Source organism: Dermochelys coriacea, chromosome 1 (genome assembly GCF_009764565.3).
Source record: "Dermochelys coriacea isolate rDerCor1 chromosome 1, rDerCor1.pri.v4, whole genome shotgun sequence".
Taxonomy (NCBI): domain Eukaryota; kingdom Metazoa; phylum Chordata; order Testudines; family Dermochelyidae; genus Dermochelys; species Dermochelys coriacea.
In genome coordinates this window covers 100,449,327-100,593,505 of record NC_050068.2, presented here as the reverse complement: position 1 = coordinate 100,593,505, position 144,179 = coordinate 100,449,327, and the positions used below count along the sequence as shown (strand labels likewise).

At 41.6% G+C, this 144,179-nt stretch overlaps 2 protein-coding genes and 1 long non-coding RNA gene across 9 annotated transcripts; 2 read left to right on the top strand and 1 right to left on the bottom strand.

The window, feature by feature from the left end:
* Positions 1–39,502: 39,502 nt before the first annotated feature.
* Positions 39,503–105,197, top strand: TMTC4 (transmembrane O-mannosyltransferase targeting cadherins 4). Of its 2 annotated transcripts, none has more exons than XM_038386623.2 (18): positions 39,503–39,608; positions 42,821–43,036; positions 49,997–50,112; positions 52,916–53,132; positions 56,892–56,979; positions 68,747–68,844; positions 71,027–71,119; positions 73,682–73,843; positions 74,890–75,092; positions 77,987–78,158; positions 78,249–78,380; positions 90,791–90,870; positions 91,074–91,181; positions 91,286–91,427; positions 92,213–92,327; positions 93,425–93,537; positions 98,169–98,238; positions 98,759–105,197. In XM_038386623.2, exons 2-18 carry the CDS (start codon positions 42,875–42,877, stop codon positions 98,908–98,910), a joined length of 2,223 nt encoding a protein of 740 aa, XP_038242551.1. In that variant the 5' UTR covers positions 39,503–39,608; positions 42,821–42,874; the 3' UTR covers positions 98,911–105,197. The 2 variants fall into 2 exon arrangements, with proteins under 2 accessions (XP_038242551.1, XP_043360661.1); XM_043504726.1 differs by lacking the exon at positions 39,503–39,608 and adding an exon at positions 39,851–40,089.
* Positions 81,031–103,035, bottom strand: LOC119849641. 2 transcript variants are annotated; one of them, XR_006277798.1, is made up of 4 exons: positions 102,968–103,035; positions 82,307–82,392; positions 81,876–82,033; positions 81,031–81,344 (listed from the first exon to the last, which is right to left on the bottom strand). It is a non-coding gene; the product is annotated as an uncharacterized LOC119849641 (long non-coding RNA). The 2 variants fall into 2 exon arrangements; XR_006277797.1 differs by having other exon boundaries at positions 81,876–82,392.
* Positions 105,198–106,683: 1,486 nt separating the features above from the next.
* On the top strand, positions 106,684–142,901 carry GGACT (gamma-glutamylamine cyclotransferase). 5 transcript variants are annotated; one of them, XM_038386631.2, is made up of 3 exons: positions 107,059–107,194; positions 122,089–122,168; positions 141,956–142,901. In XM_038386631.2, the coding sequence occupies exon 3, from the start codon at positions 141,961–141,963 to the stop codon at positions 142,432–142,434; it is 474 nt and encodes a 157-aa protein (XP_038242559.1). In that variant the 5' UTR covers positions 107,059–107,194; positions 122,089–122,168; positions 141,956–141,960; the 3' UTR covers positions 142,435–142,901. The 5 variants fall into 5 exon arrangements, with proteins under 5 accessions (XP_038242554.2, XP_038242559.1, XP_043360662.1 ...); XM_043504727.1 differs by lacking the exon at positions 122,089–122,168 and adding an exon at positions 107,927–108,071 and having other exon boundaries at positions 107,137–107,194; XM_038386626.2 differs by lacking the exon at positions 122,089–122,168 and having other exon boundaries at positions 106,684–107,194.
* The last annotated feature ends 1,278 nt before the right edge of the window (positions 142,902–144,179 follow it).

The window sequence follows — 144,179 nt, the reverse complement described above, 5'->3', positions numbered from 1 at the left end:
TCCTGCACCCAAACTCCTGCCCAGAAAGGAACTAATATAACAGCTGTTCTAAGGTAAGAAGTAGGTTATTTTGAATTAACTTAACTATATTCTACATGTTTTAAGACTGAAATGTAACCATAGAAAGGCTTTCTGTTAATTAAAAGGCAAGTTTAATATAGCATTAACAGCCTCAATGCCATAATTGTGATCATTTTGTTTTAAATTAGGAAAAAGAGTTGTATACAGGGGCCCCACAAAATCTAACAGCTCACAGGAGAGCTAATCCAGCTCTGATAGTGGTGGTGGTTTTTAGGAGGGAGCCCTAAACAGTGTGAGGATAAGCTCTTCCTTGTACACCTGACCCAGATTTATCTGTAACAAAGACTCCAACTTGCATAATACAGTCCCTACCCAAATGAGGAAGTGAAACATGTAGAGTAACTGAATTTTTGTCCATCTGTTCTTCTAATCCTAATAGTTTCCAGCTTCTCATTTTCCCTCTGGGCTTTTCACTTCTCCAAAGCACTAGAACTCAGCCTCTAACATTAGCCATGAAGAGAAGCTTGAGTTCTGTGATCTGTTTGCTCCCCAGGCAACTTGAAGTGACACTGCCAAAACTCCAGCAGGGAGCAGGGGTTCTGAGGCAAAAGGCGGTTGCCAAGGCAGTGGGATGATTTATATTTTTTATTTTCAATATACATATATTTCAAAGTCTAGTCTCTGGGTATTTGACCCATACTGACAAGTCCTCATACAAAAGAAGAATATCTGTTCTATTGTTCATATATTCTACTTCAGTGATTCTTAGTGCTTGAGCAAAAGGCTAGCTCGTGTGCCTAGCAGTCAAAGATATTTAACTTCTGGCTGTCAAGTAGTTAGTTGTCTACAAAATCCTTAATTTACGGGGAGAAAGGAGGTCTGTCTACAACAAAAACACCAGTAAAACACTTAAAATAAAAAATCCATTAAATAAAGTTTTCTATTCATGTGTTAGAAGTGCTATGCAACAACTGTTACATCGTGTAGTCAGAATAATGGGAAAAGTCACAAAGAATTGAATTCTCAGGAGAAAATGTATACTCTATTCTTTCCCAGCAGCCTCAAAAGAGATAGGGAAGAAAGAGGCTTACTTGATTGTTCCCATTCAACCTTTCTCAGTGAGTCAGTCAGTTGGAGAATATTTTTTATGTTATTCTGATCTGGCTGCAGCTTCCTCTCTCCTTTGCTATGTTAAAGTGAAACCTATCAGTAGTTCCACAAGAGAGACAGGTTATAAAACACTCTATTATGTTTGCCCCCATGGCAACATAAGAATCAGTCTTGCCGCTATGGTGAGTGTTGAAGTGCACATACATGTGCATATCATCTATTTTAATATATGTAACTGAATACAACTAGTGGAGCTGATCCCAGTGGAAGGGCAGAGAGTGTCTCATCTGCAACATCATTCCCCTGACTCCAAAGAAGCTGCTCTATAGTTGCACGATGAGGACTGGAACCTGTATGTGAGGAGGTCAGCTAGGGCAGGAAGGGCTTAGCTGATAACATGGCCATGCAATTAACCCACAAGTTTTACCAAGGTAAGGATCATGCTGACCTATTCACCGTGATCTAATCTGGGTGGTTCAAACATGCTCCTTAATGGGAGACTCTTAGGCCACAGCATGGGATCATGGTCTCAGGAATTAACATGCTGCCATGGAGTCCAGAGCATCCTGAAAAGAGTACTGAGGCACAGGATCTCAGCATAGAAGTACCAGGACTCCACTAATCTCTCATGACCCACAGATTTATAGAGTCAACCCCCCTGTCAGTTCCACAGGGGTAGAACAAAACTCTCTGCCCAAGCCTGTGATGGAATGGCATAGGGGGAACTCCATGAATGAGAATTCGTCTCTTTTCCCCTAGGAGAGCTTTTTTCCCTCCATATACTTTCTAAGCTAACTATTATGAGCCAGGGCATCCTCTATTTTCAGTATAATTGTGTCATGTTTATTTTATACAACATATTTAGTAACATGAAACTGAATACTTTGACAATGCTGTAAACAGAGTAAACATTGGCACATTGTAAACATAATGAGCCAGATTCCTGAATGTGTTGCTTCTGCTTTGAGCAACACCACCTTCAATGTTTGGGCACAAAACCTGAGTAATGGACCTAGGGAGGATCATCCCAGTGTAAGGTTGATCCTACAATGGCATATAGCTGGCATAGGGGCTCATACTACACATCCTCCCAGTTATGAACATAGCAGGAAAAGGGAAAGCATGGGCGATGGAGGGAGGGAAGAATGGGCTCTTCTTATGCCATCTGGGTTAATGTTTTGGCCCTTGTAGCCTCTTCAGGCTGCTTCAGTACATTGCATGGTAGAAGAAATGCATAGAGAAACACCAGGATCAGACTAATGCCCATCACTCCCCTCACGTGTGCTCTGGGCATTTTGGCAGACTAGGGGCTGGCCTAGTATTTCATTAAACATGAAATAAATATATTCAAATATGGGCCAAAACCAACTCTCTCTAACACAGGCAAGTAGTGCCATTGACTTCAAAGGACCTAACTCTAAGTAAGATCAGTAGGATTTCTCCCTTTATCTTTTTGCCTAAACAATTAGTGTCCCATTTTCATAGGCTAGTTGTTATTATCATGCCTACAATGTGGCAGGTGCTGCACAAATATCAGAAGGCACAGTCTCTACCATAAAAAGCTCACACTCTAAAGGACAACGACAGGGAGAAGTGTGGCCCAGATTCTGCTCTGTGTTCTAGCCTCTTTATGATGCTCCAAGTGTATAAATGGGTCATAAAATAGCTGGCTCTCCCCACCTGCAACTTATTCCGGTACAGAAGTGTTCCTTTGCATAGCTGTTACATCAACAGTGCAACATTGGCTCCATTCATAGCCCTGAATGCAGAATCAGGGCCACAGTCTCCTGTTTTTGTCCTTCTAGAGTGTGAGCTTTTATGGTTGGGAGTGTGCCTTTTTTATATTCGTGCTGCACCTAGCACATTGCAGGCATAATAACCCTAGCCTATGCAACTAGCACACCTATTGATTACACAAAAAGATATAGGAGGTAATCTTGCTTGTCTTAGGCCATGTCTACACTAGCACTTATATTGGCAAAACTTTTGGCACTCAGGGTTGTGAAAAAACACTCCCGGAGCGACATAAGTGTTGCCGGCATAAGCACTCCTGTGCACAGTGCTACGACAGCAGGAGACGCTCTCCCACCGACACAGCTTCCACCGCTCATTGAGCTGGTTTTGTTGTGTCGACGGCATCACGCGGCTACAGAAGCGCTCTTACAGCAGCACAGCTGTATCGGTACACCTGTGCTGCTGTAAGCTTGTAAGTATAGACACGGCCTTACTTACAAAGGGGCATAGTGCCGGTTGTCATGGCATTGGGAGGGGACATGCTGGATTACGAGAAGGGATGAGGCCAGAGCACTCTGTGCTCCAGTTATTCTGGGGTTGCCAGGCTATCCTCTGAGCACTTTTGCAGACTCAGCATGTTAGACCAACCCTTGGGACTGTTACATTTTATGTCAGGAACCGTGCTGGCCCCTGGCAACCCATCTGGAAGTGCAAAGATGATATAGTCACCGTTGCCTCCCTCTAGAATGGTACAGCTCAGTATCAAGATTGGAGTATAGGAGAAAGGGACACAAAATACAGGTACAGTGGTCAGGTGGTAATTGGCCAGGTCCTGATAATACAAGTTTAAAAAGTCATTTCTTCCTCATGAAAGATATAAAGATTATCCCCAATTCCTTTACCACCTTGCCACTCTCCCCTGGCTAGTTCCTTTTATTTCCCTTGAAAGTCAGTCAATAAAGTTATCAAATTGACCTGTTCACACAATAGGGGAAAAGTTACTAAATTACCAAGCAAATATAAGTGTACAAAGCAAACTTCATACTGTGGGCAATGTGACTTCTTATTACTTTACAGATAATGTAATATTATAGACGATTCGCCAAATCTCAATATATCATCACAACTGCAACTGAATAAGGCAATATAAATATGCAAAATGGCAATACATTAAAGTAAATTATAGTAAAATATTGCCAAGCTTAGCACAAAATTACAAATAACTAACTGAACACTGTATAGTGGGTTCATTCTCCAAGCAATCCAAAACCTCACATAAAGTAATTATGCACCTGGTTAGAGCAGCTCATGAGATGTAATTTAAGCCTCCTTAATGGTTAAGAACTTTGAAGCGGTCCCTAATGATATTCCACTTTGGCCCTAACACACCTGAAAGAGTTCCCTCTTGGGCTTTTCCTTTGCTTCCCAGACAGATTTATAGCAATCAAAGTAATGGCTGCTGTACATTAACTATGTACATTTGCACCTTTACTATATGAGGTGAAAAATGGGTGTTGCTCCAAGTGCTTACACAGCTGTGCCTTGTATACTTCAAAAGGGTAAAACACTGGCTAGAATATGAACACACATACCAGCAAATGATGAGAGGACAGATGCAGTGTCAGGGCAAAACAATGAGTACCTAAAGTGATTGTGTTATGGTGATTAGATAATGCTGGTTTATTTGGCTTGTTTCAAGAGATAATACTGTCCAAGAAACAACCTTATTACTGGTCATGTTGAGATCCCAAATTATCAAGCCCCTTCTCTCTCCATACAGTTTCATACATGGTCAATAGTTTTGGTAACTGAACCAACTATTAGGACTTCTACACTTGCGTTTAGAATGCTGGGACACCTTATCAGTTAACTAATGGCACTTAAAATCTATAATGTGAATAGAAAAAAAAGTGACTCCGCAGTATTTTAGATAAGTAGCAGTTAAACATGCATGGAGTAAATTTGGTAGATTTTCAATAGGAAAGTAAAAGTGATGCCACAATGCAGAAGCAGATATTTCAACAGAAAATACACTGAGTGATATTTGCTAAAATAACAGAGTACAAGGATTTTCTTAAAACTGGACTCTGAAAAGTGTTCTGATTCAGAAAATGAATCCCATGTTTCTCCCTAGCATTTAAATATGGAAAAAATGCCTGGACCTGTGATAGCTCATTTGATGAAGAATTTAATATTTGCAACAACACTAACTAGCACTTTATGGAGATCATCAGATAAATTTTGCAATAAATATGAGCTACAAGGGTACTCTGATACATTGTTGTTAAGAGATGTAAAAGATTAAAAGAACCAGACGGGCGTCTGGGTTTGTAAGTTTTTGTTTTGTTTTTATAATCAAATTTGAGAGAGACAAAACACCAAATAAGCCACTCAGGTTTACAAAAATGTAATATGAAAACATTCTGTGTGGGACAGAAGCATAAATGCCAAGTCATTACTGATCCTCCTTGAAAAGCATGTTGAAGAAATCAACTAGTCATAAAAAACCATGCAGATCAGTGAGTTATGCTTACATAATAATGAAATTATGCTGGCCATTGCATTACTAGTCAGTTGTTTTCATACTTAGGCTCTTGAGAATTTATCAAGTAATTAATGATCATGAAAGACAAAAAGATTCATTGTTGGTGTTATGCATTTTTCCAAGATATGCCATTTCTTTAGTTTGTTGTAAAACAGCACATACTATGTTAGGACATTTTCCATTAAGACCATATCCAGGAAGTGACATGCAGCTGGGCTCTAAGCCACCTCCCTCTCAGTCCTTGGCAAAAGGGGTGTGGCAGAGGTATGCTTAGAGGGTTGCTATGCTCCAGCAATCCCCAGCTGTCAGAGTGAACCCTTGGGGCTGTGGGTAACTGAGTATAATTTTGACCAGCCCTGAACTATTCTGATTTTTCCTAGGGTCTTTCCCAGTGCTGTAGTGGGCCAAGCTAGAAAGGAAGAAAGGTGGCTTAAACTCGCCTTTGCACACACAGCTCTTCTCATGTCCCACGTCGAGCCCTTTTGGTTTTTTGTAATAAACTGTTTGAACTGATTTTCTATATAAGGAGGTTAATTGAGAGTGGCTACAAATACACATACAGTACAATGTATTGATTCATGTAGTGCTATCAGCAGTTCCTCTTTTTACAAGTTTTTATGGGTTTTGGATGGACCTATCCTGCCAAAATTAAAATTAGGATAAAAAAGAAATCGCAAATGATCACTGCTAGGCCATACAAATGTTGCAGAGGATGACAGAATATCAAAGCTACCAGATGGAATATGTAGAAAACCTGTCACAGGGGGACTATCTTGTTCAAGTCAGAAAGTCCCTTTGCCCTTCCTAACAGTGAAGACCTAACAGCTGTGAACACAAACCAGTGAGTATTGCTAGTCAAGACTTCTTTTTTGAAAAATGGCTTTTTGTTTAATCAAATTTTGTTGTGAATTTTTTTCATTTTCCTCAAAAATTTTCTTTTCCTGAAATCCAACCCCCCTTCAAAAAAAAATCAGCAAAAGAAGTTGAAGAAATAAAAAGTTTTTACTATTGTGCAATTTTTGACAGAAAACAAAACACATTTTTTAACGAGCTCTCTCAGTGAGGTCTGTGCAGGCAATCTTGCTGATGCACCTCAGTACAGGTTTGATCAGGGCTTCCCTTAAGCAGGGATAGAAAATCACAATCAACCATGTAAAATGTACATATGGGGCTGTGATGAAGCAACCAGGTATTTTCATTTTAACTCAGGGCAGAATTTGAACTCCTAACTACTTTAGAAAAGAAAGACTTAGTGTAAAATTTTCCACAGCACCTAAGGGCTTTTCTACACATGAAAGTTAATACAGAATAAAATTGAGTTAATTAACTAATGCTGATCAATTTAATGTGTGGATGCTCCTATTTTGAAATAAGAGAGCCTTATTCAAAATTAGCGTAACATACTTTTTGCTAATTCTGAAGAAGGCATTCTGATTCCAGAATAAGTGTGTCCACACACACTATTAATCAGGAATAGCTGTTCCAGAATAACTCCCTGTGTAGACAAGCCCTCAACACCACCAACTTTAACTTCTTCTTCTTCTTCTTCCTTGAAATCACCTTCCCATATAAAAGGAAGGAGAGTGCTTTCAAGACAGACAAGGCCTGAACCAAACCCATTGGATTCAAGGGGAGACTTTTAGATCATGCACATGGCCTGTGGGGAATCATACCCATCTAATCACTTCTTCAGCAGCTCTGAGGTATGCTTTCCAATATGGGGACCAATGTCTTTAATGGTGGACTATGCTGCAGTGTTTGTTAAAGAATTATTCATGGACTTAATGAAGGCTGAGCCATTTTTAGCTGAGTGCACAGAAGAGTTAACAAATAAGCAATTAATCTTTAAGCTGTTTGCCTCTTGATTGATTCTTAGATGAAAGTTGTGCAGTGCAGGTGCTGTTCTGTAAAAATAACTGATAAGAAAACAGCTCATCCCATCTAATGTATTCACTTTATACTCTGATTATGTAGAAAAAGACTATCCAAAGCAGAAACACTCACAATCTAATTTGGGGACGTACTCTGATGCCTTCAATCGTGGTGGGCCACATCATGAGCCCCCTGCTCCCACTGGTGAGCAGCTACTTCAGTTGAAACCAGTGTAAGCTGGGGCATCAGAAACTGGCTGATTATACTCTCCAGGTGTGTGTACTGTGTGATATATATTTTAGTAAACGTTCTGATTGATAGCATAACTCCCTACTCTGCAAAACGTTGCCTGAATAGTCTTTGTTCATGCTGGTAGTTCTATTAACTTCAAATAGACCTGGACAAGTGAATAGCATTTACTCCCATGAATAAGGTTTATAGGACAAGACCCTAAAGAACAGCCTTGAGTGTCATGGAGTTTGGTGTTAATAATGACCTCAGCTTGTTAGTTAGTATTCATCATAGTAGTATTAGGTTTTCTGCTAAACAGGCAAATTGAGTTACTAGAAATAGGTAGATAGCTTTAGGCAGTAAAACTTTATTGAGTGTACAAAGCTAGTACAATTCTGATTTTCTAATATACAAAGTATGAATAAGTAAAAATAAGACATTAGTAATGCACTTATCCATCAATTTTTATAATATACTTCACATTATTATAGATTTAAAAAAAATTAAAATGCAATATATAGGATCAAAACATATATACCCCAAATTCAGAAAATTCTATAGGATTCACACCACCAATATTATCCACCACATTGCACATATGTAGTGTTTCAGACAATGCTTTGCCTCATTAAATGTACTCCTTAGTATTGAGTATTTGAAAAGTGGCCAGCATTTTAGAGGGAAACAGCATCTATGTGAAACTTCACTATCAGTCTACACAAAGCACTCCATATAGACTGGAGGGAACATTGGCAGGGAGAGAGACAAGATGATCTAATTGGTCTCTTCTTTCTCTAATTCCTATGATCCTTATTGTGGTCAGGAGAAATGCATGGCTCTTTAGAGCTTCATGCTTATTTGGCTTTCGGAAAAATATTGGTATGCATGATGTCTGTATTTTGACTTGTCTACTGGTCTGAAAGAGATGTATTTGGTACCCTACTGCTCCCGCCCCCCCCTCTGTGTGTGTGTGTGTATATATATATATATATATATATATTGCCCTGGAGTGTTGTTTACGCTTTGCTGCCTGAAATATTACTGGCTTTCTCTATGAGAAAACATATAGATTAGTGAAGATCCTGTCTGCAATGTCAAAAGCGTAACTGGTAGATCTGTGTTACAGCCTTGTTTTTGACCCATAAACCTCTATCAAAACATGTATTTAGCAAAGAGGCCTCAGACATGCTATATTCTCTGTCTGAATCTACTCATCAAATGCTTTTCACTAATTCAATTATAAAGTTAATAGAAGATTAATAAACCTATAGTTTGGATTGTATTTTTGATATTCCTGATCAATAGGTTCCATTTTTTGAACACAAGAGGAAGCGTACAGAATACAAACAGGTAAGGGAAATTGCCTTGCTAATGGATGTAATCATGGGAACAGCACAAGGAAACCATTTTCTTCTGTTTCCATAGCATGAGTGCAGTGTGAATTTCCAAGGGGAAAAATAATGTGAAACTATGCAAAAACCCAACATTTAAATAATATTTTGTAAAAAATAATCAGAAATTGTTGGGTCTTGGTCATAAGAGGAGAAGAGTTCACCAAAAAGGAGACCAATATCAAATGATTTCCTTCCATAATTCAGTAGCTATAGAATCTATATTTTTGGCTTGATTAAGACCCACCTTTTCCCAATTCCTTTCTGTATATAGTGTGGGCCCCTCTTCTTTATGGAGTCAGGTGATAGCAGGATTCCAGAAGAATTCCATCAGGAAGCTCCACTCCATTCATAGGACATAAGCATTTTGAAGCGCAAGTATATATTGTTGCAGTGGTTTACTGAGGACAGGCAGGGAGGGATCTAAAAAATCCCTCACTATGTGGGTCCTCCCTCCTGCAAGAGTCATAAAAGAAGCAGCATAGAGGTTATTCTGTAGGCAAAGACCAAGGAATCCTAAGATAAACTGTAATTAAAGCAGAACAAACTGCAGTTTCTCTGAAAAAGAAGAATCAAAGAAATAGAAGACTGTAGTTTCATGAGGGGCTTCTCAAAGATCTGAGGCTAAATGGAAACCCTGCACTGGAATTGGAAAAGTGAGGAGGCACGCAAACAAGAGCACTGTAAACTGCACGGGCAAAGCCTTGTGTACTCTTTGTCAAGCTGGGTCTAAATTTTGTAGCAAATTCCCTGAATTCCACAGCATGCTGGTGAAAAACTGGAGAGATTCTGTGGCTGTTTAAAATATTATGTTCTATTGAAATAAATATTAAAATGAGCATTATGGTCAGCTCAATAGCTCCTGTGTTGGTTATTTTAGGGATTATTTTAGCAAACTATTGGATTATTTCAGCTGAAATGATCAACAATTAAGTAGTTAACAAGATTGACATTTTAAACTGTCATCTTGAAGATACAGGGTTAGGCCTCCCAAACTGTAAACTCTGGCTGACGTAGCTGCATCCATTTATACTTGGTTCATGTTTTCTTTGCATCCATAAACATTAGATTTTTTTTTAATGAAAGCTGAGATTCTCGAGGACAATTCTGCAATAAGGGTGAATTCCATGGCAAATTCCATAGCCACATAATATTAGAGCCTAGGTAATAGCTTCTAGGGAAACATATAAGGGTAGTAAAAAAGTAAAACAGTGAAAGGAGTCAAGAGAGCAAGAAGTGCTTTTATAAATCAGAGGGAAAGTTGGTAATTGGGAGAACACTATTATTATTATTCTATTTTGTTATCTAAAGAGGCCTTAGTTCAGCAATCCAGCCCTATCCACCACAGCATTTCCCCATGTGTTTAAATCCCATTCACTTCACTGGGATTTAAGTGCATGCTCACACGCTTTTGTAAATAGGGATGGACTTAAGAAGGTTCTTAAATGCTTTTTTAATTAGGGACACAGTACCAACAATGCGCTAGACATGAAGTGGGATCTTTTAAGGGACTTAGGTATCTGAACACCTTATCTTTCCTTGGTTCATGAATTGCTCTGGGACATAGGCACCTGGACGCCTAGAGTAAGGCAGCAGTGCACATGTCCGGAGGCAGAAACGTATGCACGTAGGGAACTTTTACACTGAAAAATTGGTTTGGGTGCCTACATAGTTCGGCAGGAGTTTTGCGGATCACAGTGGGGCCAAAATTGGAATTTAGGCACCTAAACTTGAGACATAGGCACCCAAATGTGGGGTTTAGGCACCTAAGTAACTTTGTGGATCCTGCCCTTGATAATTGTGGGTCAAACATTCTATTAAAAAAAAATCAAGTCAATATTTGTAGTTTAAGCATTTGTTCTGAGGCTCTCCTAGGTAGTGTTTGTACTGTCAAAGTAAGAAATCAGTGCCAAACATTCTCCCAGGTCAGAAGTTAGAGACATCTTCTTGCTTTAGTAAAGGCTTAGTCACTTTCATTTTTGTTATTATAATTATATATGTCTTAGAGCAGGCTTGTTTACTCCCTTATCATGGAGGTTATCTCCAGCAGCTGTTCATTATTTGTAGAATCCAGCACACACAGAGTTTAGGGATGACCCATTATAGTTTCATTACAGCCTTAAGAAACCTATGAAATAACACTGCAGAGATGCTTTGTCACATTGAGTATTCTGACTAATGGCATCAGACATAGCTATAGATTTGAGTGATGTCCAGATATTTTTTTCTTATTTTTAACCAGTAATAATCAGAAAGGAAAGTTCAAAGATTGTATACTGTATGTTAGCTAGCTCAAACTATAATTGTAGTACATTAATTAAAATTCTGCTAATTGGAAGTTGGACTAACCTTGTGGATTGGAAGGAAGGATGATCTTGTGATTAAGGCACTAGATAGACTCAGAGATGTAGCTTAAATTCCTGGCTGTTTGTGACTTCGGGCAATCACGTAAATTTTGTCTTGACTAGGTAAGCATATGGTAGCTAAAACTGACTTAAATTTAACTTTTTTCCAAGTGTAGATGCAGGGGAATACCTTGTAGCTCAATTTTAGCTGATCATGCTGTTGCTGAGGGTGACCAACTAAAATCAAGCAGAGGAGGTATCTACTGTGAAAAAGATTTAGAAGATTTAAAGTTGGATTTAGGTGCCATATGTTAGCTAATCTTGATCTAAACTCGAGCATTTTCCCTCATCAAGACAAAGCCCTTGGCATTATTTCAGCAAGGTGCTTAAACTTATGAGGAGTCCATCCATATTCAGCAAATGAAGCATGCATCCAAAGACAGTGGGTATAATAGGCCAGGGGAGGCTTAGCCTCCCCTGCGGCACAGCCACCAACTCACGGCCTTTCAGAGCATAGGCGCCTGGGCCATGATGGCCCTACCTACACTCCACCTCTTCCCATACATGCTCTGCCCCTTTTCCTAGACCCTAACTGCCCGCCCCTGACTGAGTCCCTTCTCTCATCGACCCCCCTTCCCCTCGAGGACCCCGCTGCTCACCACGTCCCTCCTCCTGGTAAGCAATTAGGGGGTACCTGGAGGCAGTGAATGCTCCCGTCCAAGTTTTTGTACTTGTTCAAATTGGGTGGGGGGAGTACTTGTCTTGGGGGAGGGGCAGAGAGCTCAAGCGGTGGGGGCCTCGAGGGAAGGAGTGTGTAGAGGAGAGGAGGGACTCAGCCAGCAGTGGGTGAGGAGGGACTCATGGGGGAGGGTGTGGAGGGATGTGGGGAGTGGCAGACAGGGGGAACTCACAGAGGAGGGGAGCAGATGAGAGGAGGGACTCGGCCAGCAGTGGGCAGGGGGGCTTAGGGGAGGTGGCTGAACGGGACAGGGCCTCAGGGCAGAGCCACAGTCTGGGCACCAGGGAAGCTTCTGGTGCTTGGACCAGGGTCCCATGCATGCGCCAAAGTATCAGTGAAACCCAGATTGCACAAAGAGGATTCAGCTAGATCTGGGGTGGGGTGGATGGTGTTTTGGAAGTGGCTCAGCCCTCCTTTCATGTGGAAGTGAAGTTGGTCCTGCTTTGAGCAGGGGGTTGGACTAGATGATCTCCTGAGGTCTCTTCCAACCCTAATCTTCTATGATTCTATGATCTGTATGGAATGTCCTTCTGCATAAAGGGCAAATTAGTGTAATCTGGCCCTATATAAATTAGAACAGGGCAGGATATGGTTTTCCCAGCCCACAAGAATTTTTGAAATTTCAAATAATTGTTCTGTCTCAAAAAAAGAAGAAAAGTCAAAATCTTGGAAACTTTCTCCAACCAATAATAAAAAAAAGGTGGAACAGGTCAGCTTAAATGTTTTGTTTCAATTTTAAAAAGTTTTGTTTTGACCTATTCTGAATTGATAAAAAAAATTTTTTTGAATGGGGAGATTCATTGAAACTCCCACAAACAGTTTTGTTTTTGACAAATCAGCATTTTCCAAGGGGAAACATTTTGCTGGACAATTCCTGACCAGTTCTAACAAATATATTTTTAATATGACAGCTTGTGCTTTGGTTCCATTTGCAGTAAATTGTGTTCTAGGAAATAAATACACTGTCAGGAAGTCAATGATAACTGAGAAAAAGATGTCCTATGTATTACCAACCTATCCAGACAACATTTACCTAACATGAGTTTCCATGGCAAACCACATTAATGAAAACTACCTCAGTTCTGAATTGCATCACAAGAGAGCAATTGAAATGGAAGTAACAATGAGATATGTAGATGATAACATTCTTTCTATACAACATAGCAAAATGGGGAATAAATATCCCTGTTGTATAGTAAATGCCGGTAGGTATAGCCAAAGCATTTATTGTACCAAACGCCTAAGGAAAACTGTATAAAAGCTAGAGCCAATTTTTCTATTGGAACTTTCAGTGAAATGAATGTTCATTACAACACATAAAAATGAAACAATTTAAGGCCATTTAAAATATATTTTTATCAAGTTGAGCAAAGATTGCCACATTATTCTCACGGTAGGGTATGTGTTGCTGCATCAGTTAGCATCTGTTCTCTGCAATTCCTCCAGTCAGAATGCAGTCATTTAGTAAATATACAGAAGGCTGTACTTCTGCAAATTATAATTTTTCTGGAGGCGTTTGTTTTTAATTCACATGCAGTAGATGGCACTGGCTGATTAGGAAGTTGTGATATGCCTGTGGCAGTTGAAGTAGTGAATTTTGCCAGCCTATATTAGATCTCACAAATCTTGCTTTTCTTTTCAATGGGAGAACAACAAAATATTGGAGAAACTCACTAGTAGCCTAGGACCCCAAAATAACTGGAAAAACAGTTTCCTTATTTTTAAAACAGAGAACGTTCTCATCTTACCTCACAAGAACTAATGCATGTAATGCAATATAACTTAGAATACCACAGCATCAAGCACTCAATAAGTTTTATATTGCTGAGAGGTTGCTGGGGCACTGCTGTACTCTAAAATAATAACAGCTATGGGAGACTCAAGATATTTCCTAGCAACACTCTCGTATGACAGCTTTGAAATGGCACCATTTGTTATTTAGGTATATTGGCTTCCCTAGAGTGGCATTCAGTTTTGACCTCATTGTTCTGATGACAGCTGCATGGGCAGAATGCTGGGAAGACGAGAATAATGAGAAAAATCAAGGAAGAATCCCATGTAGTTTCAAATTAAATTGCTGAGTGAAAAGGTGTGTTCAAAGTGTTTAAAAAAACATTATAGGTTAGAGAGGGGAACTGAGGTAGCTTAAGTTACTGATGTGAAAGGAGACTGGGAATGAAGAATATATTTTGAAATTTCAAAGTGAGCCATGGGCCCTGAAAGACCCTAATACAATGTACCAAACATGCTCACATTTTATCAGAAGCTTTTGTTACATTAGAAGAGAAGGTAAAGTCCCACATCTATTATGTAAGATTAACCACTCTTTGGAGACATCTGCAATATTCATCCTAAGCACAAAAAGCTGGCTCTGCCTTTCCTAGCTTTTCTTAGAAGCTTAAATATTACTGCTTTGTAGATTCTTTTATTGCAATGTTATGCTTAATAGTAGCATTTTTTTAAAGTGAAAGCAAATTGGCTTTTACTTCTAAGTGCATTTTAAAACCATTGTGTTAAATTAAAAGCTTCACTTGGTATAACTTCCCATTTTGTATGTGAGTAGAAGTACAGAGAAAGAAAGCTTTAGCGGTTACACAAGAAAATGTAGTTGTGACTGTCAATTGTCCCCCTGCACTGAGAAATTATGCAGGCAATTTGCATTATTTATGATAAATTCTTTTCTGTAGTAAGGGTCCCTGCTGTACTACAGAACAACCAGTAGCTGTTATCAGTATACTAATTCTTCTTCAGTGCATCATGCAAGTACCATGCTATTATGAAAAATTTCCATTCACCTCAGGACAGGGTAGCATACTGACGGTTCTGGAAAGTCTTTCCTAGATCTATCTTCTCTGCATGACATAGGGACTGCACAATCTCATCTTTCACTTCATTGTATGTCACCGTGTTAAGTGGAGAAGCAGGCAACCTATTGACTTCTTTAATCCTTTAGTGCCAAGTAACACATGTATCTTTTCCCCAAACGCTGTTTTGGCAGTTACTTCATGAACATCTGTTGTCCAAGGCCAGGAACCTCACGGCACCTACAACAGATAATAGCAGTAGGCAGCTCATGCCTTCACCTTTTTCTAAAAGTTCAGCTATCTCCACCAGCTTGAGGGCTATAGCTAAGACCAGTCAGAGATCAACTACCAAAGAAAGGCGGGGGACAGAGCAGTTGTGTTCACTGTAGCAAAGTAAAATAAAAAATGACTTTTGACAGACCTGTTCCAAAATTTCAGTTCATTCCCCTGAAAAGTTGGAATCTCTCCAGAATTCAGAGGAAGAACTGGCATCACAAAATGTGTTTATATGAGTACCAGAAACATGTCAAGGTCTGTCCTGACTCTTGCTGAAAAACTGATTTTGGGTGAGGGAAAGAAAATGTATATGGACAGTGGGAAGGGAAAGAGGAAATCTACTAGATTACTATTATTATATATTATGAAGGGAAGCTAATATTTCTCAACTCTAATGCAACAATGTCCGAAATGATTTGGAGTTTTTAAAAAAAGAGTAAAACAAAAGTCATTAAGTATAATTTGTTTCACTTCTTCACAGTTACAGTTGGCCCACTGCCAAGGCAGTCATGGGCTGCCAAAGATACTTCTGCTCAGAGTCAAAGCACACAGTAGGGATAGTTGGTTCTACAGATGAAAAGGGAACAAAAGAGAGAAAATAGCTAGAGGTGTTCCAAATTCTCTCCAAAATATACACCCAGTGGGGATGAATATGCTTCATCAGTAGGCAAGTCACATATTTGATCATCTTCCATGCTAATTTTTGTTTTGTTTATTTTGAAGGTTCTATTTTTTAACACTAGTTCAACTGTTTTCTGCACTTTCACTTTCTAGATTGCAGTAGTTCTCTGTAATTCTGAAATGCAAGTCATATACAATCAGTGATTCTTTGTTCATACAGCAACATACAACAGAGATTGCCCCTGCTTGCCAGCCAGCTACTGGATGTGGAGCATGAGTTCCAAGAATCAAAAGATAAGATAAACAGTATCATTCTAGTTCATGAATGTTCAGCTTGTGTCTGCTGTGGACAAAAAAGTGGTACCCATTCATCTAATCTTTGGGGTACAGAACTCTAGGACTCCAGTTTGAAGGTGATACCTTATTTCATAAATTACAATTACAAGCTGACTCTCTGTTGACACTTGGGAATGAAATAATGAACTCTCAGCTAGAAAGGGGACCATGAAGGAACCAAGATTTGGGCAGCTGCATTATTTTCTCTTGCACGATGCTGGTTTGAGTGAAGGACTGAGTGGTTCTTTTGGGAGGTGCCAGGTGCTGTCATTGGCTCAACTCTTCACACGATCAAGCTGCTGATTGTTAGATCCTTTTGGGCTGGAAGCCCTGAGGGATCCTGTGTGACTCATTTCTGCTCCCCAATAAGATGGCCCCTCAACAAGAACATGCCTTAGCAACAATTCTTTTCACCTGAAGACTGTGAAAGTTGGAGAAATTGATTCCCCACCTCCTCCGACATGCACAAGAATATGCCAGTGTTTGCTAAAGTCCACAATGTGCCTACAACCATACCCACATATATCAGTGTACATATAGATGACAGACTGAGAAGAGAGTGAAAATACTCTACTCTCAAACCTCACTCAACCTATCCACAATCCCAGCATGCTTCACTTGTTATGCCCACAATCTCAGCATTTCACACTAATTATGCCCACAAGCCTGACATCATCCACCATTTCTACTCTACTGGGTCCTCCAATTTTTCTAAGACATAATATTGTTAATGGAGGCAGTGCATGAAATAAACACAATCATGAGATTCAGAACTCTTGAGCTGTGATCCTGTCTCTGCCTTTGCTAGGGTGACCAGGTGTCCAGTTTTCAACCAGAACACCCTGTCGAAAAGGGATCCTGGTGGCTGCAGTCAGCACTGCCTACCGGGCCATTGACTGCCCGGTTAGCAGCGCCGCACAGCTCCTGGAAAGCAGCTGGCATGCATAGGCACTGACTCCATAGGTGTCTGCGGCTAGAGCACCCACAGGGAAAAATTAGTGGGTGCTCTGCACCCACCGGCAGCCAAGCTCCTCTCCCCATCTGCCCCATCTCCTCCTCCTCCTCCTCCCCCTCTGAGCATGTCACATCCCCACTCCTCCGCCTACCTCCCAGCGTTTCCCACCTGGCTGCCACCAAACAGCTGTTTGGCGGCATTAGCAGGCTCTGGGAGGGGGGGAAAGGAGTGGAAACGTGGCGCGCTCAGGGGAGGAGGCAGGGAAGAGGCAGGGCTAGGGCAGGGATTTGGGGAAGGAATTGGAATGGGGCAGGGAGGGGGCAGAGTTGCGGCGGGGACTATGGGGAAGGGGTTGGAATGGGGGCAGGGAAGGGGTGGGAAGAGGCGAGGCAGGGGTGGGGCCCCATGGAAGGGGTGGAGTGGGGGCGGAGCCAGGGGCAGAGCACGGGTCAAGTACCCAGGGAAAAGAGGGGAAGTCGGCGCCTATGCCAGCATGTATCTCCTCCGGCTCCTATGTGCAGGGGCAGCCAGAGGGCTCCGCACACTGCCCCCGCCTCAAGCACTGCCGCTGCAGCTCCCGTTGGCTGGGAACTATAGCCAATGGGACCTGCAGGGGCAGCGCCTGCAGCCAGCACAGCATGCTGAGCCGCCTGGCCGCACCTCCGTGTACCAGTCAGAGTGGGGGACATGCCACTGCTTCCCGGAGCTACTTGAGGTAAGCACCACCCATGGCCTGCACCCTGACCCCGTCCTGGGCCCCAACCTCCTGCCCCAGCCCTGATCCCCCTCCCACCCTCCGAACCTCTCGGGCCCATCCCAGAGTACCCTCCTGCACCCCAAACCACTGATCAGCAGCCCCACCCCAGAGCCCACACCCCCAGCTGGAGCTCTCACCCCCTCCTGAACCTCAGCCCCCTGAGCCAGCCTGGTGAAAATAAACAAGTGAGTGAGGGCGCGGAAAGCGCGCGATGGGGCAGAGGGATGGAGTGAGCAGGGGCAGGGCCTCGGATAAGGGGCAGGGTCTTTGAGGAGGGGCGGGGCAGCAGGCGGGGCAAGGGTGTTCGGTTTTGTGTAAGTAGAAAGTTGGCAAACCTAGCCCTTGCTTATTGTGTGGTCTTGAACAAATCAATTTACTGCTCAATCTCAGTTTTCACACCTATAAAATGGAGATAAAAACTTACCTCCCTCCTTACCTACATCACAGGAGTTTTCTGAGGGCTATTTAGTTAATGTTTGAACAAGCAAAGTGTTATTATGAAAATTAAGTGCAATTCTATGCCACAAATTTTGGATTGAAAAAGTTTATGAATAGATAAGTTTGTAAAGTAAACACGGTTGGCATTTAATTCTTCAGCAATTTTTGTCACAATGGATTTAATGTGTAATTTACAGTTATTAAACTGGACACTGTTAAGACTGTGACCCCAATTGTGGGCCACCTTAGCCCAAGATAGGGTGCAAGATGTGCATTCTGGATTCTGGAGCCCCTAGGATGACTGTAAACAACGCTATGATGCAACAGCTCCCTGAAACCCAGCGAGTGCTCAGCACCTTAGAGGATCAGGTCCCGAAAGAACAATCTTGTGAGGTGCTAATCACCTCTGGAAGCTACTGAGTACCCTCATTTCCCATGGTGGTCCATGGGCCAGTTCCCTGAGTCAATATTCAGGGCCTACCTGCCAGGTGCTGAGCACCTTGTAAGAGGGAATGGACAGCTTCCATTTCCCACAGGGGGTACTCAGCACCTTGCAGGAATGAGCCTTTAAGTTTTATTTATTTAAAAAAAAAGAAAAAGAAAGAAGGCCCTGGGCAAAAAGGAAAAACAAGGACATATGTTGAAATAAACCCACCATCTCTTGTTCGTCTGTAATGCAAGATTCAGATGATTCCATATGGAAAAAAACGTGTAGGCAATAAATGTGGGTAGGCGTTCACTTTAAATGCAGTGAATCAATACCAGTTATAAAAATCTGTAAACATGACAGGGAAGAGGATGTAAAATTACCTAGAAACACATGACTCCAGTACAGTGAGCGATCTACAGTACATGACTCTACTGTTCAGTGCGGAGCCTCTTTGCAAGCAAATGCACTAGAAAGCAATCTATCTCATTGCTTATAAATTAATTTTGAATTGACTATATTAATACTGAATAAGAGTACATTGTCTCATTATTAACAACACATGTTTATAAATATGTAAATAGCACTAGGTTACCATCGTTATCAGAAATAATAAACTGAAAACACTTAGCATAACATTGGAAATCAGTAATGAAATACTACTAGGGTTTGTTGTGTGTTTTTCCCACCCACTCACCCCTCTTGACACTGAGCAGTCAAGAATCATGCATAATGTAACAGCACAGGCTGCAGCTGGTAACAGCACGCTAGCTCACTAGCAATATATTAAATGTGTTTTATTAACATGAGGAAGAGTCCCCAAAATTACTACTCCAGGGAAAAAGCTGAAGGTGATAATATTTTAAAACTTAATTGTACATAATGATCACCAGCAGACTCTGTCATGAGAAACTGTCTCGTCCTGTATTTGATCCATATTTGTTGACTATCTGACCCAAAGACAATTGAAGTCAGTGGGAAGGCTCCCATTGCCTTTCGTGAGCTTTGGACCAGGTGCTGAGTACAGAATAAGGCTACTGAAATTATCCACAAACATTCCGACTTTAAATGAAAAGTAAGTGATGCTCAATATCATCTGTGAAACTGGCATTAGAACTAGCTGAAAAGGTCCAAAGGCTCAAGAAACCACGGGCAAATGTTTAATTTCATGATTGTGGGGCGTTAGAGCCCATCAGCTCACATCCCTCTAGTTCAGGGGGGAAGGGCCTACTCCTGCATATTCTCCCTTTACATTGTAAAGCTGTCCAACACCTGGCAAATCCAAGCTAGTCTCCCATCTGTTAAACCGGTGGGTGGCGATCATGCTCAGGATCTGGTATCAAAATCAGAGATGAGACTAAGCTGCAAAATTTGGATCTGGTCTAGGTTTCAATCCCTTCAACTTTCCTCATCCAACCCCTCCTCTAAAGTTTGGAAGGTTTTGATTCTTACGTTTGGATGGAGAATCATTACAGAGAGGGGCCAGCCATGTTCAGAGTCCAGTCTCTCCCCAAAGTTTGGGGGTGTGTGATGCCAACGTTTTGGTGTTGGCCCATCTCTCGTTTAAATAACTAAACCTAGTGTTGTGAGTAGACTTTACAACTGAGGCACTGTTGGTTTAAGGATTGATAATAGGGTGCAGAACCTTAAACCAACTATGCCTCAGTTGTAAAGTCTACTCACGACAGTAGGTTTAGCTATTTAAAATTGATAACTGGCATCCTTGTTGGCAGTTTCAGCAAAAAGGGGAAGGAATGCACTACCTATTCCCCACTACAGGGGTGGGGGTTGTTAAAGTTCCACCAATATGAAAAGGTTCCATCAATTCCAGAGAGACATTCCCTATGTTTTAAAATAGAGAAGTCTGGGAGCAGCAGTAGGATCTTACCCTGTATGCCAGGGCTGAGGCAGATTGGCAAGCCAGTGTATAGATGCATGCACTGCTGATGTATATATTCCGTGGATAAATAGACTCTAGTCTGCAGAACTGTTATTCTAGCACCTTTCATGAACACTTACTTTCATTTAAAAAAAAAAAAAGAACTAACAGGGATGTCGGGAAATTAGATACAAACTGAAATGCTGTATGGTTGTTAACTAAGCCGATGTGCTTTGGGGTTGAGAGGCTTCTAGAACTGCTAAACTCTAACAAGATTCACACCCGGGGAGAAGAGAATTCAAAAGCTGGTGAGTTAGTGCAATGACAGGAAGCAGTAGCAACATATTAGGGTCACCCCACCTCCTCTTTTTCTTTGGAGCAGGAGGGATCTGTAACAAAACTTTTTTTAAAGGGTTTGCTTTTTGGTAAAGGGATGTTTGAAGTCCTAGCTGGTTCTGATTTTATCCTAATCGGTTTACCAAGCCTTATGGATAATACTATCAGAGACTGTTTCTGCTGCTGATGAGGACTAAGAAACATATTAGTTCTTGTCTATTTCTCGTTTATTTTGGCATCTTACTTTGTAAAGTAGAGTTTGATAAAGGGTCTGGGCAACTTTTTCTCTGTATAGTTGTGTGTGCAGAATGGAATTAAGAATTATGTATAGCCTTCATGGCTTTAAGCAGCTTTTTATGGAAGAAGAGTCCTTTCTAACACACTCTTCATCATTTTGCAGGTGTGTTTGATATACCTAATTAAATGTGAGTGGGAATATCAGCCTTCCTTAATGTACTTGAGACCTATTCTCTATCACTGATGCTTTACAAAAAATATACACACAAAACAGGCTTTTTAAAGTAAACTTGGTCATCTGTGTAAAGTATTTTTCATTTGAACCTTTCCCTAACATTTTGTTTAGGCAAAGGACTTAACTCATACAATATATTTCCTTGCATTAGATTTCTGTGTGTTTTGTGATTTCTATATAGTATATCAAACTAATCTTTCTTAAATACATCTCTTTTTCTCCAGGCATGCTCTACCCTACAGCATGTGCACAGAGCCAAATCATTCTGCTAAGCAGGGATGTGGTCTGGGTACCTCTGTGGCTTAGCTGGTGTTTGTTCCCATAAAGCTGCAATCAACGCCCTCAGCAATGATGCCAGAGTTACTCCATGGGCCAACTGCTGCTATCGATGGCACATCTGGAACACCAGCCTGTATATGGCAGTGGGGTTGGTGATATCCGAGAGGTGGTGCACAGGAAGAGCAGCGAGTGCCTCAGCTGACTGGTAGGGAATGAAACACTGCGGAGGGCGAGCATCACATCCTTCTGGCAACAGCCAACTGACAGCCCCAAGTGACACTGGGAGCCACCAGCTGAAAACACATACAACAGGCAATTGGCAACACATGGGAATCCCCACGATCTGCCCTAGTCCCCTCACCAACGTTTTTGTGTGTACCATTACAGAAGTGTGCTAGATGCTTCACAAGAATAAATGACTGCACAGTCTCTGCCCTGAAGAGCTTACAGGCTAAATTCAGATATGTTGCAAAAACAGAGCATTGTAAACAAATAAGAAAGGGGAGGAAGGACAATAGCAAGGTTACACAGATAGTCAGCCAGGTAGACAGCTCACTGGTTTCATTAGCTGGTTTATTTAACTCATAAGTGACATGGCAAAAGTGAGTTTTGAAAAGTGATTTGAATGTGCAATATAGTCTGAGATCCTCCCCCCCCCAACTCCTCACAGGAGATACCATGGGGATCACTGAAGTTCCAGGTTGGGGGAGTGAGGGAATCCACTGGAAGCTGTGGAACTCCAGCTATTCCACACCCTTACCCTGTGATAAGCCAGACTGTCATGGTAATGTCAAGCTAGTGTTGTGCTCCCCTTCTGAGGAATCCGGAGCCTCTGCAACCTTCAGGCCTTGGGCCACCTGTCTGTCTCATGTGATTATCATGGCTCTGCCACTGAACTATCACAGAATTCCATCTGTAGAGCAGACACATGCATACACAGTAACAGCTTAACCGTTTTTTCCACCAAATGCATCCGATGAAGTGAGCTGTAGCTCACGAAAGCTTATGCTCTAATAAATTTGTTAGTCTCTAAGGTGCCACAAGTTTCTTTTAGCTTAACCCCTGACTCCCTCCTGTCCCTGCCCCTCTTCCTGCTTCTCTAATGTCAACAAAAAGATTTTTGCAGCTATTGCACAGATGGGTGGGTGTGTATTTGTGTTTTAGAGTAATCTGGCTCTCTTGCTAAAATAACAGCAGGTGAACTACTGTAAACAAAACTTTAAAACATGCTCCTTGCCACCATCTAGTGGGTGGCTGGACATTTTATTTACCAGAATAGATTACTGGGCTATCTTTTGGCAGAGGCCACAGTAACACTTCACAAGCCTACAAGAAATAGCTAATCATTTTCCCTCAGAAATAGCTACTCTACTAACAGATTCAATAATATAAAATATGTAAAACATTTGCACCATAAATACATTGCTAAAAGCATGGCCTCTGTTCTATAGCTTCATGCTATCAGTTAAAAATAAGAACAATGTTGGAAACAGCTGTGTGCATTTATACTGACTTTCATTGTTTCTCTGAGCCCTGCTTTCAGTTAGCCACTGCCATGCAACAAAGGGCTTCTTTTTATGTTCTTGATTTGCATTTTAAAAAGAAGAGAGAGAGATTTAGGCTGCTTAAGCAGTGTTGGCCAGATGCTGAAGTTCTCGCTGTCACTGAAATCCTGATCCCACTGAAGGTCAACGGGTTTTTTGGCATTGTTTTCAAATGGGTCAAGATTTGTCCCACTGCCTCCGTTGCTGGTCTAAGAAATGAGTGAAAATGAAGGGCCAAATCCTGAAGTCCTCACTCAGTTTTATCTCAGTGTTTAATAGGAGTATATAAGAATTAATTTGTTTTTCTTTAAGAGGGAAGATGTAGAGATATGTTTACAAAAGATTTTGATTTGGAGATGCTCCCTCATAAGGGACTGTGTTGCAAGTGTGGGAATTTGGAGATGCGCCCTGGAGGTGAGGGTTGGGAACACCACATGGCTGCATGCAGCGGCTCATTATGGAAGCTCTCCCATTTGTTTTATTAAGGTTTTATTCCTTTGTTATTTGTTTGTTATTTAATGAACCCCAAGATCATTACTGCTTCCAAGAGGGCAAGCTGAGTAAGGACTTGAGGCTTTGCCTGTTTGAATATGAGCTGGGTAATGGCTAGTCAAGTACCAGTAGTAACTGCAAATCAAATTGGGAAAGATCCTTCAGAGATTGAAACCTAGGAACTTAGAATAGCTTTGACAAATTGTGGCCCATCTAATTCTCCCTTACAGAAAAACCAACCTAGGAAACAGGAAAATCTGCAAGGAAACAAAAAAAGACTTAGCCAGCATGTTTTGTCAGAGTCAGCAAGGGTCATAAGCAGGTGATTCTTTGGTCCCCAAAACCTTTGGCTCTCTTGTTAAGCACATGAATAGCAGGGGATCTCAGGGAGGCCAGAGCCAACTACTTTGCTTTTTGAATGGCCTTCTGCTTCCTGCAGCCCTCCCAATATCCTTTCTGCAGCTATTCTTGGATCTCACCTAACCAGAGGTCCAACAAGGCAGAATAGAGACATCACAGTTTATGCAGGCTCAGGCTGTATTAACTGGTCAGCTTAGCACATCCTGCCTCCAGTCCCACCCCAGCTCCTCTCTTCCACCCCTAGCCTGCCCCCTTGCCACAGAAGGGCTTGCCTAGGAACAGATGGGGGCAAGGCACAGAGGCATCTGATCCCTTCCCTGGCAGGGAATCTGCTGTGTTTCCAGAGGGGATGATTTGGTCGTTGTAAACATTTCCCCTTCCCCACCACTGTCAATAAGAGGTAAATTCCTGCAAAATAACAAATACTTGCCCTTCTCTGCATGACTTTTGTTCATTTTTTTTCTACTTAGCACCTAACACTATAAGATTGCTATAGCCCACAATTTAAGTACTGTCACACTCCACACAAGCATTGCCTTCTCATTCCCTTATTGGGCTTTGGGGCATAGAGGCTTTTGAACGGCACTCAAAGATTATCCATTTTCTTTAGACGTGTACATTTTTTATATGAATGCAGCCCTTTACCAGTAAAAATGTGATTTTTTTTCCAGTGACGCTCCTGTGTGTATAACCTTTGTTCATTTGGCTATTGCTTACAAGCAGTGACTGGGCTCAAAACTGTAATATTGATAGGGAAAATAACAGGCTGAATTCAGAAATGGGAAAATTGTTTTCATCATCAGTTAGTACTTCTATCCTTTAGTCCTAAATCATAGAGGTGCTATCCAACAAATCATTCAGAGACCAGTTTGTAAAAAGTAGTAATCTATCAGTGTGGGATAAGGTACCCATAAATCAGGGAGGCAATGAACTTTAGGGTTACAAAACAATGGTAACTCTGCATTTTAATGGCACAATTAACCACTGTTTAAATCTGACTGTGGAAAACTTATTCATGTTGTGGAGTATTGACTCACACAAGGGTTGAAATTGACATCAATGCAATTTCTCTTGGGAGTAAGTTCTTACCAACAAAAGCGGTCCAACAATGAATTCCTATGTGCATATTCTTATTGCTAACATATTACTTCATTGCACTTTACAGCAAACACTCTCAGTTAATACTGAATGAATTTACAATATTTAAGCTTTCATCTTAATAAACAATGGACCCCACATTTTTGTACTAATAAAGCTTTCTATTTCCCAAATCGAGAACTCGGGAAGTAACAATGAAGATGGCAGAAATGCCTGGGTGGACGGATAGATCTGGAATTCTGACACTCCAGACTGCTCCCAAAGTCATATAGTGTGTGAAATGACAATGATACACTGTAGGGATGAGCCTGAAATGTCAAAATTCCAGATCTGTCTGTCTGTCCAGGCGTTTGGGTTCATTATTGTTGCATACAAGTTTAAAGATTTCAAAAACAGAAACTCATTTATCACTACATAACGCTTGGGACAGTTGTTGTGTCTGTGGCTGGAAAAGATATAGTGTGTCCTCGAACAAAAGAAATTTAACATAAATGCAACTTTTTTATGCTTCATTTCACCTTCACATTGAAGGGATGGGATAAAAATGATTAGCAACTAATTAGGTGGTACTATTAATGGAGCTCTGCTCATGGGCGGCAGGTGAACCATTGGCTGGAGGAGCCTAGCCCCCAGCCATGCCCCTTCCACCCGAGCACCCCCATTCCACATCCCCCACCCCAGTCCAAAGCCCCCCCTCTGCCCTCCACCGCAGCCACCGGCCCCCACTCCAGGCTAATGCCCCCAGCTTCCTCCCACCCCAGTGCTGGAGCAGGGGGGAGAGCGGCTGGCATGGCCCCAGCCCCGGAACAACGGGAGGGCAGGTGGTGCGGCCCCAGTTGGGGCCACCCCACAGAGAGACTGGAGTGGCCATGATGAGAAGAAGCAAGGGGAGTGTGGGGGTCGAACATGGGCAGGGCTATGCCCGGCTGTTTGGAGAGGCACAGCCTCCCCATGCTTATGGTACCCGCTGCCCATGGCTCTGCTTTATGTCTAGGTAATGAACTTCTGGTGGAACATAAAGTCTAAGGCATTTACTGAAAACAAATATTGAGCCAAAGATAAAATGCTGTGTTTCAGTGTAGCAGACAATAATCCAGCCTTATTAATTCTATTAACATTATTTCTATAATATAAGAGTTTTGTCCCCTTAAAAACAAAAAAAACAAACAAAAAACCCAGCTCCCGACATCATGTTGGATTTAACTTTACAGTGAGAGATCCAAATTGGCACCACCCCAAGGAAATTTTTAGAAGGGAATTTAGACAGGCTGGTGCTTAATGGTACTGTACTCTTCACTGCCATGTGGGACGTGTAAATTAGTTTCCTGGTTCTTGTCTCCTAAAAGCTGGGACTACAGAAGGTGGGAGTGCTAAGGAGGAAGCATAGTCATGCTCTAATAGGTAATAGGGAGGAGAGAGAACATTTTACTTTATAGCACATAACCACAAAAAATCTTCCACCTGAGGAGGCAGCAGTACTGGCTAGTTCCAAAGTGAACCATCCCACAATACTAATCTGGAAAACTGATAGTGCACAGTGAGGCTGGAGACTATTATTAGTACTATTTATACAATGCCATAGGTGTGACCAGAATTTTTCAACCATGTTTGAAACATTTTGGCCTAAGTCAGTAGATACCGAACCATTATGACAATGAAATTACCATAGTATATGCATAAAACAATTAAAATGGGACCCAATCCTGCAGCCCCTCTTCACACATGTCCTAATCCAAAACCCACTGAAGTCGATGAGAATCTTTTCATTGACTTTAATGATCTTTGCAGAAGGCCAATAGATGGCTGACATCATCCAGCACACAGGATTTGATCCTAAGAACTCATAATATTTGGCTACTATTATTATTATTTCATATTTATGCTATAATAGTGACCACCTTGTACTGTACAAACAGAGGCAAAGAAACAGTCCCTTCCTTGAAGAATGCTGAGGAGTCACGAAGTGCGTGGCTGAGTGCAGGAAACAGTTAATGAAACCACAGCTGTAGATCTCAGTACTGGGATTCAGGATCCTGCCATGCATCTACTGCCACCAAAGGAGGGATCAGCAAAGGTAAGATGATAATACTTAGCATTTATATACTGCTGTTCACCAGTAGATCTTAAAGTGCTTTGTTAAGGTTAGTAAGCATTATTATCCCCACTTTACAGATAGTGAAATTGAGACACAGAGAGCTGGCATCATACAGTGGGTTAGCAGCAGAGATGAAACAAAACAAAGGTCTCCTGACACCCAGGTGAGTGCACTATCTGTTGGACTACACTGCCTCTGTGAGAAAGGAAGAAAGGTGTGCATCCCTCTTTTCAAAGAGTCATTGAATTTAGGGCCAGAACAGACCATAAAATCATGTACTCTGGCCTCCCATATAACACAGGCCATAGAATTTCATCCAATTCTGTACTGAGCCCAATGGCTTGTGTCTGACTAAAGTCTATCTTCCAGAAAGGAATCCAGTCTTGACCTAAGACTTCAAGAGATGGAGAATCTACCACTTCCCATGGTAGTTTGTTTCAATGGTTAATCATCCTCACTGTTAAAGATATGTGCCTTATTTCTAATTTAAATTTTGTCAGGTTTTAGCTTCCAGCTGTTGACTCTTGTTATGCCTTTCTCTGTGAGGTTAAAAACTCCTTAGTACCCATATTTTCTTCCCATTAAGGTACTTAGACACTGTAATCAAGCCACCTCTTGATCTTTTTATTGATAAACTGAACAAATATGTCAATTAGCAATGAGGTCACCACTGGACAGAGACCCACCAAACTCATTTCACTGAACAGCTGGTGCATGGGAGTGATTTTCAGTTACGGCTTACTGGGCTGGATTTTAACCAGTGGCACAGCAGTGAGATACTCCATATGCTGTTATTGTATCCCACTGGGCCATCTAGTCCCCCTAATAGTTTCCTCAAGAGATTACCCTACCACTTAGAGGTAAAGAAGACCATCCCTTTCCACCCCTCCAGCCCACCAAAAATGACCTTCCACTGAGGTAATTATAGTCATTGCTCCCAGTATTGAGGTGATGAGCGGGTGCAGGGGAGGGGAGGAGTTAGATGTTGATAGATGTTTGGCTGCATGTATGTGTTCCCTCTGTGTGCCACCCAGCCCTGTGCAGACAGCTGGCATGGCAGACCTTGAGTGAACCACCCAATGACCACAAGATTTGTTAAGGGACGAAGGAACCCAGCCAGGTTTATTGTTGACAAAGCATGGTATTAGTATCCCGCAGACTCTACCAGCCACTAATACATGTATGGCAATAACAATGGACCAGCTCAGTGAACTGTGGGACTTTCCATTCCTCCCTAAGGCCAGACAAAGATACTACAATACTCTTTGTATTTTGTACATTTACTGAACAGTAGTAGACTAGCCCCAGCTTCTGTACTTTTGCTGCATTTCTTTTCCCATTACTGTTGACTACCAAGATATTCATGAATAAATAAAAGCTGTCTCCTTTCTGATTGATCTATCCCTACAGAATGGTTCATTCATTTGGAAAAATAACCTAATGAAATTACTCCCTTATGTTATAACAGGACAGAATTTGGACCACTGAGTCTTTGATCTTGTGTCTGTAACATCATCATTGCTGCCATAGTGATGAAATGTGGTATTACTGAGGACATGATCTTGTGAGGTTCAGAGTGCTTCCTCAGAGACTCTCACAAGATTGGACTCAGAATTACTAATGCTGGAAAGAAGGCTTTAGGAGAAAGCTAGTATGTAAACAACTTGGGGCACAATCCTGTATGGTGCTCAGTGCCTCCTGCAATGTGGTAATCATCTTTTACCATCAGTAAAGTCAGTGGTAGTTGAGAGTGCTTGGCAACTTTCATGACTGGCACTTGATCTGAGGCAGAAAATGTACACAATTATAGGAGGAAGTGAGGTTTGTCGTAGTTGTTTAAAGGTACAGCAGTGTTATACAACTTCTCTAATTAGTGAGAGCCCTTGAAGTGAGCTGTAGCTCACGAAAGCTTATACTCTAATAAATTTGTTAGTCTCTACGGTGCCACAAGTCCTCCTTTTCTTTTTTTAAAGAAAACATGGAGTTCATTAATCCTGGAAGGGACAGGAAGATATTTTTATACCAACAACTGGTGCCTGAACCACAATGAGCACTCTCCTATCACTTGCTTGCACTGAGAAAGCTGTATTGATGCTAGCATTCCATAAAGCATTCCATAAAATCCTCACTTCACTTGGAAGAGAAATATTACAAGAATGAAAAACAGAGACAATGGTAGCCCCCAGGACCCTCTTATATTCATAGGGTCTGCCTGAAGGCTTTTACAAAATGTTCAAAGAGCCAAACTGCTGAAAGTTCTCTTGTATATTTGCCTGAGGGGATGGGATTGGAGCGTGTCTGTATTTATTTCTAGCTGGTAGAGTGAAGTGTCTCTTTTTGGTTGACATGAGTTCACTTATTTGGGTGATATGTTTAAAAAAAAATGTTACGAGCCCTAAAACAATGCCAATGGGATTTTTTTTAATACAAGTTAAATAAATACAAGACATTGTTGATATTGTCTTGGCTTCAATTTGGGTGGCACTAATTATTTTTTCTAATTATTTTCATTGACTGAGCCTGTTATAGAAGCTATAACAACCCAACAATTCCACAGATAATTTGTTGACAGGGGGCTCAGAATATAAATAGTACTGAGAATGAAAGCTGATGTACATGGCAGCACCTTTCTTCTGCCATGTGCTGTAGTGTCACCAATAGACTGCATTTGTCACCAATAGACTGCCAATCTGTTTACAACCATGAAACTTACTTGCAGTAATTGCAACAGAAAATGAGTTCAACTATAAAGAGAAATGTATGCATAAATTCTACTGAATATGCGTGAAGTGAAGAGAATGCCTTTGAGAGAACTGTACCTGAAACTTCTTAGTATCTATTCCTGGTATTCCATTATATAGCTGTTATCAGACTTGGCAAAGAAGAATAAGTATTATTATCCACATTCTACAAATGAGGAATGGAGTCACAAATAGCTCTTAGGGTTTGTCTTACTTGTGATAGGGCATGAATCAGTCCCCAGGACAGAGAACCCATAAGCAGTCTGTCTTCGTCCCTGAGCCAGACTCAGCACCAGTAGGGATGGATTTTACCATAATCCCCAGAGGGTCTATCAAACCTTAAATAACTGCAACATGTTTTTACCTATAAAGATCAAACAGCCTGCATGGCTGACCAATACTGTTGTGACACAGTGACATAGGATAAGCTCTTCAGGGCACAGGCTGTCTTTTTGTTATATGTTTTTACAGTGCCTAGCACAGGGGGGCATGTTCTGGAAGTTGTTCCAAACCACAGAGGTGGATTAAGCTTTTGTGGAGCCCTGGGCCCTCCCCACCCGTTCTCCCTGGGGGCCTCCCTGCCACTCCCCCCATGCTCCTGCCGTGGAAATGGGGGCGGGCGCTTCCCCCACCCAGCCAGGGAGTGGGTTGGGGTGCGGGGGCTTCCCCCGCTTTCTGGCAGGAGTCCCAGGCAGGGGGAGCAGGGCAAGCCCCCACATCCTGACCCTACTCCCCGGTAGTTGCATCAGGCAAGCTGGCGGAGCGGGTTGGGGCACGGGGGTGCAAATAATTAATAGTAAGTTGTGTATTCAAAAGAGTAAAGACATTGCTTAGAAGCCAGACAAGGTGGAGTCTATTTCCAGCTCTGCCACTGATATACTGCGTAATCATGGGTAAGTCACTTTACCATTCTATTCCTTAGTTTCTCCATTTGTAGAATAGGGATGATGGTACTTACCTTTCTTTACCAAGCCTTTGGAGATCTCTGGATGAAAAGAGCTAAGCTAAAGCTATTTCTTTTAAGCAAATGTCATATAGCAGCCCTAAATTACCCCTGAGCAAGAAAGTAGGGAAGAGTAATGGTATTTACAAGTAGCTACTTTAATTATACCACACAATAACTCATACGCACTATATCCCATAGTGCTTATGTGAGCAGGCACAAAAATTTGCTCATTTAATTACTGTATTCAGATTTATAGCTGTGCCTACCTAGAACTCAAGATGTATTACAAAATATCCATAAAGCACAATGATTTTAATAAAAATAACAAGGCTATCACAAATGCTGATGTTAGGGAAAGAAGCTTAAACACCTTCCTTCTGCTTTGTAGGAGATTTTGCTGTCTGTCCTCTACTGCTGCTACTCGTCACCCTGCCGCAAACAGGATATATATCAGACAGAGACAGATTTAAAAACCTTCCCTCTGCCCTTTGGGAGAATGCTTTCAAATGCATATAGTTTGATGTTGCATGAGTCATATACTTGGCTCTTTGGAATTAAGAATTCTGAGCCTCTATACTGTGGGATATTTTATTACATTTATTTCTCCAGTACTCCCTTATTATTTTTTGGGCTGAGCTTAAAAGACAATCTTAATTTTTCCCTACTTTTTTCCTTTGGGCTCCAATCCTGTAGCTTGGCAGTGGCAGAGGTCCACCAGCATGGAACAAGATGCAGGACTGGAGCCTTAGTTTGTAATATAATGCTTACCAAAAACAGAGAAAAGAAAGTGTATGTACACAAAAATGCATAAGGCCTCATTGACTGTTGCTCTGCACCTTGTGTAGTCATTTACACCAAATGTCATCCTTCTGACACTTATCATCCACTTTAATCTGGTTTAATGAGAATACACAAGGTGCAGAGCAACAAAGCATCAGGCCTCTTGGCTAGTCATGTACATCCATGCCATGGCAGTTCTGAATGGGTATCAAATGCTACTAAATCATTATAGTTCCATTTCTCACTCAATTTGCATTGGCGTAAATGGCTACACATGGTGCACAGCGCCAGTGAACCAGGCCCAGAACCTCCAATTTTGTAACACCAGAAAGTGTACAGAAGGCCAAATGGGTTTCCTTGTTCTATCAGTCACAGTGCCCTTCCTTGAAAGCAGTTTTAATCTCTGCTTGGGCTGTCAGAAAATTGTCCTCTGTCCATTCTGTTCCCTCATCTCCTAATGTATATTACCAAACACAACTCTGGTGTACAATCAAGTTTCAGTTACTTTTAGTGAGACAGATATAGTAGTGTTTAAAACTACCTGTATAAAAGAGACTGGTAAGCTGGTAGAGAAACATAATGAATTAAAAATTGTTTCTGACAGCACTGATGCTGAAGGAGATGTTTTGATGAAGGATAATGAAATTCTTCATACAAAATTTAAGCTTAAAAAAATAATTTTAAATGATATCGTCTTAGAATACTTGGTCTTTCTGAGACTTTAGATGACTCAAATCTCTTTTTATCACTTGAACAATTTTGGGAAGAAAATCTGATCCTTCTTTGAAAATCATTAAAGCACTCCACTTTCCATTTAAATTTTCTTCTCCATTATCTGCTTTGTTCTAAACACTGATAGCTACTTTCACTTCAATATCGGGCAGATGAGGTGAAGTGGAGAAATAAGGGAAAAGCATCATGGGTGCATAAAACTTTGCATTTAGCAAGAGCTATATAGATGCACAGAAAGAATTTGCTGATGCTTCAATCTCAGTTTTCTATCAGCTGCTCTAACTGCATCAGTACTTCTCCGACACAGCTTAGATTTACTGTAGATCGGAAGAAGTTCGCATTTTTGATTTTTGAGAAAGCTAAGGCTTGTCTTTGACTATGACTGAATAATGGGAAAGAAGGGCAAAGTGTTGAGCTTCTGGATGGTTCAGGCAGTTTCTGACCGTCTGACTTTCAGAAAGGTATTTTGATATACTGTGGTGTTTTCCCTGTATTTTAACATGAATGCATTTCACAATCTCCCTGTAGAGGAATGTATTTCTTGCATTTTCTTACTATTTTACTTTACACATGAATAGTGCTCCTTTAGTGGGTCTGCTCATTCACATAAAGTTAAGCATGAGTGTAACTGCAAGACCGAATACTTGACAAGTGAGGTTTTTTTATAGTTTCCTTTAGAATTTTATCCTTATAATTAATTACTAATCAATAAGAGTTTATTCCTGACTACAATTTTAAAGGATACCAAATATATTTTTAAAATGAAATAAAAGACAGAGTGCCCAAACATTAGACTGTGCAGGACATTTTGTCATATTTAGAAAATACTTAGGAGGCATGTTCATTGGGGAGAAAAACTACTGCAGTCCTATTAACTTCAGAAGCATCCAATTCGTATAGTGTTTCTTCAAGCTTCTGAAAGTATGTAGGTCATATGGGGCATGCTCAGAAACTTAAGATATTATTAATATATCACTCCCATACTAACTTTACATTCTCACATTTGCATAATCATTCTAGTATGAGTAACATACCTATCCTTAACAATAACATGTTGTTTGTATACTTTTTTCATTCTTACATATGCCTTCGTTCATGCCAGTCCTGCAACATTATGTTTCTAAAACAAGGATGGTCTACCCATGTAGGAAGATCAACTTAACATGCTGAGAAAACTACAGAGTAGGTAGACTCTCACTCCAGATAGTCTTTCCCAGAAATTGCAGATTTTTTTTTAAAAGTATGGTATTTAGGAACAACTGTTTTAAAATAAAGCAGTGTAGTAACACTGCTGTTAAGCCAATGGACTGGAGATAAATTCTGCAAATATAATTGATTTGAACCAGATTTTGAAGGAACTATAGAATGAACCCTTCCTAAAACAAGTATTTGCTCTGTGACTCATCTGATTAATTGAAACAGAACTGAAGGTCAGTGTGATAAGGTGATGCATTACAGATGGTGAAATAAGAGGACTGAAGAAATATACCGATTAAAATACTCTGAAAACAACAAGGAAGCAGGACTAATATGTGTTGGCCAGAACCTAAAGTGCAGTAAATCAACACAGCTCCATTGACATAAATAGAGATAAGCTGATTTACACTAGCTGAGGATCTGGCCAATGGTGTGTGGGTGTGTACATCTGACCAGAGCTGATAATATTAGCAGACTTACATTCAACAAATGAAATTCCGTTTAGTAAACATGGATCAAAGATACACAGATGTATCAGAGTTGTGAGCAAAACAACTAGGCAAGATAAGTGTCTGATGTGAATGCTCCATTAGCAGACAAAAATAGATCAGCAAACAATAGTGTCAAATCCTCATTAGAACAAAATATAATACAAGATGACTCAATTGGTATAGTCTGTCAATTGTGAGAATTTGTGCAATGGGAGAAACTGGAAATCACATTAGCACATGCTTAAATTCTATTGACTTCAATGGGACTTAAGCGTGTATTTAAAGTAAAACATATGCTTAAGTATCCTTCCTGAATAAAAATGTTTTCCTGAATTGGTGCTCTGGACATCATTAATGCTAAAGAAGTTGAAGATATGTACAGGCAGAGTGGCTTAGATGAGTGTTGAATTTGGGGAAGTCTACAATAGTCTTGTAGGGCAATAGTCTACAAATATTTGAAGTGTTAGGACAAAGAGGGAAAGGAATTATTTTGGATGGTTCAGTGGGGTATAACCTGTAGTAATAAGGAAAATTTTAAGCTGGAAATCAATAAAATTTTCTGACAATCAATTCCATTAGACTGTAAACCTATCTTCCAAAAAAAGTGATGCAAGTCCTATTGCTTGGGACTTTTAAAAGGAACCCTAGAAAGAGTAGTGCTAGGGACTGTCACAGATTTGGTCAAATACCCCCTCTTGGGCACTCACCATACTGCTGCGAGGGGATCTAACTGCTGGATCCCATGAGCTCTGTCTGCCTGAACAGAGCCCAGGCACTGCGCCTGGCTTATGGTTTCTAGGCACAATCTCAGGGTGCAGACCCTCCTTCTACCACACCCTCCTGGGGAAAGGAGACCGCATAGTCCAACAGCCCAGCTCCTGGGATCAATGCTGATCTCCTAATACTTCCTGTGTAGCTTAAACACACCCTCTCCCAAACCCCACCTGAAGGCATGAGCCTTTTGGGTTACAGTTTACCTCTTCCAGGGCATACGAGAGGTGTAACCCATAACACGACCGCACAGAATTCTAAAACACCACTGCTCTTTTTTAACAGCACAAAAAATGCACAGACTTATACAAAAATAACAAATCCTACACACATTTACTGTTAGGCTTATTTCGCCATTTTGTTTTTCCTTATCCTCCATATTGGTTCTCCTACTGGTTGGCCTGTTGGTGCCCTTTCCTTGAAATCTGCCCAGCAACAGGCATATTGGTGGGAAGACTTTGGCAGGAAAGGTCACAAGTAAGATCTGCCTGGCAACTTCAGGTTATATAAGAGCTCTGAGCCCTGCGCAGGGTGCTGCCTGCATGGCAGCCCATGCTTGCGTTTCGGTTCCATGAAGAAGAGAGATCATGCTGGTTCCTGCTCCTGACACCTACCTTGCTCCTGTCGGACTCACCGTGGTTCCTGTTTCGTGGGTCTCCTGTTAGCTCCTGTCCTGTTGGTCCCATATGTCCCTGTGTGGCGCCTTGATTCCTGTTTGGCTCCTTACGAGTTTTGTGCAGAGTGGTGAAGTAGAGAGTTTATTTCATATCCTTGTAACCCACATTTGGTTAGTTTGGGGTCTAGGTGTTATGCCTTTGAGGGTGTTAACCACTGAGTTGTTTTATAAATAAAGCCCTTGTTTTATTTGTACCCTAATTATCTCTGGTCTATTTCATTTAGAGGATCACCACAGGTGATTAGATACTGATTCAAGAGATAGAAGCTGGGGACGGAGTCTTTTATAAAGATTGCTTCCCTCTTTGGTAAAGAATTTTCTGGTAACATTACCTGCTTTGGTTTCCTCACCACTCTGGAGCATTCTTTGGGCTGGGGTCAGGATCCTCTTGCTGCAGCTCATGCCTTGATATCTGAACCCTGGAGTCTCTCTCTCCCTAAGTCAACTTGCTTTCTATAGCCTTGGTTGGTCTAAGAGCTAACCCATCTCCCACAAAAGCATGACTCTCTCCCAAGTCTCTCTGTGAGTCCCTTAAGTTTATATTTCCCACCAACAACACCTGGTTGCTTTGTCCACTCTCCAAACCTCTGCCTCTACACACAAGCTGGAAGAAGTGACTTCTCCCTGCTCCAGCCAACCTCCTTATCATATTGACCAGTCAGAGTTCGATCATTAAAGTAAACTATTCTCCATTGTAGCTAGTCTGGGAGAAACGTGGTTACAGCTTTGTCAGCAATGGTGGATACACATTGACATAGACGCATTCCATGATACAGCAATGTTCATAGCAACTTCATAATATCAACCAGACCAATAAGATTTACAGACAGATTCCCTGAATTGACAAAGGGATCATCCTGCATTTGCAGAGATGGAATGAAGGATCACATAGGCCTCTTCCATCTCTGACATTTTTGATTCTGTGATTCTACATTGTGTTGTGGGGATGCTGCATATACATGTAGGAAGATTGCTAATTGTGGCAAATTGTGTCATGATTTTGTGATGCTGGTAGCGCAGGTGGGGTGATTTGGAGTTTCAATACAAAGCCTATTAGTTTGCAAACATTCAGTCTATCTGTGTCTGTTTTCCCTTTCATAAGAATGGTAAAAAGTTTCTAAAACTCATCACAGAATCATAGAAATGTAGGGCTGGAAGTGACCTTGAGAAGTCATCAAGTTCAGCCCCCTGTGCTGAGGCAGAACCAAGTAAACCTGGACAATCCTTGACAGGTGTTTGTTCAGTCTGTTATTAAAAACCTCTAACGACAGGGATTCAAAAACTTCCCTTGAAAACGTATTCTAGAGCTTAACTACCCTTATAGTTAGAAAGATTTTCCTACTATCTAACCTAAATCTACTTGCTGCAGACTAAGCCCATTACTTTTTGTCCTATCTTCAACGAACCTGGAGAACAATTGATCACAGTCCTCTTTATAATAGCTCTTAACATATTTGAAGATTCCCAGGTCCCTGCTCAGTCTTCTTTTCTCAAGACTAAATGTACTCAGTTTTTTTAACCTTTTCTGATAGATCAGGTTTTCTAAACATTTTTTATATATATATATAATATATATAAAATTTTGTTCTCTTCTGGACTCTCCAATTTCCACACATCTTTCCAGAAAAGGACACAGTAGTCCAGATGAGGCCTCACCAGTGATGAGGCCTCACCAGAGCTGAGTAGGACAATTACCCCATGTGTCTTACAAACAACACTCCTGTTAATATACCCTGGAATAATATTAGCCTTTTTTTTTCAGCTGCATCACATTGTTGACTCATATTCATTTTGTGATTCACTATAACCCCCAAATCCTTTTCTGCAGCATTACCAACCAGGCATTGTTTCCCATTTTGTAGTTGTGCATTTTGATTTTTCCTTCCTGAGAGAAATACATTGTGATTATCTTCACTGAATTTCATCTTGTTAAATTCAGACCAATTCTCCAATTTGTCATGGTCTTTTTGATTTCTAATCCTGTCCTCCAAAGTGCTTGCAACCCCTCCCAGCACTGAGGTCTGTGACTGAAAAGTGCTATATATGAGAGAACCTCACTAATTTGACGCTTAATAACACAAACACCTCAGAGTCGCAGCCGTGTTAGTCTGTATCCGCAAAAAGAAAAGGAGTACTTGTGGCACCTTAGAGACTAACAAATTTATTTGAGCGTAAGCTTTCGTGAGCTAAAACTCACTTCATCGGAGCTGTAGCTCACGAAAGCTTATGCTCAAATAAATGTGTTAGTCTCTAAGGTGCCACAAGTACTCCTTTTCTTTTTACAAACACCTCAGACTTTCCAACCCAAAATTAGGTGTCTCTGCTCTGCCCTTAGCAAGGATTCATGGATGACTGTAGAGAGGTCTCATATTACTATGATTTCACTATTTTTAGAAAAGATACTAGAACATTAAACAGTATACTTGGATACATACTCTTAACTGCTTATAATGAAAGTACACTTGAGAAATTCATGTACCAGGTACATTTTGTGATGCATTTTCCTTGCTTTCCTTTGTTCACATTGGTCCCAATACATGCATGAATGAGCTCCACAAGGGAGATCACTGTAACAACTGTCTGCCTGCACAGAGTGGTCGGCTCTTGTGGTGCTCATGGCACAATCGGGACCCAAGTCAACAAAAACAATGAGAAAGTTAAGAGACTGCATCCCCAAATGTACTTTGTTCACTTATTTCACAAGCATATTTTACTGTCTGCGTGGATCTCGTTAGTGAAATTCATAATTAAACAGCTGATGTCCTGGTCACTAGCGCAAGCAGGAGCTAGCATTGCCAACCCTCCAGGATTGTTCTGGAGAATGCAGGAATTAAAAGATTAATCTTCAATTAAAGATTATGTCATGTGATGAAACCTACAGGAATACATCCAACCAGAATCGGTAACCCTAGCAGGAACAAAACCTATGCATTTCGCTGGCCAGGGCAGAAGATGTTTTCAGCATCCAAGACGAACACGGCTGCTACCCTGAAACCCCAGGGAGGCTGAGTCAAAAAAAAAAAAGTAGCAAGGTAGTATGGCACTCCTAGAAGCTGGTGCCCAGGGTAACCACCCTGTTCACTAAAAGAAAAGGAGTACTTGGGGCACCTTAGAGACTAACAAATTTATTAGAGCATAAGCTTTCGTGAGCTACGGCTCACTTCATCGGATGCATTAAGTGAAGTGAGCCGTAGCTCACGAAAGCTTATGCTCTAATAAATTTGTTAGTCTCTAAGGTGCCACAAGTACTCCTTTTCTTTTTGCGAATACAGACTAACACGGCTGCTACTCTGAACCCTGTTCACTGGCTCCTAGAACTGTAGCAACTTTCTATATTATTAGTGCACTGGGTTTACAACAGCTTCTTTCCCAGGATTACTTTGTGTAATGATACGGAAGAAAACGCGTTTCCACGAGGAGAGGCGCGCTGTGAAGCAAACGAGAACCAAACCGGTGATGTTTTAAACCTTTAAAGGTTCGTTCCCATGGCGAGCTCCTTGGGGGAAAGGCCTTCTCCGGGGGGGGGGCGCTACTGCCGTCCCCACATAAAACAAAGGCCCGCGATCGGTAAGGAAGCAGGCTGGGGGTGGAAGAAGCTCAGCGGAAGCTCAGTCCTCCCAGCCGGCGGCTCAGCCGCGCAGCTCGGCGCTTCACCAGCGCAAAAGGAGCGGCGCGCGCGGGCGCGCGCCGGGCCGCCGAGACAAAGGTTTTTGTGAATGAGGAGCCCTCCGCGAACCAGGGGGCAGCAGCCTTGTGGGCCTGCGCGCTGCCGGCCGCTTCTCTCGCGCGCTCGCTCGCTCGCGCTCTCCCCTCCCCCGCTTTGTGTGTAGTGCAGAGGGGTGTGGCTCAGCTCCCGCAGCCGGGCGCGGCGAGGCGAGAGCCCGCTCCGCCTCCCTTGGTTCGCTCCGCGGCGCGTCACAGCGGCGGCCACCAATGGGTGCAGGCGGCTGGCGGGGCGGGGACAGGCCGCGGGCCAATGGGCGGTGAGGATGTTTTCGGGGGCGGGCGGAAGCCGAGGTGGCCCCTCCCCCGCCCCAGTAGCTGCGGCGGCGCCCGGGCGCGGAGAGCGGGCAGAGTTTCGCAGCCGGGTGGGAGATGCGGCTCCGGCTCCGAGCAGGTAAAGCTCTGCGGGGCTCCCAGAGCAGGGCCGGGCGCTCGCGTCTGCCGCCCGCAGGGGACCGGGGCGCGTCCCAGGGGGGCAGGTGCCCTGTGCCTCCGGCAAGTGGCTGGGCTGGGGCAGGGGGGTGGCTCTGCACCTCGCCGGGTCGGGGGTGGGTTTGGCTCCGGACTTCTGCTGCAGTGGGCGGCGGAGGCAGCACGGACAGCTCGCCGGCGATACGAGCCCCGCTCCATCGTGTGTCGTGTGTGTGCCGCTCCCCGGAGAAGAGAAATACACGGAAGCCGCCGCGGCTCCAGCTCTGAAGACGTGCGTGGCCAAAGCTTCCCGTGCTTGCCAGTCGTGCTTTCCGCACCGGTCTCGTCTCGCTCCCCTGCCGCCGCCGCCGCCTTCCCCAGCGGAGGAGCCCTCCTTCCTCCCTGAGAGCACAGGGCGAGCTCTCTGCCTCTGCCTTTCCCCGCTGTGGGATTGGAAACTAGGATTAAGTTTCCTGGTTCCTCAACCAGTGCTCGTGGCCAGCTGTGTTCTTATAGCGGGACCACGTGTGGGGGGAGTCGTCTGCACAACGCCAGAGGCGTTCTCATGCAGGCGGAGTACTGAATCCCCGGCTTCCTTTACCTGCATAAACAGCGGATTCCGTTCGAGACGGCACAGCCTCACTAATGCACAAATATCCGAGTACTCGCTTCTTGTTACAGTGGAGTCTTGAGCTCTAGCGGTATGTTTTAGATACGCTGCCAGCTATCTAATGGGGTGTTGCATGTAATATTAAATATGCAGCTTTTCCTTCTACATATAAAGGAGCCCCCCGAGAATGATATTTTGTTAGGTACTGTGCCACACCAGACAGCAGCGACATGGAAATATGCACTGTGACTGTACCAAAAAGAGTGTGGGTGTTGCCAGACCCCGGGGTGGTATGCTCCCCTGGCATCAAGCACACAGTTGGGTCCTGCTTAAACAAACAAAACATCTGTGATATATATCAGACTAACAAATTTATTTGAGCATAAGCTTTCATGAGCTACAGCTCACTTCATCGGATGCTGTAGCTCAGGAAAGCTTATGCTCAAATAAATTTGTTAGTCTCTAAGGTGCCACAAGTACTCCTTTTCTTTTTGCAAATACAGACTAACACGGCTGCTACTCTGAAACCTGTGAGAGAGAGAGAGAGAGAGATATGTGTGTGATTGTTTCTCCCCCATATTCAGGAAACATTCTTGAGTGTTTAACAGTTCTGTCCCTGTAGTGGAAAACCCCACAGATTGACCTATCCTGTATATAGGTACTAGTAAATAATTATGGCAAATATAAATGAGAAAAATGGAAAAAAGCAGCTAGGTTAGGGGAAACTTTCTGGGAAAGGGGAAATCTGAGCAGCTGCTGAAATCTGTTTTAATTAAGTATTTGTGTAATGGCCATCACTGTAGTACGTAAGCTGTTAATAGCAATGTATGTGCTTCCTTCTGATTAAAGGTTACACTTTTAATCTTTCATTAGCTTGTAAACCTGGAGTGGATTACATTTGAAAATATATTTTGCTTTTAGTGGTGGGTCTATTCAGCTCTGTTAGATAGCTGCTTCTGAATATTTTCCTCTTTTGATCTTTCTCAGATCCATACCATTCCACACCTGCATCTCAACAGAATTGGGTGCCACATTACAGGGCTTGAGGGGCACACCTCGGGAGCGTGTGTGCGCATGCACACACGCATGTGTACCTACACAGGTTAGGAATGTGTAGACTGTTTCAAGGAACTTGTATGAATTCCACTGGTAACATTGACAAGCTCTGCAAGCTGAACAGCTAAAGAACAAGGAACTTTCAGTTCCATTTGCCAAGCCAGAATAGCTTGTAAACTCCACAAGACAAATAACTCTTGACTTTTTCCTTTTAAAATAAATACAACTAGGAGATCAAATGCAAAAACCCACCACTGAGGTCCCACAGGTAAAATCATAAAGTCAAGAAACGCAAAACTTAAGGTTTTGACAGCATTAATAAATCTGGGTTGCAACATGTACTTACTGTTTTTTCCTTATTAAATCTATATTGGATTATGTGCCTATTTTATCTTTCTGTTAGTAAGATGTTTGTTATAAAATATTCGTGACGTGCTGCATGACCTAGTGAACTTTGCTGTTGGATCTTGAAGTTTGTGCTTCTTGACAAGGGTTGCCAATCCCCCAGGATTGTCTTGGAGTCTCCAGGAATTGAAGATTGTCATGTGATGAAACCTCCAGGAATCCATCCAACCCACACTGACAACTCTATTCTTGACTCTGATTTTTTTGAATGCCACTTTTAGGGCCTCATTCTCCAAGAACTCTATGCAACTCTGTTGAAGTCCCTGTAAGTTCCACACATGGAGTCCTTGCAAACTTAGGTCCTTCATGTTTCATCAACACAGTTCTTTTTGGGTTTATTGTGCCCTAACTGGCATTCATCATCCTCAAAGAACGTTATAAACATTTACTGATCTTCACAAGGCATGTGTTTATGGAATGGGTGGTATTTTCCTTATTTGAAAAACGAGGAAACGGAGTTCAAAAAGTAGAATGACTTTCCCAAGGCTTTCGAGGTAGCATGTGTCAGAGTCAGGATGATAACTCAACTCTATGCTCAGACCATAGTCAACCATGCTTTTCTACTTTTCTCAAATGTGAAATATAAAATTATGTCCAAAGAGGCTTTGATAACTTTTTTTTTTAATTTTCCTTTTTGCCTTAATGGATTTCAGAATTACATCTCATCACTCATGTAAGGCAGTGGTTCTCAAACTAGGGCCACCGCTTGTTCAGGGAAAGCTCCTGGCGGGCCGGGCCAGTTTGTTCACCTGCCGTGTCCACAGGTTTGGCTGATCATAGCTCCCACTAGCCGTGGTTCACCGCTCCAGGCCAATGGGGGCTGTGGGAAGCAGCACGGGCCGAGGGATGTGCTGGCCACCTTTCCTGCAGCCCCCATTGGCCTGGAGTGGTGAACCGCTGCCAGTAGGAGCTGCGATCGGCAGAACTTGTGGACGTGGCAGGTAAACAAACTGGCCTGGCCCGCCGGGGCTTTCACTGAACAAACAGTGGCCCTAGTTTGAGAACCACTGGTGTAAGGTGTCGTGTTTTCCTGTGCAAAACATGTTGGTATGATTTTCATTTCTTTAAGCAAAGCTAGTGGTGTTTAAATGTAATTGTACATTGCAGTTTTGTTTTTTTTTCAGATTTGCAGCCAACATAATGCTGGAGCTCCACATTCGAAACAAGCATTTCACAGAATGGCACAGTCAGAATTTAATTTGGATCATGAAATATCATGGTTTGTGCTTCCCTCTTATTGGGCTAAAATTATTGTTGGACTCATGTCCTTCATGTGTTTTGCTAACAGCTACGATGGAGATTTTGTCTTTGATGACTCTGAAGCTATCATCAATAATAAGGTTTGTGTTTATTCTGACTTAAATTGTAGTAGAAAAAAATTTAATTTAAACTGATCTGCCAACTTAATTAGGCCCCAGATTTGACCCTTGCAAAATAAGAATTTTGGGTTGAATTTCTCCTTTACCCCCTCCCTTTCTTAAAATGATCATTTGTCTCTGCAAAGGGTTTTAAAAAGTAAGCCACTATTTATGTAAATACTGTACAAAAGCTATGCATGACTGCTTTGTTGCAAAGCAAGGAGAAGGAGCACAAGTAATCTAATGAATCCTTATTCCCAAAGGTTTATTGGCTACTTGGTTTGATGCTGGTGCACCAACAAGGAAGCAGTAATGAACATATTAATTACTTTGCCCTGGCTTAATTCTCTTTATCCAATTGAGATCCATTGGACAGCCCAGCATTGATGGTTATCAAGGTAGAGTAGCACCACCTTTTCAGAATGAAATGTGCTTTGCTCACCTGTGTACTGAGGGTGAAATTGGCTAAATTTGCACAATGTTTGCGCCTGATCCTGAAAACACTTGTGCACATGGATGTGTACACATGAGACTATTTATGGACCCAGTCTTATTCCCATTAAAGTCATTGAGAGTTAGATCCACAAAGGGGATTTAGGCGCCCAGTGGAATTAACTGAGTTAGGCATCCAGGCTCCCCATGCATTGTATGGAGAGAGTCAGGAACCTAAGGAAGGGATTCACAGAAACCAGCAAGTGAGCAGGGAGTCGCCTAAAGTAGGCAGTATAAAATGCCAACGAGAGGGGCAGGGCTTAATCCTATCCCTCAAAAATGGTTAGGTCTCCTAACTCGGGACTGGAGGGAGGTGTCTTCCTCTGCTCAGGATTCACAGACATGAACCCTGTCCTGGAATTAGATATTCAAGTCAGGTCAGTCCTTGCTTGTGCAAAAATCAGGGAGTGAGACACCTCCACCCCATTATTGCCAATACCCTTGCAATTAGGTTACTCACTTGGGATGTGGGAGATCTGGGTTCAAGTCCCTGTTCCAAATTAGGACAAGTGGGGATTCAAACTTGAGTCCCCCATATCTCATGTGAGTACTCTAACGACTGGGCTATTGAGTATAAGGAGACACATGCACAACTCCAAAAAATTCTGACCTGCTCTCCCCGAGCTGTCCTTTTTTGACTAGATCTGCTAGGTGTGCTCTGAGCAAGCCTACTGGATAGGTCCCCGCCTATGAGTTAGGTGGGGGAACACCTAGTCTGAGAATTCCACCAGGGTTTAGATATGAACTAGAGAACTGAGCAGCTCAGCATCATCAGGATTGAGGCTGTTTTGTGGATACTCACTAGCAAAAATTTAGGTGCCTAAGGGACTTAGGCGAACGGGGGAAGTCCCGGATGACTGGAAAAAGGCTAATGTAGTGCCCATCTTTAAAAAAGGGAAGAAGGAGGATCCTGGGAACTACAGGCCGGTCAGCCTCACCTCAGTCCCTGGAAAAATCATGGAGCAGGTCCTCAAAGAATCAATCCTGAAGCGCTTAGAGGAGAGGAAAGTGATCAGGAACAGTCAGCATGGATTCACCAAGGGAAGGTCATGCCTGACTAATCTAATCGCCTTTTATGATGAGATTACTGGTTCTGTGGATGAAGGGAAAGCAGTGGATGTATTGTTTCTTGACTTTAGCAAAGCTTTTGACACGGTCTCCCACAGCATTCTTGTCAGCAAGTTAAGGAAGTATGGGCTGGATGAATGCACTATAAGGTGGGTAGAAAGCTGGCTAGATTGTCGGGCTCAACGGGTAGTGATCAATGGCTCCATGTCTAGTTGGCAGCCGGTGTCAAGTGGAGTGCCCCAGGGGTCGGTCCTGGGGCCCGTTTTGTTCAATATCTTCATAAATGATCTGGAGGATGGTGTGGATTGCACTCTCAGCAAATTTGCGGATGATACTAAACTGGGAGGAGTGGTAGATACGCTGGAGGGGAGGGATAGGATACAGAAGGACCTAGACAAATTGGAGGATTGGGCCAAAAGAAATCTAATGAGGTTCAATAAGGATAAGTGCAGGGTCCTGCACTTAGGATGGAAGAATCCAATGCACCGCTACAGACTAGGGACCGAATGGCTCGGCAGCAGTTCTGCGGAAAAGGACCTAGGGGTGACAGTGGACGAGAAGCTGGATATGAGTCAGCAGTGTGCCCTTGTTGCCAAGAAGGCCAATGGCATTTTGGGATGTATAAGTAGGGGCATAGCGAGCAGATCGAGGGACGTGATCGTTCCCCTCTATTCGACACTGGTGAGGCCTCATCTGGAGTACTGTGTCCAGTTTTGGGCCCCACACTACAAGAAGGATGTGGATAAATTGGAAAGAGTACAGCGAAGGGCAACAAAAATGATTAGGGGTCTAGAGCACATGACTTATGAGGAGAGGCTGAGGGAGCTGGGATTGTTTAGTCTGCAGAAGAGAAGAATGAGGGGGGATTTGATAGCTGCTTTCAACTACCTGAAAGGGGGTTTCAAAGAGGATGGCTCTAGACTGTTCTCAATGGTAGCAGATGACAGAACAAGGAGTAATGGTCTCAAGTTGCAATGGGGGAGGTTTAGATTGGATATTAGGAAAAACTTTTTCACTAAGAGGGTGGTGAAACACTGGAATGCGTTACCTAGGGAGGTGGTAGAATCTCCTTCCTTAGAGGTTTTTAAGGTCAGGCTTGACAAAGCCCTGGCTAGGATGATTTAACTGGGACTTGGTCCTGCTTTGAGCAGGGGGTTGGACTAGATGACCTTCTGGGGTCCCTTCCAACCCTGATATTCTATGATTCTATGACTTTACGGACAGAAATTTAGGCACCTAGGGAATTTCAACACATCCAGGGTTAGGCAGCAGATGAGTGGGGTTTTGAGGATCTCACTGGTAACTATAATGGAAGACTTAGGCTCTCAAAATGGTAGTTAGGCACCTAAATCCCTTTGTGGATCTGATCCTGGGATTTTTTTCCATAGACTTCAATGAATTCAGATTATGGTCCTTAGGGCCCAGTCTAATACCCACTGAAGTCAGTGTGAGACTTTCCATTGACTCCAATGGGTGATGGATGGAAGCCAAGTTGATAAGGTTACTCTTGTGTAGAAGTGTTTGCAGGATGGGCTGACGGTGAGTTTCACTCAGCAAGGGTTCTCAAGGTTTTTCATAAGGTAAACCCCTGCCTAACAGAGAGTCTCATGGACGACCATCTTGTAACATTCCTGTGGCAGCTACAGCAATTGTTTGAGTAGAAAATAATAAGAAAGTATTTGCTTTTTTTAAAAACAGTCTTTAGTGCACTGCGAATCTTGTACTTTTTGAAAAACTTTTTAGCCAATCGTTGCTTACATCCCTTAGCCAGTTTTCAAGCTACATGATTTTAAAGTATCCTAAAGTAGATGGTTTAAGGGTTTAAATAGATGGTTTAAATCCTAAAATAGATGGTTTAAGGTGTGATCCTGCAAGATATTGAGTGTCCTGAGTTCCTGAGATGCCTCCCAAGGGGACATTTAACAATTTCCAAGAGTGCCTGGCCTTATTCCAGTGGTCCTAGTCTGATCTAGGAGGTATGAGTGGTAGAGGTGGTAAGAGAGGCACATAGAAGCAAAAAGAAAAGGAATAGATACAGAAAGTGTCTCCCCATATACTGTATTTTCTTGACACTAAAAGAATGAAGAGAACAATACTATAGTGGTGGCCAAAAAACCTTCTGGAAAAAATATACAGTATTTTTTTCACAACAGAAAGTGTAGAAGTAGCCTGCTGCAATTTGCCTTTCAGCATCCCACTGAATTATTGTTGCTCAAATAAATGTGTAGTATGCTTGAGTAAGTCAGCCGTACCCTAAACTAGAAAAATGTTGGGGGAAGTGTAAATACATACAAAGATTATAGAATGTATTGTATTTGTAAAATGACACATCTCCTGGGAAAATTTGGTTCTGCAAATTTTATTTGAAGGATAATGATGCAATTTCATTTTCTTAAACTGACATTTAAACCAAGGCAATGGTAGATGTAGTTTGTTTCAGTGCAATTTCCACACTTGTAATCTTCCTCCACTTCTTTCCACATTTACCTGACATGTTGTTGTTTCAGTTCATCAACATGCACGCAAATGAAAAAGCTGCTAAAATTCTGGCTGCAGGCAAGGAGAAGAAGCTAAATCAATTGCTTAAATAACCTCATTCTTATTTATTCAGCCCTCATTTGAAAATATGGAAATTTAATTTATTTCCCTATCTAAATCTTGACACATTCCTTTAGAAACTGAATTGGATTTTGGTGCCACTGGACCTTTTTAATAAGGGGCAGGATAAATATGTAGAAATATTAAATCGGTACCAAAAATGGAGAGATGAAAGGTTATGAATTGGTGGGGAGGGAAAGTACTGTACCATAATAAAGGCTGGTTTTATTAAGCAAGGTACTGCCTGCCATATTTTATTTTCATGTGAAATACAGCTGATGAAGGTATTCTGTGGATCTACTGAGCCTTGCTTTGCCAGTGTTTTCTTAGGTACCACGCTGTGATCCTTTTTTGTTAACTTGCTAGTCCTCCCCCCACTTTCCTTTTTTTAATGAAAGATATGTTGTTAGTTGGCCCCATGCCTACTGTGTTGTGCATTCAGTTATTGGATTTTATTGGTGTTCAAGGCTGTTTTCCAGATGCTTCCTTGTCATTTAAAACCACATTTTTACTGGTGCATAACAATGATTTGTCTTTATTTTATTATTATTATTTTTTTTTTGGCAAAACAAATTGTTGTGTTAGCAGGAATTTCAGACCCAATGCATCTTTTCCATAAGCCATTATGTAGAAAAACTGACCCTTCTTTAAGTACTGCACTCTACTGTGCATAGGCTGCTAATCAAATATTTAGGGATTCCTAGGGTGTCCCACTTTCTATTCCAGTGGAGAAAATCATTTTGAACTTTTCAAATAGATGCGAAGTTCTTACAGTTAAGGAAAAGCAAACAGGTTTTTTTTTTTTTTTTTTTTTTTTTTTTTTAAGCATAATCCCATGAAGGTGAACAAACTTATTTTAGTTTAGTTTAGCTTTCTCCAAACTTCCAGTGCTCGGTGATCAAGTTCACCACTTATGAGCTCTGGAGAATTCAGGTCATAAGTAAGTGAAATTGAATCACAAGATATTTCTGGATATTTTGCTTTGCCTGCTTCTTTCCTACTAAAGATGAAAAATAAACTCGGATTAAACTGTGCAAACTGTTTCCTAGCTGGAGCACTTAGAGATCATGCAAGACTGTTTTATAGTTTGTGTTCTGTTTTATGAACATAATCATGTTGAGTAGTGTTTCCCATGGTGGTTAAAAATCTCTGTTAGCACACAACAAATATATTTTGTACCTGTTGTTGTTACAATCTTGACATAAAAGACACAGTATTCAAATTGTAAGCTTTATATTTTAAGAAATATATTAGACTTTCTGATAGCTTTGCATGTTCTATATACTGACAAGTGAATAGCAAACAATTGCAATGTATTGGAAAATCAGGCTGTAAGTGGCTTGCAGCGGATCATGGAGGAAGTCTGTAGCAGAGCTGAGAATTGAACTTGTGTCTCTACAGTCCCTATCCGGTGACTTAATCACACAACCGTCCTTTCTCTCAGATATAGAAATGCAGTGGAGTTGCAGTCTATACATCCCTGCTGAATTCAGTACTAAACATGGACCTATGTATTGTTTAGTAATCCTTAGAAAGTACAGTACTTGGCTTCATGTGGTGGTGGTGGTGGTACAGAGTTTTGGGCTTTTTGGCTTGTTTGGTTTTTTTACTACTGTGTTAGTTGAATGGGAAATAAGATAAGCTAAAATTGATTGCACCCATGATACCAGTTCTCCTATTGAAGTTATTCTTTTTGTAGTGATATCTTACTCTTAGGTGCTCTCATGGTTTTGGATCAAACTAAGGGCACATTTTGCTTTCGTTTATACCCCATGAGGTTGCACTAACGTAAATCAGAGCAGAATTTGGCACGCTGTATGTGTGTGGAGGAGAGGTATGGCAGCTCGGTGGAAGTAAGGTGGCCTTCTCAGTGCAGCACCTTCAATTATTGATGAATATGAAGCATGCTGTGCTCCTGCACAGCAATTTCTCCGAGGCTGTGTAGATGAGTATCTAATATGTTTGGTTTTTTTTTTTTAAAAAAGGGCTGCCTTTATGTCCATCTGTGTTCTTCAGATTTTCCCATAGTCTCTCTGATGGCGCCATTTACAGTTGAAATAATCTTATCATTTTAGTTATGAGATTAAGCAAACTGTACACTTCCATTTTGTAATTGGTTTTTAAAAACTGTGATTTTATTTTTTTCATGATGGTACCTAAGAAATTCCTTTCCTAACTACTACTATTCATTTCCGTGTAGAGCAGTACATAGAGGAACTTGCTGATAGGTTTAATATGTCAGAAACAAAAAGCACTAGTTGAGTGGTGTTATGTGGAAGTTAAGGAAGCCACCCAATAGGATTTGAAAAAGAGCCATCTTTAGTCTTCGCTGTACATCTTTCTTGCTTTCATTAATGGTTCTACTGTTGCTAGTGGCAAAATGGCAATTTTCAACAGCTTGTGGTGTTCCTAATTCCAAAGATCCTTGCTCTAAAATAAGATATTGTACAAAAATAAAGATATATTTTATACTAGAGCTATTGGGTCAGAACATCAATTGGTGGAACTCAGCAGAGCTCTATTGAAATTCAGGAAAATATGCTGATTTATACCATCTGAGCATCTAGTCCACAATAATTAAAGGAATACAAGAGGGTATTGAAAAGACTTGGAATTATCAATCAGGTTTCAGTAGCCAGTCACTAAAAGACTTGATAGAAAATGTTCTATATAAATTATGGTCATGGTGGTGCCAGTTTGCTTTGTATGTAACTGTTCTCTTTCCAACTGTTCTAACTAAACTGAAATGTTGTTAATGTTGGTGCTAAACATGTGCTCTTTCAGGACCTCAGAGCAGAAACTCCACTTTGTGCCCTGTGGCATCATGACTTTTGGGGTGGCAAACTCAGCAGCAATACCAGCCACAAATCATATCGACCACTTACTGTCCTGACTTTCAGGTGAGACCTGGTGTCGTGCCCATAGTACTAGGTTTAGGGGTTTATTTTGTTAACTGACTTTTTTTGCTTTAGAAAATAAGACTTTGAGGAAGTGAAATTTCTGCTACAGATTATTTGCAGTACAGCTACTACCTTGCTTAACTCCAAAGACCTGATTATGCAATAAGCTCCATGCAGGTGAACTCCCACGTCTCGCAGCTTGTTGCAGGTTCGGAACCAAAGGGTGAAATTCACCCTTATGCAGAGGACCAGCACAAGGGATTTAATTGATGCATAGATTTTGTGTTGGTGTTCTGCATAAGGGTAAATTCTGCCCAGTAGGAATAAAAGTGGAATCATAATTGTTTATATAATTAATATAAATGATATAATACGTCCTACTTACATTTACCCCAGTCATGTTTAATATATCAAGAAAGTATCCCCACCTCAGATTCTGTAATTCTCTTTAATCACTGCAATATCTGAGCAGCTTTCACAAATTCTCAGCTTAAGGTCTGAAGACCCTTCTATGATGTAAACCAGTTTTCTCCCTTTCGTTCCATTTTTTTCTTCCCTTCTTTTTCCAATGGCAAGAGGTGCTGTGATATTTAACAGTAAGAATGTAGCTAGAGAAATCTATTCATGTCACCAGTATCCTTTGGTGGAAGTAGACTGAACTGTATACATCTTGATTGATGTATACATAGCTTTGTTTTGTTTTTTAATCTGTGCCCAGCTCTGTGTATTTATCAATCTATTTTAAGTATATATAGAACCTCAATAATAGCTTCTTATCTAGGTGCTAAAATGCAGTGAGATAAGAAGTCTAAAACTAAACAAAAATGGGCTCTGTTCTCATTTTCCTGGAGTTTGGTGGCATTTTGATCTCTGCCCATCTATCCTAACCTCAGCTTGACAGTTTGTTTTTTTTTAACTATTTCCCCCCTGCCCGCCCCAGAACACAGTTTTAATACACTTTCCTGCTATGTATTAATGTATCTTTGTACGTATATTTTTGAGTTCTATCCAGGCTTCCCATTTGCCTGGGAAAGAAGTAAGTAACTTCACCCTTGTCATGGAGCTGCTTACTGCATGCTGTGAGCCTGGCCAGCCACTCCCCCTGGTGAGTAAAGGGGGCAGAGCCAGGACTCCTCCCCACCCACTTGCTCTCAGCAGGGAGTATTGAGCAAGTATTCCTCTGCTCAATTTGTAACTCCAGCTGTAATAGTGAGAGCAGGGTCTGCATGGGGCCTTAATTCCCTTTCCTCCCCTGCATGGTCAAGGAAGGGCTGTGACCATGTGTTTGTACGCTTAGCGCTATGGGGTCCAATCTAGGCACCACTGTAATACAAATACAAATAATGTAAATGTCTGGGTGTTTGAAATGCCTATTACAGGTTTCCATATATTGCATAAAACATACGTTATAAAATGATTCCTTTCCTCTTACGGCCTCTGAGGCTCATTCTGACTCCAATAACACCCTGGTTAATTTAAACAGAAAACATACACACAAGTATTGAAAAATCTGAAACTGTAGAGGAGCACGTGGAGGTAGCCAGTAAAATGCTATTTCCTCAAGTAAGAAATTGGCCTTCCCTAACTCCCTTAAGACTGTGCTTTTATGTGTATTACACATTTATAACAGGTTAGATCATCATAATGAACTCCAGTTAAGCCAGATGCAGGTTGGCTAGACGTACTAGGTGAAATCCATTATCTAAATTAAGTTTCTGTATGTTTTTAGCATATTGCTTATATTATACAGAAAATTGTGGTACACTTTTTCCCATTCAAACTTTGCTACCCAGAATAAGCTCCTACACTGAACCTTTATCCAAACAGCCTGACCAGTACTAATTCCCTCTTCACATACCTCTCCAGCCTACTTTCCTGACCCCTTTCCACCTGTGCTCCCATTCCTTGTCCCCGAAAGAATGCTGCTTCCACATACACCCTTTAAATAATAATTTGTTGTGCCTTTTCATTGTGCAGAATCCCAAAGTACATCACTTAACTGTATGTGTAGAGCACAACTGAAATGCAGCCACCACTGGGGTGGAGAGTGAAAACCCAGCAGTTAGTAGGCCATGCACACTGTAGAAAATTTTTGGCCAAGGATCCTGCGACAAATCTTTTTTTTGGGGGGGGGGGGAGTAAACTGAAAGCTTCATGGGATCTTTAGTGTCTGTGCAAGTCAGTTAGAACCTCAGTGTGTGAGTGGTGTGGGCTTTTTTTTTTAAACATTGATTTTAAGGTTTAATCTGAAAGAACACTCTCATCTTACACCATCCTTCCTGCTTGCACTCCCAGGAACATTCATGTGCATACGCTATCTCTGAAGTTCAAATATGCCCTTCAGGAGGTTGGGCTGCTTTTCTGCAGGACTCTCCAACTTTCTAATTTTACACAGGGTTGCATCCCAGAGCACTACTAGGTCATGCAACTTTAAAGATATGGCACCAACTGAGAAGCAGCCACAGTTGCTGTGTTTCCCATTTGGGATGTTGTAAAGGTAGTGGTGGTGCATTAAAGGGTGACTGCTGCAAATTGGGACTGGTGTGAGGGTATGGGTGCTATTCCAGAGGGAAATCCTCTGTCTGGGAAAGGATCAGGGCCTGGTAGCTGGAGGCTAGGAGCCTATAGGGATGCTTGGAGATAGAACCATGGTAAGGTGGGTGTGTTAATTATTTAAAATGTACTTTTAATATTAAGCTTCTCGTACAGAGGCGGCTACTTTCTTCCAGAGTGTTTAGTTTTTCTTTGTGTGTCTCCAAGCTCTCCTCTGACTCTTAATCCTAATGTTTTTGTTTTTATGTAGAATGAATTACCTTTTTGCTGGAGGCTTTCACCCAGTGGGTTTTCATGTCATCAATATAATACTGCATTGTGCTATCTCTGTATTAATGGTTGATGTCTTCTCGATATTATTGGGTGGGCTGCAATACAGCAGTAAAGGAAGAAGGCTAAACCTTGCTCCAAAAGCATCTCTTCTAGCTGCTTCACTGTTTGCTGTGCATCCAGTGCATACTGAATGTGTAAGTACCTAACACTTAGATCTTTGTATAATGTTTTATATCTGCAAAGTTCATGACCAACTCTAATTAATCATGGAACACTCCTATAAGTTACTCTATGTAGTAATGACAGATGCAGTATGTATCTATTATTACAGCTTTGCATGTATTACATTGAGAGTTATATAATACTATGGTTAATATGCTCACAAGTTAATGATCCTTTAGTGCAAGTAAACTACAATAGATGCACTCTGTTTCTGGCCATCCATCTTTAGTTAGTGGATAAAGAATACATTCCTGGACATGTTCTCATGAACAGTAGAGGAGAGGCATGAATAAACTGCATGAATGGCTTAATCACTGTTAATTTCTTTTTTTGCTTTACATAAACTGGAATCTCAACTAGGAGTAGGGAGGTTATATGGCCTCTGTATTTGGCACTGGTGTAGCAACTGCTGGAAGAGTGTGTCCAGTTCTGGTGTTTGCAGTTCAAAAAAGATGTTGATAAATTGGAAAGGGTTCAGAAGAGAGTCATGCTAGTGATTAAAGGTATGGAAAACAAGTCATATAGTGATAGAAGCAAGGAGCTAAATCTATTTAGTTTAACAAAGAGGATTAAGGGACTTACTTGATTAGTCTGCAATAAAAATACAGAACAAAAATTTGATAGTGGGCTCTTTAATCTAGCAGAAAAAGGAATAACAAAGTCCAGTGGCTGAAAGTTGAAGCTAGATAAATTCAGACTGAACTAAGGTGCACATTTTTAACAGTGAGGGTCAATAACCATCAGAACAATTTTACCAAGAGTTGTGTTGGATTCTCTATCAATGGGAATATTTTAATTAAAAACTGGACGTTTTTCTAAAAGATAGGCTTTAGTTCAACAGTAGTTTTTGGATTTAAGGAGGAACTAATTCAAGGGAGTCCTATGGCCTCTGTTAAGCAAGAGATCAGATTAGATCATCCCAAATCTTACCTTCTGATTTTAAAATCCATGAATATTCATAATTCAACAGGAGTCATTTAACTGCTTCTCCATTGTAAATTACTAAAAAGTTTTAATTCTAACGTTCAGGCTCTTCCCTAGAAGTAAGTGCTCTTAAGTTTGGTACATATTTTCCATACATAGCAAAGGGATTTATTCCACCACCTTGAGCCAGATCGTTGGCTCTGCTCCATTCCTTTTCCGCAATGCTGATGGTGAAAAGGAAAGGGAGAGCTATATTAACCAGCCTGCGGGGGAATTGCTGTTGTGCAGGGGAACCCTTAGGGCCAGAGCTCTACATCAGGGTTTCCTGTTGCCCAGCCTTAGTGAGGGGTGTGACCAGAGCATTTTGACAATCTAGAGACCCATGGCTATCAGTGTAAAGTTAAATGAGTGTGAAAACTGCTCCTGGCTGTCCCAAAGACCAGATGTGGGGCAAAAAGGTGGTGGAGAGCGCAGCTTCTGTGCACCTGGGAATCCGTGAAATCTCAGTGCAGACTGAACAATAGAATTACCACTTAGTCCTTGATGATAGAAAGTATTGCATATATTTGTTTAAATTGGGTTCTAAATGTTACTAAGGCCCCAATTCTGCAAGCTAATCTGCATGGGCTCAGGGAAGTCTGTTTGTGTAATGGGCTTGCAGGATTGGGAACTATAAAATTTGTTTATATTTTGGAAAGAAGAACCTAGCATGATGAAAATAAACATGCCTTTTCTAAGATCAGATGGTGCACAGATGTACTTAATCTGCTAAACAATGAATTGTAAATCTTTTACACTGAATATTTTTAACTGTAACAATCAAGACATTGTGTGCTTCCAGCACACAAATGCATGCATTTCTCACCCCTCAAACAGCACCTCCCATGAGGCTGACAACTCAGTTGCTTTGAAATCATGACAACCTGTCTCTAAAATTAGATGGCAAGTTTTCTGTGAAGAGTTTGTCAGTTTCCTGTTTTGATTTTTGGTATGTTCAAAAACAAGGAATCTAAAAGCTTTCATGTGTAAAATGGATATTGAAAAATTTAGTCTTGGTAATGTCTGAATATAAAATTTGTTATCTCAGTTTGATTTTTCTGAATAGCAGGCAAGTACTACTGCTGTATAATTTTGTCTTTTTTAAAAAACAAAAAATGTGTGTGTTCTTCCTGTTCAAATGTGAGTGATAAAATATTACCTATTGCATGGAACTTTGATAGCTAGTTTGATCGTAAAATTAAAACTGTGTGCTGCCTTGAGACCAGAGGCTATGGGCCTGATCCTGCACCTCTGCCTCACACAAGGAGTGCTGTTGAAGTCAGTGAGACAACAGGTATTAGAGGACCAGGCCCTTTGCTGTAACACATTGACGTTTATTTCTAGAATTGATTATTTTATGTCATTAGCTGATAACAGTTCCTGAAACAGTACAGCATTTTGACTTTCACCTTCAAAGCGCATTACAACCATTGAGTTAATCCTCAGACACCCTTATGAGGTAAAGAAGTATTAGTATCCTTAATTAACAGATAAAGAAACTGAGGCAGAGGTTGTGGCTTGTCCAAAGCCACACGGGTTTTTTCCGATCTGGAATTAGAATTCAGCACTTTCTTCCTCACAAGACCTGAATTAAAAGCTCGTTTGAGATCGGGGGATCTTTCCGTTGACTTCAGCGGGCTTTGGATCAGTTCCCCAGTCCAGCACTCAAATCACTAGACCTTTCAGCTCTCAAAACTTCTATATAAGTAATGCAGTTGACTCATGTCGGAGTAGCACAGGCTTCCTCCAGAGTCTGAACCCTGTGCCTTGCCCAAGAGAAGACTAGAGAACTCCAGTGAGGCAAGTGGGGGAGGAATTCACCTTTTTCTGCTCCTTGAAAAAATGGCAGAGCAGCAGCATAGCCTGAGTAGCCTCTGTAGTCCTTGAGTCCCCTCCCTAAATGAAGGGGTGGGGAGGAGAAGAACTGGTGGATCCAATCCCATTTCCAAAGATCTGTGCACAGCTGCTCCAAAGGCTCCAGCAAAGTTGGGCTCCAGCACTCTAAAGGCTTGAGCCAAACCTGCTGAAGTCCCTGGAAGGACTCCAGGGCTTTGGATATGGATCTACAGGTACAGACCCCCTGTGTGGGTTCTCCCCCCAACATAGCAGAACTGATAGTGAGACTAGGTGATTCTTTGGAAGGCACCCCCACATGTAACTGACTCAGATGATATAAAAAGTGTGTGTAGAGACTGGGGGAAGATCTTTAAGTCCTCTTCCACCCTCTCCCTTCAGCTGTAATAAGTGGAGCTCAACTTGTTGTTTTTAGCATGAACAATTGGTTCCCTTTGGCTTACAGGTCAAAGGCTGTCTTCACAGAGCTTGAAATGTACTTTTCTGAAAGCTGAGATTCTTTCAATTTCTGGTTTGAGGTGCCACAGCTGTAGGTTTGCTAGGGCCCAGAAATTGTGTCCAAGAATTACACAAATATATGGCCTGATCCATGGCCGTCTTCATTTACTTGAATAGACTTTGGATCATGCCCACCATCCTTTTTTTAAATAGCAAATTTTCAGTGAGTAAAAGCCAAACCATCTACTGGCTTTTTCTGTCAAAAAAACAAATATTCCTCCAAAATCAGGTCTTGATTTTGCCCATGGTCTTATAAAGTTTATTAAAACAATTTACAGAAATGAAAGTGATGCACAATTATATGTCCATTTCATATTTTCAGTGAATTATACTTCTACGTTTCTTCACATTTTCTTTAAAAAATATTTTTGATAAACAAAAACAAAGTAAATCCTTTTTTCTTTCTTTTTTCAAAGGTTGCAGGGATTGTTGGCAGAGCAGACCTGCTGTGTGCCCTGTTCTTTTTGTTGTCTTTCCTTGGCTACTGTAAAGCCTTTAGAGAAAGTAAGCATTATGTTTGCCTGTTTTGTGTAATTTATTATTTTATTCACAACCTCTGTAAAGTACAGTAAACTAAACCATCAAGTTGACATGAGCTATTTTTACTGCTGTTTAAATTATCAGGAAATACAGAAGATCTGTTTTAGCAGGAACATGCCACTAGAGGAAATGAGAGAAACTCTATACCTGACTCCTGTTGTACATTAGACACACATTTTATGTAAAAGATTTGTTTTGTAACAAGGCTTATTTTTTATGAACATAAAGGAATAAATCAGTTTAAACAGCTATATCTCAGGGTATAACTTGACTGGCTAACTTTCCTTTTTTAATCTTTTTGGCATGCCTGTCAACATTATGCTGGGATTGTTTACACAGGAATGAACTTTATAAGCCTTACTTGTATTTTAATATACAGCCAAGTCTTGCTTATTTTTCTTACATGACTAGTCCCTTTGAATTCAATGGAAGTGCTTATGCATTTACCCCTTTTGATCCAAGCAATTAACTAAGATTCAGAGCCCAGGAAATGTTCCATTTGGGGGAGAAAGTTGATGGAGACTTTTTTTTTTTTTTAAATGCAGCCTTGGTACATGCCTTGTAAATAAACAGACCCTGCTTCTCTGAATGCAGTAGGAGCCAAAGGCAAAAGGAGAAGTTTCTTAGCTTACAGGCCCAAGCTTATTGTCAGGCAGCACCCTTACCTAGATTACTACTACCCTTGGGGGTCATACCATGCTTACAGTCTTCACCTTGGATTTCTTCAGGTGCAAGCGCGCACGCGCTCTCTCTCTCTCTCTCTGGTCCTGTTTTGCCTTCTCTCTCACATACTCTCCTCTTATTCAAAACAATACGCAGCAAAACCCTCTGTGCTCACACAATCCAGGACTCCTGGGCAGGTTCAAATAACCCTTTTTACTTAGGTGCAGGTTTGTGATTAATATATCATTACAGTTATATTAATTGCTGGGTGCAAATGCACCCTCCAATCTCAAGGTTTTAACTCCACTTAGGACAAGGTTTCAGCTAGCTCGTAGCATGTGTTTAAGGTGTACTGAATTTGGCCCATAGGCTTTAGTTCACAGCACCTATATTATTTTAACATGCAGAGACCTTTCAGAGACACTCTTCCAAGTGAGCTTTACTATGGTATTTGATCTGAAAGTAATTTGGTGGTACAGATACTTTGTTTTGAGAACACATCTTGGGGCCCTATTTAACAGGTTTATAAAAAATACATTAATGTCTGATTATGAAGTTATACATGTGTACAGAACATTAATATCTGGCTGAAGCATCTTAATGTCCCTCTGCCAGAAATTTGGTGAGGCTAAGGCCCTATTTAGTGGCTCTGTGAGTGCTGTGGAAGAAGAACTTTGTTATAATACTTCTCTAAGATATGATAGTCTACTGGCAACTTAAATAATTTTTAATAGCTGCTGTTCACTTCTAAATGTTTGTGTAGCTTGTGACTATGCCAACTAAATTGAGCTTAATCAGGAAATTCTACACAATCACTCTCACAATGAATAGTCCAGACACCATCTTGTATTTTCTGTTTCCTTTGCTTTCTACATGTGTGTCAGAAAAGGTTCTTAAAAACCTCCAGTGACAAGTTAAGACAAACACATGTCCGGGATTGTCTTAATCCTGTCTCTGTTTGGGGGATGAGTAGATGACCTCTTGAGGTCCCTTCCAGACCTACATTTACATGATTCTATATGCTAGATTTCCTTGCAATCACTCTGTACCAAATCAAATAAATTAAAGACAACTTTGTGTATGCAGTAAGACCCTATATGAGACTTGTCTACCAGTTTGCTGATGCTGGTAAATATGTGACAGAGGTAGAAAGGCACTTGGAGAACACAGGAACAAAAAATTAGCATGACTAGAAAAGCCTAGGCTCAATTAATTCCACAGTGTGCAGCATGCAGAATTACTTAGAAGTGTTCACTCACCACAACAATCTGAATGAAAAGAATGTTTAGGCTCTGATCATACGTATTCTGAATATTTGTGCAATACAAAAAGAGAAGAAAACTTTCAGGAGAGAAGAATTTTTTTTCTCTAGTTCATGTGGGTTGGTCGGTCAGTCACTTGGACTCTCACTCTTATTCTTGTTCTAAGGAGGAGCAGTCTTAAGCTCTCTTTATGTGCAAGTACAAAACACTGGATAGATTTCAAGCTTTTTGAACAGGAATTTAATGCACACTTTGTTTCTTTGGCTTATTTACAATCGTACCCATCTGTTAGTGTGGCACTATGCCCACTCATAATACTGCTTTCAACTAGGTACAGGGCTAACCAAAGATTGGTTTCCTTTTCTGACAGAAGATAATCTTAGTGGGAAGCAATGCAATGTTAAGGGAATGTGCTTCATTAAATTGGTTGCCTCTGTTGGTGTGTGAGTATCTTATAATAATTAGCGCTTGTACTGTACAGTGCTCTACATTTTCAGAGCTCTGTTCAACAGTTAATTGATGGCATTGCTAAGTGCCTTTATTCTGGATCCTTTTTCAAGCCTAGCCCGCTACTGACACTTCTGCATGAAGAATAAAAATTATTGACCCAAGAAAATATATATTTAATTGAAAGTCTCTCTCCTTGAAGTTTACTCAAACTCAGTCTTATAATATTACAGACTTGTATCTTGCAGTACAGTACTGTCCTTTTGAGAGAGCAAGAGGAAATAAAGGGACTGGAATTGCATTTATAAAGGAAAGGAACTTTTCTCTTTTGATGCTGAGCACTTTCAACATCTAGGAGTGCTTGTACATAACCAGGTTATACCTGAGATGATTCTGGCTTCTGAGAATCAAGGTGTGCCCAAGAAGTAGTCTCTGCTTTTGTGTATATAAGAGTAACCACAAATGTAAAATAGGTGTGACGTTAGCATCTATCTGGGACTGTGGCAATTCAAGCTGGAAACTTGAGCTGGTTTTCCCTTGGCCTCTGGCATTACAACACAATAGGAGCATGCATCCATGATCAGGGGAAATGTGAGCTTTATCTTACTTCATGTGGAAATTTTCTCCCATATGTATGTGATGACGATAGAAGGATGGAGGAAAAGTATCTTGTCCCATTGTGGCTATCAACTTGAAAACTTTCTTTGTAGTAGTAGATACTCAAACGTGAAATTATCATCTTTTTGAAAACTGGCTACAATCCTTTATAATGAGGCTTTTAATTTTGTATTTGTTTCATATTCGTCATATTACAATAGCACCTGGAGGGCCCAGGATTTGGGCCATTTTATGTGGGATGTTTTATCTATGTGTAGAAAGAGACAGCCCCTGTCCCGAAGATCTTAATCTAAAGCGGAAACCTGGACAAAGGGTGGGAGAAAGGAAGTATTACTACTCCCATTTTACAGATAGGAAATCAAGGCACACAGAGATCAAGGGTCACACTGGAAGTCTGTTGCAGAGCTGGGAGCTTTGAACTTAATATCCTGAGTCCTAGCCAAGCCTTAATCATAAGATCATCCTTGCTCTCAAGTAAGCAAAGTCATTCAGTTTCCTAAGTCTGTATTTCCATGCTGGACTGGTATAACCCTTCAGTTGGGTACATACTAGGCCAAATGCATCCCTGGGGTCACTCATCAAAACTTTCAGCATAGTTACCCCAAAGATGAATTTGGCTTGTTTTTATATTATTCGCTTGTATAGTATCCATATTTCAAACAGTCCTTTCTGTTTGGCTGTGACTGTCCAGGTGGTGTCAGGGATCAGGGTCTGCAGCAGAAGCAGTCTACTGGCAACCAGGCAAGTACAGCTGGTCTGCAGTAGGCTACTTGATTGACTACACCATGTGATTGGTCAGGAAGGGTGGCTGATTTTTAAGCCCAGCAGCAGCTCTCTGCCTGCACGGTGAATTTTATGCCTGTTGCTGCACTTGCTTCTGTTCCAGTTCCTGCTTCCGGTCCCTGCTCCTGCTCTTCTCCACTCCAGCCCTAGTTCCCATTTGGCTCCTACTTATCCAGTACTGATCCTCTGCTCTGGCTTACGACTCTGGTTGACCCTCAGTCTCTGGTATTCGGCTCCTGTCTTCAGTACTGATCCTCTGCTCCACCTCTGACTTACGACTCTGATTACACTCTGGCATTTGGCTACTGATTCTTGGCTCATTCCTGGACTCTGCCTACCCCAGACCCTGCTCTAATTGGTAGACTGAATTTTCCCTTTAACCATTAGTCCATACCACACAAGGCCCAGTCTCTAACTGTTGGAGCACCTCCCCAAAACAACAAGGCTAGGGGTCCTTCTCGCTGATATAGAGCCCACCCAGGCCAGTCCTTCATTAGCAGAGTTGGTAGGTTTCAGAGTAGCAGCCGTGTTAGTCTGTATTCGCAAAAAGAAAAGGAGTACTTGTGGCACCTTAGAGACTAACAAATTTATTAGAGCATAAGCTTTCGTGAGCTACAGCTCACTTCATCGGATGCATTTGGTCAACTTGCAGGTGCATGGGGCATCAGCGGTTGCCCCAGTTCTAGCCCTCTGTGAACTGAAGATCCTGCTGCCAGAAAAATTTGACTCTGATCGCAACCAATTCTGAGTTGTCCTGAACCAGTGCTGGCTCCTGTTCTTATGTCCTGATTGGTCTGTAGGGAACAATCTTGGGTTGGGCTTATTGGTTTATTGACTGAGGAAGTCTTGGCTTAGGCATCTGCCCTCTTGGAACAGTCCAGCCCCTTCCTGGGCCAGTTGGAGGGATTTATTCAAGCAGCGTTCATGATCTTTGCTGACCCTCACCGCTCTCAAACTACCAAGGCTAAACTTAAAATGCTACGGTAAAGGTATCGATTTGTGGCCATATACAGTCTAATTCCACCGTCTGCCCATGGATGCTGAATGGAACGAGGCAGCGCAGCATCACAATTTCTGGCTAGGATTGAAAAAAGCTGCTGAAGATGAACTGGTGTGGGTCAAAGCACCATCTAGTTTGGACAACCTAAATAATTTTGTGCATTTGAATTGACAGCCACCTGACCAAGCTGTGCCATGAGCGTGGTTCAGCCCTCTGAAGCCTGCCAACACCCTGGACCGTGACTCTTCAGCTGTGCAGTTCACTCCAGAACCCAGGCAGTTTGACCAGGTCTGCCCACGTCTACCTTTTCCAGAGAAACACAGACACCGAGTGTCAAGGCTGTTTATATTACAGATACTTCACAGTGTTATGTCCAGAAAAGATCGTGCTGGTTGTTGGGTCAGAAAGATGCCAGGCCCCAGCTTCAATAAAGGAACCTGTGCTGACCAGTCTCATCCCTCCTTTGGAAATTCTTGGCTTCCATGTGCCATTATTGGGACAGCAGCAATCATGATTCAGCATCTGATACCCCTCAGACTGCAACCGCAGATCCAGTTTTCTATGAGTCCCGAGTCCATCTGAAAGCTTTAGTTGATTCAGGGGCCTTGGACAATTTTATGGACTGGGACTTTGCTAAGGCCCAAGTAATTCCTACTTTGTGCAAGAGCTTTCTGGATCTTGTGGAAACCATTGATGCTTTGCTCTTGTCCTTGGGCTCAGTAATTTGCCAAACCATTCTCCTAACAGTTGTTTCTTTCCATAGGCATTGGGAAACCCTCTAGTGTGAATTAATTTGGGCCCCTGCTCTGTCATCATCTCGGTCTGCCCTAGCTACCTGCACGTGACCCCAACATCCACTGGCAGAAAGGGATATGTTTTGCAGTATTGCCCACAACTCTGTCTCCTGGAAGCCAATAAGAGGACTAGTACTCTCTGCAGCTTGTTCCATAAGCTGGGGAATTCCTGCTCTGCATAAGCAAGCTCACAGCAGTGAAACACACCTGCCACAGACCAGTCTGCCACTGTCAAGATGCTGCTTAAATATTATGACCTCACTGATGTATTCAGCAAAGGAAACATGGATGCCCTGCCCCCACACTGGAGGTACAACTGTCTATCAACCTCCAGTCCAGAGCTGAGATTCCCTTCCACTGTATATATGCCCTTTCTGAACTGGAAATGCAAGTTCTTTGCACATATCTGCAGGAGAACCTGCAGAGGGAGTTCATCCAACCATCCACATTCCAGGCAGGGACTCCAATCTCCTTTGTTAAGAAGGAGGATGGGTCCTTGCAGCCCTGCAGCGATTACGGGGCACTCAAAAGGTGAACGTTCGGAACTGTTATCCACTCCCTCCCATTCATGAGCTCCTAGACCATCATCTGTGCTCCGCTTGACTTTTTATGAAGCTAGATCTGTGTGGGTCCTAGAACCTGGTATGTATGTGAGAGGGAGATGAAGGGAAGGCTGCCTTCTGCACTCAGTATGGCCACTTCTAGCACCTTGTCATGCCAGTTAGCCTGTGCATCCCCCAGCGACCTTCCAGCATTTTATTTGACATCTTCTGGGACAAACTGGATCAGTTCATTATTTACCTTGATGATACCCCCCCCGTGTGTGTGTGTGTATATGTGTATATAAAAAAAATCACACATATATATATTTTTTGAGGATCAGGTATGTCATGACCAGCACATACGAAGTGTCTTGAAAAAGCTTTGTCTAAACCATCTGTATGCCAAGCTGGAAAAATGCCAGTTTGACCAGAACACAGTGGAGTTTCTAGACTGTCATTTCCCATAATGAATTGGCTATGGATCCATGTAAGGAGGCAGCCATCACAGACCGAGCAGTGCTAAAAGAAGTCTGTAGAATACAACGCTTTCTGGGCTTTGTCAATATCTATAGGAGATCTATCAAGGGGTTCTCGGGGATATGGGCACCCACACCAAACTTCCATGTTAGTGAGCATTGTTTGTTTCCAGACCCACAGACTGCATTTGATCGCCTAAAGCAGAGATTCGTCTCCGCTCCCATCTTGATCACCTAAACCAAACCAGACCATTTGCAGTGGAGGCAGATGCTTTAAACTTTTCACTGAGACCAGTTCTCTCTGTTGGCTGATGGCTAGCTTCATTCTTGTGCCTTCCATTCATGCAGATTTACTCCACCAGGGCAGAATTATGATGTTTTAGATAGTTATTGAAAATTAGTGGCTTTTGAGGAGTGGTGTCATCTCCTGGAAGGTGCTAAATTCTCAGTCCACATTCTTACTGATAATAAGAACTTGGAATTCCTAAAGACAGGTCGGCCCTTGAACCAACAGCAGGCCTGGTGATCTCTCTTCACTACACTTTGATTTCATGGTCACTACCAGAACAAGAAATGGGAAGATGCGCGCATTATCTAGAAAGGACAAGTGTTACGAGCCTAGCATGGAAACCCCATCCATGATTGTGGAATGTGGTGCTGGCAATCCGATTCTCTTCATCTGGTCTCTGTTGTCCAATGAATCGTTTGCAGTTCAAATCCATTGGGCCCTAGAAGATGCCAGCCATCAGACTTGGCGTTCACACACCACAATGGGATCTTCTACCACAAGGAGTGCATCTGTGCCCAAGGGGGCACCCAGGTTCCATGTCCTAAGACTCTGCTGTGACGCTCCTCTGGCAGGCCATTTTGGCCAGTTCAAGACCCAGGACCTGGTGTCTAGAAGCTTATGGTGGCCAGCCCGGCGTGCTTCTGTAGCAACTTGTGAGGTCCTGTGATCTCTGTGCCTGGACGAAGACTCTTGTGTCAGACCATTGTGTCTCCTGCAGCCCTTGCCCACCCCCTCTCAGCCCTGGACTTTCTTGTGGAACTGCTGCCCTTCTAAGGACACACTACAACTCTAGTGGTAGTGGATCTTCTTATGAAGATGCTGGATTTTGTACCATATTTGGGGCTTCCACACTGCCCGAGAGACAATGTCTTTTTGAAGAAAATGTCTTTTTTGCCTTTGTAGGTTATCAACAACACAGTTTCTGATTCGGAATCCCAGTTTGTTTCTCACTTTTGGCAGAAATTCCTGCACCTTCCAAGAATTAACTCCTATACCTTGACTGCTTACCACACAAAAACCAACAGCCAGAGAGAACAGATCAGTTGGTTTCTGGAGCAGCACCTACACTGCTTTCTTAATTACCATCGCTTATCTTTCCCAGAGAATTCACCTACAACAGTGCCACGTGTGTCTCCACCCAACTGTCCCCCTTGTTTTGCTGAGCATAGATTCCACCTTCGCTTCCCCCCCAAGATCCTCACCAAGTCCCCAGTGCCTGCCATTTCTGACCTTACTATTTGCATCCATCAGGTGCACCAAAAGCTTAAACGCTGGTCAGAAGAAGCTAAGGCAGCCTTCCACTATATGCCAGTCTGCACTGACTGCCAGCCCCTAGCTTCTCAGTGCGGCATAAGGTCTGGCTGTCTGCCCAGAACCTTAAATCTACTCACCCATCTACAAAGCTGGAGCACCAGTACTTGGGGGGGGGGGGCTTTTAGATTATGGAACAGATTAACCTAGTAACCTTCAGGGTACAGCTATCAGAATCCTTTCAAGGACTGTCCATATTCCATATCTCCCTGTTAAAACTACATATTGCAAATCCCTTTCACTGCCCCACCCCACCGATAACAATTCAAGAGTAGGAAGAATACACGGTGTGGCAAATTTTGGACTGTCACAGACTATGGTGAAGGCTCCAGTACTTAATTGACTGGGAGGGATATGGCTCAGATGGGGATCTGGGGAAAACATCCATGACCCTGACTTGCATACTTTTCACTACACCTGATTGAAAAGAACAGGCCTTGAGGACCCCAGTAGTTACACCCAGGGGGTGGGGGTAGGGGGATATTGTCAGCAATCAGGGCTTGCAGTAATCAGGCTTCTGGCACCCCAATAAGCAAAGCTGGACTGCAGCAGGCTATCTGATTGATTGCACCATCTGATTGGTCAGGAATGGCAGCTGGCTGGCTTTTGAACTTAGCAACATCAGCTCTCCTGCTGCTCAGTGCGTATCAAGCCTGCAGCTGCAACTGCCCTTGTTCCATCCTTGCTCCTGCTTTGTTCCAGTCACGGTTCCTCTTATGCTCCTGCCTCTCTGGTACTGATCCTTGGCTCTGCCCCTGGTTTGACTCTGGTTGACCTGCCAGCTCCGGCATTAGACTCTTCTCTGTTACTGACCCTTGGCTTGTTCCTGGACTCTGCCAACCCTGGACCTAGCTCTAACTGATAGGCTTAACTCTTGCTTTAGCCACTAGGACAGACTGTCCACAGCCCGGTCTCTAACAGATGGAAATAAAAGAACTCATTGTCCTTTTCAAAAAGCATATGCAGTAACCTCATGGTATACTGATCACCATTCTCTCTCTTACATCCCTCTCCCTTCCGAAACTGGAAGGGAGATGAAAATGGTGTCATGTTCAAGGGTATTTATGTGTGAGCTCTTGCTAATAGCATAAGGTTTCTCTTCCTACACAGTCAGTGCACTACCAAGGTTTGTGTTGATAAAAATCTTTGGGTATCTCATGCATGAAAGGTGCTAAATATTATACTACTTATTATTTTAAGATAATTTCTGTCCTATTCTAGCATACTGCTTCTGACATTAATTTCACCAAAACAGTCACCAAACTGTCTGTGTTTTAAAAAACCCAAGTATCCCCAAAAATCTACCCCCCCCCCCCCAAAAAATAAAGCCCGATCCAATTGTCTGGACAAAAATATCCTGAAGACAGGATATGGTGGTGGAACGTTAAACCATAAACATTAATTTGTTCTAGGTACACTTGGAAATCTATGTCCCTGGGTTGTTAGGAGCAATCGCATGTTTGGTTATGTCATACAAAATCAGCTGCAGTTCTCTGAAGTCCAAACATACTGAATGCATAAATGTCTTGTAACAGTTGGGCATGTTGTGATGTAGATATTGAAAATGCCTGTTATCTTGCCCTGAAAGCATCAGCTGTCAAGTAGTATGCTGCCTTTAAGGGCTCCTGTCCTCAGTAGTATCTGCTGATAATCCTCTGTGTCCTCCCACTGACCTTGAAGTTCTCATGTTACTATAATCTGTGCTTCCTGACTGCAGACCTTAATTGCTGCATTACTGGTCCTCCACTTAAACACTGGAGTTACTGAGTTCTGTGACATTCAGTTACAATGTTAATTACTCCTGGGGAGTTCTGTGCCACTGCATGCACATAGAATTCATGTCCGCTGCAGATTTCTTTGCTTCCATGCAGAAAAATGACTTTCTGATGGGGAAGCAAAGGGAGGCTGCTAGTGCGCTCACAGTCACACACCCTCCCCAGCAGCACGGACATGTTGTTTTGGGTGCCTTGGAGCAACTGGTGGAGAGGTCAATTGTTGCCGAGGTTGGGGGGGAGTGGGGCTGGGGATGCTCCGGCTGATGGCTTCTACCTTGTGCCAGACTCAGCTGATAGTTCAGGCTTGGGGTGGGGGAGGACAGGACTTCCTCATCCCCTACAAGGAGCAGCCGGGCCTAGGTCAGACCGACTCCCAGAAACCTCCCCGGCTGCAGGAAACTCCGAACCCCGTCCCTGCCCTGCTTCCTGCCTCCATCACTCCTCAGCCATGAAGAGAGGGGTCATTGTTTGGGAAGCTATTCCCCTGTTCATCCAACGCCATGCATCCAGACTCCCTCATACCCAACCCCCCCCCCACCCATCAAGCCTCATTCCCTGCACCCAGACTGTCCCTGCACTCAAATCACCACACAGATGACTCCCACCCAGTGAGCCCCTTGCACCCAGACTCCTACCTCACTGAGTTCCCCCCCCCCAAAAGAGCCCTCAACACCCAAACCCCTCCCCTGCTGAGCCCCAACCGTAGGTGCTGGAACTGGGGATGCTGCTGCACCCCCTGGCTTGAAGTGGTTTCCGTCATATAGAGGGTTTAGTTTGGTTCAATGGCTCTCCACACCTCCACTATACAAATTGTACCAGCACCCCTTGCCCCAACCACATTCACCTGCAGAGTCACATTGCCGCAGCACCTGAGAACCCCCCCACCCAACAAGGCCCTGTGCAACCTGATCTGTATCTGGACCCCCCACTGGGCCATCCACACCCAAATTGCCCCAATAGAACCCTCGTGCCCCACACTTGGATCACCCTACACTAAGCCCCCCCACAATTCTATCCTGCTGGACTGAACTTGCCTGCCTGCTCCTGGCTTCTGGGTCGGGTGCAGCCTCACTGCCTTGTCTGTGTCGGGGGGTGGGTGGGACTGCAGTGTGATCTTCCCACCTCCATGCAGCCAGTGGCCTTTGCTCCTCACTGCCATGCTGGAGCCTCCACATTTTTTCATTGACAAAATTTGCAGAATTTTAAAATACTGTGTGCAGAATTTTTATTTTTTGGTGCGGAATTCCCTCATGAGTAGTTAATGGAATATCCTGATGTACTACTTAAACAAATCAGCCTTGCAGGTGCTTTTAACCCAGAGCACTTTCAGATTAAGCAGCAGTTAAAATATGACTCACATGGATGATACCTCACATATAATAATTAGGAGGAATTTTACTTTCTTATTCTCTGGCAGCCTGGGAGAGTGGCCAGTAATAACAGATCTATGCCAGGAATGATAAACTTGTCTACGGAGTGGGGATTAATCTTTGAAGATAAAGTGTTGTAGAAACCTATGTGGAGCCTCTGCCAGACTTGGAGAGACTAGAATGTCTACCAAACAGGAAGATATCTAATGTGTCTATGGTGCACTAAACAGCTACTGCCAAGGGATTAATGTCAGTATATTGCTATTGGTGCCTTCTAGTCTTAAAAGGTAAATCTCTTGCTTGGCATGAGAGAGAAAATGAATGGTTGTGTTTTTATAAAGTAAAATTTTTAGTGTCAATTTAGGTTTATGTACCATTTTTGTCATATTTTACATTGATAGATGAGGAAGGGAACCATTTTTCTACACTCTGGGTACTGGCGAGTGTTCTTCTTGGTGCAATAGCCATGCTGTGCAAAGAACAAGGAATTACAGTACTGGTAAGGTCTCTTCATAACCACTACATTCTGTCCTTAGCATCCATAAGCTACTACTGCACACATGCTGCTGCAAATCTTCTCCACATCTGTAAACAACTTGGATTGTGCTTCTGCATTAGTCTGTTAAGAAAATTGGCTTATGAATGTTAAACATTGACCTAGCCAGGCTCTGTGCCCAGTGCTTCTAATGTGATTCCTTTTGTGCTTGTTTGTGTCTCTGTGAGCAGCTTGCATGTACCTATTGAAGTCTCTAGTTGCCTGCTTTGTAGACATTATAGTGCCAGTTTTAGTTTGTGCCTCATTGGATGCCTGTGTTCTTGCATGTCTGACTGTCGTCTTGCGCCCACAATGCCAGCAAATCTCCAAAGGGATTGTTCATAGATTAAATGAACAAGACTGATAAATAAGTTTTCGTATGCCTCATATCCCCCTTTAATAATTAAAAAAAAAAACAAAAAAAAAACCGTTGACACTGCCTAGTCAGAGATAGCTGTTCTGCTTATCGCTTTTATTGATTCTCTTCCTTATTTTAAGCACATATCTAAATAGGAGCCTTCTTGTTCAAGTTGATGTGCTTCTGTATCTTTTTTTACTTGCGTGAGGTCGTCCTGTTTGTGATGACCTTATTGCTTCAACAGTAGCCTAGTGAGATGCCAAAATTGGGGTTTATTTCTACAGCTGGAGAATGGCTTCAGCTAGAAGTGGTAGGGATGGAGTAGTAGAACAGAGGAATACTTAAGGAATGAAGAACCTTGTTCATATTATTCTTGGTATAAAGAAGAGAAAACAAATGACAGAAAACATATCCTGGAGCGTAAGCAGAGTTGTTTTTAAATAGACTATCTTTCAAATGCATGTGTGGGAGACACAGAAGTAGCTCTCTAACTTAAGGTGTGCTGTGGTTGTTTCTCAGAGTAGCATGACGACAATGTTTGAGTAGCAGCCTCAGCTTTTATTTTCTGTCGATGTTGCATTGTTAGGATGATTATATTCATCCTCAAACTCGGGGATAAGGGTTTCATAGTAAGAGAAGCACAGGCCAAAGGGAGCAAAAACAAGGGTAAAGAAGAGCCATAGAAGCCACACACAAAAATGAATAGTACCTCATGTTGAAATGTCCTTTTCCAACTGGATCCCTGCCTCCCTCTCTTCCTTGGTAAGCCAACCACTGTATACTGCCAGCTGGCATCCTTGCTTGGAGTCACTCTGAGGTTCATGCCAGTTTCCCTCTGATTCCTGTGGCTGACAGAGACTGATTTGGTCTTTGCCTCTTAATGAGTAGAAACCCTTATCCTCACTTAGCAATGTGCTTCTGCTAGTTCCTTATAGCCCTTAAGACACTAGGTCATCTCCAAAGATATTAGGATGCTAGCTACATATCCCTTGTGCATAAGTGTTAAAGATTACTGAACATTTTTGGTGGGGGTGGGATGTATTTGACATAGAATATGCCATGAAAATAGCATGTCAGAATAAAAGGGTTACTGGAGCAGATGCATATATGGGACCTGATTCTGACCAGTGTAACTCCATTAACTTCAATTGAATTACTCCTGATTTTAAGGTTTTGTCTGGCAAAGTGCTGAGAAACTAAGGCTGAATGCCCTCAGATCCTATAGAGATCTATAGAATTTTGCCAGAGGTTTTCAGCACCTTGAGGATTGAGCACTTACTTTGGTGTAATTCCAGTGAGTAATTCCTGGATCCTCTGTAACTCTGTCTAAGCCATTGCTCTGGCAACCTGTGTGACCGTTTAAAGAAAAAAGGTGACTTGATCCCATCCTGCCAAAATATGCTTGATGCTTCACTGGTCCACAGTGAGAGGTAAGGGATAGGTGCCTTTTAAAAATCTACTTTATTGCACTAGTCCCTATGACTGCAACCGTGGGCTGCAAAAAAGGGTGGGGAGGGCAGAGAGGAGGTGGGGTAATGTTCTCATGCCCCCCATTACACATGCATAGGCCAGGAGGCTGCCTGGCCATGCACAGGAGTCCATGCAGCATCCTGTCAACTGCTGAGGCATGGTCTCCTGCAATGTTCTTTCTTTTTCTTGGAGAAAACTGTATCCATTTGTAAAAAGTTCAGAATCAGAATTAAGAAGCACAGTGATTCATTATAGAAGTAGGATTTTTAAAAAACCCTTTTAATAAATGAGTTTTCTCTTTCTCATTTGGTTATTTAGGGGTTGAATGCTGTATTTGATGCTCTGGTGATTAATAAACTAAATATTTTGGAACTTATTCAAAAGGTACTACATAAGGGCAAGTCATTGGAGGTGAGTGTGCTCAGTCTCAGTTCATTCTAGCTGTCCAGGCAACAAAAAAGATGTCATTTTCACAGTTTTGTATGTGCTGGGAGTGAAATCAAAACTATATATAATTTGAGTCAACAAAACAAGGCAGTGATCTGGAATGTCTTTTCAGCAACATGAGTGATCATGGTAGAGCATTGCTGTATCCAGCAAGACTTAAATGCCTGCATTTCATAGCTCTTTTCACAGCAATATACAAAAGGGCTGATGTCCAAGTATTTAAGAAAGCTGTCTCTAACGTATGGAATCAGTCTAAAACCAGTCAAATGGATGTTGACAACATCCGATTGGCAATGTGAAGAACGAATTATTTATCCAGATTTACAAAACAGATTTTAAGGCAGAAAAAGCAAGAGTTACAACATGCACAGAAGGTACTTGTAACATGAGAGAATAATTTTCTCTTTTGGCAATCCAGCTCAAATACTTTTTCCCTCAGAACACAAATTGCCAAGAAAGAAAGAGACCTCCTAGTATCTAGACATAGAAGCTGTGAATGAGAACCCATTTAATCCACTGGCAGTTACTGGAGGATAAATGGGTTTCTACAGTGGATCCTAATTCATCCATTATCAGGTCAAATGGAATCTGGCAAGTCACGCGTGCAATGGCAAGCAAATCCCAGAAATAACAAGCATTGAGTAAACTTTTGACTGCAACTGGATAGTCCCTCAAGAGAGAAGAGAGTTACTAATGACAAACTAATTATCTGTCTCTCCTGTGGAGGGTTCAACAAGGCAGAAAAATCTTCACTGGACTTTGCATGGTGTGAAACTGCAGAGAACCGTTGCTCCTCTGGTGCTTAGTTTAAGCCCTATGGAGCTTCATCCTTCATCCTTCATCCATAAACTCTGCAAGGATGAAGTGTGAATGAAAGGCCCTTTGGAGCTTAAAGAGGGATCTCAGTAAATGGAAGTGGACTCTGTAGAATTGAATCAGCCAATCTGGGCAAAGAGAGCTAGCTCAAGGGAAAGGGGTAGTTCTAGTAGCAAAAAGGAATGCCAGAGCACTCAACTGTAATTTGACTAATGTCTGTTAGTTTAAGAAAAGTGAGGAGTCTTGGGATTAGTAGGGGACTAAAGCAGAACCACTTCAGAGTTTTATTGAGGAAAATGCTTCAAAGATAAACCTTTTATAAGTGAAGCTCTTTACAATTTGAAGAGTTGAAAGCATTGTTTCTGGTTTACAATTTTAAATCATTAGGACTAGGTATGGAAAACTTCAAATGCCAGTTTTCATGAAAATATGATGGAAAAATATTAATAGCTCATTAATTTTAACTTCTCCTCCTTCCAAAAATTGTTCTGATCTGTGCATGGAAATTTATCAAAGTCTTCGTATACAGACAGTTTCAAGTTTCTTCCAGTTTCTCCTCTTCCCCTCCCCCCCCCCCCCCAAATCCCCCAGGAGCCTAAAGAAACAAACTTTTTTTTACCACAATTTCAGATCCAGACCCTCTCTTTCACATTTAAGCCTCAACACTTGGCATAAGAATTGGACAAAAGAGCAGTGACATTTCTTCTAACTTTTGTTTATTTTACATTTTTCTCTTCACCATGATATTTTCATGAAGGATAAACTTCCCTAACCACGTAGTGGAGAGTGACCTGAAAATGAGGTCATAATAGAACACTAGAGGCAGTCTTAAGGATGGAATTCTTGTCTTGTTTCTCCATAAATCCTGTATAAACTGCAATAATATATTTTACAGTATAATGTAGGTTTCTAAGTCACTTGGGCATAGTCACACTTTTTTAAAAATTTTACAGCAGTTTCCTCCTTGTCCCTGATTTTTACCCGTGCAACTTTCATGTATCAACATCAGTGCTGAATAGATTGAAATGGAGAAAAACACCTTGTTTTGGAACAATATCATATAAAAATATCTGTTTAAAACAGAACGCTAGTTAAATATTTCAGTTGTATTTAATTGAGATGTTTTTAAAATTAAATGCTCCCAGTACATTATCATTAATTCTCAGAGTATTGATCTTTCCAACATACTGTATACATACTTACAGCTGTTCCTCAAATCCCCTGACAGAAACTGACTTGAGAAATACCTTAATCTTCCAGAGATAGTTAGAGATGCTTCTTAAACAAAAATTATTTCCTTTGTAATTCGTTAACAATAAAATTTTGTTTGTAATAAGTCTTTCTTTTCAAATTAATCAATGAAGACCACAAAATAAAACCAGAGAAGGGAATCCTTAACCTTTATTTTTGTTTCTTGGTTGTTTGTTTCCCAAAGCCCCTCAATATATATCAGATCCTGTACAACCAGAAGGCACAGTCCTTCTCCTGAAGAGCTTCTTTCTTATTCTTTATTTGTAATAAATATTGTTGCCATAAAGCAAGTAGATACCCATGTGATAGAGAATTTGGTTCAATGGTTGTAAAACATCTATTCCCTTTGATATTTAGAATGCACAAATACTATCTTCTCTCCAGCTATTTCCGTTTTAGGTGGGTGGAAACAAGATCTGAAAGTGTTAATAATTTGTCCATTTTTGTTTTCTCCTGTAGAATGTTGGGTTGTTTAAAAAGGGACTCCTCTTCAGGATAACTCTTCTGTTGTCTGGAGGGGCCATTATGCTCTTCATGCGCTGGAGAATTATGGGCACAGGACCACCCGCTTTTACTGAAGTAGACAACCCAGCTTCATTTGCAGACAGCTTGTTTGTGAGAGTAAGTCACAAACCTGTCATACTTCCGCAAGTTCAGGCACATTGGATCTTTAAAAGGAAAGTTCAATTTTACGTCAGCACTTCAAAAAAAACAAACAAAAAAACCAAAGAAAAAAAACTAACAAAAAAAACCCCAATCAAATGAGTGTTTCTTGTATTTGTGGACTGTATGATGAATCACCTTTTTAGTAAATCTTTTGTGGTTTTATTTAATGTACTGTGTGTTTTCTTCCCCTCTTTTTCTATGTTTGTGGGAGAAGGAATACAATCCTTTTGCTGTCCTTTCCCTTAACGAATATTAAAAGTTAGCCCTGCACTTTTCCTTCACCTTTGAATAAAATAACTCCATGTTCTGGCTGGGTACATGGCTTTGTATTTGTTTTTTTGTTTGTTTTGTTGGTTTGTTTTGGTGCCTTTGCCTACAATGGGTATGTCTACACTATACAATAAAAGACCCGTGGCTGGCCCAGGCTTGTGGGACTCAGGCTTCGGGGCTATAAAATGGAAGTGAAGATGTTGGGGGTTGGGCTGGTGCCCTGGCTCTGGGACCCTCTCCACCTGTGGGGTCTCAGAGCCCAGGTTCCAGCCTGAGCTCAGATGTGTACACTGCAGTTTTATAGCCCTGCAGATGGAGCCCAAGTCAGAAGACACAGACTAGCTGTGGGTCTTTATTGCAATGTAGACGTACCCAATAATAAAGCTGGGCTTTTTTCACATTGCCTCGTATTTTGGGAGATTGTCCCTCCCAGATCCACATACTTAGAGTATTGTCTACAATTGGATCTCCCATCCTGAATAGGAGAAACATCCTATGCATGGAAAACATTTTTAATAAAAAATAATCATATGATTTTTAAAAAATACAAAATTAATGGACCTGTACGTAATTAGAATCATGCAGCATTTAAGTTAGGACACTTACTATTTTAAAAGATACATTTTGGGGATGGAGCGGAAGGGAAACAAAGATCACAGAGTGCTGAAGTTGGATTTTTGGGGGGGGGGAGTTTAGTATCAAATAAATGTTTGTTTTCCTTTGACTGACAGGCTATAAACTATAATTACTACTATTCGTTGAATGCATGGTTGCTGCTGTGTCCCTGGTGGCTGTGTTTTGATTGGTCAATGGGCTGCATACCCCTTATTAAATCAGTCAGTGACTGGAGAATAATTGCACTAGCAGCACTTTGGTTCTGCCTAATTGGCCTGATATGCCAAGCTCTGTGCTCACAAGACAGCCATAAAAGAAGGTAAGAGACAGTGTGGAATTTAAAATTCAGCACTAAGTTAAGTACAGTATTATTTTGTTAAATCCAGTACTGATCATTTTAACAATCCAGTGGAACCAATATCTAGCAAATGTATTTCAAATAAATATTTATAGCTGTTATTAGTTTCATCCCAATTTGGGCATTGATTACTGGGAAGCAAACTTGAGGAGGATGTATGGCTGCTTTATTTCCTACTGAAATGGCATTTTGAGATCCTTAGCACTGTAGGTGGTAAAAAGTAATTTGTGGTCAGAGCAGAGTGTAATTGATGTATGTTGTGCCCCTCTTTTTACAATTCTTTTTTTTCCTTCTTTTGTAATAAAAAAGGGGCCTTTTTTGAAAAGATGTAGTGATTCTGGCCATTGATTAAAAATAAAATGCTATCCCAGAGTGATTACTCTTTTTTTTATCAATGGAAGGGTAAGTGAGAAAATAATTGGGTGATGGTGGGGAAATTTTACTTTATAGAAAAGAAAACCAAAAGCTTCTGTAAATAGAAGCCTTTAATATGATAAAATAATTTAACATATCTCATGCTATGTTTAGGTTGCACTTTTTGGATGTCCTTAACTGATAAATTTGCCAGCTCTAAAATTATATAAACAATTTAATCCCAATGCCCTCCATCCATTGCTCAAATTTTTATCTTCTGCAGTGCCAATTTTTCCCTCTAAAATGTTAATCTATTATATACTTCCCTTTCCCCTATGCTGTTACCAGTTTGTACAGCCTAAGTCAATACTCTCACTGCTTCTCTGTCTGTATTAATGAGGCACACACACCAGAGTATGGTTAAATGCAGAAGCTGCAATTTTAATAAACTATTAACCAAACTATTAACCAACTAACTTCCCAAACTACCTGGCAAGGCTGTTCTAGTGTGGAATTTAACTGGGTGCCAGTGGCTCCAGGTTCTACAAATCTCACAATGGATATGGGGGCAGTGCCCCCTCTACACTCCCAGGCCTGCTCGGGGATCCTGGCAAGAAGTAAGAGTCCCAGCCCATTCCCCTCATCCACGCTGGAGGTAAGAGAGATGAAGGGATCCAGACTGCATGAGGTATGGACCCCTTCACCATGCAAAGTTGTGCTTGAGGCCCATGCCCAAGAAGTACATTGAGTTAAGAACTTCATATAGGACTATTTCTTAACTCCCTCCTTCCTCCCCACCCACTTGAACCAGCCAAAGTTGCAACATGTGTAATATAAATCCCTAAATCAAACTGCTTGGATGTTTGACGGAAGGTGGAAAAAACCCCACGCAGTCTTTTGCCATATAAGGGGAAAAAATTCCTTCCAGATCCCAAATAAAATTTGGCCATCAGCATAGCCCCTTAGGGATCTAGTATACTAAGAGGGGGTAAGGGTGGGGCTGGAACAAAGCCAAAATGGCTACAGGCCAGCAGTGGGCAGAAACCATACTTCCTCTTCACCCTGCCTCTGCAGTTGAGAGCCAGTCAGTGGGTCTGCTCTGATCCAGTCATCCAATGGCAGCTGGTGTGTGTGGGTCAGACTCTGTTAGAGCCAAGCCACTCCCTCCCCTCTCCTGGAAGGGAAGAGGAGGGAAGACCAGTGGAAGCCCAAATTTCTGCCTTCATTCCCCACCCAAGGGAGGGGCAGCAACACAGAGAGCCAATAGGCCAGCATTCACGATCACCTCTAAACTAACAAAATAATTTTGAAAGTGCGGTGAAGGCCTAGCACACGGGGGGAACGGACCCAATTTCAGTTTCAAGTTCCCAAAAGCTTTATAAATTAAAAATTAGTGTAAAAAATATTTTAATGTACTGTATAGATACTTTGATGGTGGCTCTCCTTTATGATGAACAGGCCGGCTTTCTGACATGAACACTTGACTTCTTTTATTGGTCTTCTATTGAGAAAACTGGTTATTTCAAGTGCAGTTTCTTCTTTAACAAGTTTATGATGCATCTTTAGGTGGCTTTTTAAATAAACACTCAATTTTACCTTAATTGGTCATTTGTTTAAAAAAATTGTATATACCTGTAATCAGTTTTATTGCCTATATATTTGGATCAGGGAGAACAGAATTAATGATTTCCACTTTATTAGGGTCATTTTGTGTCCTGGAATTCAGGTCTTGACATCAGTTTAATTTTGTGTGAAGTGTCCTGAATTTTCAAAGAAGCCCACGGGAGTTAGGCACCCAGATGCCATTTAAATTCAATGGGAGGTAGACATGAATAGATTAAGTCAGGGGCAGGCAAACTTTTTGGCCTGAGGGCTGCATTGGATTTTGGAAATTGTATGTAGAGCTGGTTAGGGGAGGGGGCATGGCCCGGCTTCTTCCCCCACCCCCCTTCTTGCCCCCTGATGCCCTGCCCCTGGAACCTCTGACCCTGACTCCCCCCCGGGACCCCTGCCCCATCCAACCCCCCTGTTCCCTGCCCTCTGACTGCCCTGACCCCTAGCCACACCCCTGACCACCACTCCAACACCCCCCCGCTCCCTGCCCCCTTACCGCGCTGCCTGGAGCGCCAGTGGCTGGCGGTGCTACAACTGTGCTGCCCAGTTGCGGCCAGCCACGTTACTGTGCAGCACAGAGCACCAGGTCAGGCTGGGCTCTGCAGCTGCGCTGCCCCAGGAGCTTGCGGCCCAGAGCATTGCACTGGTGGTGGTGCAGTGAGCTGAGGCTGCAGAGGAGAGGGAACAGCCGGGGAGGGGCTGGGGGCTAGCCTCCTGGGCCAGGAGATTAGGGGCCAGGCAGGAGGGTCCCGTGGGCTGTAGTTTGCTCACCTCTGGGTTAAGTCCACATAATGGCTCCCAATGATTATTAAAGTTTTTATATAGTAACAGAAGCACTTTTTTCATCTGTTTTGTGGCTAAATTGTGAGTCTGTTTCTTATTTTCAGAATTCTTACGCTGGGACTGGGATTTCTTATTATCCCTTTTCTTCCTGCAAGTAACCTGTTCTTCCGAGTAGGATTTGTTGTTGCAGAGAGAGTCATCTATCTCCCCAGTATTGGCTATTGTACGCTACTTACGTATGGCTTTAGTCTCTTGAGCAAACAAGCGAAGAAAAAGGTACTAACTAACGGTCAAAAAAACTGATGACCGAGACTAGTGGAGGAGTTTTAATACAATGATGATTAACCTGTATCTCCTTTCTTCAAGAAAATGCTGGCTGCTGCTGTACTAGGAATCTTGTTGATCAACGTGCTGCACTGTGTTATCCGCAGTAACCAGTGGAGGTCTGAAGAACAGCTTTTTAGAAGTGCTCTGTCAGTGTGCCCTCTTAATGCTAAAGTAAGTTGGTCACACTCGCTTTTTATTTAGTTTTTTAATATTCCATATGGTAAATACATTGCAGTATAGCATCTCATGTACAATGCTAGCCCGGTGAAATCACAGCCTAAAATAGACATCTACCTTATAATAAATGACAGCATCGTCAACTTCTCAGCCAGTGCAAGTTACAGTGCTTTAATTCAAAACTGAAAAAGATGAAAATAAACTGGATGTCAGTGAAGACATCCAGTCAAATAAGAAAAGACCAAATAATTAAATACATAACTAGTACCAGCTGTTGAAATAGTTGCATTCAAAAGTGACTCTTTTCTGCAACAATCTCATAATCTGTGTAAAAAGAAAAATTAAACCATAAAAGTGTATTCAACTGATTTGCTGTCTGTGTTTTTAAAATCCTATTTTTGTCTACTTCAGTGGTGTTAGTATACTTCTGCTTTTTCTCATGTTAGCTGTGCTGCCTCTACAGGGCGATGGGAGAATGAACTGAATCATTCATCTCAACAGAACTGCCAAGTCTATGGGTGAGATCCTCACTCCTGCTCCTTGACATCTGTTAAAATGGCCAGAATGATGAAAAGGGGCTCAAAAATCTTCCATTATGGACAGGGGATGATTTCCCCTGGTGGCAGGCACTGCAGAAAACAGCCAAAGGCTGCCTTCAGAGAATCCCCTTGCAAATCCTCCTGATTTAGGGGGAATGGTAGGGGTGAAGCTGGAGGGGAGGTATCAGTGGTGGGCACTGGGGCCCCCTAGGGCAGCCCTGAAAGGCTGCCATAACTTAAATAGGTCCCCATGGCTATCTAGGTTTTGTTCGAGGTCTCTTTAGCCAAGTATCAGGAGGGTTCAAAGGTCCCTAAAAGCCACTGTAAGCCCTCCACGTCCTTGGGCTGCAAGTTCTGTGCTGTCACTCTAAGAGGTGCAGGGCAGAATATCACCTTTTAATACTAGTGTTGATGCAGAAGCCAGAAAGAATAAAGCTTAAATTTTGACCCCAGTTGAGTTTTAGGGCAGGCAGCAAGGAGGGAATATTTGCCATCTCTTTATTTGTAAACTATTACATTTTTGCCATTTCTTTTTGAAGTATAGCTGCAGTTTAAATTTCATTCACCTTTTGCAAGTCCTAGCGGAGATTTCCATTGAGCAACATCCCTGTAGAAATGTATATTACCATCTTGCAGAATTTCAGAGCTCTCTAGTCTAGAGCAGTGCCTCAGAAAATGTGGATCAGGACCCCGAGGTCTTGTGGATTTTAAATGAAATATTTGAATTTCCTTATTTAAAAATATAATATAAATATTCAACTTGGAGAAGTGAAAAATATACAAATTAATTAAACAGAGTTATAAAGATCACCTTTAAAAAGGATCTTTTGCCAACATTTACAACATTTACCTCACCTACCACTATTTCCTAATATCAGTAAATGAAAAAATGTGTATCTGAGGTTCTGTTGTGTAACTTTAGGCAAACATCTGCTTTGTAATGATCACTTCCAGGTATCTCATTCTGGAGAATTGGTATATGCTGCAAAATATAAATAAAACATGTTCAATCCATCTCTTTGTGCCTGTTTGCACCATTCTCAAAATGTTCTGCCATAATGGGTTTGAGAGAATGTGTGGTTAGTAAAAAGAATGAGGAGTACTTGTGGCACTTTAGAGACTAACAAATTTATTTGGGCATAAGCTTTCGTGGGCTAAAACCCACTTCATCGGATGCATGCATCGGATACATCTTCCCACTGTATTTTCCACTGCATGCATCTGATGAAGTGGGTTTCAGTCCACGAAAGCTTATGCCCAAATAAATTTGAAAGTCTCTTGGTGCCACAAGTTCTCCTCATTCTTTTGCTGATGCAGACTAACACGGCTAGCACTCTGAAACCTGTGTGGTTAGTGTTGATTAATGGGGAGAAGAGAATCAGGTCCCTAGTCTAGAAGGCATCTTAAAATAAGGAGATGACTCTGCGGTCTTCATAGTTACAATTCCCAGTTCTCTAGCTCACCCCTTCCCACTTCAATCATATTGGCTTTTTAGGGGTTGTTTTCATAGTAATGGATTGCCAATCACAACATATTTTGGAAAACTATTAAAGAATGTAAAAAAACACTAGGGTATCATTATTCCATGATTAAAGAATTTTCACCCATTACCACAGAACTGTGCTCCACAAGCTGAACTTTTTTTCTGTCTTTCAAATTGTTTCCTATCCTCATAATTACAAAAGTAAATATGAAAATGGGAACCAGTCATAACTGATGCTAGGCTGTCTTCCTGAGACTGCAGACAACATAGCTATTAGCACTTTAACCTGACCCATTCATCTCAGTGAAGTGTTAACACTGAAACCTTAAGATGGCATTTAAATATCTAAATTAACTAGTTTGCTGCTTTTACTTTATTATTTTAGCAGAAACATATAGCTAATGTGTAACCCACAATCCAAATTGCCTTCCATACCAACCTAGGTTCTAAAAGTGCCAGATGATTCTCAGTGAGCTACTGAAACCTCCAGCTTCCATCTTGACCGCTCCTACAATGCAGCTGTAGGCTTTCAACACCAAAATCTGTGGCATACTGAAAACCATAAATGTGTGGACAGCGTAACATAAGTTTAATATCAAAATAAATAGCAAAGACACTGATGTTACTATTCTTTTTCATGTTTAACTCACTTGAAAAAAAAAAATTAAATGGAGCTGCCATAGTTTTTTTTTCCAATCTATTACACCAGACTGATGTAGAACTGAAGTCTTTGCACAGAATTTATTTCCAGCTTGCTGTCAAGTATGCCAGGCCTTGTAAACACCTATTCACAACAGGGAATGTCTGGTGCCAAGAAACATAACAAGAATTCAGATTGTCCTGCAGAGTACTGATCTCCTCTCTGGGACAATGGATTTAGCTGTCTCAGGAAGGTGAACGTTACCTGTCCCAGCACCAGTTTTGATAAAATTGGCCCTGTGTAAACAAATAAAAGCCTATAAGCAAGTCACAAATATTCTGGTATTTTAAAAAAGGGGTCACAACAGGGAAAAGTCTGGGAATTCCGTGTTGAGAGACATTTTAGACATAGGAGAAATGATTTAGAGGGAAGGGAATGCACTATAGTTTTTGGTAAAAGGTGGCTAGAAAGCACATTCAAAACTTTTGAATTTAACCTACTTGTTTGTGCACACAACTATTTGAAATATGTTGTCAGATTGAAAGGATCATTTTAACCACACGTGACTATTTCGATGAACAGAATATTCATTAGTCTGAACCAAAAAAACCCTCTATTTTAAACAGTGTAGATTAGTTGAATTCAATAGACTTACTCCTCGTTTACACTAGTATTGGTCAGAATCAGGTCCAATGTGAGTTGCTGGAAAACACTTATTTCTGTCTACTTTTATGAATATGCATGAAAATAGCATATTCATAGTTATCACTGCTCTGTGGTTACAAGTGGGTGTTGAACAGTGCAGTCTTTCAGGAAATCTCTCTCACCTGGGGCTTCCCAGAACTAGATCTCTTTGCAACACCATCCAATATGAAGTGCTGGTACTTTTGCTTGAGGGGAGGGCAGTCGAAATTTGCTGAGATACGCCCTCCTCATCCCTTGGCCTCACCTCCTGCCATACACTTATCCCCCAATGACCTGGCTCCTCAAGGTCCAGAACAGAAACGAGAGTGGTTGGTGATCATTCTTATAGCAACATCGTGGCCCAGGCAGTTCTAGTTCCCTGATCTGCTCCACCTCTCTCTGTGACACTTCTTCACCTCCCTCTGACAGCAGACCTCCTGACCCATCCCAAACTTTCATTACTTCACCTCAGGGTTTAACTCCTTGATGGCTCTTAGGCATAAAACAGGAGTGTTCTCCCAAGATTCAGACAGTACTGCTGAATAGTAGAAAACCCATCACAAGGAAAAATTACCTGCAAAAGTGGAAGCATTTCCAAGCCAGGTGTGCCCCATGGTCCACATCTCCTCTGGAGTCTCTCCTTAAAATCTTTATTACCTGCTAAATTTTAAAAAGCCATGGGTTTGTCAATGAATTCTGTTAAGGTTCACCTAACTGCCATTATAGCTTTTCACCCCCCCAATCAAAGGGTTTTCAGTTTTCGCTCATTCTACCATGATGAGATTCCTTAAGTGTTTGTTTAACCTTTTTACTTACGTAAGGGAAGCTATTCTGCCTTGGGATCTTAATTCAATCCTTAGTGCCTTAAGGAGAAAAAAAAAATTTTAAACTCTTGGAGTTTTTTGTTTCTTCATCTGTCCTTCAGAATCTCGTTCCTTGTAGCCCTCTGCTGGAAGGGTAGGAGAGCTAGGAGCACTTCTGGCTGAGACCATATATGGTGTTCTATCCTATTAAGGTGACTCTGTCTCCACCCTCATTTGCTACCTAAAGCTCTTCTGACTTTCACATCAATTGCCAGTGTTTTTTTTTTTACCCAAGTGTCACACCTCTAGAGAAGAAGGCTGTCTTCATGTTCTGGATGAAAGCAGGGCTCTTGCTTCTACCTTCATAAGTCTAGGTCCTTCAGGGATTCTCTCGGATTTTCTTTTGCAGAAAGATGCTAAGGACATCTGATTTCCACACAAAGATTATTGAAATGTGTTTTGGGATGCATTCTGGCATGCTATATAGCTTTGGTGGTACATTCCCCACCTAGGGCAGACTGCCCATTCCACTAGGGATCAATCCATCTCTGTAGCCGTACTAGAGAACATACCTATCTTGGACACTTGCAAGGCTGCCACCTGGACAGTAGTGCACAGATTTTCCCAGCACTATGCTTCCACTGACATGGTTTTTGGCAATACTGTCTTAAATCTGCTCTACACTTGCCTCCTCAGCACTGTACTCTATATTGAGGCACTGCTCCGGAATCTGGAGTTCTTTGAGATGTTTTGCCCCAATGTGTGCTCCATACCTGCCCTCCTTCCCTTCTGCTCTGGAGTCCTTGACTCTGGACTTCATGGTTGAGAAGGACCCAGAGTGGCCCCTCCCTGTATGCTCTCATTTCAGAGTATGAGAATATGTAGGGTGCAGACACTGCTACCAAAATCTCTGATCAGAAGTGCATACGTGCAGTGCACACATCCTCACATGGAGCACCCATAGGGACAAAACATTTTGAAGAACTCCAGTTACTGTATGAGTAAGTAGCTTCTCCTTATTGCTGTTCACTTTATCAGGATATTAAACCACCTCTCCCCCTCCTGAGCATTTGAGTCTGGGCTGCTGATTATCCTCTTTATAGATTTTAAAAATAACACTCTTGGAAATGCTCAAATTGCAGACAATTTTAAGTTATGAATGTCTTGTTACTTTAGAAAACCACAAGCTGTTTCCTTCCTTTTAAGCAAAACCATAGCAATCTACACAACACTGGTACCATGAACAATACTTATTTTGAATAGTTTTCTCTAATAAGTACTCTAAATAAACCGTGTAGTTCTGCAACAATACAGCCATTAAAGAGGTAGAAAATATTTACCTCTTTTTGCCTTTCAGAGGATAAATGTCTGGCTGCAAGAATCATTTTAAACTTGTCCCAGAATTTTAAGTTTACAGACTGCAAATTCTTTCTCTGTTGCTGGATTGTCTTTAGAAAACTTTAATTATTAAAAAATAAGAATTTTAATGAATTTATTTAATTATTAGTAACTCTTCCAAAATAATGAACAAGGAAGGTTTTTTGTTGTTCCCAAATAGCCAGTGGCTTCATAAAGTCCTCTAATGGAGTAGTTTAGATGGCAATTGAGGGGCAGCTGGCTTGTGTGTATTCGGCATCCAAAATTGGTTTGCCTTGGCTGTCAATGCAGGCCTGTGTCTTTCATCTGTTTTCAAGTGGTTGCTGACAGAAACGCTCTCAGGAACATCTCTAGGATAGTCTCTGGTATTCTGCCTCTCCCTTTATCCATGCAACTACTGGGTGGTGGTTGTGCTAAGTCTGTACCTCCCGGGATTCTGCCTCCACTTCATACTGTGTCAGCCTTTTCTCCAGTGAGACTGAATCATACACCTAGACTATTCATCACACTAATCTCTAGAATTTCACCTCATAACATCTGATGTCACCCCAGTATCTCCATAAACAGCTAGCATATAGCTTGCAGCTCTTCTGCTTTTTCAATGCAGATACCAGTTTCATTTTAGCGTTTGTAGTAATCTGGAGATTGTTTGGAACCCTTCTCTGGAAAAGTGGTGGTCCTGCATTTTCAGCATTTCCTGCTGCCTTTTTCTCGTATTTTCTCCAAATGTGTACATTGTTTGCCTATTCTATTTCTTTTGTTTGCCTTCTGTTGAGACAGCCTGCTCTGGAGCTGAAACTCTGAAGTTAATTGAAGCTCTAAGCTATGGAACTAGTTGCCCAAAGGCTGACTCCCAGATCCCTTCTGCTACACTCTTTCTCTCTAGCCACACTCAAAGCCTGTCTCATTTTGTTTACGTGATCAGCAACTGTTTACCTCAGCCATCTAATTCCTTTGCCACTTCTTTAGCACTGTCTAGCATGGTTTTGTCATTGTATTTTGACACATTCCTTTCTACTTCTACTGCTCTGAAAGAGACAGTAGCTTATATCTCATTTTCTTTTTTTAAAAAAAATAAAATAAAGGAAGAACCAATTTATTACTTTAATCCAAGTCAGACTTTCTGAAATCTTTTTCTTAAGAAAAAGTTAAGATGGTTGGAGTTTATACTAGCTTCCTTAAGATTAATTTATTTGAAACTTCCTTCTTTTTCATAACAGTGAACTATTTCTAAGCAGTTCCAAAGCCTCCATCACCATGTGGTCTAAGTTGCAGAACATGTTGTATGTTGCTATACAGTGTTTCCAACCTTAGCAGTTTTGTTGTACGAAAAACTTCAAATTAAAGTCCCAGTGCCTGGAATCAGGTCATTATATGAGAATCTGAGCTTTCATTTTTAAAAAGCCACTAACTTCCTAATCCTCATGGATGCAGAGGAAAAACTTGAACATGTGAACCTTAGCAGTCCAAAAAGCAAGTAAAAGAATTCACCATTGATTATTTACATCTCATGTTTTCAAGCCAAATCTCATGATTTTTGAACACTTGGGTTGGCAATAGTGCATAATGTCATTTTACAGCCAGGTCAAACCCTGTTTTATGTATTAAAGCATTTACAAAATATAAAAAATAATAACTTTTAATGTTAAACATCACAAGCAGGTTAGGCCCTGTCAGAAGTTGCATCAGATTCTTCTTGCGTCAGAATTAAACTATTGCTTGGATAATTTTAAGCATCTCCTCTTCATTCATTGCATATACAAGAAAAGAGAGTAACTGAATGGAGTAACACCAAAAACATTCTATATTCTAGAAGTTAAGAGGTTTAGCTTGCTATGCTTCAAAGCAGTACTGTAGAGTTCAAATACCATAGTGATGTGTGTTGTATAGAACCTAACAGAATTGAATAGAATGTGTCACACCTGTACCACAAATGTTCTAAAGCACAAAATAAGTATGTTAAAGCAGTCCATAATATGCTTGCTCTGTCAGATAATATCCTTTCTCCTCAGATATCTCGGATGATCTAAGGAGGATATTGATTGATATATATTGTGATCTGATATATATAATCTCTCAGAATGGACTATCAGTCCCCCTGTTGGACGTAGTGCACATTCCAAAAGTAAAATGAAAAACAAACCAAATTAGATATGCAGGTTGTCATCACTTGCAAAGTCAGAATTACTCCACTTCTTCAAAACACTATGCAAATGTTGTTATATCAGTCTTGATACACATGTAATGGAGAACGAAGCTATGATAACACTGAATATGTACAGTGGAGAACTAATTTTCTGTACCTTACTAAAAGGACTGGCACTATTTCTCTTCAGTCAGCACAAGATTTATAACTAACTGTTTAAAGATTTATTGAACTTATCTAAAGCGCATCCCTTTTATTGACTTTTTGGTGTTCTTGTCTATGCTACGCAGAATAGTTACAAATGTGGCCATGGAGTTTGACACAATTGATGTTTTAGGTTTCTAACTTTCTCATATATGTGGACATAGTCATGTTGTTAAACCTCTAGAAGACGTTAATTGCAGATGGAAAAAAGGGTACCTGGGATAAGGCCAAGATTTAAACTGGGTCATTTTGTCTTGTATATTATTTAGAAAATGTTTGATGAAAGGAGTTGTGCTGAAATTTTGAGCAGAAGCATCTGTATTCTTACTGCTGAAACTTCAACACTTAGGGCTAGTCTACATTACTGCAGTACGTCGGTGCAGCTGTGCCGCAATAGCGTATCTGGTGAAGACGTGCTATGCTGACAGGAGCACAATATAGACACCACTTTAAGTTGATGTAACTTATGTTGCTCAGTGGGGGGTGGCTTTTTCACACCCCTGAGCGACATAAAGTACATGGACTTACACGGTAGTGTAGGCAAGCCCCGAGAGTCATATTAATAGATTCTGCCACCAGAAGGGCATTGTGATCATCTAATCTGACTTGCTGTATAATCCAGGCCATAGAATTTCCCTCAAATAATTCCTTTTGAAATAGAGCATTGCTTATTAGGAAAACATTCAGTCTGGAGTTAAAAATTTCCAGTGATGGAGAATCCACAACAACCCCTGATAAACTGTTCCAATGGTTAATTAGCTTCTCTCGTAAATCTGATTTATTTCCAATATAAATTTGTCTAGCTTCAACCTCTAGCCATAGGCTTTTCTTATACCTTTGTCTGTTAGAATGAAGATTCTGTTGTCAATTTTTTTTTTTCCCCCCAGGTAGGTACTTGTAGACTGTGATCAACACTTCTTAACCATCTTTGTTAAGCTAAATAGATAGACTCAAAGAGCTCAATCTTTGTAAGGCAGGTTTTCTAATCCTATTCATTCCGATTGCTCTTCTCTGTAACCTCTTCAATTTATCAACATCCTTCTTGAATTCTGGACACAGTATTCCGGCAGCAGTTGCCCCAGTGCCAAATACAGAAGTAACATAACCTCTCTAATTCAATGGAGATTCCAATTTATGCATTTTGGACACACAGTGACACTGGGAATTCATCTTTGTGACCCTAAAATCTTGTACTCTGACTTCAATTGTCTCCTTTATATTCATATTTGTTTACAGGGTGGTTGAAAACAACCTCACAGAAGGGGAAAGTATCACAGACTTTATGAAACTACAGTAAAGAACAAAATTGTCAGACACACAAATGAACATAATTTGTTGGGGAAGAGTCAATATGGTTTTGGTAAAGGGAAAACATGCCTCACCAATATACTACAATTCTTTGAGGGGGTCATCAAGCAAGTAGACAAAGGGGATCCAGTGGATATAGTGTACTTAGATTTTTCAATGTGCAGCGGCAGTCAAAAACGTGAACAGAATGTTGGGAATCATTAAGAAAGGGATACATAATAAGATCGAAAATATTATATTGCCTCTATATTAATCCATGGTACGCCCACATCTTGAATACTGCATGCATGTGTGGTCGCCCCATCTCAAAAAAGATGCATTGGAATTGGAAAAGGTTCAGAAAAGGGCAACAAAAATGATTAGAGGTATGGAATGGCTGCCATAAGAGGAGAGATTAATAAGACTGGGACTTTTCAGCTTGGAAAAAAGATGACTGATGGGGGATATGATAGCGGTCTATAAAATCAAGACTGGTGTGGAGAAAGTAAATAAGGAACTGTTATTTACTCATAACACAAGAACTAGGGGTCACTAAATGAAATTAATAGACAGCAGGTTTAGAACAAACACATTTTTCACACAATGCGGAACTCTTTGCCAGAGGATGTTGTGAAGGCCAAGACTATAACAGGGTTCAAAAAAGAACTAGATAAATTGATGGAGGATAGATCCATCAATGGCTATTAGCCAGGATGGGCAGGGATGGTGTCCCTAGCCTCTGTTTGCCAGAAACTGGGAATAGTAATAGGGGATGGATCACTTGATGATTATCTGTTCCGTTCATTCCCTCTGTGGCACCTGGCATTGGTCACTGTTCGAAGACAGGATACTGGGCTAGATGGACCTTTGGTCTGACCCAGTCTGGCTGTTCTTATGTTTATTTAGAATATAAATAAAGTGTCCCATTTTAATATCGGATTTGATCATTGATTTTCTTTCATAACTGAAAGGAAAGATGGTTGTACTCATGAGCAGATGTTACTTTGTTGGAGAAGGAATAAAATGTAGTATACCATATAACCAGTGTTCCAACTGAAGGACGTGTGAGGTGGTGGTTGTGGGTGTTTTTTTTTTTTAAAATAAAATTGTCATATTGCCACATTTACTGCCCTTGGCTGAAAAAACAGAGGAATCAGTTGGACAGAAACATTGCTTTTGGGTAGGGGAATAACATTGTTTCTCTCTCGAGCACTGTGTTTCAAGCACTGTGCATCATAGAATCCTAGAATAATAGGATTGGAAGGAACCTCAGGAGGTCATCTAGTCCCACCCCCTGCTCAAAGCAGGACCAATCCCCAACTAAATCATCCCAGTCAGAGCTTTGTCAAGCCTGACCTTAAAAACTTCTAAGGAAGGAGATTCCATCATCTCCCTAGGTAACGCATTCCAGTGCTTCCCCACCCTCCTAGTGAAAAAGTTTTTCCTAATATTGAACCTAACCCTCCCCCTCTGCAACTTGAGACCATTACATCATTCTGTCATCCGCTACCACTGAGAACAGTCTAGATCCATCCTCTTTGGAACCCCCTTTCAGGTAGTTGAAAGCAGCTATCAAATCTCCCCTCATTCTTCTCTTCCGCAGACTAACCAATCCCAGTTCCTTCAGCCTCTCCTTATAGGTCATGTGTTCCAGTCCCCTAATCATTTTCGTTGCCATCCGCTGGACGTTTTCCAATTTTTCCACATCCTTCTTGTAGTGTGGGGCCCCAAACTGGACACAGTACTCCAGATGAGGCCTCACCAATGTCGAATAGAGGGGAACGATCACATCCCTCTATCTGCTGTCAGTGCCCCTACTTATACATCCCAAAATGCCATTGGCCTTCTTGGCAACAAGGGCACACTGTTGACTCATATCCAGCTTCTTGTCCACTGTAACTCCTAGGTCCTTTTCTGCAGAACTGCTGCCTAGCCATTCGGTCCCTAGTCTGTTGCAGTGCATGGGATTCTTCAGTATCAATCTACTGTACAACAATATTCAATTATATTGCCTGCTCAATACTTGTTTGTATTGATTTCCTAATCCCACTGGTATATTATGCAAAGATAACTATACAGGGTCAGATCTTTGGCTAGTATAAATTGGAGTAGCTCCATTAGCTTCAGTGGTGCCATGCTGGCTTATATCAGCTGTACAGTAGACCCTTAGTATCTCTAAAATACTATAGTGCATTTTTAGATTACATCTTTCCAATCACCCAGCTCTTAGAGAGCACTGTGCTGTTACACAGCTGTAAGGAATTTTTCTCTTAAAGCTATTAATATAAGATAATTTACCTGTTAAGACTGGTTAAAGGAGTGTGTGGGCATAATATAATAGGTCATTTCCAGTTAACATCTTGCTTTTAGTACTGATTTGACAATGAAATGCTACATCAGCTCATAAATGTTTAAACAGGAAATAAAAGTGCTCTTCTGGAGCATGCGTGCATATTCCCATTGAAGGCAGTTGTTTCTGAAGGCAGAATTTAAAATATTATAGTCTGTCGAATTATTAAAAGTTAGATTTTTTTTTTCTGGCCTTCACCCAGGTGCACAGTGGGTAGGGGACTATCAGGAGCTCCCCTTGAGCAGCAAACCAAGCAGAATTGCAACTCTGGGGCTCAGTGGCAGGAAGGTATTACTCTGTTCTTACTGCCCTCGGAGGACACAAGGGTGGCCAGGAAGCTGGTCCATGGGTCTCTTGTGCAATGGCCAGCAACATGGAAGAAGTAAGCTATACTTCATCAATGTCTGTGTGTGCCTGGGAGCCTGTTGGTGCTCTTGCTGTCCTTTGAAATGGGCTATGCCTACATGGTGCAATCTAGCTGTTAATCAGGCTGGAAAATAGCTTCCCATTAATGTACCTCTATTTCCCCCATCCTAAAAGGGATAATCTCACAGAAAGTGATGTGACTTCATTGCAATATCAGGAAGCAAAGAGACTTGCTAATCGTAGCTGGTATAAGTATCCCAACTTGTCCATTTCTTCGTCAGACTTTTTTGTGCCCTCTTCATGATAGTCCATATCTCAGGAACCAACTGGAATCTTTCCCATCCCTGACTGCTAGAATGGGGGAAAGAAGTCTTAAAAGCGTGAAAAAAGAAAAGTAGCCATTGAAAGGTTCAGCACTGAAAGCAATGAATACCAATTTTGCAGCCAGAAACTTTAGCAACTTGGTCCCACGATATATCTGACTGTCTGGAACATTTGGATAAATTTTTTTATCTGTCTTTTCAGGTGCACTACAATGTTGGCAAAAACTTGGCTGATAAAGGCAACCAAACAGCTGCAATCAAATACTACAGGGAAGCTGTAAGGTATTTTCAATTTATTATTTCACTAAGCTGTCCTAAAAGTTATTTAATTTCTCAGGCATAGTAAGACTGAGAAAATGTTGACTTTGGGATTTCAGTTGCAAAATGTTGCAGTGTCACATAACTAATCATCCAGCTGAAAGGAAAGGGAATGACTACAGTACCTTGTTTCCCTACGAGTAACACATTTCTCTTTTATATTCTAGGTTGAACCCCAAATATGTACATGCCATGAACAACCTTGGAAATATCTTGAAAGAAAGAAATGAGCTCCAGGAAGCAGAGGGACTGCTGTCCTTAGCTGTGCAAATACAGTACGTTAAAAGAATGGCAAGCATTGTTGCATCAACTCAAAACAAACAGTGCAATGGGATCTTATATTCCAAATGCTAAAATGTATTTTAAAATTTTTGCCTAGGCCTGATTTTGCTGCTGCATGGATGAATCTAGGAATAGTACAGAATAGTTTAAGAAGGTTTGAAGAGGCAGAGCAAAGTTACTGGACTGCACTTAAACACAGGAAAAAATACCCAGATTGTTACTACAATTTAGGACGGTTGGTAAGTGTGGTTTGTTTGTTTTTTAATGAAATTGTGGCATATGATTAAAAAGTTATTTAAATTGTGATAAAGCAGAATTTACATTGAAAATCCAGCTATCGCTCAACACTGACAATAACTCAGATTTGCTTGAGTGTAGATTGGGGGTGATCTCATGTTTTGTAACGCCATCTCTTGTCTATCCCCAACCTACCTCCCCCTCATCTACATAAGAGGCATGCTTCCTGCATTTGTCATTACTTTTTCGTATAAAAACAAATATATATTGGGGAAAATCTAGCTTCTATGCTTCACAAAGCTACCTTTTTCTCCAGGAGATAATTACTAGTCACTTCTCAAAATCTTGGCTTCAATTCTAAAAAAAATTAGTACATTTCAACAACCTGTTGTGTAACAGAGCTATACCAAAAAGGAAAAAAAAGTTCAATGCAGATTGGTCTCAATATTTTATTTAGATTTTAAAAAAAAAATGTGTATGCCCATCCCTTTCCTCTAGGCACATGTATATCTAAAAACCATAAACAAGTCATATCAGAAAAGAAAAATAAGAATTTTTCATAAAAAGTGATTATCTCTAAAGATTTAAAAATACTACCACTCTTAAATACTTTAATGCACCCTTGTCTGCTGAATGGGATAGTATTATGATACTACGTACATGTTTCAGAAAAAAGACCCTGGGGAACAGTGAACAAGACACATGAGTATCTCTGTACCATCTTTAGCATGAACTTTATGACAAAAGCAAAGCAGGATGCAATTACTGTGGATTGCCTTACTTTCAGTATGCAGATTTGAATCGCCACATAGATGCATTGAATGCATGGAGGAATGCTACAGTTCTGAAACCAGAGCATAGTTTGGCTTGGAACAACATGATTATATTGCTTGATAATACAGGTACAGTATATTAATGGTTTTGATGGTTACTTACATAACAGTTCTTATAAACCTTGAAGCTAGCAAAAATACCAACCTAGCTCAGAGACTATTAGGGATGTTTATTAAAAAATTGGAGGATGCCTGGACATCTCTCTCCCCCGCGCCCCTCACCCCAAAGAAACCAGGACACCTCACTCCCTAGAAAAACAGGGATCTCTTTCCCACCCCTTCCTGTCTGTGGCCAAGGTGGGGGCCTGTTTCCCCCCCCCATTGTGTCCCCGACTTCCACCCCCCAAACAGGGAGAAAAGGAGAATTGGCACTAGGAAAGCTGCCCTCCTATGCCACCTAGGGCCCATAATTACCTTGGTCAATTCCAGGTGTGGATCTCCTTCCAAGAGGATGATACTCTTCCTTTTCTCCCTCTTCTGTCACATTCTCTCTCCTGCTCCTCCTCCTTCCTCTCCCATGGCCTGTGCAGTGAGGGTCTGATAGGAAGCAAATCACTGCAACTGTCAGTGGAATTCGGGGTCCTGAATTCACCGCCCAAGCCACAGGCTGTGTGTTGCGCTCTAACTGCTCTGTATGCTGGCATGCTCTAGGTAGCTAGTGCGCATTAACATAGTCTGGCAGGCTCCACGTGGGGCAGTTAGAGTGCAACACAAAGCCTGTGGCTTGCGTGGTGAATCCAGTCAGGCAATAAACAAAAATTCATGCAACCTGTCCTTGACTTTTACTAAAAATAGCCTGGTTGGGGAGGAGGCACAACATCACTGCCGGGGCTTGCAGCTGCTCCAGCCCCATCGCTGGTCCTGTGGCAGGGGCTGACTACCACTGCTCCTGCCCTGGGGAGGGGCAGGGAGGGCTGACCCCACCCCAGCCGCTGCTCTGGTGGCCTGGGACTGCTGTTCCGGCAGCCCTGGGAATGGCAGCTGCTCCAGTCCTGCCCCAGAAGAAGTCACGGAGGTCACAGAAAATCACAGAATCTGTGACAGAATCATCGCCTTATTTATAATACAGTATACATATGCTCACAGTGTGGAAGTAGCTAAAATATTAGCTATGTTAAGTTATCTTTTCTTTCCCTTCTCTCCTTTGTCATGCTATGGGCTCCCAGGGAATTTAGCACAAGCTGAAGCAGTTGGAAGAGAGGCCCTGGAACTGATACCTAATGATCATTCTCTTATGTTTTCTTTGGCAAATGTACTGGGAAAATCACAGAAATATAAGGTATGTAAAAGGGGAAGTGATCTGAATGTTTGCATTTAAAAGTGAAATCTGTGGGAGGCGGCACTGGACTGTGACTCAGCAGTTCGGGGTTCAGTGTCCCACTGTGCCACAGAACTCCTGTGAGACATTGGGCAAGATACTTAATCTCTCTGTGCCTCAGTTTCCCAAATATAAAATAAAGATAATTCCTTAACACCCATTGTGTCATGACAATAAATCTGTAAATACTTGGGGGCATCCAGTCACTGTGGTGTGTACTTTGAAATAGAGCCAAATAATGTATTTAAGTCTGTAGATAGGACAGGACTGAAAGAACCAACCAGTCCTTGTACTTGGACATAAAGAAAATTTTTGCAAATAAGGGGGTAAACACAATTCATCTGGTAAGTGTTAGACATTTGTTTCTGAAAAGTAATTGACTGCCGCATGTAACAAGAATCAGTCTCTTGATTAAATATTTTCATCAGTATTTGCCACGATAGCTACAGCATGAAGGAGAAATAAAACGCACATTAACAGGAGACTACATAATGGAAGGGCAGCAAGGAAAAAAATGCAATTAACTGTTCCATTTGGTCTCATTTTCTGTAATGGGTAGTTTAGGAGCAAGCTATCAAAGTCAACTCATGCATCTGTGGAGTGTTTTGCAAATGGATCAGCAGTGGCACACAGCTCTACATATAAAGAAAAGGAGTACTTGTGGCACCTTAGAGACTAACAAATTTATTAGAGCATAAGCTTTCGTGAGCTACAGCTCACTTCATCGGATGCATCCGATGAAGTGAGCTGTAGCTCACGAAAGCTTATGCTCTAATAAATTTTAGTCTCTAAGGTGCCACATGTACTCCTTTTCTTTTTGCGAATACAGACTAACACGGCTGCTACTCTGAAACCAGCTCTACATATGTGTCACAAAGGGTTTGAGTTATGTTTGCTTGTTAATGAGCCAAAAGTTAGTCTTATTTTGTGGAATCACTGACCAAGAATAAGCCACCTACTGTGAATAACTGTAGTTGTCCTCACTGCCTCTATATTCATCCTCATCATCTGCAATGCAAGTGGCAGGAAGAGATGTATAATCTGGAAGCTTTTTGAATTCCTTATATAAAAATTGTTTGCTCACTAAGATCCTTTGATTTGTAGAAATAATATAGCACTGAAGTAACATCCTGAAAACATCTTGAATGAGAAGCATTTATGACCTCTAGACCTTTCAGGATAGAAATTACACCAATTTTCACCAATTACAATGTCAGGTGATATTTATCTCCATTTTCTTGCCCTTTTCCAGGATGATGAAACCTAGCCATGTATCTAAACTATCAAGTTTGCTGTAGTTGTCACAGGAAAAATGCACTTTCAGAGAGGACTTAAAAGAAAAGAGGGGAGTTGCTTTGATGACCAGCTCAGGAAAGTCATTCTGTTTGGAGTGGCGTAGTATGGAGGAAATTACAGAGATGGCTGTGGGAGAAAATGGGGCTCTGAGATTAGCATTGTTAGTGGAGTGGAAGGAACCAGAAAGTGATAGTGGGAGAGAATGTGATGAGAAGCTCAGTATGGGGGAAGTGTGGAGTTATGTAGTACCTTTTAAGGCACTAACAGGCAACTTGAACTTGATGTGGTGTAGCAGGGGATAGCAAATGGAGAGATTGAAAGAAGGGACTGATGCGGTTTGTTCAGTAGGGAAGGAAAATGATCTTACCAGCTACATTCTCTATGATCTGGAGGGGAGGATTGTAGGCATCAGGAAGGCTAGGGATCAGTAGGTTACATGGGAGATGATGAACTCAACAAGAGTTCTAGTTGTAAGGACAGAGAGAAAGGGATGTATCTCAGAGATCTCTTCTAGGGAAAAGATTCAAGATTGGAACGTGTCAAGTGCCTAGAGATGTTGAGTGAAATTTGTGTTGGGGAGAAAGATTGAATGATATCCAGCACTTAACGGATATTCTCATAAATAATGTGTCTGCATAAGGATTGCTAAGGTGTCAGTTCTGCCCTTGAAGCACACTAAGCATTTTTTTCAATCCATATTCCTTTTGAAGCAGTCTATCGATTTGGAAATGTCTTGCCAGCTTGAAAGCTAGGTTTTCTTTCAGTATGACTGCAGCAATGTTCCCTGTAGTTTCAAATTCACTATGCATTTTTCCAGAACGGATGACTTACAGAAATGTAACTCCTAAGCATATGAAAGATGGAACTTCTTAATTGAGACCTGGTTTTAGCAAGTTATTTTCCCTTCCTTTTTGAAATGAACAAAGCAACTACAGATCTCGGAAGCCATCTCTAATGTTTTGAAAGTGTGTGTATATTATACGTTTATCCACAGCGTTTTTGTTCAAGAAATACAAGATGTTAGCCCCATTGGCTAATTCAGTGGGTCTCCATATTTGAGGTAAAAACAAACTCGTTTTGTGCTGCAACTCTGGCAGCAGATGGAATGTGCAACATGCTTTTTTCAAAGTCTTTGCTACACACAGTGCTGCAAGTATCCTGACAACATTTAATTTAAAGATTTGGCTGTCCAGACCAACTGAAATATTGCCCAGTGTACTGAAATGTTTATTTAATGCAATGGGATATTCTTCAATCTGCCTTTAATCATCTGATGCTCATTGACTAACTGCTGAGCAAAGCAATGGCAATAAAATCTTTTCAATAAGTATGTGCCAGAAGGTGCATGGTAATGAGTCAGCTGCAAACGTGTTTTATTAATTTTTTTTGGATAACACCATGCACAATAACTACTCTATAATACTTGGATAGAGGAGGAGTGAATTCCTGTGTTTGTTGCTCCTACTATGTGGCTGGTGACAATTTACTGAAAGACTGGGTTAACTGGGCAGCAGCATATCTGTGCACTCTGATGGCTGTAGCTTCACAATGGAAAAAGCAGAAGTCTACTTTTTAACTAAAATGTTAGAATTTCCAGCATATTGGATAATGCAGCAAAGATTGCAGAGAGATTCCAACATTGTGGGAAGTGTGACTTTATTAATCTTTAACTTTTTTCCTGCTTCTGCTGTTAGGGCAAGTTTGTTTGGAGGATTTTGCTGTGTGTGTATGTGTAATGAACTTGGAGACAGATGGAGATGCCAGTCCTGCCACCAAAGGCCTGTTTTCCCCACTTGAGAGAATTCAGATGCATGGTTCAGTAGCTTGTTCCTATGTAAGGATAAAGTAGGCCTTCATGGCTGTGGTTTATAAAACTTTTCTCACAGGATAGCCTGTATTTGGTTTTTGGGCCTAAGATGTAAAGGCCTCATACACCAGACAATTATCTAGGAAGTAGTGGCCTTTCCTGAGGTGCACTGGACTGTAACTGTGCATTAGAGTATGCCTACACAACAGCTGGAAGGTGCAATTCCCAGCGTGGGTAGACTTAGACATACATGCTAGCTCTGCTCAAGCTAGCACCTAAAAATAGCAATGTGGCTGAGGTGGCACAGGCAGTGCTTTGGGCTAGCTGCCAAATACAAACCCAGGGGGTTGGGTGGGATTATACTCTTGCATCTTGCCCAAACTACTGCCTATGCTGCAGCAGCTACGCTGCTATTTTGAATGCTCCAACTTGAGCGGAGCTAGCACGTCTGTCTATCCACACTATCTACACCCGCAGACTCAAGGAACACGAAACGTACCACTTGTAGCTGGCCTTTTCTCTCCAAGTCTTTTGCCTGGGAACTGAGCTAGAGACTGTCCAAGAATCTAAAATGTACAGCAGCACTGAAACTACCTAAAATTACCCTTCTAAAATATCTGAACTTAACTTTTTTTTTAACATGATTTTTAATAAGAAGGCTTTTCTGGACAGAGAGCAAAGGTCTCTACACTGGCAGCTAGCATTGGGAAGACAAAACTTGAAGTGGTTAAGAAACTGACCAGATTCTTATAATCTTGGCTCTGAACATTTGGTGCCATGAGAGGCCTTTGCTTTTCTAAAAGGTTCCCAAATGTCATCAATGCTGCGGGCACATCCCACAAGTGGGAATATGCAGAGGACGCTTGAAGATGCAGTGTTTTTTTTTTTTTTTCAGTGATTTGTAGTTTTTATATTTTAAAGCAGAGGTACTGTTCCTCAATGTGGATTATATTCAGACCTCAGCTTCAGATGTGTTTACTGTAACTCTGTTTTAATAAAATAAAAAAAAAGTGGTTAATTTTTAGAACAGTGGGAAGAATGTAACTTAAAGGCAAAAGCTTTTGCTTAAAACTTAAAAACAGTACAAAATAGAATATTATCTTCGGCCAATAACAAGCAGGGAAAACTTCTACCTAAAAGGTGAATATTTTGAAACATTAGGAATATTGGGAAATTTGATTAAAACGTACACTGCTTTTGCAAACTTAATCATAGTGGGTACCTCTAGTTGCCTGCTATAATAGTAGAAGCCTGTGATATGTTGGTGCTTGTGTAGTTTATATTTAGTGGAGGCTGCAGCCACCAGAGAGCAACGAGTTCAGACAGTGTTCTATATAACATTGTGGGGAGGTAATGTATTGTATAGATGAAAAAATATGGCTACAACTCTAATACAGTTTGTGAAGTCTTTGTGGTGCTTGGGTGCACTTGCATTTTGTGTACTACACGAGTAACCTATACTGTTCACATCTTCTTCCAAATTATTCAGGAATCTGAAGCTTTGTTCCTCAAGGCAATTAAAGCCAATCCAAATGCAGCCAGTTATCATGGTAATTTGGGTAAGAACCTTTCTAACTCCTCAAGAGCAAACTTTTATCAAATGTGCTGTTTGTTCCCTTATGTTCACTGTGTATAAAAAGAAGTTTTGAGACTGTTCCTGCTGGATGGATTTCTATTCTGACTAATTTCTAGAAAGCCATCAAGGAAATGGGGCAGCAAAAACTAAAATCTGTCACATAGTATGATAGATCAGATAGGTTGAACGTAGTAGTCCAGAGATGGCAGAACTTCAGTGGCTGCAAATTGATTCATTTGAGCTATGCTTGTAAATCTTTGAGCTCATATAAATAAAGTAATTTATGGCTACAACATATTTCATTCCTCCATCATTCCATGGTTGGTTCTTTCCCTAAGCTCTGCTCCTGCAGCTGGCAGAAGAACAAACTACTACTGTGCCACTAACCAGCTAAAAAAAACCCTTTATTGGAAACAAATGCTTTAATGTTGTTTTCCAAGTGATTGGCAATTTGCACATTATTCAACAAGACTGCTAATGAAAACTACTCATTGCTGTTTCAGCTGTGCTTTACCATCGCTGGGGAAATCTTGACTTAGCCAAGAAACACTATGAAGTCTCTCTGAAGCTTGACCCTGCTGCACCCGGGACCAAGGAAAACTACAGCCTTTTAAAAAGAAAACTGGAACAATTGCAAAAGAGAGGCAATATCTGATGTTTCTTTTTAGGCTGTCAGCGCATGCTGTATACCTTTAATGTTACAGGGCTACTTTTAACCATTTAAGGGATTCAGTTACAGAGTTTTAAAAATAATAATTACAGCACCACTAATGCACACTCAAATGCTTGATTTGGTCTTACGTTGGAAATTTATCTTTTTCAGTTGACCCAACTGTAGATTCTAAAATTTCAGCTCAAGAATGTTCTTTTTGTTTTTTGAAATCTTTAACTGTTTTTAAAGCCCATTAAATACTGACATGGGTATGTGAAATTTAATATAGGGTGGAGTTTCACAACACTACTTCACAACACTAAGTAAATAGAAAGTTTATTTTCATACGCAGTTGACTCATTCATCTGACTTTTAGTATCAGTTTAGAATACTAAAATGGAGAAAGTGACTCTGAAGAAATGGCACTTTCCTACTTGAAAACATGATCCCTTACACGTATGCAGAGTCATAGATATTCACTTCAGAGAGTGAAGTGGATTCCTGTCTATATAGCACATCAACAGAATGGTTAATCATTACAATTATAGGTCTAAATTCTGACTAAGCTTGTGCCTGTGCAAACCCGTTTACAGCAGTGGGGTTGGCAAAGGTGTAAATGAGTCCACAATTTGACAAGCAAAGGGTTATCAGCCATATGTGATGGTGCTCTCGGTCAAGGGTAGAAGGACCCCAGGGACAGAAAGTCTTCCCAGAACAATATAGTGGTACAAGTGGGCAGTACTGGCTAAGGAGTGAGTTTGGCCGTGGTACCGGAGGTGCACTGATGTAGCCTTTTCCCAGTCAGCTTCTGCTGGCAGGACTCCCCTAGCAGCCATTAAAGTTGTCTTAACTCTTGTGGCAGGATGGCGGGGCAAACACAGTCAACCCTATGCCCAGGGTTAATCATTATTTTCTTGGGCATAGCAACTCCCACTGGTTCAGGAAGTTGCAACTTGGAGTTCCTGCATCAGGGATGAACCAAGCACAAAGCCACACAGAAGCTGACCTGCAGAATCTGTTCTACTGGCACATGAACCATCAGAAATCCAGATTCGCTTTCAGATCTCAGGGTGAGTTCGCTGAAGTGGCAATTGGTGTGGGGGGGAAAGCATCTTAATTTATAAACAGAGAAATATTATATGGAAATGACAGATATTTGTACAGCACCACTTTGGAGCATGCTGCACTTTAAACTAGAGTTGTCGATTAATCACAGTTAACTCATGCGATTAACTCAAAAAAATCACGATTAATCGTGTTCTTCTGTTAAACAATAGAATACCAATTGAAATGTATTAAATATTTTTGGATATTTTTCTACTTTTCCAAATATGTTGATTTCTGTTATAACACAGAATACAAAGTGTACAGTGCTCACTTTATAGTATGATTTTTATTACAAATATTTGCACTGTAAAATTATAAAAGAAATAGTATTTTTCAATTAATCTCATACAAGTACTGTACTGCAATCTTTGTCATGAAAGTGCAACTAAAAATGTAGATTTTTGTGGTGTTACATAACTGCACTCAAAAACAAAACAATCTAAAACTTTAGAGCCTACAAGTCCACTCAGTCCTACTTCTTGAGCCAATTGCTAAGACAAACAAGTTTGTTTACATTTATGGGAGATACTGCTGCCTGCTTCTTATTTACAATGTCACCTGAAAGTGAGAACAGGCATTCGCATGGGACTTTTGTAGACAGCATTGCAAGGTATTTAAGTGCCAGATAAGCTAAACATTTGTATGCCCCTTCATGCTTCGGCCACCATTGCAGAGGATATGCTTCTATGCTGCTGATGCTCATTTAAAAAAAAAATGCTTTTAATTAAATTTGTGACTGAACTTGGGGGAGAATTGTGTCTTCTATCTGCATTCTGCCATATAGTTCATGTTATAGCAGTCTCAGATGACCTAACACGTTTGTTTTAAGAACACTTTTTTTCACAGCAGATTTGACAAAATGCAAAGAAGGTACCAATGTGAGATTTCTAAAAATAGCTACAGAACTGGACCCAAGGTTTAAGAATCTGGAGTGCCGTCCAAAATCTGAGAGGGACGAGGTGTGGAACATGTTTTCAGAAGTCTTAAAAGAGCAATGCTCCGATGCGCAAACTACAGAACCCAAACCATCAAAAAAGAAAACCTTCTCTTGGTGGCATCTGACTCAATGATGAAAATGAACATGCGTCGGACCACTCTACTTTGGACCGTTATCAAGCAGAACCCATCATCAGCATGGACGCATGTCCTCTGGAATGGTGACTGAAGCATGAAGGGACATATGAATCTTTAGCGCATCTGGCAAGTAAATATCTTGTGATGCTGGCTACAGCAGTGCCACGCAAACACCTGTTCTCACTTTCAGGTGACGTAAAAAAGAAGCGGGCAGCATTTTCTCCTGCAAATTGTAACCAAACTTGTTTGTCTGAGCGATTGGCTGAAGTAGGACTGAATGGACTTGTAGGCTCTAAAATTTTACATGGTTTATTTTTAAATGCCATTATTTTTGTACATAATACTACATATGTAAGATCAACTTTCATAATAAGGAGATTACACTACATTACTTGTATTAGGTGAATTGAAAAATACTATTTTGTTTTTTACAGTGCAAATACTTTTAATAAAAAACAGTAAAGTGAGCATTGTACTCTTTGTATTCTGTTGTAATTCAAATATATTCTATTCAATGTGTTTGAAAATGTAGAAAACATCCAAAAATATTTAAATAGTAAAATACCATTTAACAGTGTGAATAATTGTGGTTAATTTTTTAATTGCTTGACAGCCCTACTTTAAACTTTTAATTAGCAGCACAGAGGAGGGAGTCAAATGCTGTTTGTGTGCTGGTATTTACATAGCTCAACATAATGTTGCTGCTTCCGTAAATATTTATCTTTTTAAAAAGAAAGTGGAAAAACAATCTATTGGATGTGAGAATTGAGAGATTTGACCTCCTCTCTCTTCAGGTTCCTGCATTCTGTATTTTTTTTTCCATAGGAAGAAACTGATTCATGCAATATTTGCAGCTTTCCTAACTCGTGTGGTAATATTGTACAGGCAGTTCTGATGTATTCTTAAGATACCACTCACCTAAATACGAAACTGTTCAAAATGTAAGGCAAATGTCTGCCATAGTACAGAATATTATATGATCTTGCCCTTCTGAATATCATGTAAATGTTTTACATCTACTGTACTCTACTTTTTAAATGTTTTGCTTGGAAAAGAGTGCCACATTTGGAACTAAAATACAAGTGGCAATTTTTTTTATAGATTTTTATATTCTGTCCTACAGCTCAGCCTAATATGCATCAGATGTAGAAGGCATTGTGTTAACTAGGCCTCTAGACCAAAAAAAAAAAAAAAAAAAAAAAAAGGATTTTGCTATGGAAACTAGTTTCTAGCAGACGAAAGAAATTACTTCACAAAAACAAGCCATATTTGTTTGTTCACAATGTCTGTTGTAATTGAGTTCTAAATTATTATTCTTGTCATGTAATTCACATGTATGATCATCCTTATTGGCATGTACCGTTAATTTTGGATTAATCCAATAGATCAATATTATACTTGGGGCACAAAACTCCATTTAATTATGCAGCAAACCCATTACACGCACTTGTCTGGGGATGCTGACTTGTCCTCCTACTCTGAGTTTCTGATGGATTGGACCTCCTATTTTGTACTCTTCGTATTTTAAAATGTTTATTTACTCTTTTAGTACCAACCCCATGATCTCTTCTTGATTTATATTCAGGCTATTTAATATCAGTTAACTTTTTATTTCTTTGTTTTAATTTATAATTATTAATTTAATGCAATAAAAATGAAAGGTAATCACTTATATCAATTTAATAGCAATGGTACACTTTTAGCAGAGTATGTCGGAGCTCAACTGGCTTCTGAAGAACTAATATACAAGATTCTGTTTATATAAAATACCCCATAAATCTTTCAAGAACACTAAATATCTTCCACTTTATCCTCTCAAACAACTTAGTAATACAACTCATTCAATGTATTAGGCCTATTAAAATATTTATGAATTTACCTTTTTAAAATGTTTAATTTTCCACACCGGGTAACTAACTCCTGAGTCAGTATAGAAAATATTGTCTGCAAGAGAAAAAAGATGTAAAGAGAGGGGTTTCACTGTAAGGAGATTTTATAAGCTTAGACCCAATTGTTTTTTAATAATTTTTCTTGCCACTATTGTTAATTGATTGAATATCAATATAGAATATTATCATTGCTAATTTCTCCTTGCCAGCTGATCAATCCTTTTCTATTTGATTATGCAGTGAAGTCATAAATCTATATTTGTAACATATTAATTTCCATGCAATAGACTGAGGTCACAAGTGCTTGGTCACTTCACTGTTCACTCATGTAAACAAAATTACAAAGAAAGAGCAAAGGTAGGCAGCATGCTCCAATGGATAAAGCACAAGATTAGGCATAGCATCTGTTTGCTCCTGCTACTATTAATCGCTGTAATTTTGATTTACTCACTTGTGGAAACATTTCAAAAGCATCCATTAACTTTTAGAGCCTCTATTTTTGAGTGTCCAACTTCTCATATTTAGGGCCTGACTGTCGGGATGTGCTGAGCACTTGCTGTTCCTGTTGATTTTAACTGCAATTGTCAATATTTAGTATATCTGAAGATCAAGCCCTAGGTGTCTGTTTGGACATTGTGAAATTGAGGTACTCAACTTTTGAAAATGCTGGCTTTACTGTCTCCAAGCTATACTGTATGCATCTGTAAAATTGGAACCAAGTACATTTGTTAGGCACCTCTGTAAAAAATAGTTGTGATCCAAGGATGAAAACCACTTTATTTAATATAAAAAATGACTAGCCCAATGAATTGGTTTGTATAACGTATTCTCCCTATGCTACAACATCAGGCTCTTAGGATACATATAATTCCTACGATTCATTATAACAATGAAAGAATCTCAGAAGAATTTGAATCCTATCAAAGCATCCCACACAGCCAACTATACCTGTGATACGAAGTCATTTTCCATCTTCATGTGCAGTTATTTCCTTCCAAGGAAATCCCCTACTGGTTAAAGTTTCTTCAGACTTAACTGTCCTCTTCAACTAGTCCCCTGAGCCTGAGGTCTGGATTCCTGGAACTCCTGGTGTTTCATCTTTATGGGTACACATTCTTAACATGTGTGTCCCTTGCATCAAGAATCCTACAAGTATTGTTGAGCTCAGGCCGAATGTGATATGAGCAACAGGTACACCTGGGGAGGTCAGATTGATTTATTTCTTCCTTCACTTTTTTTTTTTTTTTTTAACAAAGTTTGGGGTTGTCTTTTGTGGAGGTTTGTTACGGAGGGGATGGGGTTACTGTCCATACAAAGGTTTGGCTACCCAAAAGGATCACAAGTTCAGACTAGGACAGTATTTTCTGAACTAGTTTTGCCTATTGCTAGGTTATATATGATCATGTTGTATTTTACTAAAGTTGTCATTTATTTATTTCATTATGTTCAGTCTTACAACTAGTTTAAAAGTAATCAAGCAGATAACTGTAAATCTGTAAAGCTCTTGATGGTTTGTTTTTTTTAGTTTAAAACCTGTCTTTTTGGAATTCCAAGCTCTACATTGTAGCATATTGCTAAAAGAATAAAATGTTTGAATTAAAAAACATCTAAATATTTTATTTAGATGTTGATTCCTTTGTGCATACCAGATTTCCAACAAGCATAGCTACGTCTGCTGATTCAAACGTGATCCTCATTTTTAGTGAGTGAGCAGTACTTGTATTTTCAAAGTCCTTTAGATGAATCTCTTAAATGTGCCCTCTACTAACAAATCTTTTGTAATATGAAAGACCATAATCCACTAGGAATGAAAGTGAGAATACAAATCAAACTGCTATAGCATAAAGGTTAAGTACTGCACACTTGCTACTTTTAAAGACACAGATACCTGTAACTGCACGAGTCATATACTGGAGGATTGATTGTACTGTTAGCAAAATGCATTGCAGTGTTGTGGCATGGGTGTTTGGTGTGTCAGTGTATGGTATATTAGAAATGATTCATGGCTTATTAAATTAGGGTTTTGTAGAAATCTGGTCACAAGAAATTTGAAATCTGTGGCTTTAAATTTGATGCTGATATCTGAACTCTTCTTTCTTGATGTACTGTTAATGATCTGAGTTGCAAATCGTTATTCCAATTTACAAAGTTTCAACCAAGAAAGAAGCAAACATTTGTAATAAAGCCCAGTAATAAATCTGCATTTTTGCTATCATGCTACTGAGGTTTTATTTTTGCTTGTAATTAAATAAGTGGTGTGTTTATTTTATAGCAGGACCCAAAATGTGCTAGGCACTATAGAGAAATATGACATCAGAAGATGTGGTTCCTGACCTGGTGTGCTTTCAGGATCAGAGCCTTTGATTGTAAACATTTACACTTGATTGATTTTTATCATTGTGAGTAGTCTCACTAAGATTAAATGGGGCCTTAAAAAAAGCAGAGCAGTCACCCTGGGGGTGGAAGGGAAAGTGCACCAAATGTTAGTTCCAACTTTAAAAATAATTATACAACACTATCCACATGTACTCTTCCCAGCTATTGTTAATTAATTGTGGATAAAATTCACAAGGGAGATTTAGGTACCACTATCATTCACAAGCCTATGTTCAGCTACTGCTTAAACTTATAGGCACCTAGATTTCCACCATTAAAGTCCCTGAGGTGTCTGCATTTTGGTTGGTAGGCATACATGTAAACACCTAAATCCTCACACCACTCAGCAGCTTGGTACGTAATTCATGCCTAAAGTCCACCTGGATTCTACAACTAGGTATCCCCCTATCTTGTCTTAGGGACCAGATCACATAGGCACGCTCAGTTATATCTAAATCCTTACAAAAGCAGCTGCTGCTGCGAGTAGGTACCTACATTTGAAATATTGATCTTTTAAGCTGCTTTCCTATGGGCTTTTCTGCAGAAATGAATGTAAATTAGTAATTTAGGGTGTTAGGCTACTGCTGAACGAGTGCAGGTAGACAGGTGCTAGAAAAAGGTAGGCAGGTGAGGTTACCTCACAGCACTGGTGGCAGGGGAGGCTGGGCCTATGCTGCCTGACTGGGATGGGAAGAAGAGGAGGAGTGGCACAGCTGATTTCTCCCTTGCTCCTCAACCTCCTCAGGTACTGCTCCTGGGGAACTGGGGCCATCAAAATAAACTTTGCCTTGATCAAAATTTCCCTCTAACCGTACGGCTCCTGAAGGTGGGGGCTGTCACATCACTAAAGCCCCTGCCCTTGGAGGGCTGCGCGCGCTTCCTCTCCTCTGCAGTTTTTGGCAGCTACTTCCCAAACAGACCCGCTCGCCTGGGAGCGAAAAGGAGACACGCTCTGAGAGGTGGCTTCAGGTGCTGGTGGGCTGCACGGGAGGGGGAACTCTCCGGGGCCACAGGTGCAGAGAAGGGCTTCAGGCTGGCGGCCTGTTTCTGCTCCTGTCTCCCTTTAGGCTCTCGCCCCGCTTTGGGAACCTACGGGAGGTCACTGGGCCGCTGCAGGTGTTTTTCTGTACGAAGGAACCTTCCTCTTTTTCCGCCTAGAAGCTCGTTTCGCTCTTCGCACGTGAGGCAGCGCTAGGTGGAGACGACGCTTAAGCCGGGAGGAGCCAGCGAGGCTCAGGGCCCCTTCGCCCGGCAGCGGGCGGCTGCGTGGGGGCCCAAGGGGCGCAAAGCAGCCGATGCAGCATCCCTGCGCGATCTGGTCCCCGGCCGCGCCGCCGAGATGCCCCGCGGCTGGGGGGCGGGGCGGCTGCAGGGCAGCGCCACGTGCAGCCAGACGCGGGGGGGCGCTCGGAGGCCGCGCGCTCTCAGCCCTCGGCTCACAGGCTCCCCGCGGGGGCGGAGACTCGAGGCTTTAGCATCAGCGAAGCCCTGCGCGCGGCGCCCTGAGCCTCACTCCCCCCACCCCCCCCCCGTGGCATCACGTGGCCCAGCTCGCCGCTCCCTGCGCATTCTCGGGAAGGGAGGAAGTAGGGGCGTTTCCACGGCAACGCCCTCTCTCCTGGCTCCGCCCCCTACCTGTGCCGCCGCCTGGCTCCTCCCTCCGTGCGCGCTCCGGGCTCTCCGCGGCCGCAGGGGTGGGGCCAGAGCTCGCCCAGACCCCGCCCTGAGAGTTGAGCTAAGCCGAACCCAGAAGCGGCCCAGGGAAGCGGGCACCAGCCGGGCAGAGGGACGCTCCGCCCAGGGGAGCAGCTTCGCGGGCAGCCAGCCAGCCAGGCTGGCGGGTGAGTACTAGCGGGGCGCGCGCGAGCCGTTGGCACCGTGAAAAAGCGGGACTCCCCAACTTCCCCTCCCCCAGCGAGGGAGCCGCCAGGACGGAAGTGATTGGCTCAAAGACGTCATGTGCCCGAGCTCACGGGGTCACGTGCCGCTCTGCCGCCGCAGCGTTTTGGCGGGAGGGAGCACACACGAGCGCTGCGCCTGTACAATGCTCTGGCCCTCGCCGAGGCCTGCGTGTACCAGGGGCAGGGCGGCTCCCTGCTTGAGTCTCGTCCCCGGAAGGTGTGTTGTGATGGTTCAGCACATCCCTTCCTGTCTGTTTTGTTTTTGCCATCCATCTCTTCCTGCAGACTCTGCCTTCCCATTGCTTTGTGGGGACCGGGGGAAGATGTCCTGCTCAAATTCCCATTTGGTGCGGAATTGTTTGACTTCTGCTGCAGTGTACTGCGCCCCATCGTCTGAGTATAGCACATCTGACATGACGTATCTTAAAAAAATGTGCCTTTAGTTTCCTGATTGCTGTTGTTGCCTGAGTGTCCTCCAGATAGTCCACCTCCCAGAAATTAAAGTAGTAAGCTACTGTAACCATGCACTTCTTGTCATTAAAAGTGGATAGGTCTGTTCTGACCTTTCTCCAGGCCATTAGATGACTCTTTATCCTGGTGTATCCATCTGTTAATATTAGCATTTAAATCTGTTTGGTCTCCTTTAAACAAAATTCTGGCTTGCATTCACAGCTCATCCCTCATCTGGTAATGGGAGGTAACCTCCTGTGGCACTTGCTTCTTGCAATCTGGAGTATGAACCCTTTTAATGCCTGTAAACCCTGTCCTGTTCGGTGCTTTGTTGAGTTGCCTGGAGCTTTCCGTAAGAGATGCAAAAGTATGTTCACAGACTCTAATTCCTGTTCTGCAGAGCCATTTGTGTTGTACTCTGAAAGTTATGCCCTGCTCAGTGTATCGGGCACCAGTGGTTACTTTGCTTGGCAACCTCGTATCTTCTTCTCATAGATCTGGAGTTTCAGCAACATGTGGTCTAGTCAGATGGATGCACTCACCAGTGGCTTCTTCACAAAGCATCCTAATGGTTTAGGACTAGACTGCATGCCCACCTAGATCCCAGAGGTCAACTAATGGAATTGTTGAGCCAGCAGCTCCTCTTCTATATGAGTATATTTCCTTCCTGTGTCTGTCAGGGTTGTACTAGCAAATACTATGGGCTGCCGGCTTTGCAGCACTAACATGCTGCTCCTCTTTCTCCTTGTGAGCTATCACACTGTAGTTCTAGCTGTTCCTCAAGGCTGTAGTGCTTTAGAACTGGTGTTTCACTTATGATTTTCTTTACACTTTTCAAACACATGTTTTCGGGTCTCTGACCATTCCCATGCTGAATCATTGTGTTTTAATTATTTGAAGAGTTAACAGGCTTCTGTAGGTGTGCACTGAACCTGGAGATAGGTGGCTGTCCCTATAAATTGTTGGACTCCCTTCATATCCTTAGATCTGAGCATTTCCTTCATGGTTCTCAGTTTTTCAGCAGAGAGCTAATATAATGCCAACTTTTTTTTTTTTTTAAGGCTCCAGAGTTGGTTTTCGGCTTACTGGCATGTAATTGCCAACTTCAGATTCAGGAAGGTTAGTTGAAACTAGTAAAGAACAGATTTATCAGACACACAGGGCTGGTGCAACCACTAAGCGAACTAGGCAGTCGCCTAGGGCGCCAAGTGGTTGGGGGCGCCAAAAAGTGTCAGCTTGCGGGGGCGGCGAGCCCCAGCCATGGAGGAGCTGGCGCGGCGCTGGGAGGGCAGCAACCCTGCAAAGGCGGCAGTGCCGCTAGCGGGGAGCAACTGCGCACCCTGCGCAGGCTGTGGCCTGGCATGGTGCCCCCTCCCCTTGGGGGGGCTGCTGCAGGAGATGCATGTGGGCACCAGCCCCCATGCGCAACCCCCCAGCTCCCTCCTCACCATGCTCAGGTTCTGCAGTTCCTGGGAGTGTGAGCCGCCGCTGCCTCAGCACTCTGCGAGGGAGGGGCTGTGCATGCAGCGGTGTGTTTTGCCTCCACATGGAGCCAGTGGCTCAAGAGGGATGGGCATGGTATGGGGAGTCCGGGGGCCAGTCAGGGAGTAGGGGGGGTTGGATGGATTGGGAGTTCTGGGGGGGGTTGTCAGGGGGCAGGGAGTGGTTGGATGGGGCGTGGGAGTCCCAGGGGTCTGTCTGGGGGCGGGGATGTGGATAAGGGTTGGGGCAGTCAGGGGACAACTGGGGAGTAGGATCGTAGGGGGGCAGTTAGGGTGGGGGTCCCAGGAGGGGACAATCAGGGGACAAGGAGCAGGGGGGTTGGAGGTTCAGAGGGGGCAGTCAGGAGGTGGGAAGTGGGAGTGAGTGGATCGGGCTCTCCCCATCCTCTTCTTTGATTGTTGAAATATGGTAACCCTATGGGGGGGCGTGTCTGCTCCCCGCTAGTGGCGCTGCCGCCTTTGCAGAGCTGCTGCACCCCTGTGCCGTGCTGGCTCCTCCAGGGCTGGGGCTCGCCATCGCTGCAAGCGGGACGCTTTGGCTCTCTGGTGCCTCCAGAAGGTGGCTCTTCCCTGCCGAGCTGCTGCAGTGGCCCAAGTCTGGCAAAGCCAGTGAGTGGACTCGGGGCGGGGGGCCGCCGGGGTGGGGTGGGGTGGGCTCGGCTTACGGGGAGGCTATGCACCCTCCAGGGGAGTTCAGGGGACGGGGAGGGTGGAACTTGGTCTGGGGAGCAGCCCCTGGGCACAGCTGGCCCCTGAGGTCTATAAAGGGTTGTTGGGACTTGCCCCTCAATGAACCGATGTGCGGGTGGGCGTACAAGGTGGAAGTTTTGCTTGGGGCGCAAAATATCCTTGCACCGGCCCTGCAGACACATAGGTGAAAAAGATATGTTGGGGAAGAGTCAACACAGTTTTTCTAAATGGAAATCATGTCTCACCAGTCAATTAGAATTCTTTGATGATATCAACAAGCATGTGGACAAGGGTGATACAGTGTATGTGGACTTTCAGAAAGCCTTTGACAAGGTCCCTTGCTAAAGGTTCGTAAGCAAAGTAGTCAGTCATCGTTATAAGAGGGAAGGTCCTCTTATGGATCAGTAATTAGTTAAAAGATAGGAGACAAAGGGTATAAATAAATGGTCAGTTTTCACAATGGAGAGAGCTAAATAGCAGTGTCCCCCAAAGATCTATATTGGCACTGGTGCTATTCAACATACTCATAAATGATCTGGAAAAAGGGGTACTCGGTGAGGTGGCAAAGTTTGCAGACCATACATAGTTACTCAAGATAGTTAAGTCCAAAGCTGACTGCAAAGAGTTAGAAAGGGATCTCACAAAATTGGGTGACTGGGCAAGAAAATGGCAGATAAAACTCGGTGTTCATAAATGCAAAGTAATGCACATTGTTTTTTACTTATAGTTGGGATGTTTTCCAATGGGGTCTAAATTAACTGTTACCACACAAGTAAAAAATCTTGGAGTCATCTTGGATAGTTCTTTAAACTTCTGCTCAATATGCAGTGGCAATAAAAAAGCTAACAATGTTAGGAACCTTTTGGGAAAGGGATAGATAATAAGACATAATACCACTATATGAATGCTTGGTACACATACACATTCAACACTGTGCAGTCCTGGTCACCACATCTCAGAAAAGGTATACTAGAACTAGAAAAAGTACAGAGAAAGGAAATAATGATTAGGGTATGTAACAGCTTCTATATGAGGAAATATGAAAAAGATTGGGACTGTTCACTTTAGAAAAGAGACGACTAAGGGAGGGTATGATAGAGATCTATAAAATCACTAATCTTGTGGAGAAAGTGGATTATCAAGTGTTATTTACCCCTTCACATAACAAGAGCCAGGGGTTTACCCAATTAAATTAAAACAGTAGTACCTCGGCATTATGAACACCTTGGGAATGGAGGTTGTTCATAACTCTGAACAAAATGTTATGGTGATTCTTTCAAAAGCTTACAACTGAACAGTGGCTTAATATAGCTTTGAAGCTTTAAAATGCAGAAGAAAAATGCTGCTTTTCCCTTTTTTTTTTTTAGTAGTTTATGTTTAACACAGTACTAGATTTACTTTTTTTGTTAGTTTTTTTGGGGAGCTAGGGGGGAGTCTCTGCTACTCCCTGATTGCACGCTTCTGGTTCTAAATGAGGTGTGTGATTTACTGGTCAGTTCAGAGTTAGTCTGTATTCACAAAAAGAAAAGGAGTACTTGTGGCACCTTAGAGACTAACAAATTTATTTGAGCATAAGCTTTTGTGAGCTACAGCTCACTTCATTGGCTGCATACATGCATGCATACTGTATGCTCACAAAAGCTTATGCTCAAATAAATTTGTTAGTCTCTAAGGTGCCACAAGTACTCCTTTTCTTTTTACTGGTCAGTTCATAACTCTTGTGTTTGTGACTTCTACTGTAGGCAGCAGGTTTAAAACAAACATAAAGAAGTACTAGTCCAGACAATGCACTGTCAACCTGTGGAACTCATTGCCAGTGAATGTTGTGAAGGCCAAAAGTATAACTGTATTCAAAAAATAATTAGATAAGTTCATGAGGGATAGGTCTGTTGATGGCTATTAGCCAACGTAGGGTCAGGATGCAAACCCATGCTCTTGGTGCCCCTAAACCTCCAACTGCTAAAAGCTGGAATTGGATGAATCACTCAACCAACTGCCCTGTTCTGTTCATTCCCTCGGAAGCATCTGACATCAGCCACAGTGAGAAGACAGAATACTGGGCTACATGGCTTATCAGTCTGATGCAGTGTGGCCATGCTTATGTTCTTATGGAGCCAATCAGGCAGCCTATTACAGGCCAGCTGTGCTCATTAGATTGCCCAGACACTGGTTCTGCTGCAGGCCCTGATTTTTGAGAGTCTGGAATCTCTCAGAAGTCTACAGTGGTTTATTATAGAGCACCTCAGTTCTTCTCATCTTCAGTTTGCCTGCATTGAGTCTAATATCCTGCTCCCAGCAGTTGTCCAGGTGGTGTTGTAACTTGGTATTATGGTCCTGGATAGCCTCTTCCTTGATCTCTCCTTCTGCACAATAAAAATTGTAATCTGCTACAGTCTTGATGCCTAGGTTTCCCTCTAATCCCTGGTTCAGTTTGCACAGGAACACCTCTGAGACCTGGCTGATGCCCACAAGCAACAGTACTTGCTAAAAGGTGTGATAAAGATTCTTAGAAAAAAGAAAAGGAGTACTTGTGGCACCTTAGAGACTAACAAATTTATTAGAGCATAAGCTTTCGTGAGCTACAGCTCACTTCATCGGATGCATCCGATGAAGTGAGCTGTAGCTCACGAAAGCTTATGCTCTAATAAATTTGTTAGTCTCTAAGGTGCCACAAGTACTCCTTTTCTTTTTGCGAATACAGACTAACACGGCTGCTACTCCAAAAGATTCTTAGGTGGCTGGAGGTCTCATCAACCTCAATATTCAGACCCCATTCTTCTCATCAATTGTGAATACTTTCGCTCTAGATAAATAGGATAGTATGTGTGACACAGAGGTCCAGTTGTGATTCTCTACTCTGTGTTTAACTTTTATCAGACCTGCCATACTCACTGCACGTCACAAACTGTTGTCATAATATTTATGTAAAAGGTGACATGTAATATATCTTTTGGAATCTAATAACCAGTCATTAATGTCACTGTGAAATGTTTGCAACAACTCTGTAGATGAAATTATGGATACGCTGATGTCGTATCCTGGAGACTGCAGACACCCAAAGGTGACAAAAACAGGTTTCTTCTGTATAAAGGAGAAAGAAAATATGGTGGCAGGCTCTGACCTGTTCTCTTTGGGTCATCCAGTAGCTAGCACTCCTGCAGTTTTGTAAGAGAGAAGATGTCATCCTAACAGCATCCAAATGCCAGAGTGCAAGGAGCTCACTGGTAGTAGTAATGAGTTTCAGATGGCCTGACCATTTCAGTGTACCTCAACTCACTATAGTTATAATCTGTACCTAAAAGGTGTCATGTAATATGTCATGGGAAAACTAACAACTCACTGATCATTAAGATTCTTGTATGATGTATGTATGCAGTTTGTGTTAAGAGTTATGTATATAAGATGGATTATGACTGAAGTGTATTTTAAACCAGGCATGTCAGGGAGAGTTGATAAACAGGTCTGCCCTAGACAAAGGACTGTGTTTGCTTCTCTGATCAGCTCAGTCATTAGGCAGAGATAATGAAAGTCCATTTACATAGTAGGTGAACAAAGCTATCAAACTAACACATGGGGTAGGAAACAGCTTGGCATCTACACCCCAGCAGGGAAGAGAAATTTTATCTGGGCAATAAAGATGGGGGGGGTCTGAACCTGAAGTGATAAGCAATTGAATCAACTGATTGGATATAATATTCCTGTATTATAAAAAGTATAATGAGTGAGGTGTTGTATGAAAGTCTATGACAACAATGGCGAGTAATGTAATTGTGAATTGTATGTATTAACCGTACATAAGGAATTATGGATGCTTGTTAATATTATGCTTTACGGTCTGTGCCCAAACAAGGGGAAAAGCAGGTCTCTCCTTGACAGGAGTGACCATTCTACCTGTCTCCAATGAAATTAAGCAAGGTATGATCAAAAACAGTTGAAGCCCCATTTACATTCAGATCTTCAGGGGGATGGGAAGACCTCAGGAAGGAAAGAACAGCATGAAGTCATCCTGCCTCTTGAAACAAGATCATTGACCCTCAGAGTATATAAGCACGGATAGAAGCCATTTTGTCATTCATCACTAGATAGACACAATGGGCCGAGCTCTTGGAAGCTTAGAAAGATGGGTCCTTCAACCAAGGGGCAAAGTGGTGGGAGGGAAGGGAATTGAAGTCTCTGGGAACTGAGTATAGGTGAGAGACCTGCCTAGGCAAAGATTTTTCACCTAGGAAGACAAAGGAAGCCAACATCTTGTACTTCTGTGGAAGGTCCTAGCTGAGGGAAGGTCAGCCACGGCATTTCAGGCACCAAGGGTTACAGGGAAGGTGGTGACACAACTCTTCACTGGTCCAAATTGCACCCTGAAGTGTGATAGTATGTCCTCAATTGCTGGTAATGGGTAGTGACTTTTCAATGCGTTGTTCAATGGTTTTGGAATTTACCTGGAGGCTTTCTCACCGCTATGAGGCTGCTGAGCCACTTTGCTCTAATTTCAATGGCTGTAATGATGCCTCTTCTTGGCAGGCTGGCCAGTCGCTTCTTCAGTAGGTCCATGGAACATTTCGTTTTGATAATCTGGCCTACATATGGAGGTCTATTTCTGACTTCAGCATGATCTTCAGGTGTCTATCTCCTTGAAATATGTCTTTAGATTCTGTTAGAATGGTGGGCAGGAGCCACCGTGACCACCTCTTTTTCTTATATTGAGGATATTCTGGTGGTGTACTGTGATCAAATTCATGGCTTGCACTGCCCTCTGTCCAGCAGTAGATGGTATTTCTGTATCAACTGCTATAAATCCAAATGATGATGATTCTTGTTTCATGGGTTTCTTATTGACAGGCCCATTGGTCTCAGAATGGTTTTATTGTACATCACCAGCACTTGGTCACTTTTCTGCACTCTAATATTGTTGTTTATCAATATTGCTGGGTTTACACTGCAGCTTGCTCCATAATTTGGCTAGCATTAAATTAGTCATTTGTATAATATCACAGTTGCAAATATGGCAGTAGAACGGCTGACAGACTTCTTCTGCAATATGTGTACAATGAGAATCTTTGAATCTGCTAGAGTCAACGTGCAGATATCCTCCTCTTCATTGGAACTCTCTATATCCTCAGTGACTGCATGCACTGCTGGTTTTTAGTTCCTAGAGAAGTTATGGAATTGGGACATGAAGTGGTTTTGTTTCTTGTCCTGTTCAAGTGAGCGTTTTTCTTTCTGCCTTTTTGTGTTGCTTTCCACAAAATATATATACTGAACCAGGATGGCTTCATTCTTGGTTGATCCATATCTATCGTGCTTCCTGAGTTCCTTTAGCCTGAGTCCGCTGTGTACTTTTGTTATGCACTAGTGGCTGTTACAGTTCTGGGGACATTCATAGAGTTTTTAAGGCAGGAGGGACCAGTAGGTCAATTAGTCTGACATCCTGTATATCACTGGCCACCAACACCGCTAGCGTCTGCATGCTAAAACCAACAACAGAAATGAGATCCACAGGAGACTATGCTGTTATGTGACACAGGTAAAGAATAGAAAGAACTGAGGTGCACCAGTGTTCAAGGCCCTTTTAATGCCAGGGAAATGATTAAATGAGGTAAAACTAGATCAAGGGTTCTTAAACTTTATTGTATCGCGACCCCCTTCTGACAACAAAAGTTACATGATCCCAGGTGGAAGGGCCAAAGCCTGAGCCTACTGCCCTAGGCAGGGGGGCCAAAGCTGAAGCCCAAGGGCTTCAGCCCCAGGCAGGGGACTGTAACCTGAGGCCTGGCGCCGAGGGCTGAAGCCCTTTGGCTTTTGCTTTGGCCTCGGGCGGTGGGGCTTGGGCTTCAGCCCCAGGCCCCAGCAGGTCTAATGCCAGCCCTGGTGACCCCATTAAAAAGGGGTCATGACCCACTTTGGGGTCACGACCCACAGTTTGAGAATCGCTGACCTAGATAATCACAAGTGACCCACATCTGCATGATGCAGAGGAAGGTGAAAAACTGCCAGGGTCCCTGCCAACCTGACCCCAGGGGAAAATTCCTTCTTGACCCCATGTATGGCAATGACTATGAGAATGTGAGCTAACACCTGAAAGAGAGAATGCTTGGTGCACCTCAGATCCTGGCCCACCCTGTCCAATGTCCTGTCACTAGTTGTAGCCATCCGTGATGCTTCAGAGGAAGGTGATTTAAAAAAACACTCAAAAAACTAGAATTCACTGGGGGGGAAATATCTCTTCCTGACTTCTGCCAATGGCCAGCTGAAATCCTGAAGCATGAGCTTTAGGAACAGAAGATATAAATATATAACAGCAAGGGAGCCGCAGGGCTGTTGAGCCCTGCCCCCATCCATCACAAGCAAGTCCATCATATAATTGTACTCATAAAGTTGTCCATCTGTCTCTTAAAATTTGGGGGGTGTTCCAGAGCCCCACCTCTCTGATGGTTAGAAACCTTCTAATTTCCAGTCTGAATTTGTTTATGGCCACTTTACAACCATTTGATCTTGTGCCAGCATTGTCCTTTAACTTAAATAGCTCATTCTCTAGGGTTAGATCTGTTTTTCTCAACAATCTCTCTTGTAAACTGGGAATCTAGTGTTCCACAAATGATTCTTTCTTTAATTAGGGAATCTTTAATGTCTCCAAAGTTATAGGTGGATGCCAGAGTTCTCAGCTCTGTAATATAAGTATCTATTCCCTCTTCTGTTTCTTGGTTTTGTGTTAAAAAAACAAAACAGTTTCTCCATACAATCTCAATCTGTCTGGGGTCACAGTACTAGGGTTGCCAACCCTCCAGGATTGGCCTGTAGTCTCCAGGAATTAAAGATTAATCTTTAATTAAAAATTATGTCATGTGATTATATCTCCAGGAATGCGTCCAATGAAAATTGACAGCCCTACACAATACTCAAATACTTTCAGTTTGTTCCAGTGTTTCGAGCATTATTCCTGGCTAAAGTTTGTTTCTCACTTCTTGAATTTTTTTCCCCAATGAGATATTTAAAAAGCTTTACCTTTATATTTCCATCTTTACCCCCAAGGGCAGCTCTGTATGCAAACTCAGTTCTTGATTCTGCTGCTACGTACTTGTGCAAGACTTCTTTTCTGTGGAAATCCAGCATTCACAGTGGTCTGAGTCCCTTCATGCCTGTTGTTTTGTTTCTAGATGCTGCTTTGTTTGCCTGCTAATTACACTCTTTTCCTTGCTATGGGTTTTGCTAGAGTGACTGCTTCCATCATGTTTCATATACTACATGCTGGGTAATAACACAAGGACTCCATGTTTCTAAAATTAAACTGGCTCTTTATTAAGAGAACTACTTACAGAGGTGTTGCAACTGCAGCTGACATTCCAGCCACATGTACACTGACTGGCTTCCTGATGCCTTCTCCAAACACTTCTCTCCAGCAACCTGTGCTCCTCCATCCAAGTTCAATGCAGGCTGCACAATGGAGATTCATAAAGATTCTCGCAATAGAAACTATTAGAATGCTCTTGCATTCAGTTTTATGTTCAGTATTACTTTTGAAGCAGGAGCTTTCTGAGATTCAAGAAAGCTTTATGGTTTAGAGAGCAGGGGCCTCAGGGCTGAGTTGTTAGTAAGAAGCTTTGCTTACTGAATTGGGTGTTGAATGTCCTTTCTGCTTGGAAATGGCAGAAAAGGACTTCAGAACCCCTGCTGTAAAGCCTAAATGTAGAATCTTGTTTGAATTGCAGTGTTTCCTGGCTTGAAGCTGTGTAAAACAGCCATTAAAGTTGAAAAGAAAACCATACAGTTTCATGAGCAACCTGGAATCCCTGTTAATTGGCTTGGGAAGTTTCACCCCTTGAGGTACAGCAAATATCTGACCTTAGAACTAAATATTTCAGGATAATGTATAGAGTTGCTCCAGTTCATCTCTGCTCAAGCATCCTCTTAAGCTTCCTGTTTAAGTACTATATATCTATACTCCAACATGTTTCCAAGACAAAGTACTTTATCACACTGGATTTAGGAATATAACTAGAGTTGACAAAACTCAGTGCTGCCCTGCCAGTGTTTCTCAGTTTGGATATGGTACAAACACCTCTGGGATTGGAAGGGTAACTCAGATTTTGGCACCCCTTCTGAAGGAACCGGAGACCAGTTTGTCACATGCAGGCCACCTAACTGCAAACTGATGGTAATGACTTTCAGTTACTCTGACCTGTGCTGGATTTGAACCAGCGAGCTGAAGGGAAGTTGAAAGGTTTCATGCTCTCTTATCAGCTCCTGAATGTCCAGTTTCCTTCTGGATTTCATGTATCCCATAAGCCAGAAGGGACAATTGTGATCATTTAGTCTGATCTCCTGTTGAACACAGGCCACAGAACTTCTCTAAAATAATTACTAGAGAATATTATTTAGAAAAACATCCAATCTTAATTTAAAAACTGTCAATGACGGAGACTCCACTATGATTCTGGGTAAATTCTTTCAGTGGTTAATTACTCTCACTATTTTTTAAAAAAATAATAATTATGCTTTATTTCCAGTCTGAACATGGCTAGCTTCAGTTTCCAGCCATTGGATTGTGTTGTACCTTTCTCTGCTAGATAGAAGAGACTGTTATTAAATATTTGTTCCCCATGTGGATACTATAGACTGGAATCAAGTCACACCTTACTCTTCTCTTTGTTAAGCTCCAAGAGCTCAATCACTATAAGGCATGTTTTCTAAGCCTTTAATCATTCTTGTGGCTATTCTCTGAACCCTCATCAGTCTATCAATATCCTTCTGGTGCCCACAATTCAAGAACTGGACACAGTATTCCAGCACCGGTCCCACCAGTGCCAAGTACAAATAAAAATAACCTGTTTACTCCTACTCAGGATTCCCTTATTTATGCAACCCAGGATCAGATTAGCTCTCTTGGACAGTGTGTCACAGCAGAAGCTCATGTTGAGCTGATTTTCCACCAAATCTTTTTTTCAGAGTTGCTACTTCCTAGGATAAAGTACCCTATCTTGTAAGTGTACGCATTTATAGAAAAGTAACTCGAATTCTCTCAATGTGTAACTCTCAGTGTGTTACAAATTATTAAAATACATAGACCAAAATTTTCAGTTTTGGGTGCCTCCTAAATTTGTATTAGCCACCTAAATAAGTGATCTGATTTTTTTTTCAGAGGTGATGGGCACCCACAAATCCAATTAGCACTCTTTCCTCTGCAAATCAAACCACTTATTTGGTGACATAAATATTAATTTTGAGAGCCTAACTTTAGGCACCCTAGTCTGAAAACTTTGGAGCATAGCTGGCTTCAGTGTATATCTTACTGTGCAATGAAGGCTAGGGTAGGGACCTCTAGCACCCTTCCTCATTCAATATGAACTGTACTCTGCCATGTACATTGGCCAAACCGGACCATCTCTAAGTAAAAGAATAAATGGACACCAATTAGACGTCAAGAATTACAACATTCAAAAACCAGTCGGAGAACACATCAATCTCTCTGGTCACTCGATTACAGATCTAAAAGTCGCAATATTATTACAAAAAAACTTCAAAACCAGACTCCAACAAGAGACTGCTGCATTGGAATTAATTTGAAAACTGGACACCATGACATTAGGCTTGAATAAAGACTGGGAGTGGATGTGTCATTACACAAAGTAAAACTATTTACCCATGTTTATTTCCCCCCCCCCCCACTGTTCCTCACACATTCCTGTCAACTACTGGAAATGGCCCAGCTTGATTATCACTACAAAAGATTTTTTTTCCTCTCCTGCTGGTAATAGTTTACCTTACCTGATCACTCTCGTTCCATGTATATGGTAACACCCATTGTTTCATGTTCTCTGTGTATATAAAATCTCTGATATATTTAAAATATTATTTTTTTCTTTAGCTATTTTTATAGCCGGTGCTTCCCACAGCTCTCATTGGCTGGGAATGGTGAACCGCGGCCACTGGGAGTTCCTGGTAGCCATGCCTGAGGACGGTCAATGTCGTTTGCAAAATGTCTTGCAGCCTGCAATCAGATTACCCTGATGGGCCGCATGTGGCCTGCAGGTTGCCCACCATTGCTTTAGGCACTCCAAATGCTTAGTTCTACAGGTTCTAGTCCTCCATGGGTTCCTATTAACACACAGATTGTGGTGATGTAACAAAGCATTAGTAGGACAAATACTCTACACAATTACTTTAACAGCTGCAAGAAAATTAATTAATCCAACGGTTTCTAACTCAGCCCTTAGACTAGAGGCAGTCCATTAAAAAGGTATAAGGTCCCATCATTGCAATCCCTTCACACCATGATCCTGCTGCAGCTAGTGCTGGCCCTCTTCCTATCTAGCCTTTCCTCTGCAGTCAGCTCCCATGATGTTGCCACTGGCCTGCGATTCCTGTTTTCACACAGCCACTAGCTCTATTCTGCGATTGAACCATTCTTACCTCAAATGTTGTTTCCTTTTCTTATAGTCCATGGGTTATGGAGCCCTCTACTGGCAATGTTAGACTGAGTAACAGTGCTATTACTAGAGTGGCTAGATCCTTCCACCCTCAGCTGAGCTGGAATGAATAGAAGTTACCTAATAATAAGGCAGCAGGTTCTTTTATGATTTTCCATTTGAAGACTGAAAATAGTATAAACTCTTCACTCTGTTCATTGGAAAAAGATGGAAGAAAAAGTATGAAGACGATGGAGGTGATAACAAGAATAACAGACATCCTATGAACAGAAGTGGATTAAGATATATTGGGGCCCTTGGCATAAAGAACATCTGCTCCCCCACGTCCCTCCACCATGGGGTTCTGCCCCCTGCTCCTTCCCTTTCCCTCAGGGCCCTGCCTCCTGGCCTCGCCAGAAGCCAGACCATGGTAAGAGCTGTCCGGGGAGTCCTGGACCCTCCACCTGCCCTGGGCAGTGTGTCCTGGGCGGCGTGCCCTGAGGGGGCAGGGATAAGGGCTGGGGGCTGTTCTTGGGCACTCTGGCCCCCTGCCCAAGGCAGGTGCAGGGTCCGGGGCTTCCCACAGCTGCCCAGGCTCCCTGGGCAGCTCTTACCACAGCCTAGGGCAGTGGTCCCCAAAACTGTGGATCACATACCACTAGGGGGGCATGGAGGAACATTCAGGGGTGGGGGAGGGGTGTGGCAGGGTCCATCCCTACTCCCAGCCCTGCTCTGGCCCCAGCCCCAGCTGTGGCTCTGCTCCTGCCCACACCACCACACACAAACCCTGACTGTGGGCCCTAGCTCCCGGGGAATGGGAGGGCATGGACCGGCTAAGAGGGGAGGAGCGTGATTGAAAAAGTTTGGGGACCCCTGGCCTAGGATGACCCTACATCCCATTTTGGCCCCAGACGTCCCAACATTTGTGGCAAAACTGAGCATTTGTCCCAGCTTAGAGCAGCTCCACACGAGGGAGAGGAAGGGTGAAAGGGGCTCAGAGTAGTTCCACGCTGTGGGGGGAGAAGGAGGGAGGGAGAGAGAGAGGGGCTGGCTCCAGCCCCGCACAGTAGGGGCCCCTTCACGCCAGGCCAGGTGGTGGGGGCCCTCAGTTGAGCATTGGTTGGGGGGGCGCTTTTGTCTGGCACAGGTGGCCTCGGATCAGCTCAGCGTGGGGCTTGGGTGAGCAGCACTCAGCCAGCTCTGCTGAGTCTGCCTGGGTGGGGCAGGGGGAATTGCTCACCACAAGCTTCACTGGATGTGCTGGAGGTGGGGATGAAGAGGGGGAGGGGGAGAGAGGAGGAGCAGGGGGCATAGCTAGAGTTCCAGCCACTCCTGCGGGGCCCCCCAATTGGCCGGAACCCTATTGGGACATATGGTAATTCGCCACTGCCTATGAATGATTGATGACAGAAACTTGGTTGGACTGGAGCCCATCAGTGAGCTCAGGTTTATGCTGGTAGTGGGGCTTGAGCTCAGGGAGCTGATCTTTGTATCTGGATGTGTGGGTGGAAAAATCAGAGAGCTTTGGCAAGGATAGAGTTGTAATCAGCTACAATTGGGTGAGGGGACTAAACTGACCTAAGGAGGGATCAAGAAAAAATATTGCTCATGGAGAAGTGAAGGGGGGACCAGGTGTCCTAGTGAAGACATGCACTTAGTGTCACCTTCTCTACTATTTGAATAAACTTTGCTTTGAGGGATAACCCTCAGAAGTATACACTTCAAAGGTTAACTGGACTATAAAATAAAAGGGCAGAAACCCACAAGCTCTCTCTCTCTTTCTCCTAAGGAGACAAAGGAACCAGTCCTTTGACTTCGGGGGAGATCCTGACCTGAGAGTTTGGTCAGCTGTGTTGCTGGGAACCTGTGGTAAGGACTTTACCTTGAACCAAATCTAGCTTGTTAAAACGCTTCATAGCAGGTAAAACTTACCTTTATTTGTCTTTAATACTTGATACTTGAATTCACTTAAAATCCTAACTCTTTGTAGTTTAAATAAACTTATTTTATTTTTTTAATCTAAACCAATGCAGTGCTGCATTTAAACTGATCTGTTTGGTAACTCCAGTTAAATTAGCAGGCTGTTAAATATTGGCCCTTTACAGAGACAACAGACCTTTAATGTCTGAACTACCCAGGAAAGGGAAGAACTCGTTTTGGGGGGGAAAAATTCAGGCCTGGGAGTGTGCTAGAATCACCCTGCAAGTAGTAACCAAGGCTGGTGGAAGCCAGAGTGTGACCGGTACAGTGGAGTCGCATCTTACGTGGGGGTTAGGTTCTAAAGTCAGCATGTAAGGCTAAAATCGCATATAGTCAAAATTACCCTTGAAAATCCCTTAAATTGCCCATAAAGTACAGTATACTGTATATGGTTTTGTGTATAGAACCCTGTACAGTAATATGTATACTGTAATTTACAGTATATAATAGAGTACATATGCAAAATATAATTTTACAGTACTGTATTTTTAATTACAGGGGGGTGTCAGGGCTTGATGTTGATCCAGGAGACGAAGGTGACGGAGAGCTTGGGTGGTGGGGAGCGAGTCACAGATGAAGTGGTTGGCTCTGGTTCAGCTCGAGAAGTTGATTGCATAGGCCCATCTGCTGCTGGTTGTTTTTCCGTGAAAAACATGGTGATCGGCAACTGTCGCTGTTGTCTCTTGAGCTGCTCAAACATTTCTTGATACGGTCTCAAATCGTCTGTAATACTACATGTGATTTTGAGACTACATTCCATAGAGGGATCGTATTCAGAAATTAAATCATTCTTCATTGGCAGATGCAACTTCACCAGTAGTCTGCATGTTTTTGAGGTTGAAGCCATTCCTAAAACTGTTAAGCCAACCTTGGCTGGCTTTGAATTCCTTCTCATCAGAAGTCTGTCCCTTTTCGGCGGGAGGTTTGAACAGCGCATAGAGGCTAAGAGCCTTTTCTCGCAACATGTCGTCGATAGGCACGTTTATGGTTCATGTCTTCCAGCCATAAGTTTAATGCCTTTTCAGTCTTCACTAAAGTCTTATCACGCAGTTGGCTCGTCACCTTAGCAGTTATTGGAGCACTTGATGCCATGGTTTGACGAATTTCTCTCTCTCGAATCTTGATGGCACGGATGCTAGATTCGTTGCAGCCATATTTACGTGCCACATTGGAGACCAACATACCGTCTCTTAATAAGTCCAACACAGCCAATTTTTCCTCCAGCGTTGGAACAGATTGCTCTTTCTTTGGCTGAGCACCAGATGAAGTAGTTGGCTTGCGTTTAGGGGCCATGTTGTACGAAAAATATGTATAGTATCTTTAAACACTGGGATCACACTATGAGCGGCATGTGGGAACTGAGACCGACTGAGGGAACAACAGATTCACGTCTCCCATCTCCCGCTCACTCCGGGGCATACGCTCATTGAGTGGAATGATCGGCAGAATTGCCCGCACTATTTACAGGTAACTTGTTGTTTTTCTTTTTCTTTTTTTTTTTTTTTTGCCGAGCGCATATAGTTGAATTCGCGTAAGTTAAATGCGCGTATGATGCGACTCACCTGTATGTTGCTGACAGGCTTCTTGGGTCTGCTGCCAAACCAAGGCTACAGCTGTACACAGACACTAACAGTGTGACCTGCATACTGGTAGGCTGTCTGTGAGTGGCCCAAGTTGGGAGCTACAACAGCAAAGCATTGTAAGGCACCCAGGGTTATGGGGCAGGTGGTGACACAACCTCTCACTGGTCTGGACTGCACCCAAGAATCTGACAGAGTTCTCTATTTTTATTTCTATTAAACTTTCCTGAGACTTGAGAGAGAGAGTTGGTTTTTGGGGGGTTTTGTGTGGCTTCAGATCCAAAGAAGATAAACAATCACACAACCAAAAAGTCTGTTATTTATATAGGTCTGTAAAGATACGTGGGACTTTATAATATATGCTCAACAAAAGAATAATGCATTGTTTTCCCAAAGAATACAAATTGGCGAAGTGCAATGGACGGCATGTTCTGAGCATGTTAATGCTGATGTTGTCCCATCTTTCTTACCGTGGGACTCTGTTGTGACTACAGGATATACCATTCACAGCTTGTTTTGTTTTACCTGAAAACCCAGTTATGATCCAGACTTAATTGTCTCCACAGCAGGCACATATCCACAACAGTAAAATACTAACAATAAAATGTGATCTAAGAAAATTAATACTTGTTCACCTACACAGTGATCATTTAAGTTTTGTCATAGTAGCTTTAATACTTTTTGTAGTTTAATTTTTAACATAAGAATCCTAGGCTTATCATGAAAGTCTATCATGTATCTGATTTTTAGATATCAGGATGCTGGTTCATAGATTACTAGCTTCACCAACTATTTCTCAGGCATAGCTTTTTGTTTTGCAGATTAGAAATTAACCTGTTTATTTCTGTTTTTAAAAACCTGTTTTTCCCCACAGCTTTTGTTGGTTCTTTTAATACCATCATCAGCTGGAGTCTTTAGGTAATGGTAATTCTATGTTAATGTGTTCAAGTTGTTCTGCTGGCATCATCCTGCAGAATGGAAAAGAGTGTTCATAAATATTTTCAGGGACTACAGAGAAGACATTCTTAAGCTTAATGATTTTATCTCTTACGAGGCATAAACTCCCCAGTAATTTTGTTCTTGTGTTATCTGTAAAAACACAGCGGTATGAGCAGCATGCACAGAATTTAGTATTTAGTTGGGCAGCTGTTCTTGGATCTGAACTTCTAATTATTTCTGGTTTGTGGGGAGAACTGCTGCTGATGCAATTTGTGTAGCATATTGTCTGAGATGCAACAATATAATCATTTATTTAACTGTCTGCCTAGGAAACCTTTGTTGACCTACATTGTTCTGTTTGTTGTGGCCCTACTCTTGCTTATACCCATGCACATGTATGACTGTCCTCATGTGAGTAGTTCCATTCATTTGAATGTGACTACATATGTGAAGAAAGTTACAATTGTATTTGTGTAGGATTGGGGCCTAAATTTGCTGCAGGTCTAGAAAAATAGTGCATGCGTTGTCTACAGTTGTTACATCAACAGCTTGGGAAAAACCTTATAGGTACAGATTTTCTCTATTAGTCTTTCACCACTGTTCTACATCAGTGTAATCTAGTTGACAAGGCTGCTATCACAAAGCCAATAAAATATACACTTAAATCAGATAGAAATCTGTTTATTGGAAGTCCCTCATTAATATGTATCAATGAGATCATTTAAAACCAAAAGCATGTGTTGTTCTGAAATCTTTTAGCCATCATAATCACAAGGTGAAAACAAAAAATGGTGTGCTAAAATAAAAATATTTTTGTGCAGGATGTTTTTTATGCTGTGGGGACTGTATAGCTTAATGAGAAGAAAAGAAAGGAAAACTGGAACCTCAGTAAAATTGTGTATAGGAAGACAAAGTTTAGAAGATTGGGGGAAGGAAGGAGAAATGGGGGTTAATGGGTCAGTTAATATATAACTGAACTTCAAAAGGAACAACTTGCAGGAAACTAAGCACTAGAACAAAAGAATGTGTATTTGGAAAGAGAAATGAATAAGTGCATTTTTACAAGGAAACAAAAATAATAATAACATGATTAGAAATGTTCCCAGAGAAGAATGAACCTAAAGCCAATAATTTTTATTTCAATGTTTTCTATTCAGTCGGTATTCTGGACTAATTTGATGTGGGAACAGATGCAAAGGTTCTATTTTTAAGCCAGTATATGGCACAGATTGTGATTGGTTAATTGATTGTCTACTTCTGGCATTGGACAAAGATATAAAATATCCAAATTATTGTTTTAGCTCTACAGCTGTCTTTGATACAGTGGAGTAGATAGGGGTGTGGTGCTCTATGAACCCTGGAAGGGAAAGGCAGAATTGAGCTTGAGTTGCTCTGCTCTTCTCTTTTGAGAGGACATGTAAGGTAACTTTGAACACTTACTGCGAGGGCTTGTTGATGTGGGGTGCCACAGGGTACAATTCTCTCATCTCCTGTTGAGTGTTTAGACAAGACCACTGGTTTAAATCAGATTAACAGCACCCCTCCACTGACATTCTTCTGTCTGTGCCTTCTACCCAGTCAGATTTCTCAAGTGAAATCTGGCCCATTGACTTCAGTGAGGTCAGGATTTTACCCCTTGACTTTCTCCCACCAAGGTTGTACAGTTTTATCCAGCCCAGCCAACACTGGACAGATCTTTGTTTCCAAGGATTATCCAGGTAGGCCTCATATCTCTTTCATATCTGTCCAAAGAGCATCAAAACTGACTTCAACAAAAAAGTGATCTATAAAGGAAAATAGGTTTGTGTCTCTGACAATTTTAATTTCTCTGAAAGAAAAAGTACTTTTGTTTTTCACATTAGAAATTCAAGTCTTGTTGACTTTCTTTTTTGGAAGACTGTAGATGACTGGAGAGCAAGTAAATTTAAGATATTAAATCATGAATGTAAAACCTTCCTAACTGAGTTAGCAAGCAATCCAGTGTATACTCTTCAAAAGTTTGAGTTTTTAAAACACCTGTTTAACTCAAGCAATTGGTGGGGAAAGCTCTTTTGTTAAAGTCTTGGCACCCCTTTTATTCAGACTCGGCCTGTTGATTTTTTGCTGTCCATTACTGCTTTTTGCCACATTGAGCTCTGAGGTGCACCCCTGTTGTTCTTTTCCATTCCTGCCCTCTGTTAGGTTGTGTTGCTTGATGAGAATATTTGAGGTTGAGTTTGCATGCTTCTCCTCCTGCTTAGGTCCTAATTCTGGTCTCCTATCTGTAGGATGCTGGCCAGCATCAGACCTGTTTTGAGATGCACAGTCTGGTGTAAAAAGAACGAGGTGTACTTGTGGCACCTTAGAGACTAACAAATTTATTTGAGGATAAGCTTTCGTGGGCTAAAACCCACTTCATCGGATGCGTGTGGTGGAAAATACGGTAGGAAGATGTCTATGTATGTATGTATGTATGTATGTATATACACACAGAGAACATGAAAAAAATGGGTGTTGCCATACCCACCATAACGAGAGTGATCAGTTAAGATGAGCTGTTATCAGCAGGGGAGGGGAAAAAACAAACAAAAAACCTTTTGTAGTGATAATCAGGATGGCCCATTTCCAACAGTTGACAAGAAGGTGTGAGTATCAGTAAGGGGAAAAAATAAGCATGGGGAAATAGTTTTACTTTGTGTAATGACCCATCCACTCCCAGTCTTTATTCAAGCCTAATGTAATGGTGTCCAGTTTACAAATTAATTCCAATTCAGCAGTTTCTCGTTGGAGTCTGTTTTTGAAGTTTTTTTTGTTGTAGTATTGCCACTTTTAGGTCTGTAATCGAGTGACCAGTGAGATTGAAGTGTTCTCCAACTGGTTTTTGAATGTTGTAATTCTTGACATCTGATTGTGTCCATTTATACTACTACGTAGAGACTGACTGGTTTGGCCAATGTACATGGCAGAGAGGCATTGCTGGCACATGATGACATATATGACATTGGTAGATGTGCAGGTGAACGAGCCTCTGATAGTGTGGCTGATGTGATTAGGTCCTATGATGATGTCCCCTGAATAGATATGTGGACAGAGTTGGCAACAGGCTTTGTTGCAAGGATAGGTTCCTGGGTGAGTGTTTTTGCTGTGTGGTTGCTGGTGAGCATTTGCTTCAGGTTGGGGGCTGTCTGTAAGCAAAGACTGGCCTGTCTCCCAAGGTCTGTGAGAGTGAAGGATCATCCTTCAGGATAGGTTGTAGATCCTTGATGACGCGTTGGAGAGGTTTTAGTTCGGGGCTGAAGGTGATGGCTAGTGGCGTTCTGTTGGGCCTGTCCTGTAGTAGGTGACTTCTGGGTACTCTTCTGGCTCTGTCAATCTGTTTCTTCACTTCAGCAGGTGGGTATTGTAGTTGTAAGAACGCTTGATAGAGATCTTGTAGGTGTTTGTCTCTGTCTGAGGGGTTGGAGCAACTGCGGTTTTATCTTAGAGCCTGGCTATAGACAATGAATTGTGTAGTGTGGTCTGGATGAAAGCTGGCAGCATGTAACTATAGCGGTCAGTAGGTTTCCAGTATAGGGTGGTGTTTATGTGACCATTGCTTATTAGCACTGTAGTGTCCAGGAAGTGGATCTCTTTTGTGGACTGGTCCAGGCTGAGGTTGGTGGTGGGATGGAAATTGTTGAAATCATGGTGGAATTCTTCAAGGGCTTCTTTTCCATCGGTCCAGATGATGAAGATGTCATCAATGTAGCGCAAGTAGAGTAGGGGCATTAGGGGACGAGAGCTGAGGAAGCGTTGTTCTAAGTCATCCATAAAAATGTTGGCATCCTGTGGGGCCATGCGGGTACCCATAGCAGTGCCGCTGACTTGAAGGTATACATTGTCCCCAAATGTGAAATAGTTATTGGTGAGGACAAAGTCACAAAGTTCAGCCACCAGGTTTGCCGTGACATTATCGGGGATACTGTTCCTGATGGCTTGTAGCCCATCTTTGTGTGGAATGTTGGTGTAGAGGGCTTCTAGATCCATAGTGGCCAGGATGGTGTTTTCTGGAAGATCACCGATGGATTGTAGTTTCCTCAGGAAGTCAGTGGTGTCTCGAAGATAGCTAGGAGTGCTGGTAGCTTAGGGTCTGAGGAGGGAGTCTACATAGCCAGACAATCCTGCTGTCAGGGTGCCAATGCCTGAGATGATGGGGCGTCCAGTGCCTCCAAACATTGGTTAAAGATCCACAGTCTTTTCCAGAAAGGAACTTTTTTCAGTGATTATTGGGTTAAATGTCCTTCTGGCCTTAAAATCAATGAATCTAAAAATATTTAATTTTTCAAAAAAAATCTCTTGTAAAGTCTATATAACCCTGTGTATTTCTTTATCTCCTCACACTTCAAAACCAATGTTTGAAAGTTATAAAAGATGGATATAAAAACAAAGCCATCAGTAGCTCACCATTCATGAAGAAACCTGCAATAATAAGTCAGTATATGCATAATAGAGAAAAAAAAAGGAGAGAAACAGTTTGAATATATACCTTGTTATAAACAGTGAGTTGAAAAGTATCTTGACAATGTCTTTAATTGTAGCTTTTTGATTTTCTTGTATGATATTTTCTTTTAAAAGAGGGGAAAAAATCTCTTTTGGAGCTCTAAAATAAGCTCAATGTCTCCAGTCTTCAATGTAAATTTATTCACAGTAAATATTTTTATGAAATTTCTTTTCAAAGTTATGTGCATTTGCAATGGCCTCTTTCAAAAGCTATTTAAAAAAATTGTTTCTGTTTTCTGGCTACTCAAGCTGATTATACCATTTTATGGTCTAATTGCCTGCCAAACTTCAGTTTGGGTTTTCAAATGAGCAGTGAAACCTGGGAAAGATTTCAACCTCTTGTACCCATTAAAGTAATATAAAAAGTACATGTGTTTACTAGCTTCATCCTTTTTAGTTAATGAAATACAGGGTCACCAGTTCTGCCTTTCTTACAGGGTTGTCAATTTGCTTTGTGGAAAGTAGTTAAGGAAAGTTGGGCTCTTTGGAATTCTGAGCTGTAGAATTATTGTTTTGAAGACACAGAAACTCCTGATAAGCAGAAAAATACTCCCACCTCTATATTCTTAACAGATCTTTCAAGTGACCTGACTCATTTAGCCACAGATTAGGTTGAAAAGTCATAATTGGCACATACTTGGAAAGCAAGGATTGATCACTATAGGCCAAATTTTGGTTTATCTGGAGTCAGGAGTAAAGCTTCTTTTACCTTTAATGGGGCCAGGATTTAGCTCTAATCAAAATAGGAGGTTTTGACAAATTGTTTCTCATTGCTTTCAGCTTTTCTTAACATCAGTAAGACCCTAACAAAGACACTTGGAAACTTTCAGACATGTAGAGTTCATTGCTAAATGACCTACCAAGGACAATAGTATGATGATGTGGCCTGTTAGCTACTAAAGCCATGCTCATGCATGATTCCTCTTAATTTTCCATGGAGCAGTTTTTTGCTTTTATTATTTTTATTTTTAAGTACTAGCTGTTTTAAAATCAAGGCATATACAAGTGCAGAGCATTTATAGAAATGTACTGTGTTATTCTGGTGACACCAGGTGTTGAAAGGAAAAAATGTAATGCATTCCATATTCAGAAACATGCATTTTTGTATTTGAAAGTTATACTGAAGTAAATATTGAATTGTGAAATGACAGACTGTTTCACTAATATTTTTAGCAATCCATTTTTAAACAAATGTCAGAATGCAGAGAATCAAAAGTGGACATTTCCTGTCTTTTCGCTGGAATTACTTATTTTGCTATAGACCTTAAGAGGTCTTCTAGTCCAGTCCCCTGCACTCATGGCAGGACTAAGTATTATTTTTTGATAAATACAAAAAGAAAAATATTTTTCTTTTTGTAATGACTTTAATATTTTATACTGTTTCTGTTTTCCCCATATCTTGAATTTTATGCCTGTTTTTCAGTTTACAATTGAATTTAGCTCGGTAGCTCACTAATTACATTGGGCCAAATCCACAAAGGGGATTTAGGCTTAGTATGCAACACTTAACTCTAGGCACCCTGCAACCTAATGGAATCCACAGCCCTGAATTAGAAAGCCATGGTTCCTATACAATACATAGGGCCCTACCAAATTCACAGCCTTGAAAAACGTGTCAGATTGTGAAATCTGGTCTTTACATGCTTTTACCCTATATTATACAGATTTCACAGGGGAGACCAGCGTTTCTCAAATTGGGGGTCCTGATGCAAAAGGCAGTTGCAGGGAGATCACAAGGGTATTTTAGGGAGGTCACAGTATTGCCACCCTTCTGCATTGACTTCAGAGCTGGGCAGCCAGAGAGCAGTGGCTGTTGGCAAGACACTCAGCTCTGAAGGCAGCGCCCTGCTAGCAGCAAAACAGAAGTAAGAGTGGCAATATCATACCATGCCACCCTTACTTCTGAGCTGCTCCTTTCAGAGCTGGGTGGCTAGACAATGGTAGCTGCTGACTGAGGGCCCAGATTTGCAGACAGCAGTGCAGAAGTAAGGGTGACAATACCATATCATGACATCCTTAATTCTGCGCTGCTGCTGGCAGTGGCTCTGCCTTCAGAGGTGGGATCCCGGCCAGCAGCCGCCACTCTTCAGCTGCCCAGATCTGAGGGCAGTGTGCCGCCAGCAGTGGTGCAGAAGTAAGGGTAGCAGTACTGCAAAGCGCCCTACAATAACCTTTTGACCCTCCCCCAACTCTTTTTGGGTCAGGACCCGTACAATTATAACACCAGGAAATTTCAGATTTAAATAGCTGAAATTATGAAATTTACAATTTTTAAAATCCTGTGGCTGTGAAATTGACCAAAATGGACCGTGAATTTGGTGGGGCCCTAACAATACATAGGGAATGTTAGGTGCCTGAGAATGGGATCCACAAAAGCCAACCTGCTGAGTGGGAAGCTACCTTAGTTAGCCCATAAGAAATGCTGGGTCAAAGGGAGGCACTTCTCTTTGCCTGAAATGCACTGGCCTGAATGCTCTCTGGCAGTTAGGTGTCTAGGCCTATTCCTGCCACACACACACAAACAAAAAACAGTGGTGGTGCCCCTTTTATAATCTTTAGCTCAGTGGTTGGAACACACCCCAGGATGTGAGAAACAGAGGTTCAAATCCCCCCTTTGCTTGACATAAACTCATATCTTCCACTTCTCAGGAGAGTGCCCTAACCATTGGACTATGGGGTATACTGGGATGGGCCTCTGTCCCTCCTGTTGAATCTGTTCCACTTTGTATAAATAATTAAATAGTCATTGGAAAAGGAACTGGAATTTGGGTCTTCCCACAGCGCAGGTAAATACTCTTAACTACCAGGCTGAAGTTTATTAAGGAATCACCACCACTTCCTCTCTTTTGTGTGAGGTCTAGTCTGTTAGGTGGCCTTTGAGAATGCCCACCTGATTGTGTCCCGCAGGTGGGATCTGTGGTTGAGGATTCTACCATAAAATAGGCACTTGGCATCAGGACATAGGCATCTGTATATGATCACTAGCAGATTTTTAGGCACCTGGCAGACTTTATTAGTGGAAAGTTAAGTGCCTATAAATGTAGGCACCTACTTGGGGTAGGTGCCAGCTGAGTGGGGTTTTTGAGGGTCTAAATTTTGCACTGCCTAAAGTGGCAGATAGACACCTAAATAGAGGATCTGCTGCCTTGTACTATTTTGCTTTCTCTTTCTCCAGTTAATTAGCACCAATAAGTAAATGTTTGCCTGAAGATGTTGGTGTAACATTAATAAAAGCTCATAAGTATCCCTAGATAATTGCTGTCAAATATAGAGCAAATTCTATTAAAGTTTATAGCATAATCTACTTGGGGACGGGAGGGCCGACTTAGCAATTTGTATACTTAATTGCATCAGCATTCAGTGTAGCTTGATTATGGGAGTAAAGTCCTTTTCCACTAAGTTGCTGGGCTATGTAATCCATTTAGACAGTTGTGTACATTTTGTAAAGTGAATGATTATCTTTAATTTTGATCAGTTACTAATTTCTCCAGTCCAAAACAGTATATTTTTTTATGTTTAGGTTATTTTATATGCTTAATATAGTTGTAAAATCTAAATCAAAATCGTACTTTGTTTCCCATTTCTTATTGTCCCTGCTAACCTTTGTAAAATTATGTTTTTGGTATGGATGGCCATGAGTGCTTATCGGCTCTCAGATATAGGCCACACATGCTGACTAGGATCAAAACTATCCCTCTTCATGCTATTTGTTCATTTGTGGGTTACACAATTCAATCAGTCAACAATGTTCAATCCACTCCTCCTCCCCGGGCTTGGCTGCTCCTCCGGTTCCTAGCTCACAGCTGCTCAGCCCACTCCTTAGGTCTTCTGTGCCTAAGAGCCAAGAGCCCTTGGTCAAAGCAGCTGTTTTGTGAAGCAGGTTGCTTTCCTTTTTATGCCGGTGAGCTGGCAGTCACTCCCATAAGGCTTAATAGTGTTGCTGCGGAACTGGCTTCAACACCTGCCTCTAGAACAGACCATTAAACTCTTCCTGCCCTTGTCCAATGTGAGGTGTATCCTCCCCTTTTCAGAATGTGAAACACCTATTTTGTGGGCCAGATCCAGTGTGCTTAATAAATTAATCAGACCTTTAGCAGATTAAAATTTTGCACAGTGTAAGCTTTCATTCAAAACAAAAATAGTGTTTCTAGCCCTTACGGTTGCAAAGGAAACCATCTCATTGTGAATGGATTAATTGCTGTCTATCTAAATCGGTAGCTAATAGGCCTTGCTTACACTGGATAAATTTTACACATCTTGCATCCAAACACAAGAGTTACATGTATAACGGGCATCATTTGGATGCAGCTCGCTTTAAGAAAAACTATTTATTTTATAGTCCTCATTGTTTCAGTCTCCAGTGGAGCAGAACCAGTATAGAGGAGAATTGTAGGCATGGTGCAAATAGGGCTCCTACTACCATCACTGTGTAGGTGAGCTCTCTGGTCTGCTTTCTGCATTCTACGGCATGAGAGTTGTTTGCTGGAAGTTTCTTACCTATACAAGTAGTGCTGCAAACACCAGTTGCATACTATTTTCACAGTGGTGTATTTCATCCTCAGCTTTGACCCAAAAAGATTCTATTGCCAACATGTCTTAGACGAGATTATATTACAAACTTGCTACTACTTGGACTGATGTTAATGTGTGGCCTCTGGTATCTTGGGAAGAGGAGAGGAAGGGCAGATATACTTGGTCCTATGCAATATCTACATCAGTGTATGACTAGGTGGGTGAGTTAGTGGAAAAGATAGGCATCACCAGTAAGCAGTACTGTGAGAGTAAAGGATCAAAGACCTAGTATTTTACTTGGAGCTAGACTGAATTCTTAAGACTGGCCTTTCACCCTCAAGATCACCTTGCTATTTATTAGCAGAGAAGCATCTTGCAAGTTAATCACAAGGAATGTAAAGGAAGTGGGAACTAGCAGGGAACCAGCCATAAACTGGGACAATTGGGAATTTGAGGAGATGAGTTAGGAGATACCAAATGCAGTGCTGGGATCCTTTGGATCTCTCGGGGGGGAGAGCGAAAGAGGAGGGGAAACTAGGATCCTGACATAGCTGCACAAACAACTACCAAGCCAGCTCAGCATGAGGAGGCAGTTGGGGACAAAGGGCCCACTGCAGCAGATATGAAGCCTTTTTAATATTACATTGACCAATGCTGGCTAATTTTGTAGGCTCGGCCTGGGGAAGAGTTTCTTGGCTTTTATAAAGGGTGGATAAAGCCTTGCATAAAGGAGCAAGCATCCACCTTTTTCTACATAACTCCCCCAATCTCCATGGCATAAGAGGCAGAAACTGACCCCATTACCAGCACTCCTAGAGAAGTTTCCTTTTAAATCTAGTGTTTGCATCCCTCTTGAGCTCCCCTTCTGGCTGTTGATGAAATGAGCCTTACACCATTCCTTGCCAACAATTCCACCTCATGTAGGAAGCATCTCACACATCCTTTTTTTCCAGTTGAGTTCTGGTGACCAGGAAAATCAAGGATGAACTTTGTGTAGCACCACAAGCCTTGGTTCTCCTCTCCAGAGGACTTGTCAGTCCATCTTCCATAGTGATTGAGCCTCATCAAAGATTACATGATGGGGTTACTAGTATGCTGCCAAGATCCAGACAAGTTCTTATTGGTGGCCTGGAAAACAGAAATTAACCTTAATTTAATGTGGTTACTCTGAGCATCTGATTTTGTTACCGCAGTAGGTCCTACATTCTGGACTAAGGTATGTCTTCAGTTTCAGGAGTGCTGAACATGATCTCAGTGCAAAAGTTCCAGTCAAGGCCTGCTGATGCTTCCTTTCTGACAGATTCATCAAGGCCTCAGTACTTTCAGGTGGCTCTGCTGGTGTTCTACAGACTTCTTCTAGAAGAGAGAGTTTGGCATTCCATACCCACATTTTTAGAATCGTAAAAGCAGTGGTGAAACTCTGCCAGCCTCTCAAACTACCCAGCACCAGCTGAAAGCTGAATTTATTTCTGAAGCATTTAATAGAGCAGCCTTTTGGGCCTATGGTTCTTTGTATTTCCTCTTTATTTAAATTGGCCCCTCTTGTGACAATCATCTCTGCAAGATGGTTCACTGAGAATACCTTGCCAATCAAGAAACTATTTCTACAGTTCTTTCCTGACAAAATAGTTTTAGGAACAAGTACAGAATTCTTTCTAAAGTTGTTTCTAACTGTTAAATCAGGACATCACATTGCATCTGACTCAACCAACCTCATACTAAAGATTTAAGATGGCATCACCTGAACGCTTGCAGAGTTGTTGAATTTTACCTGAGACAGAATAAAGTGTCTCAGGCAATCGCATGCTTTGTTCCTCTTTTATGTTGGCAAAAACAAAGACATAAAGGCATCCGAATCAACCCTCTCTTGGTGGGGTAATCAGTTGGTGTTCAGTTTTATGGGAAGGCTGTTAAAACTTTCTTTCAGGCTAAGAGGACATTCTAGGAGAGCTGTTTCAACTTTCTGGAGAGAGAGGTGTAGAACTTTGCTGTGCAGTGACCTGGCCATCTCTCCTATCTTTTATGAAGTGCTACAAAATGGTTGTCATCTTCTCTTTTAATGCTGCATTTGAGGGCTTGTTTACCTGGTGCATTAGTTTGCACTCAAGGATATAAATTTTACTGTACACTAGTGTGTCGCATACTATCTGATCCGTGTAGACCCTGCTGGTGCACACTAAAAGTTCCCTAATTTGTGTTAATGTAGTGCCATTTGAAATTGGACATTAATGTGCACTAGGGAATTTAGTGCTTAGCAGCAGGGTCCACTTGGATCAGTTAGTGTGTCACACCAGTGTGCACTGGAATTTAGACCCCTCTAGGGTGGACTAATGCACCATGTAGACAAGCCCTGAAATTTGCAGTCTGTTGTGCTCCCTATTATCCTTTCCATTTCTCTCTCCTTCCCTTTTTTTGAGTCATACTCAAATCATCTTTGCACTTGCTTTGTACTAAGTGCTAACATTTCTACAGAATAACTGGAAATATTCTGGGAATTGGTATGTAAATTAATGTGCTGACCTGGCTGCAAAAGCTCTGTTCCAGGTTTAAAAATGCCTGTATTTTGCCTTTACTGGGTATGGGTACTTACTTTGAACCGATGTGGGATGTGCGGTGTGCTCTGCTGCATGCAAATATACATAGCAGTATTTGTGCCTGCACTGGGCACAAAGAAGGTGTGGTACTCTGTGCAAAGTTATTTTCTGTGTTTTTCTTTAATGCTGATTTGGCTTTAAACTCCCACTACCTTTTTTCCTTCTGAAAGTGAAACAACGCCCTAGCACTTACGCCTGTAAGACAGATACATCTGTATATAAAAATTGAAGCCTGATGTCCTGGAGTGGCGATCAGATTCTGGGCCGGTTACTCTGGCATGTTTATTTTGCAGGATCACAAGATGGACATTTCTTTTGTTTGGTGACCTTCCCTGAAGATTGTTCAGACACTTTCATATTCGTTTATACTGTTAACTTTTGGGATGAACAAAATCATATTTTGCAATATCTGAAAAAAAAAATTGCAGCTAAGTTTCCGTACATCATCAAAGTGAATGTGACAAAAATGTTGCTGATTTTTACAACAATGCTAATGAATTAGTGCTAGGAACTTTCACAACATTTTGATTCCTGACAGTTGGAGGGGACATTTTAGGTATAGTTGCTAGTTGTAAATATCTTCAAGATAGTAATGCTTAGGTTGAGGTATGCTAACATATCTAATGCTGGAGTGAAAAGGAATCTGTAAAATAGAGTGGTGCAGTATTACAGGTACTCCCCAGTAGTGTCCAACATGGCATTGGTTACTATAATGCTGTTGTTTGTTTTCACAAACCAGCACTTCATAGTTTGAGAGAACAACTGCTGAGAGGAGACCATAACCTCTTGATTTCAAAGGAACCATCATTTCACTGGTGCCTCTGTGGTTAATGTAAGAAAGGTGTTTTGCCATAAACTTTTCTGAGGGATTCAGCGAGGTTGGAAAGGGGTCGGCCCAAGCAGGAAGCCCTTGTCTGTGCCATAAAGAAAATAGCAAGTAACAAAATGAAAGCATCAAAGAACCAACAGGATGTAGTCCCAAGAGTCCTTTCTGGCATGTTGGTCCTTCTTGAAAGTTAGCATTGAGTGAAGAGTGACCTTAAAATTCATTTCATTCAAACAGACTGAGCTCAAGTTTAAAGTTCAAGGCATTTTGTTTTTTCACCTGTTTCCTACAGTTTTAAGAAACTTCTAAAGAATTAATGTGTAACTATATCTGGTCACTGAGCCAACACTAAGAATTTTTCTCAAGGGAAAATAATGTTACTGTATAAAGGGAGAGAAATGGATACGTTTCTTAGTTGCAAGAAAATATTTCAACAAAATAAAACCCAAACGGCTGTTACCATGATCCCTAATGTCCCTGGTGGTGCTGCTGCACTAGTGCAGTCTCCTTTTAAAACCCCTAGAAGGATCCAATAATTGTCTGAAAAATCATGCAAAGGATGTTTTATTATGGGATTTACAGTTGGACATATTAGGCAGTGGTTTTGTCTTAGAGACAACCTTGGAATAAAGAGTCTAATTTAATCTGCAATTACAGGTTGACTAAGATAACATTTAGCAATAGGTCTGGCCATCACTTTCATATACTGTTTGAATAGTTAGGCAGTAAGGTGGGGGAAGCACTAAGCCGAGACTCAGTCATTAGACAGGCTTATAAGTGAATACAGTATTTAAACCTTGTTACTGCTCATGTTCTGCACCAACCCTGTTGGTTTTCTAGCATTTTTATAGCTGGCTTTTACTCTAACCCAATTACAGTTTTTAATTTCATGATCCTAAAATCCAGTTACTTGATCTGCTAGCATTTCAGTCTAGTCCTGACAAAATGGCTAGTGCTAGGTTGCATCAACAGTTTGACAGGCTGTCACTCATGGTTACAAGAAATAATTTGAAGAGACGACATTCAGATTTCACTCATATTTTCCCATGTCATTAACAATTAATGACTGTAGTATGAATATTTCATGAAAGTACTTTTGAATGGGTTTGTTTTGCCCAGGAAGCTCGTGTACAGTATAGGGTCTGACTTTCTGTAGCCTAGGGTAGTAAAGGTATGAAGGGTCGAACTGCACCTTTTTGGTTTTCACTGTTGAATATTCAGTCTAGGAGTACAGCTTAGAACTATTTTTAGAGTGTGGTTTAGCAGTTCCTTGAAAGTCCTAAAATTAGATCCTGCTCTTTAGTCTCTTGCCACAAGGTGGCTAAAAATGTACTTAAATCAGACAAAATATAACTCTCAGAAATTATGCTAATAATTGTAACTGTTTCTGTGATGCAGTGAGCAACAACTAGGGTGGGAGACTGGATTTATTGTTTATTGTGCAGAGAAATGTATAACTTATTACAGGAAACTACATTCAGCAACTATCTTCATAAAGTACACAAGTTCACTGCTCTTGTTGGACCACGTTTAATTTTTTTACAAAAGTTTGGCCAGGATTAACGATAAGTGAACTTACTGCAAAGCAGTGTAACCACTTTTTATTGTTGTGTGTTTTAAGGAGTCACAATTTTTGAGGTAAAGCAGCTCAGGCCTTGTTACATTAGACGAGGGACAGTGATTGAAACTTCCATTTCCTAGTTGATCTTTACATCATAAATTCCCTTTTTTAAACATCGTGTCACAAACTGGAACTTTTAACCAAAACCAAAGTGGTAAATGTTGAGGAGTGCTGGGACTGCATTAGCAACTTTAAAAATAAATGCAAATGAAATTATATTAAACATTCAAGTACACTTTGATAGAAGAAAATGTGATGCATACATTTCTCATTTAACAGTCCTCCAACTAGAAACTTTTTCAGAGTTGCTTCAGATGTACAGTAGGGAAAATCTTTTATGCTTCATTTCCCTTAAACAAATCTTTTTCTTACAGATGCACCATTTACTATTGAGCTTTTTGTGTGAATTTTAGTTTCCCCTTTTATATTTTAACTTATTAACTCTGACAAGTAACCTCTTGGTTGTGAATTTAATTCACAATTCATTTTTTCTCATTCAAAGTGAACACAAGTGCCCTAATCCCTTAATGGGAATTAATTGCATGTTTCAGTGCTTAACTCTGATCCTTTCTCAATCCCCACTGGGACAAGTTTCTTCCTGAAGAATCTGTGTGTGTTATTCAAAACACAAGCTGAAAGGTAATGATTTTTCTTATAAAAGGGAGCCAGAGCAACCGAATATTAATGTTCTTTTTATTGTAAGGGAATGAGCTGTGTCCCAAAACTCATTTGATGTCATGAATGGTAAATTATACTGAACTAACTTAACACACAGACCAAATCAGTGTGATCTTTTCCCCTCCCAAGTGGGGGGGGGAAGTTTGTTTTTTATTTTGTTTTAGGCAAACAACATATTGTGGATATAGTTATTTTTTTCCTCACTGAAGTAATAGAATTATGCAAATGGTCAAATGGCCTGCTGGCTGTTTTAAATGACAATCCTGTAGACCAATAACGTGCCCTTTCAAATAATCCAGCTCTACCCCATCTGCCATAAATATTTGGCAGTCACTAAAATAAGAACAATTAGCAGAAAAAGTGTTAAGAAAACCTTTAAAAGCAAAATTGAATTACTATGAGTTTAGTCTAATAAACCTCTTTCATAAAGGAGTGTTAGGCTCACCTCTGATGGGCAATTGGCTGCCAGACTGCTGTGCTGGGTGAAAATGAGACAGTCTAAAGGTAGCTTAGTGACCGATGGTGACATTTGGAAGAGCATCAAACAGATTGAAACTGCTTTTGTTATATATCACACACGCGCACACAAAAAAAATGGGGGAGGAGGAGACAGCTTCATCATTCCTGGGCTAGTTTTTTTCGTACCTTTTCATAACACTGCCCCTTTCTCCCACACTAAGCCCTATGGACTGTTGTACTCAAAAATAAAACGAAGATTCAGAAAATGTATTCACAGCCTGTGTTCAAGTGACACGCAGGAGCGCTCTAGGCAGGGTAATGTAAATTAAGGTTGAAGTGCATTGACAGAAATGGGTTTGAGGATTTGGCTGGGGATCGAACACCACATTCTATACGTGCCTTCTATACCAGCTGAAGTCAGGCTGTTGTTTCACTTTCATGAGCACTGAAATTCACCCTCCCCTCCCCAAATGCTGAGCGTAAATCATAACATTTGTACCGTTCATTCAGAAAAGAAAGGACTTGTAGTGGATAAGCTTGTGAGAATATTGTCCTTTGGTACTATCCAGTCTGTAAATTGTTTGTCATTTAAGCACCCCGGAGCACCTTGTTCTCTAAATGTATGAGTCTAACATGTCCTTGCACTTGTGACCATTGCTTTCAACTATTAGTGACTCAACTGTGATCCAATTTTCCCTGCATTCCCCCACAAATCTGGTATTCCTATTATTTTCACTCTTTGAATTTACAAATGCTTACTCCCAAAGCTGAGGTTACAGAAGATTCTTCAGCACATTACATGAAACAACCCCAAATCACACTTGAGGTGCCTCACTTTGGGACATTTCCTCCTGTTTCTGAGCCTATTGGCACACCCTTGTAAAATCCTCTCCAATCACTGGTGCTACTCATCCCCTTTTTCCTAAGGCCAGAGCTCAGGTTACTGCTACTATAAACATCTTCAAGGCTCTGTTCTTGCTTTAATGTTGGGACCAAGCTTGCACCATCAGATGGAAAAATAAGCCTTATTGTCTCCTTCTCAACTAAATGCTCTTATGCAACATAGCATGATGATGTGATGCTGTGTTCAAACACTTGAATTTTGCTTTTAAATGACCAATGCCACACCACTGTATTACCCTGTGAAAACTCACCATGCAAACATTCATACCGAAATGTATTGCTTCTGTTCTAGAGCAGCAATGCACTTTCTTCAGTGTGAAATAAGGACTCTCAAATGTGTTGCGAGGGTAGCCACACACTTTTCCTCTGAGGTGGAAAGCACCCAAGTGGCAATGACGCACGCATTGCCATCATTAATCCCAAGAAATCAAATGCAGTTGTAAAACATGCTGCACCCAACTGTCCAAATTGTAATTATTAGCAGAGGAACAGACAGTTACATTTTTAACTGCTACTGTACCGCACATGAACATAACTAAAGGATTTCCAAATCCTTTTTGGTAAAGGACATGTAAATTGAGTGCAGTTGTTTTGGTAACTGAAATGGCTCCCTGGGTTGCTTTTGGTTTGTCACAAAGCATCATAGTACAGTAGCATTAGCATGGCTGCAGGAAGGATCATGTAATCATGTGAAAGAAAGAGCCAAGATATGTTCTAGTTTCACTATGGTTCAAAAATACATTTGGTCATTGTTGCGGCTGCTGTAGTGAAGGAATGGAAATTAATCTGTTTATAGGAAAGAATTAAAAAATAGAATTTTCTCAAACAATTTTTATGCTGGACTTGAGCAAGATGGATAAATGCTGTTGCTGCAATTTATATGTTTAAGAAGAATCATGTAAGAAAATTCCATTGCTGAGTTATATTTCCAGATAGTTTTGTGTGTGCATGTACCTTCAGTGCACATTGTACACTGAATTTTCAATTTAATATATTTTATTAAATAGATTATTAGTAACACATTTTTGTGTTTGTTTCTTCTGTAGGTAGAATGGCTCGTGTTTTTGTGTATGGAACCCTTAAAAAAGGCCAGCCCAACTACCAGCACATGTTAAATGGTACCCATGGAATAGCAAAATTCCAAGGCAGGGGCCATACAGTGGAGAAATATCCTTTGGTGATTACAGGAAAATATAACATTCCTTTTTTGCTGAACATCCCAGGAACGGGACATCATGTTATTGGAGAGATTTATTCTGTTGATGACCAGATGCTGCAATTCCTTGATGAATTCGAAGGTTGCCCAGACATGTATCAACGTACTCTAGTGAGAATTGTAGTAGTAGAGTGGGAAGGTAAAAGCAGTGCACCTGAAGAGAGGCCAGCTGTTAACAGCATTATGGAATGCTTTGTGTACAGCACAACTACCTACCAGCCAGCGTGGATAAATCTCCCGTACTATGACAATTATGATTCCTTAGAGAATCATGGTCTTCATTATGTGCTACGTGAAAATAGAGATTAAAAATGGAAGGTAACACAAAGTATTAAGAAAATGCACTAAACACATGTTGATCACAAGCCTCTCTCAAGTAAATCTAGAATACTTTTACTGAAGCACCTAAGACCTTTTGTAACCTTTCCAACCACAAAATCATTGCATCTCTATGGTAATAATGATAGAATCAGACTCTGATGCCAAGTCTGGCAAAATTTTACTTATTCCCTCAGACAAGATGAATAATAGTATTTTACTCACCGATCAAAAATATTGTTTGGGTTTTTTCTTTCTTTTGTAAAATCAAGGTAAAAGGGCAGCTGAGTAGAAGGGTTCTTCACACTAACTGGTAAAGCTGTAGTGCTTCTGCAACAGCAGATAATGAAATGTGGCTGATTTCATTATATTGAAAAACCAGCCCAGATTACTGCATGACAATCCTGTCAGTAAATGGCTCAAAATAAAACAATTACAGCTATGGAAAATGCTGCAAGAAAAAAAGATAGGAAAGGTAGTAAAGAGAATTAGAAAAGCCTGAAAATAGAATGAACTTCTCACTGTGTGGTGTAACAAACTGTTCTGAATTTTGTCTCTTAAAGCTAACTTGATTGTTTAAGATCTACTGGATTTATAAAACGTATTAAGATAAAATCTTGGAGTGTACAGGAGTTAAATTTAAAATCATGTTTTCATTTTGTCCCGCTAGACCATACCAGCACTTTTGGTGCCATTACAGTCTACTGAGTAAATGTGTGCTCAGGGACTTTTTAAAAGCTGATTTTAGCTGCCCAATACTTTATAGCAGATGGCACTGTTTTAGCAAAGTACTTACTGATATGATAGCTTGTAAGTCTCTAGGAAGTCTTTAATGCAAAAATCACAGATACATAAAAACTGAACTGAGTTTTTGTAAGCAAACACATTTTAATTAATTTTGTTTTTTAAAATACCCGAAGGCCCTAGTAAGATAGCATGTTTAAAAGTACCCTGTAAAATTTTTCCACTAAGAGATAGAGCTTTTATTTCAGGCTGCCTGACACACTGAGTCACAGTTAGATTTTCTTCACAACTGTAAGGGCTAAAAACATTTTTACTGAAACTTGAAAGAATCTCACATGGTTTCTTGCTAAATATCTCAAGCAGTCAGAGTTTTATCACGCACTGCTCTAAAACTAGGACATTGGAATGGATACACTGTTGAATATTGAATTTAGTGATACTTGACAAAGTAAAGTGGTCTGAATATAGGACTGGGAGGGGGCATGTCTATACTACAATCTTAAGTCGACCTAGGTTCATAATTACAGTGGTGGCTAATGTCTACACTACCCTCTTTCTCATCCAGAGCACTTCAATGAATTGAAGAGGGGCAGGGACCCAGGGCTCAGCTCCCCAGCGGAGAAGCCACCCGTGGCCTCTCACCTCTGGTGGCGAGATCCACACCCAGAGTCCAGTCAGAGGCATGCTCCTGGCAGGGAACTGGGAGTGGGGGGCAGAAGGTGGGCTTTCTTGTCAGCAGAGCTGTGAAATTGACAAGATAGGGAACAGCCAACATAGGGTGACGCAGTGTCAGTGCTGACACTGTTACTTAACTACACTGACATAAGCCCTATGCCTCTGGTGGAGGTGCAATAGTTACCCCATTGTCCAGAGCAAGACTGTAGTGTAGACACTGACATAAGCTGCCTTATGTTGACCTAACTATAGCATAGGTTAGGGCTTAGTCAGGATAGTATTTAGGCCTGTCCTAATTACTCTTTCTGTGGCCTTAG

Bases quoted from the DNA above. Each gene is read 5' to 3' on its own strand.
- TMTC4 (XM_038386623.2), top strand. From the start codon at position 42,875: ATGGCACAGTCAGAATTTAATTTGGATCATGAAATATCATGGTTTGTG. The intron at 71,120-73,681 runs GTGAGTGTGCTC...TTTCTCCTGTAG, and splicing joins ATAAGGGCAAGTCATTGGAG to AATGTTGGGTTGTTTAAAAA. The intron at 75,093-77,986 runs GTAAGAGACAGT...TCTTATTTTCAG, and splicing joins CAAGACAGCCATAAAAGAAG to AATTCTTACGCTGGGACTGG.
- GGACT (XM_038386626.2), top strand. From the start codon at position 106,693: ATGCCCCGCGGCTGGGGGGCGGGGCGGCTGCAGGGCAGCGCCACGTGC. The intron at 107,195-141,955 runs GTGAGTACTAGC...TTTCTTCTGTAG, and splicing joins CCAGCCAGCCAGGCTGGCGG to GTAGAATGGCTCGTGTTTTT.